The 144179-nt window shown below is 38.5% G+C and overlaps 5 protein-coding genes, 5 long non-coding RNA genes and 4 other non-coding genes across 17 annotated transcripts; 3 read left to right on the plus strand and 11 right to left on the minus strand.

Annotated features, from left to right (window-relative positions):
- The first annotated feature begins 49627 nt into the window (after positions 1–49627).
- LOC121745086 lies at positions 49628–51324 on the plus strand. Its single transcript, XR_006038766.1, has 2 exons — positions 49628–51014; positions 51102–51324. It is a non-coding gene; the product is annotated as an uncharacterized LOC121745086 (long non-coding RNA).
- Positions 51325–54205: 2881 nt separating this feature from the next.
- Positions 54206–54720, plus strand: LOC121804722. Its single transcript, XR_006051203.1, has 2 exons — positions 54206–54375; positions 54466–54720. It is a non-coding gene; the product is annotated as an uncharacterized LOC121804722 (long non-coding RNA).
- Positions 54721–60439: 5719 nt separating this feature from the next.
- Positions 60440–61266, minus strand: LOC121803381. The gene is made up of 2 exons (XR_006050977.1): positions 61002–61266; positions 60440–60781 (listed from the first exon to the last, which is right to left on the minus strand). It is a non-coding gene; the product is annotated as an uncharacterized LOC121803381 (long non-coding RNA).
- Positions 61267–73074: 11808 nt separating this feature from the next.
- LOC121745097 lies at positions 73075–74623 on the minus strand. Its single transcript, XR_006038768.1, has 2 exons — positions 73504–74623; positions 73075–73338 (listed from the first exon to the last, which is right to left on the minus strand). It is a non-coding gene; the product is annotated as an uncharacterized LOC121745097 (long non-coding RNA).
- A 6585-nt stretch (positions 74624–81208) lies between these two features.
- Positions 81209–81778, minus strand: LOC121745091. Its single transcript, XR_006038767.1, has 2 exons — positions 81637–81778; positions 81209–81472 (listed from the first exon to the last, which is right to left on the minus strand). It is a non-coding gene; the product is annotated as an uncharacterized LOC121745091 (long non-coding RNA).
- Positions 81779–85334: 3556 nt separating this feature from the next.
- LOC121805439 lies at positions 85335–86534 on the plus strand. Its single transcript, XM_042205288.1, has 2 exons — positions 85335–85694; positions 86213–86534. Exons 1-2 carry the CDS (start codon positions 85347–85349, stop codon positions 86306–86308), a joined length of 444 nt encoding a protein of 147 aa, XP_042061222.1. The 5' UTR covers positions 85335–85346; the 3' UTR covers positions 86309–86534.
- Positions 86535–91109: 4575 nt separating this feature from the next.
- Positions 91110–91421, minus strand: LOC121747259 (transcription repressor OFP17-like). Its single transcript, XM_042141295.1, has one exon. It carries the CDS (start codon positions 91419–91421, stop codon positions 91110–91112), a length of 312 nt encoding a protein of 103 aa, XP_041997229.1.
- A 3805-nt stretch (positions 91422–95226) lies between these two features.
- On the minus strand, positions 95227–99531 carry LOC121797141 (UDP-xylose transporter 3-like). The gene is made up of 8 exons (XM_042195879.1): positions 99282–99531; positions 98909–99101; positions 97932–98116; positions 97332–97399; positions 96454–96586; positions 96065–96226; positions 95711–95983; positions 95227–95623 (listed from the first exon to the last, which is right to left on the minus strand). Exons 2-8 carry the CDS (start codon positions 99027–99029, stop codon positions 95504–95506), a joined length of 1062 nt encoding a protein of 353 aa, XP_042051813.1. The 5' UTR covers positions 99030–99101; positions 99282–99531; the 3' UTR covers positions 95227–95503.
- A 4327-nt stretch (positions 99532–103858) lies between these two features.
- LOC121745104 (B3 domain-containing transcription repressor VAL1-like) lies at positions 103859–113181 on the minus strand. 4 transcript variants are annotated; one of them, XM_042138911.1, is made up of 14 exons: positions 113031–113181; positions 112619–112748; positions 111889–111970; positions 111696–111812; positions 110634–111241; positions 110436–110532; positions 110166–110340; positions 109263–109339; positions 109071–109154; positions 108763–108975; positions 108560–108609; positions 107319–107432; positions 105899–105966; positions 103859–104588 (listed from the first exon to the last, which is right to left on the minus strand). In XM_042138911.1, the coding sequence occupies exons 2-14, from the start codon at positions 112729–112731 to the stop codon at positions 103981–103983; spliced, it is 2406 nt and encodes an 801-aa protein (XP_041994845.1). In that variant the 5' UTR covers positions 112732–112748; positions 113031–113181; the 3' UTR covers positions 103859–103980. The 4 variants fall into 4 exon arrangements, with proteins under 4 accessions (XP_041994845.1, XP_041994830.1, XP_041994822.1 ...); XM_042138896.1 differs by having other exon boundaries at positions 112619–112934; positions 113031–113049; XM_042138888.1 differs by having other exon boundaries at positions 112619–113129.
- A 20153-nt stretch (positions 113182–133334) lies between these two features.
- Positions 133335–138086, minus strand: LOC121745131 (eukaryotic translation initiation factor 2 subunit beta-like). Its single transcript, XM_042138922.1, has 10 exons — positions 138044–138086; positions 137737–137810; positions 137104–137215; positions 136964–137019; positions 136819–136870; positions 136646–136734; positions 136092–136237; positions 135838–135980; positions 135512–135597; positions 133335–133592 (listed from the first exon to the last, which is right to left on the minus strand). Exons 2-10 carry the CDS (start codon positions 137794–137796, stop codon positions 133515–133517), a joined length of 822 nt encoding a protein of 273 aa, XP_041994856.1. The 5' UTR covers positions 137797–137810; positions 138044–138086; the 3' UTR covers positions 133335–133514.
- On the minus strand, positions 134054–134137 carry LOC121758095. The gene has a single exon (XR_006041328.1). It is a non-coding gene; the product is annotated as a small nucleolar RNA SNORD34 (small nucleolar RNA).
- LOC121758101 lies at positions 134382–134466 on the minus strand. The gene has a single exon (XR_006041334.1). It is a non-coding gene; the product is annotated as a small nucleolar RNA SNORD34 (small nucleolar RNA).
- On the minus strand, positions 134740–134824 carry LOC121758109. Its single transcript, XR_006041336.1, has one exon. It is a non-coding gene; the product is annotated as a small nucleolar RNA SNORD34 (small nucleolar RNA).
- Positions 135045–135129, minus strand: LOC121758087. Its single transcript, XR_006041326.1, has one exon. It is a non-coding gene; the product is annotated as a small nucleolar RNA SNORD34 (small nucleolar RNA).
- Positions 138087–144179: the final 6093 nt, after the last annotated feature.

Raw genomic sequence — 144179 nt, forward strand, 5'->3', positions numbered from 1 at the left:
AGTGTGAGTTAATATGCACACGAAGAGAAAATAACATAAACACAAACACATGCATCAAGTAGTAAACCTCGTACTTCTCACATGCTATACAAAATTACTCTACCTAAAAACAACAAAAATAACAAATAAAAAAACTGAAATTAAAAAGAAAAGAAAACATACTGGTCAGTGGGGTGGTCATATATTTCTCCTGCTCCTCCGTGGGGCAGGGGTTGGTGCAGGTGGTTCTTTGGACTCCTCTCTCTCGGATTCGGATTCACTTTCCTCAGATTCTGCCGTTTGCTCGGTACCTTTTTCCTCTGTCGCTTCCACTTCTGTCTCGGCTACTCTTGGTTCATCAGTCTGGTCCGTGGCCACTCGGTCCAGCTCCTCGAACTATTTTTCCTGTCGCTAACTCCTTCAGAATACTTTCCATCACATTTGTCAGGCGAGTCAACTCCGCTCTGGCCTGCCTATTCTCCTCCGCTAGCTCTGCCACTACTCTCTCCAATCTCTCTTGCCTCTGTGCTTAAGCTTGTGTTCCCTGGCTTGCTGCAACTCTTCCAGCCGGGATAGCCTCCTCACCCATCGCGTGAAAACGCGGGGCACCTTCCCTGATATAGACAGTGTTCGTACGGATGAAAAAGGGCGTATCAAACTGGCAAGGAGGGTCCACCATGATTAGGGGAGATAAGCCTTCGGCCTCCGAGATAGTGATGTTGTTCCTTACGAATGCTCCCAAGATATGGCAGAGGGAGAGGTTTCTCACTGGATGGGTGGCAATGAGATGACACTGATAAGCTGTCCAGAAACCCAGATGTATTTTCCTCCCGCGCTTGGCGCACCAAAGGAGGTATAGTTCTCTCATCGATGTTTGGATGGCTGAATTCGACTGCCCCAGCAAGTTGAAGTCCAAGTAGAGTTGTACTAGGCATAAAATCAGGTTGTTGAAGTGGATGGAGCGAGAGATAGTGGAAGAAAACTGCCCAGCGTCCGGGTGAGTTAATTCTTCCCATGCCTCCTGGGGCTTAAAGTCTACGTGCCTACGGGGAATCCCCCATTCCCTGCTTCTCCACTCCGGCCCTATGGCCTCCTCTAAACTACACATCCCCAATCTTACCCTCCATTCGATCAAACTCATGCTCACCTCCCTACCGAATACCCTAAAGGTGATAGACTCTTCATCCAAGTCTGTGGTGACCCTAAATCTGAATGTAGTGAAAAACTCCTTCGTCAACCTTATACGTACACTCGGATCCTTGTTTTCTAACAGTCAATCAAAACCCAAAGCACGCAAATGCAACAAGAAAGGCTCACGGGCATTTAATTTATCAAGGGAAGGGAAATAAAGTACCTTCTCGCCCTTGAATTTCTTGCTGCTGTCGTCCTTCATGCTAAAGTGCTTCATGTCCGCAATCAGCTCGTCAGTGAGCTTCACCTTCCAACGCCGGTACTTCAATCTCTCTACCGGAGGACGTATTAGCTCCCGATGGTTGTGCGGAAGCTGTTGTGCTCCGTACTCTTCATCCTCTAGAGAGATGTGACTGTCGGATTCCGACTCTTCACTAGCAGTATAGTCGTTGCCGTTTGTCTCCTGACGATGCGGTGGGGTTCTCTGATCTGGGTCCGTGATTACGATGCCTATGTTGTCTGTGCGTTGCTTTTTGCTGCTTGGCTTCCTCTTAACAGGGGCTTTCTCTTTTCTTTTTCTCTCTTCTTGGTATTTGTCCTCCTCTCTGTCTTCATCCTCTTCCGGTTTTTTCTCTGCTTGTGTTGAAGGCTTATCCTGGGCAGTAGGGCGGGTCTCCACGCGGATATCTGTACTATCATCTCTTGGCTCGACGTGACCTACTGACTCAGATGCGAGGTCCAGACCCTCAGCCATCTGCTCAGTCTCATCTCTCTGGTCACTCGGCGTTGTGGAGACCACTTCAGCTGCCGTCGATGCATCTTCCAAGTTAGTAGCTGGAAAAGATTCCTCCCCAGGTTTTGTGGGAGTCACCCTTTCTTCGTCACTTAAAACTTCAACTGGATCTGCTGCTGTGTTCGCCTTCGTCTTGCTGGATGTCCATTTTCCTAGGCATCTCTGCGATACTCTCTTCGGCTTTGGTCGTACTGCCTTGGGATAGTCCCTCAACACCAATTTCCTTTTGACTGCTTTCGGTTTCAACACTGGAAGTGCCACTGGTTCAGGCTCCTCTGTTCGTACCACGGTATCCTCCTGATCAATGTTCACATCACTCTCCTCTGCGTCTGGCTGGGGAGTCACTGACTGTGGTACTCGTTCTCCGGTTTGCCTCTCTTCCTCCTCTTCTTCTGGCTGATGGACTAGGCCTGCTGGGTCGTTCCTTGTACTAGCTTCTCCACCCTCTCTTACTGCCTACGATGCATCTTCTTCTTCCTCACGGGTTACCTCCTTCAACAGCGCCTCAAACTCCTCATCCATCATAAGGCCTTGCTTTTTGGCTGTTTCATTCAGATCTATCTCTTCCCTCGCCCTTTCTTGAGGGATGGGCTCCGCTGCTGGCGTTCTCTCTAGTTCATCTCCTTCCTCCTGGATCGTCGGCTCCTCGCTCCTTTTTTCCTCACCTTCCCCTGGGTCAGAGCCGTAATAGGCGGAGATGGGGTCAATATCCATTGATTCGGTTTCTTGGGGAGTCGGGGAGGGTTTCGAAGGTTCCGATGGTACGGTCGTCGAGGGAGATTCCCATTCTGGTGGAGTTGTTGAGGAATTCGGAACGGAAATGGGTGGTTGTGTTGTGGGTTGCACAATCGGTTCTGATGGAGGTACTGCCGGGGCTTCTCCGGTCATGCTCCATTTGCCCCCGATTCGGCTAAAACCGGCTAACTCGGCCGCCCAATCTCGATTCGGGTCCTGCTGTCTGAGGAACTCCGTCATTACGTCCAAAGAAACCATCGCCGAAACTTGAGGAATCGGCTCCTGTTGCGGGTTCGGCGGCCGTTCTTCCGTTGGTGGTTGCAATTTTGGGTTTTCTTCCCGACGGATTGAAGGGGGTTTCTCACTAGTTTGTTTCTTTGCCCATTTCTTCTTCCCCATGGCTTGAATTGGTGGTTTCTAGTGGTAATGTGGGTGTTGGTTTCTGGTGAATGGTGGGAATTTTTGGAAAATAGAAATTGCAGGTAAGGGTTTGTGAGATGAAAGGGGAGAGACGGTTTGGATATGAGAGCAGAATGGGTAGTTGAGGGTTTGTAACCGGCTATGAGCGGTTTCCAGGTTGGAGTCGATTCGTGTGGGAGAAGGTTGAGAGCGCTGCCTCCTGATTGAACGTCGTCTGTCCTTCTCTGCACATGCGCCCTACCAGTCGCTGTCCGCCTGCAAAGCTGCAACATTCAAATTTCGTCCCTCAATGATTTCCCCCTATAATTTCCCAGATTAGTAACAAAGTAAAAAAGACACTTAAATAAAATTGACAGTTTTACCAAAATGGCATTCTGGTGGTCAGTACGTACTCCAAATTAAATTTAAGGACCGAAAAATATTTTTGGATTTTAATTTTTAATTGCATGCAGAGATTTAATTAACTACAACGTATTTACAATATTTACATTTCTCTTAGGAAATTTGGAATTTTACTTGGCCAGTATGTGCAAACTTCGATAAAAGGAAATGAGCCCAGTGAAACTCCAAATTCTTATCCTACCGGTCAGTATGCAACCTTAGTATGTGGTTGCAGTGGGATCTTATCCACTACACCCACATCACTATTCTCCCTAAACACCTTCAGTCTATGTCCATTTACGACAAAAGGTTCAGAGTTAGGAATACTCCCTGAAATCTCCACTGCTCCATTAGAACGGAGTGCGGTTATGACATAGGGTCTTGTCCACTTCGACTTGAGCTTCCCAGGCATTAGCTTCAATCTCAACTGGAAGAGTAATACTTTCTGGCCAACATGGAGGTCTTTGGTCCTTAGATTTCTGTCGTGCCATAATTTAGTTCTCTCCTTATACCACATGGCGGAATCAAACGATTCCAATCTAAGTTCTTCTAACTCCTGTAGCTGCAGCTTCCTTTCCTCTTCACAGGCCCTAGCATCCATATTAACTTTCTGTACTATCCAGTATGCTCGGTGCTCGACCCCCACTTGTAAGTGGCACATCTTTCCAAAAATGATTCGGCATGGGGACATTCCTATGGGAGTTTTGTAGGCTGTCTGATAAGCCCACAGAGCATCCTCTAACCTCACACTCTAGTCCTTCCTAGAAGGATTGACGATTTTTTCTAGAATCTTCTGTATCTCTCGGTTAGAGATCTCTGCTTGACCGTTCGCTTGCGGGTGGTAGGGGCTAGATAAACTGTGGTGCACGCCGTACTTCTTCATCAAGGCTTCGATTGTGCGGTTACAGAAGTGAGTTCCCTAATCGGATATGATGGCCCTTGATACTCCGAATCGACTGAATATATTGCTCTTGAGAAACTTGGCCACCTCCTTCGCCTCACACGTGCTTGTGGCCTTGGCTTCTACCCACTTAGAGAAGTAGTCAACTGCGACTAAGATATACAAGTTCTCATAAGACGAGGGAAAAGGACCCATGAAGTCCATCCCCCATATGTCGAACAGCTCACAAACAATGACCGGGACTTGTGGCATTTCATCTCGTGCATAGATCCCACCGGTCAGTTGACAACGCTCATAACTTCTATAGAATTCATAGGCATCTTTGTTGAGGGTTGGCCAATAAAATCCGCTATCGAAGATCTTCCTCGTCATTTTCTTGGGACCGAAGTGTCCTCCACAGGCCAAGGAGTGGCAATGTATTAGTACGTCCCTTTGTTCCCAGTCAGGAACGTATCTTCTTATCACTTGATTTGCCCCTACCCTCCAAATATATGGGTCGTCCCAAAAGTAGTATTTTGCTTCACTCTTGATCTTCATTCTTTGAGCTTTGGTGATGTTTGGCACTTCAGGAAGCTCTCCCGAAACTAGGTAGTTGGCTAAGCCCGCATACCATGGCTCCTGCCCTACTTTTTCTTTCCCTTTTTCTATCACATCCTGGCTAGTAAGCTTCATCACTTCCTCCCAATCAATTTTTCTAACGGCAAAAATCACTTCACATAAGTGTTCCTCCGGAAATCGGTCGTGTATCTCCTCGCTGCTCCCATCTTGCATTATCCTGCTCAAATGATCCGCGACTTTATCCTTTTAGCTTGATTCAATGTTTTAGATGCATAGAAGATCAAATACATTTTTCCCTCGATCTTCTGACCTAGAACAGCTCCCACTGCATAATCGTTGGCATCACACATCACTTCAAAATGATGGTCCCAGTCAGGAGCCCGGATGATTAGTGCGGATATTAGTTTTTCCTTGAGAAGATTGAAAGCAGCCTTGCACTGTTCATCAAAAATGAACTCCACCTCGTTTTGAAGAAGTCTGGTAAGGGGTTGGGCGATTTTGGTGAAGTCCTTTATAAATCGTCGATAAAATCCTACATGCCCCAGAAAACCCCTTATTCCCTTCTGGTCAGTAGGGAATGGCAGTTTGGAAATGACGTCCACTTTGGCTTGATCCACCTATATACCTCTCTCTGATACCACGTGTCCTAAGACGATCCCTTCTGTGACCATGTGGCACTTCTCAAAATTCAAAACCAGGCTCTTTGCTTGACACCTCCCCAAAACTATGACCAAGTGATGAAGGCATGAGTCGAAAGAGTCCCCGTAGACTGTAAAGTCATCCATGAATATCTCTATGCACTCCTCGATCAGATCAGAAAATATGCTCATCATGCATCGTTGGAATGTTCCTGGAGCGTTGCAAAGACCGAATGGCATGCGTCTGTACGCGTAAGTTCCAACTGGGCAGGTAAAGGTGGTTTTGTCCTGGTCTTCAGGGTCCACGTAGATTTGAAAATACCCGTTGTACCCATCTAAAAAACAAAAGTACTTCTTCCCAGCCAGTCACTCCAACATCTGGTCGATGAATGGTAGGGGGAACTGGTCTTTCCTGGTTGCGGCGTTCAGTTTGCGGTAGTCAATGCACATCCGCCAACCAGTGACTAGCCTTGTTGGTATCAGCTCATTTCTCTCATTCTGAAACACTTGAATCCCTAACTTCTTTGGGACCAAGTAGACGGGGCTGACCCACTCGCTATCGGGTACCGAATAGATAATTCCTAATGACAGCAACTACAAGATTTCTTTCAATATTTCCTCCCGCATGTTGGGGTTCACCTTCCTCTGCGAATCTCGATGTGCTTTTGCTCCTTCTTCTAGCCTGATATGATGCATACAGACATCGGGACTTATCCCTACCAGATCTGTAAGGCTCCATCCAATTGCTTTTTTTGTTCTTGCCTAGAACGGTCAATAGCCTTGCCTCTTGTTCTTTCGTAAGGCTGCTGCTAATGATCACCGGGTACGAGTTTTCCTCCCCTAAGAAAGAAAACTTCAGTGTTGCTGGAAGTTTCTTCAATTCAACTTTTGGAGGAAGTGTGTCAGCTGGTAGAATGCTCCTTGCAGCATCCCCCTCCTTCTCTAACTCTTCATCTGAAAGTGCATATGTACTGGCTGGTAGCTGAGCCCCTATGGGTCCAATAAATTCCGATTTCTGACATAAATCCTTAATTGCTCCCTCTATCTCTTCGTCAGTTAACCCTTGGCTACTGATCAGATCGCACCATGCAGCCGCTTCTACATCAGCCTGCCCATACACATCCAACGCTTGGAGTTTTTCCTGCAATAATTCGGTCTCAAGAAAATCTTAGACTAGGGGGTCTATTACATCAACATAGCATATATTTTCAGAATCAATAGGCTTTTTCATGGCCTCATTGATATCAAATGTGAATTTCTCCCCATGAAAATCAATGCAAATTGTCCCTTCAGCCATGTCAACGATTGTCTTAGTTGTTCTAAAAAACGGTCTCCCTAGCAAAATATCACTAGACTCCCTAGCTTCAGACTCACTCATCTTGATCACATAAAAGTCAGCAGGATAAGTAAAATCATGCACTCTCACCAACACATTTTCCAACACACCATCGGGATTTATGCATGACCTATCAGCCAGTTGGATTAATACCCTAGTGGTCGATAATGTTACTCCCTTCAGCAGATTATAAACTGACAATGGCATAACATTTATTGAAGCTCCCATATCACACATTGCATGCTCGATTTTTACATCTCCTATAGTTATAGGCAAAGTGAACATACCTGGATCGGCTCTCTTGGGCGGTAGCTTTTCCTGCATAATTGCTGACGCTATTCCTTCCACCATGATCTTTCCATCCTTCTGGGCCTTCCCGGCTATAAATTACTTGATAAATTTTCCAAGTGGGGGTAGCTTCACGGCTTGGAGGAATAGTATGGTGGCATGCAGCTTCCCAAAAATTGACATGTAATCCACTGGGTTTTCCTTCTTCCTCTTGGTCACGAAACGGTAAGGGAATGGTTTTTTTTTCCTTTCTCCTCTTCAACCGGTTCCCCGACAGCCTTTCCGGAATCTTTCTTGGGCACATTCTGGGATGGAGTTTCTTGCATGGATTCTGTTGAGCTCTTCTTCTGAGACGACGTATTTTAGTATATTCGTCCCACTAGGCTCTCCGTTGGACTTCTTCGGTTGGGCCCCTCATAGGCAGTACCGGACCGCAATGTGACCTTGCTCACGTTTGCCTTTTCGGGTACATGGACTGTAGACGGGAGTTTCCCTGAGTTCCCTACTCTATTCGCGCCCATTCTCGAGGCCCTTCCACAAACTCCGACCTATCTACGTGTTGTCGGACGGGCAATACGAAGCTACTTTCAAACCCTTAAACCACAAATACTATTAATTAATATAATGAAGTAAGAATGTCATAAAGTTCCATAAGAAAAGACAGAGAAATAAAATGAACATGCATGCATTCTAATTAAGTTGAATGTTTTATTGAGTCTACTCAGCATGTTATTCTTATTTTACGGTACACATAATTCAAAAGAAAAAGTACGAGACAATTATTTATGGACGGAGTGAGAAAGTATTAATTATATGTAGTGTGAGAGCATTTACTTAAACAAATAAATTGAACTATGAATTGCAATTCGCATACCATTACTCTTTCTCTTTCTATATTTATATCTCAATAAACTTTTTCTCCTTCTTCATCCTTACTTGAATCCTACTAATTTGTTCTTATTAAAAGTAACATATTTTGAAAATATAAAATATGATATGAAGGGACGTAATACGATCAAAAACATTTTGCATTGTAGTTATATAAAGTTTAAAGTTTTTTGTTGTATACTTCAATTATTGTTATACATATTTATCAATAGTATGAAACTATTATAATAAAATTATTCCCAATCAAAAATAAATAATGCAAAATTAAAACCAATTAAAAGCTTATGCATCACATCATATAGGTATAATATTTTAAATTGGATTTCAGATATATTATCAGAAGCATGTATTTTTGTAGTTAATATATTAGCAAAATTATTAAATACTATAGTTGAATTATTGTAATTCACATCCAACAATATTACACATAAATTTATATGAATATTAGATATTGTATTATTAGAGGTTCCCATTATAATAATAACTAATTTCTACTTTAGAACTCATAACTTTTCAATTTTGTATTATATTAAAATTATCAACACTAAGACATAACTTTAGCAATTGTCTGGTTTTAATATAATTATTTCTTTGTGTTAATATTTAAATTTACATGTTAGGTTGATAAAGTTATATCTTTGTGTTGATAATTTTAATATACAAAATTAAAAATTATGCGTTCTACACTGAAAATTAATTATTATTTGATCACAACCTATTATTAGAAACATTCATATATGCATTGGATTTATTTCAAAATTTATCAAATAGTGTAACACAAGTACATGATTATAACAATATATATGAAAATTGTTGTTATACACATTAATTCAAATATTTTAAATAATTTTATTTGTATTTATTATTAGAATATAGATATATGCATCAAAGTTATTTTGATGCATACACAATGAAATTGTCCCAGTTGAAGTAATTCACTCAAAATTGAGTCCAAGAATAAGAAGTAAATTTAAAGTATATACAACGTCTAGGTGTACATATAATTGTTAATTAAATAAATTTGAAGATGTTTTAATTAAGTGGAAAATGAGATAGGATGATCTATAAAATTGTTGTGAAAGAACATCGAATTCAGATTCAATCTTTGTTAAACACTTATATTTTTCCAATCACAACTCACAGCATAGCTTTACACCAACATCACCACCACGCATGCCTCTTTCGCTCAGCGCAGCGCAGGTAACGAATTATTAATTCTGCCCTAATGAGATCGAATGGCGTTTTTACCATCATTTCTTGTATTTAATTTGGCTGAGTACCACCACCTATTCTCTGATATTCCGTTTAACCTTTTATAATAATTATCTACTTTCCACATATCCCTGAAACACCGTGTCCCCCACTCTCACTACACAGCTACATGTCAATCACTTTCACACCACTCAGTCAGTAGAGTACCACCTTTAATTCCTGTCTAGGTAGAATCTCAACTCAAGCGTGGCAGAAAAAAGGTAGAGAAAAGTAAAGGACAAAAGCAAAAAGTAACTAAAAAGCAAAAGTGGTCCCACACTTAGATGTAGGTGTTATCTTCTTCCACATGAATAAACTCAGATCAAGAAACTCAGAATTCATCAACGAGAGTTTCAAATTAACAACTCACGAAAACAGATCTAACAATTAAAACTCCAAATCAAAATATTAAACTAGCGAAACTGAAATTACGCTCACTGGGTAGCATGCAAGGTGGCAGAAATCACGTGAACTAAGCCTTCGCACTTAACACTTAAATCTAAATCTAACATCAAACTCAATTCACAAACTCAGAACGATCAACTTAGAAATGAAAATATGCATTCAACACTTGGAAATTACAGTAGCAACTAGATCTACACTATCTAGGCAGAAAGAAACTGAATCAAACAGAAACCGATGCACAAAAACAACTTCATAGTAATAAAACGTCTGGATCTCAACCAAAGCACTTCAAAGTCAGCAAGTATTGAAAATGCAACAGATCTAACGTAAAAAAATAGGTAAGATTAACTACGAAAGCAATTAAAGATTGTTTTGCCACTCCGGGCGATGAAACGACAGTCACTACGCGACGAACTGGTTGGAACGAGATTATGTGGAACTACGGCGAACTGGTGAACTTCAGGTGACCATGGCGGTGGCGAGGAACGAGAAGATGTAGGACAATGCAGAAAGGAATGATCTACCGAGAGAGAATTCTAACTAAGTGTAGAGGTCCTAAAATTGATGATGCCTTCTCTCTTCAAGTGGCTTCTATTTATATGGAGGCCTGCCCTTGATTTTTAGGGTATACTTTCTTCGTGTAATGATTCTTTTGCCCTTGTTTGTGGTTGATCTTCCCAGCAATCCTTCTTCTCCATCTCGAGACTTTTTGGCATGCATACTGGTCAGTATAGCAACATTCGGATGCCCTTTTCACCTGAGTTGTCCGACTCTTTCCATACTGACTAGAACCCTTTCCCTGCACACTTTAGCAACTATTTTGCAGATATAATCCAATTATGCATGTTATACTGACCAGTAACCAAGGCGTAGAATACGACTTATCAAATTGCTCACACTTACCGCATGCTTGTCCTCAAGCGTAAAGAACAAATAAAAAAGAAATAAGTCGAATTCTAGCCTGGTTACACCCCTGACCGACTCTATCCTTAACTAGACTCTAAACTTGACGCAAATAAAAACACATGAAAGACACAAAAAAAAAGAAAAACACATAAACACACAAAAACACTTAAACACATTAATCGGGCTATATTTTCAACCATCCCTCCCCTTGGGATCAGGTGCAATCCGGCCTTAGACAGCCTTGAATTTCTGCCGCCCCCCTTTTCCTTCCTAGTCAGTACATCTGCTCGTCAAGATCACCCATACTCGTGGCCAAACACTAGATTTGCTCAGTCACCCATTCCTCGCCAGGGATGTTAGGATTGTATTATCTCATAATGCTGAAACACAAATGCTTCGGATTTAGATTTCACGTGCGGCTTCTGAAGGTCTTTAAGGCTTGTAACGGGGCTATTGGTTTGTAGTGTTTGGGGTGGTTGTTCCTAAGGCTCTAAGGTTCAAAAACTGCTACTTATTTTGATGTGGGAGAACTGTGTGCATTTGAGCTTTCGGCTGTTACTTCTCTCGGTTGGACAATTTCTGATATTGGTCTCCAACTGGTCAGTAGCATCTTGTGGCTTCGCCACCCTTGTTCTTTTTTTTTTTTTTTGGGTCATGTGTTTACGACCATTTTCTTCAACATTCTTTATGTGGCTTCGTCACCCTTATTCCTTCTTATCTTTTTTGGGCTTGGAATCTCTTTCTGGTCATATTTTCCATGCTTCTCAATTTCCTTCTCCAGTTGGTTTTCTTCTTGTATGTCGTTCTGGCCAGTTGCCTTCTTGCCTTATGCCTCGCACACACACAGTCCCAGCGACTAGGGGGTTATATATGGGTGTAGATATGGCTAGAAAAAAAAAGGTTCTAAAGGTGGTTTTTTTTAGGGGGGGGATTTCCTACTGCCTTCAGGTCTTGCCACACGCGGTCACCTCACCCTAGGCATCATGTGGCAGCCACTCTTTTCTTTTCTAGTTTGGTGGAAAGTGGTTCCACTTTAGACTTTTAACTCACATTTTAAGAGGGCTTTTGCGTTTGGCTCTAAGGATGGGCTTTTCTCTCATACTTGCATCATCTGTACTGACTAGGAGATACTAAGGGGGGTGGTTTCCATTGTCCAGCATGTCCTATCTCCCTCAATTCCCCTCACCGTCAGCTTGAGACAGTTGAGTTTTAAGCCCAATCAACACGTATATAAAAAAAACTAGACCTAGAAAAACACTACACAAACACTAAACACAGACTACACATATACACATATGTCATACTGGCCATTGCATCCCCCCTCCCACTTCACAAGTGTCTGCCCTCAGATAAGGCTATGAAGTGGAAAAGGTAATGGCTAGTATGGCTTACACACAGACATACCAAAACAAGAACGACACATGCTGAGACTAAAACTTCTCACACTTAGACTATGCAATAGGCTAAGTGGGAGAGTTTTAAACCTAATCAGATCTTAACAAAACAAACACATATATACATAAACTCCTCACACTTAGGCTGCGCAGTAGGCTAAGTGTGAGTTAACATGCACACGAAGAGAAATCAACATAAACACAAACACATGCATCAAAGTAGTAAACCTCGTACTTCTCACATGCTATACAAAATTACTCTACCTAAAAACAACAAAATTAACAAATAAAAAAACTGAAATTAAAAAGAAAAGAAAACATACTGGTCAGTGGGGTGGTCATATATTTCTCTTGCTCCTCCGTGGGGCAAGGGTTGGTGCAGGTGGTTCTTTGGACTCCTTTCTCTCGGATTCGGATTCACTTTCCTCAGATTTTGCCGTTTCCTCGGTACCTTTTTCCTCTGTCGCTTCCACTTCTGTCTCGGCTACTCTTGGTTCATCAGTCTGGCCTTCGTGGCCACTCGGTCCAGCTCCTCGAACTATTTTTCCTGTCGCTAACTCCTTCAGAATACTTTCCATCACATTTGTCAGGTGAGTCAACTCCGCTCTGGCCTGCCTATTCTCCTCCGCTAGCTCTGCCACTGCTCTCTCCAATCTCTCTTGCCTCTGCGCTTGAGCTTGTGTTCCCTTGCTTGCTGCAACTCTTCCAGCCGGGATAGCCTCCTCACCTATCGCGTGAAAACGCGGGGCACCTTCCCTGATATAGACAGTGTTCGTGCGGATGAAAAAGGCCGTATCAAATGGGCTAGGAGGGTCCACCATGATTAGGGGAGATAAGCCTTCGGCCTCCGAGATAGTGATGTTGTTCCTTACGAATGCTCCCAAGATATGGCAGAGGGAGAGGTTTCTCGCGGGATGGGTAGCAATGAGATGACACTGATAAGTTGTCCAGAAACCCAGATGTATTTTCCTCCCGCGCTTGGCGCACCAAAGGAGGTATAGTTCTCTCATCGATGTTTGGACGGCTGAATTCGACTGCCCCAGCAAGTTGAAGTCCAAGTAGAGTTGTACCAGGCGTAAAATCAGGTTGTTGAAGTGGATGGAGCGAGAGATAGTGGAAGAAAACTGCCCAGCATCCGGGTGAGTTAATTCTTCCCATGCCTCCTGGGGCTCAAAGTCAACGTGCCTACGGGGAATCCCACGTTCCCTGCTTCTCCACTCCGGCCCTATGGCCTCCTCTAAACTACGCATCTCCAATCTTACTGTCCATTCGATCAAACTCATGCTCACCTCCCTACCGAATACCCTAAAGGTGATAGACTCTTCATCCAAGTCTGTGGTGACCCTATATCTGAATGTAGTGAAAAACTCCTTCGTCAACCTTATAGGTACACTCGAATCCTTGTTTTCTAACAGTCAATCAAAACCCAAAGCACACAAATGCAACAAGAAAGGCTCACGGGCATTTAATTCATCAAGGGAAGGGAAATAAAGTACCTTCCCGCCCTTGAATTTCTTGCTGCTGTCGTCCTTCGTGCTAAAGTGCTTCATGTCCGCAATCAGCTCGTCAGTGAGCTTCACCTTCCAACGCCGGTACTTCAATCTCTCTACCGGAGGATGTATTAGCTCCCGATGGTTGTGCGGAAGCTGTTGTGCTCCGTACTCTTCATCCTCTAGAGAGATGTGACTGTCGGATTCCGACTCTTCACTAGCAGTATAGTCGTTGCCGTTTGTCTCCTGACGATGCGGTGAGGTTCTCTGATCTGGGTCCGTGATGACGCTGCCTATGTTGTCTGTGCGTTGCTTTTTGCTGCTTGGCTTCCTCTTAACAGGGGCTTTCCCTTTCCTTTTTCTCTCTTCTTGGTATATGTCCTCTTCTCTGTCTTCATCCTCTTCCGGTTTCTTCTCTGCTTGTGTTGAAGGCTTGTCCTGGGCAGTAGGGCGGGTCTCCACGCGGATATGTGTACTATCATCTCTTGGCTCGACGTGACCTACTGACTCAGATGCAAGGTCCAGACCCTCAGCCATCTGCTCAGTCTCATCTCTCTTGTCACTCGGCGTTGTGGAGACCACTTCAGCTGCCGTCGATGCATCTTCCAAGTTAGTAGCTGGAAAAGATTACTCCCCAGGTTTTGTGGGAGTCACCCTTTCTTCGTCACTTAAAACTTCAACTGGATCTGCTGCTGTGTTCGCCTTCGTCTTGCTGGATGTCCATTTTCCTAGGCATCTATGCGATACTCTCTTCGGCTTTGGTCGTACTGCCTTGGGATCGTCCCTCAACACCAATTTCCTTTTGACGGCTTTCGGTTTCAACACTAGAAGTGCCACTGGTTCAGGCTCCTCTGTTCGTACCACGGTCTCCTCCTGATCAATGTTCACATCACTCTCCCCTGCGTCTGGCTGGGGAGTCACTGACTGTGGTACTCATTCTCCGGTTTGCCTCTCTTCCACCTCTTCTTCTGGCTGATGGGCTAGGCCTTCTGGGTCGTTCCTTGTACTAGCTTCTCCACCCTCTCTTACTGCCTCTGATGCATTTTCTTCTTCCTCACGGGTTACCTCCTTCAACAGCGCCTCAAACTCCTCATCCAACATAAGGCCTTGCTTTCTAGCCGTTTCATTCAGATCTATCTCTTCCCTCGCCCTTTCTTGAGGGATGGGCTCCGCTGCTGGCGTTCTCTCTGGTTCATCTCCTCCCTCCTGGATCTTCGGCTCCTTGCTCCTTTTTCCCTCACCTTCCCCTGGGTCAGAGCCGTAATAGGCGGAGATGGGGTCAATATCCATTGATTCGGTTTCTTGGCGAGTCGGGGAGGGTTTCGAAGGTTCCGATGGTGCGGTCGTCGAGGGAGATTCCCATTCTGGTGGAGTTGTTGAGGAATTCGGAACGGAAGTGGGTGGTTGTGTTGTGGGTTGCACAATCGGTTCTGATGGAGGTACTGTCGGGGCTTCTCCGGTCATGCTCCATTTGCCCCCGATTCGGCTAAAACCGGCTAACTTGGCCGCCCAATCTCGATTCGGGTCCTGCTGTCTGAGGAACTCCGTCATTACGTCCAAAGAAACCATAGCCGAAACTTGAGGAATCGGCCCCTGTGGTTGCGGTTTCGGCGGCCGTTCTTCCGTTGGTGTTTGCAATTTTGGGTTTTCTTCCCGACGGATTGAAGGGGGTTTCTCACTGGTTTGTTTCTTTGCCCATTTCTTCTTCCCCATGGCTTGAATTGGTGGTTTCTAGTGGTAATGTGGGTGTTGGTTTCTGGTGAATGGTGGGAATTTTTGGAAAAGAGAAATTTCAGGTGAGGGTTTGCGAGATGAAAGGGGAGAGACGGTTTGTATATGAGAGCAGAATGGGTAGTTGAGGGTTTGTAACCGGCTATGAGCGGTTTCCAGGTTGGAGTCGATTCGTGTGGGAGACGGTTGAGAGCGCTGCCTCCTGATTGGACGTCGCCTTTCCTTCTCTGAACATGCGCCCTCCCAGTCGCTGTCCGCCTGCAAAGCTGCAACATTCAAATTTCGTCCCTCAATGATTTCCCCCTATAATTTCCCAGATTAGTAACAAAGTAAAAAAGACACTTAAATAAAATTGAGAGTTTCACCAAAATGGCATTTTGGTGGTCAGTGCGTACTCCAAATTAAATTTAAAGACGGAAAAATATTTTTGGATTTTAATTTTTAATTGCATGCAGAGATTTAATTAACTACCACGTATTTACAATATTTACATTTCCCTTAGGAAATTTGGAATTTTACTTGGCCAGTATGTGCAAACTTCGATAAAAGGAAACTAGCCCAATGGCACTCCAAATTCCTATCCTACCGGTCAGTATGCAACCTTAGTATGTGGTTGCAGTGGGATCTCATCCACTACACCCACATCACTATTCTCCCTAAACACTTTCAGTCTATGTCCATTTACGACAAAAGGTTCAGAGTTAGGAATACTACCTGAAATCTCCACTGCTCCATTAGAACGGAGTGCGGTTTTGACATAGGGTCTTGTCCACTTTGACTTGAGCTTCCCAGGCATTAGCTTCAATCTCAACTGGAAGAGTAATACTTTCTGGCCAACATGGAGGTCTTTGGTCCTTAGATTTCTGTCGTGCCATAATTTAGTTCTCTCCTTATACCACATGGCAGAATTAAACGATTCTAATCTAAGTTCTTCTAACTCCTGTAGCTGCAGCTTCCTTTCCTCTTCACAGGCCCTAGCATCCATATTAACTTTCTGTACTATCTAGTATGCTCGGTGCTCGACCCCCACTGGTAAGTGGCACATCTTTCCAAAAATGATTCGGTATGGGGACATTCCTATGGGAGTTTTGTAGGCTGTCTGATACGCCCACAGAGCATCCTCTAACCTCACACTCCAGTCCTTCTTAGAAGGATTGATGATTTTTTCTCGAATCTTCTGTATCTCTCGGTTAGAGATCTCTGCTTGATCGTTCGCTTGCGGGTGGTAGGGGCTAGATAATCTGTGGTGCACGCCGTACTTCTTCATCAAGGCTTCGATTGTGCGGTTACAGAAGTGAGTTCCCTGATCGGATATGATGGCCCTTGATACTCCGAATCTACTGAATATATTGCTCTTGAGAAACTTGGCCACCTCCTTCGCCTCACACGTGCTTGTGGCCTTGGCTTCTACCCACTTAGAGACGTAGTCAACTGCGACTAAGATATACAAGTTCCCATAAGACGAGGGAAAAGGACCCATGAAGTCCATCCCCCATATGTCAAACAGCTCACAAACAATGACCGGGACTTGTGGCATTTCATCTCTTGCATAGATCCCACCGGTCAGTTGACAACGCTCATAACTTCTACAGAATTCATAGGCATCTTTGTTGAGGGTTGGCCAATAAAATCCGCTATGCAAGATTCTCCTCGTCATTTTCTTGGGACCGAAGTGTCCTCCACAGGCCAAGGAGTGGCAATGTATTAGTACGTCCCTTTGTTCCCAGTCAGGAACGCATCTTCTTATCATTTGATCTGCTCCTACCCTCCAAATATATGGGTCGTCCCAAAAGTAGTATTTTGCTTCACTCTTGATCTTCATTCTTTGAGCTTTGGTGATGTTAGGCACTTCAGGAAGCTTTCCCGAAACTAGGTAGTTGGCTAAGTCCGCATACCATGGCTCCTGCCCTACTTTTTCTTTCCCTTTTTCTGTCACATCCTGGCCAGTAAGCTTCATCACTTCCTCCCAATCACTTTTTCTAACGGAAAAAATCACTTCACATAAGTGTTCCTCCGGAAATCGGTCGTGTACCTCCTCGCTGCTCCCATCTTGCACTATCCTGCTCAAATGATCTGCGAATTTATTCTCGACCCCTTTCTTGTCTTCCACCTCCCAATCGAACTCTTGTAACATGAGTACCCATTGGATTAAGCGGGGTTTTGACTCTTTCTTGGTAATCAGGTACTGCCGAAACTTTTCGAATGAGTACACCACGGCTAGCATCTCCTTCTCAGTGGTGTCCTAATTCCTTTTAGCTTGATTCAATGTTTTAGATGCATAGAAGATCACATACCTTTTTCCCTCGATCTTCTGACCTAGAACAGCTCCTACTGCATAATCGCAGGCATCACACATCACTTCGAAAGGATGGTCCCAGTCAGGAGCCCGGATGATTGGTGCGGATATTAGTTTTTCCTTGAGAAGATTGAAAGCAGCCTTGCACTGTTCATCAAAAATGAACTCCACCTCGTTTTGAAGAAGTCTGGTAAGGTGTTGGGCGATTTTGGTGAAGTCCTTTATAAATCGTCGATAAAATCCTGCATGCCCCAGAAAACCCCTTATTCCCTTCTGGTCAGTAGGGAATGGCAGTTTGGAAATGACGTCTACTTTGTCTTGATCCACCTGTATACCTCTCTCTGACACCACGTGTCCTAAGACGATCCCTTCTGTGACCATGTGGCACTTCTCAAAATTCAAAACCAGGCTCTTTGCTTGACACCTCCCCAAAACTATGCCCAAGTGATGAAGGCATGAGTCGAAAGAGTCCCCGTAGACTGTAAAGTCATCCATGAATATCTCTATGCACTCCTCGATGAGATCAGAAAATATGCTCATCATGCATCGTTGGAATGTTCCTGGAGCGTTGCAAAGACCGAATGGCATGCGTCTGTACGCGTAAGTTCCAACTGGGCAGGTAAAGGTGGTTTTGTCCTGGTCTTCAGGGTCCACGTAGATTTGAAAATACCCGTTGTACCCATCTAAAAAACAAAAGTACTTCTTCCCAGCCAGTCGCTCCAACATCTGGTCGATGAATGGTAGGGGGAACTGGTCTTTCCTAGTTGCGGCGTTCAGTTTGCGGTAGTCAATGCACATCCGCCAACCAGTGACTAGCCTTGTTGGTATCAGCTCATTTCTCTCATTCTGAAACACTTGAATCCCTGACTTCTTTGGGACCATGTGGACGGGGCTGACCCACTCGCTATCGGGTACCGAATAGATAATTCCCAATGACAGCAACTACAAGATTTTGGGGTTCACCTTCCTCTGCGAATCTCGATGTGCTTTTGCTCCTTCTTCTAGCCTGATATGATGCATACAGACATCGGGACTTATCCCTACCAGATCTGTAAGGCTCCATCCAATTGCTTTTTTTGTTCTTGCCTAGAACGGTCAATAGCCTTGCCTCTTGTTCTTTCGTAAGGCTGCTGCTAATGATCACCGGGTACGAGTTTTCCTCCCCTAAGAAAGCATACTTCAGTGTTGCTGGAAGTTTCTTCAATTCAACTTTTGGAGGAAGTGTGTCAGCTGGTAGAATGCTCCTTGCAGCATCCCCCTCCTTCTCTAACTCTTCATCTGAAAGTGCATATGTACTGGCTGGTAGCTGAGCCCCTATGGCTCCAATAAATTCTGATTTCTGACATAAATCCTTAATTGCTCCCTCTATCTCTTCGTCAGTTAACCCTTGGCTACTGATCAGATAGCACCATGCAGCCGCTTCTACATCAGCCTGCCCATACACATCCAACGCTTGGAGTTTTTCCTGCAATAATTCGGTCTCAAGAAAATCTTAGACTAGGGGGTCTATTACATCAACATAGCATATATTTTCAGAATCAATAGGCTTTTTCATGGCCTCATTGATATCAAATGTGAATTTCTCCCCATGAAAATCAATGCAAATTGTCCCTTCAGCCATGTCCACGATTGTCTTAGTTGTTCTCAAAAACGGTCTCCCTAGCAAAATATCACTAGACTCCCTAGCTTCAGACTCACTCATCTTGATCACATAAAAGTCAGCAGGATAAGTAAAATCATGCACTCTCACCAACACATTTTCTAACACACCATCAGGATTTATGCATGACCTATCAGCCAGTTGGATTAATACCCTAGTGGTCGATAATGTTACTCCCTTCAGCAGATTATAAACTGACAATGGCATAACATTTATTGAAGCTCCCATATCACACATTGCATGCTCGATTTTTACATCTCCTATAGTTATAGGCAAAGTGAACATACCTGGATCGGCTCTCTTGGGCGGTAGCTTTTCCTGCATAATTGCTGACGCTATTCCTTCCACCATGATCTTTCCATCCTTCTGGGCCTTCCCGGCTATAAATTACTTGATAAATTTTCCAAGTGGGGGTAGCTTCACGGCTTGGAGGAATGGTATGGTGGCATGCAGCTTCCCAAAAATTGACATGTAATCCACTGGGTTTTCCTTCTTCCTCTTGGTCACGAAACGGTAAGGGAATGGTTTTTTTTTCCTTTCTCCTCTTCAACCGGTTCCCCGACAGCCTTTCCGGAATCTTTCTTGGGCACATTCTGGGCTGGAGTTTCTTGCATTGATTCTGCTTCTTTAGGTTGGACTTCCCTGGGTTGTATGCCTTTGGTTTCATCCTTTTCCACTGGTGTTTCGTCCAAGAAAAACGGATCCTGCATCTGGGGCAGAGGTCTGTTGAGCTCTTCTTCCGAGACGACGTCTTTCAGTATATTCGTCCCACTAGGCTCTCCGTTGGACTTCTTCGGTTGGGGCCCCTCATAGGCAGTACCGGACCGCAATGTGACCTTGCTCACGTTTGCCTTTTCGGGTACATGGACTGTAGACGGGAGTTTCCCTGAGTTCCCTACTCTATTCGCGCCCATTCTCGAGGCCCTTCCACAAACTCCGACCTATCTAGTGTTGTCGGACGGGCAATACGAAGCTACTTTCAAACCCTTAAACCACAAATACTATTAATTAGTATAAGGAAGTAAGAATGTCATAAAGTTCCATAAGAAAAGACAGAGAAATAAAATGAACACGCATGCATTCTAATTAAGTTGAATGTTTTATTGAGTCTACTCAGCATGTTATTCTTATTTTACGGTACGCATAATTCAAAAGAAAAAGTACGAGACAAATATTTATGGACGGAGTGAGAAAGTATTAATTATATAAAAACACCCAAAAGAACCGTACAAAACACTACTACCAAATTCCTAACATAATTTATCAGTCGGTGTATTTATCACAATATAAAAACACCCAAAAGAACCGTACAAAACACTACTACCGAACCCGCAAATAATATTGAATACAATATCCCAACAGAAAATAAACCCAGAAATAAATACGGAATAAAATAAATAATAAAGAAAGAACACACCTGAAACTTTGATAACGGAGTTCGGCCAAATTGCCTACGTCTCCGAGCACCCTCTGCAGAGCCCACTTATATATAGACGGAGAAGAGAATACTATATTTGGGGATATGTTACAAAATGGGGGGTGAGCTCCTTTTATAGGCAGCCAACCCCCCCATATTTCCTACTCCCCACCGATGTGGGATAGCAAAATTTTGCCAATAACCAAAAGTCCACAATTGTGGGCTACAAATTAACAAATCTCCACCTTGGAAAAAATTCAAATCTCACTGAACACAAATCTTCCCCATCCAAACAAACGACTCGCGGTGCTTTCATATTGGCGCAGTCAAGCGCCAACTCCAAATCGCAGAATATTAACCAAGCCCAAACAATGTTCAAACTTGGCCCTCGTCACCACCTTGGTCAACATATCTGCAGGATTCTCCAAAGTCGGAACCTTTCGAATGACAATTTCCTCTTCTTCGAGAATTTCCCGCACAAAATGATAGCGAACATCAATGTGTTTCGTCCTTGCATGAAAGACCTGATTCTTTGCTAAATGAATAGCACTCTGGCTGTCAGAATATACTTCAAGTTGTTTCTGACCAACACCCAATTCTTTCAGCAACCCATGAAGTCAAATTGCCTCCTTCACAGCTTCAGTAATGGCCATGTACTATGCCTCTGTCGTAGACAAAGCTACCGTTGACTGCAAGGTAGACTTCCAACTAACTGGCGCACTCTCTAAAGTGAACAAATAGACAGTAGTAGATCTTCGCTTATCCAAATCACCAGCATAGTCGGAATCACAATATCCAACTGCAAAATGACCAAGTGATTTATCCTGCTCAAACAACAAACCTATATCTACAGTATCTTTGATATACCGTAGAATCCATTTCACAGCTTGCCAATAACCTTTTCCTGGATCATGCATGTATCTGCTCACAATACCAACGACCTGTGAAATGTCTGGTCTTGTACACACCATTGCATACATCAAGCTTCCAACTTCGTTAACATAGGGAACTTTCGCCATATATTCTCGTTCATCTTCCGTTTTTAGAGATAACTGAGAACTATGTTTCAAATGAGGAGCAAGTGGGGTACTTACAGATTTGGAATCATCATTTACACCAAAACGCTGTAGTACTTTGGTCAAATACTGCTTCTGTGTCAGCCAAAGCTTGTCTCCCTCTCTATCCCTTGTAATCTCCATACCGAGAATCTTCTTGGCTTCCCCCAAATCCTTCATCTCGAACTCTTTACTCAACTGAGCCTTCAATCTGTCAATTTCAACTTGGCTCTTTGATGCTATCAGCATATCATCAACGTATAAGAGTAGGTAGATGTAGGAACCATCTTGAAGTCTGCGCAAATACACACAGTGGTCGTATTTGCTTCTTGTGTACATCTGATCCTTCATAAATTTGTCAAACCGTTTGTACCACTGTCTTGAAGACTGCTTCAATCCGTACAACGAGTTGTTCAACTTGCAAACCCAATTTTCTTTACCAGCAACCTTGAATCCCTCCGGTTGGGTCATATAGATTTCCTCCTTCAGATCACCGTGTAAAAACGCAGTCTTCACATCAAGTTGAGCTAGCTCCAAATTCAACTGCGCTACCAAAGCCAACAAAATTCTAATTGAGGAATGTTTAACAACAGGAGAAAATACCTCATTGTAATCAATTCCCTCCTTCTGGGCGTAGCCTTTAGCTACCAATCTTGCTTTGCAGCGAACATCATCTTTGTCAGGAAATCCTTCTTTCTTTGCAAAAACCCATTTACATCCAATTGCCTTCTTGCCTTTCGGCAATGGCATCAGCTTCCACGTCTTGTTCTTCTGAAGAGATTGCATCTCTTCTTCCAAAGCACCTTTCCAACCATCTCTTTCTGAACTTTCAATAGCTTTCGAAAAGATACATGGAACATCATCAACAACTGGAAGCGCATATGCTACCATATCCGCAAATCGAGCAGGTTTCTTATTTTCCCGCCTCGTTCGCTTGATTGCAATTGGCTCTGATTGCTGCGAAGGTTCTTGGGGTGGAACCTCTTCATCATCTGACTCTTCTTCTTCTTCCGTAGGAGAGTCATTTGTGGTGTTCGTAGTTGGGATCACAACTGCTTCTTCGAACTCCACCTGCTGCGAAGTATCACTACTATTTGGATTTACCTTATTCAACATGGATGATTCATCAAAGGTAACATCCCTACTTACAATCGTCATCTTAGACTCCAAACACCATAACCGATATCCTTTAACACCAGCACTGAAACCCATAAACAAAGCCTTATTTGCACGTGGATCCAATTTTGACTCAGTCACATGATAATATGCAATAGAACCAAAAACACACAAAGAATCATAATCAGTTGCAGGTTTACCGGACCATACCTCTAAAGGAGTCTTGCCATCAATGACAGAACATGGCAAACGATTGACAATGTGTTGAGCGTATGTGATGGCCTCAGCCCAAAATTTTCTGCCTAGCCCAGCATTAGACAGCATACAACGAACTTTCTCCACTAGTATTCGATTCATACGCTCTGACACTCCATTCTGCTGTGGTGTATTTCTCACTGTGAAGTGCCGAACTATGCCACACTCCTGGCATATATCTTGGAAAAGATCACTCATGTATTCTCCACCGTTGTCAGATCGGAGAACCTTGATCTTCCTCCCCATCTGATTTTCAACTTGAGCTTTTCATTTCAGAAAAATCCTAAGGACTTCATTTTTGCTCTTCATAGTGTACACCCAAACTCTCCTGGAAAAATTATCAACAAAAGTGACAAAATAGTGTCTACCTCCAAGTGACAGAGTCTTAGCAGGTCCCCACACATCTGAGTGCACGTAATCCAGAATTCCCTTCGTATTATGGATTGCAGTGCTAAATTTCACTCTTCGCTGTTTTCCCATAACACAATGCTCGCAAAACTCTAATTTGCAAGACTTCGTACCTTTCAATAATCCTTGCTTGGCGAGAATTTGCAATGATCTCTCACCAGCATGTCCCAATCGCAAATGCCAAAGCTTCGTCGCCTCTGCATCCTTCTTGTTACTCGAAGTTGCAGTTGCTACTGTCCCAACAATTGTACTACCTTAATAGTAATACAAATTATTCTTCCTCACACCTTTCAGCATCACCAATGCTCCTGAAGTTGCTTTAAGAATTCCATCTCGCATCATCACAACTAGGCCTTTAGATTCTAAGGCCCCCAATGAGATGAGATTCTTCTTCAACTGAGGCACGTACCGCACATCCTTCAAAATTCTGGTGGATCTATCCTGATTCCATAGCTTGATTGAGCCTATCCCGGCTGTCTTACATGGACTGTCGTTTCCCATGTAAACAAGTCCGCCATTGAGTTCTTCAAAATCAAAGAACCACTCCCTGATGGGACACATATGATAGGTGCAACCTGAATCCAATATCCACTCGTCTGGATGCGATGTTGAAGGTGAAACCGTCAAAGAACAATCTGACTCCGCATCATTTTTGCAGTTAGCAACATTTGCATCTTGCGAAGCCTTTTCTTTCTTCTTCAACTTTGGGCAGTCTTTCTTCCAATGTACTTTCTCATAACAAAAAGCACACTCATCTTTGGCAACTCTCCTTTTCGATTTGGACCTTCCTCTTCTCTCCTTTGATCGGCCATGTTGATGACCTCTTGCCACTAATGCTTCATCTGTAACTGCTTTGCCTTTCATTTTATCTGTCTTTCGCAATTCATGACTATACAAAGCAGAACATACAGTATCTAAAGACACATTCTCTTTACCGTGGAGTAATGTGGTCTCCAGATGTTCAAATTCATCATGTATAGACGACAACAACATCAATGCCAGATCCTCATCCTCAAATTTCACATCTAAATTTAGCAGGTCTGCTACTAATTGGTTAAACAAAGTAATGTGTTCATTCATAGTGGTACCTGGTCGGTATTCAAATCGGAACAACCTTTTCTTCATAAGGAGCTTATTCTGACCACTCTTCTTCAGAAATTTGTCCTCCAGTGTCTTCTACAATCTATGTGCAGAAGTCTCATTCTTGACAGCATACTTCTGCTCCCTGGACAAACACGACCGAATTGTTCCACAAGCTAACCGATTTATGGTACTCCAATCTTTATCATCTATATCTTCTGGTTTCTTTTCTTCAATGGCAATGTCAAGACCCTGCTGGAAAAGAGAGTCTAGAACCTCCCCCTGCCACATACCAAAATAGCCAGTACCGTCAAATATCTCCACCGTCAATTTCATATTTGACAGTGGAAACCTCGACCACGATGACGAAGAACTAGCCTTGTTTTCTTGATCATTACCCGCCATTACAGACTCAAAATAAAGTATTCAATATTACAAACAAATAGAACCAAGGACGAACCTTGGCTCTGATACCACTTGTTGAGAAAACCGAGTAATTTTCTCTCAAATAGTGAAATGAACCGATTCAGTAATTTCAGAGTTAACCCAATGGGGCCTACTCGATAAAACTACTTCTCCAAATAAATTCTTTGGAATGACTGGCGGGGACACTGTCCCTCTTAAATACCAGATTCCTAACAGAATTTATCAGTCGGTGTATTTATCACAATATAAAAACACCCAAAAGAACCGTACAAAACACTACTACCAAACCCGCAAATAATATTGAATACAATATCCCAACAGAAAATAAACCCAGAAATAAATGCGGAACAAAATAAATAATAAAGAAAGAACACAACCAAAACTTTGATAACGGAGTTCGGCCAAATTGCCTACGTCTTCGAGCACCCTCTGCAGAGCCCACTTATATATAGACGGAGAAGAGAATACAATATTTGGGGATATGTTACAAAATGGGGGGTGAGCTCCTTTTATAGGCAGCCAACCCCCCCCCCCCACCCACCCCATATTTCCTACTCCCCACCGATGTGGGATGGCAAAATTTTTCCAATAACCAAAAGTCCACAATTGTGGGCTACAAATTAACAGGATCCCGCGCAAGTACGAAGGCAGGGTCCAATACGAGGAGGCGAAGAAGAAGCTGGAGACGGAGATGAGAATAGCGGCGGAGAAGGAGATCGAGGCCGGATTGTGGTGGGAGGAACCTGATGAGGGTTTGGAACTGCATCAGCTTGAGGAATTGTTCATGTCTTTGGAGGATTTTCGGGGTCAAGTTGCTAAGAAATTGAATGTTTATCCTCCACCATTATCACTTCCACAAAATTATTACACATTCATATCACAAAATTAGGGTTTTTAAGTTTATAACAGTATTATTGTAGTAGTAGTTTATTTCCATTTACGCCATTTAATGTTGATTATAGATTGATTCTCTATAAAGTTGTGGTTTTTTTTATGATTTGTGATTCTTCAATACCAATACAAATTGTTAGATAAGAATTTTGTGGTTTGAACATATTGTTATTAGCCTCTGAAATACCAAAGTTTTTGTAACATCCCAAACTTTTGTGACCCTTTTATTATGTATTTGGAATTTTGGGAATTTCTGAAACGTTTGCTTCTATGTGATTTAAGTGGCCTTACGTGGAATGAATTATCGTGTTATTGTGATTGAGGAGCTTGAGTTTTATACTGTGCCAATGAAGGGAAAAAAATTAATAAGATCATGCATTTATTTCTTTCTCGAGTCAATTCTTTGATATTTCCGGTCACTCCTAATTGTTGAAATAGTACTTCTTTTGTGGATTTAATTAGTTGTTTTGGGACTTTAATCCAAATTAAATCCAAACTAACGACCCCTAAATTGTACTACATGAAATTCGAACTCCATTCTATTTTCCTTGGGAGTTTCGAAAATCTCCAATAGGAGATTGGATTATTTTTCCTTTGATTTAATTGGTGCTTTATTGACTTCCATCCTTTGAATTTAATCCAATTAAATCATGTGATAATTTATTTCTTCACCCAAAATAAATAGAGAGTTGGGATTATTGCCTTGGCTATTTGAGCCTAATTTTTCGGCCCCCTCCAATAAATCTTGGAGAATAATTTAATTGTTTCCTAATTGTGGAATCCTTTTTGTTCAAATTAAATTCCTATGTCAAATTAATTGGGGATGCGAATATTTTTCTTCTATTGTTCTTCCATGTCACACGCCCCATACTATTATTTTTCTTGTGGGAATTTAATTAATTATTGCCTTTTTTTATGGGAGCCTTTTTCCCATAAAGAAATTACCAAATTTAAATCCTATTCTATTTAATTGGGGATTTAAATAATTTCCTTGTGCAATTACCCTATAATTTTCGGCCCCTCCTATTATTTCCTACTTGGAGATTTAATTTATTTGTTCCCTCATATTCATTATTTTATTTCCTAAGTTATGAATATATTCTCCAAGAAAATACCAAACAAATTCCTTGTTGTGAACATGGAATTTTCGAAAATTCCTTATTATTTTCCAGCCATGATTTTCGAAAATTGGCTCTTTATTCTTTGGCCCATATATTTAGTTCCCCCACAATTTATTTATTTAATTCATGGATTTTAACCTAAACTATAAATATTAAAAGCTAAAACCCTAGCCCCCATTCCCTCAAAAAAAAAAAAAATCGCCCACTCTCTCTTCTCTCCTCTCCCTCACGGTTTCTCTCCTCTCCCACTCTCCCATCTCCAAAAATCCTCCATCCACCATTGTTCTTGCAACCATTGAAGTTACCTTCAAGAATCTCCGACGAATCGCCTTGTTCTTCGCTTCTACCGATTGGTTTTTGTCAAGGGAAGGTATATTTGCTCACTCTTTCTTCTCCTTCTCTTTTGAACCATGTTTTGAGTCCTACATGCATGTAGAGAGTGTAGGTTTGATAGATCGCAAGTTTTAACGGGAGGGAATTGTGTGTTCGTATGAACTTGGTTGATTTTTGCTTTGTTGATTGAAATCATGTGGGTTTGGATCGAAATATTTGTGAATAATATGAGTTTGTATGCAAATATGTGTTTTAGGAATGTGTAAGCATGATGATGTGTTTTCGAGCATGAAGAATCGGTGTTTTCGTTGTGGAGATTTAAAAACCCTATTTTCGAATCTGAACCAGAATTCTGTGATGCTCGACCAGTGACTTATGATCTGTAGTCGACCCATCAAACGAACGAATTTTGCTACGAAATTTTTACTGAGGAAACTTCAAGATGTTTTCTGTGTCTCGTGTTAATTTCAGCCTGTTTTATCGAAAAATGAATTTTTAATAAATTTTTGAAGTCGACTGCGCAAATCTGCCAGAAACGTGAGTTCTCGCCATGAATGTTTCGTTTTCTGTTTGACTGACCAAATGAACTCCGATTGATGTAATTCTTGAACTATATGAAAATTTGAAGTGTCTTCTGTCTTTTGTCAAATTTTCAGCCTTTTTGGGCGTCGTATGAATTTATGGTGAATTTTTCAAATGAACTGCGCAATACTGTCAGAAATTGTATGTTCTGACCAGAGAGTTCCATATGTGATATGACTGACTAAATGACGTGATTTCGATATGAAAATTTTCATGGATGAACTTGAATGTGTCCTCTGTATCGTGACCAAAATTTAGCATGTTTTGAGGTCGGGTGAATTTAAAGTGATTTTTACAAAACGGTCGCGCATTTCTGCCAGTTTTCTGCCTTGATTAAATGACACTTAGTTTCAAGTTTAAAAGTGTTATATGATGCATGTATGTGCAAGGGACGTGTTTAAATGTTGAAATCACTTGCGATAAGTTGAAATGTGTTACGTATGTTTTATACCCTTGTGATGTATGTTGGGTTTTGGGATTGAGGAGAACGATGAGAGAGAATCGATAGGACATGCATAGTGATATGTTGTTGTGTGAGACTGACTTGTGTTGTCGTTGGCAAGGGTATTGTGTTTTCGTGAACTCGAGGATCGCTAAGTTGGGTTGTGATTTTTCTAAGAGAACGAGGTGGGCTTTCTTTCAAACCTCTTTACTTTTCTGAAAATATTATGTGGAGATATAAGGGTGGTTTAACTGTTATGTCATGCCATGGACTGTTTTGTTATGAGATTGTGTGCCTGATGCCTAGTTCGTATGAGTTTACTCCGTTAGGCTATATGGTTGTATATGTGAAACGAATTCGGGTCCGAGTAGGGCCGTAAACCCTATCGGGCTGTGTACACTGGTGGGATCGTGAGCCGTCCTTGCAAGTCGGCCGGTCTCGTGGGCGAATAGTGTGGCCACACTTTCGTCGCACTGTGATTGTGATTGTTGGATTGATGTGAAAAGTGGGGAGATTATTTGACTGGCCAGTCTATGAAACTTTTTGTGTTCTCGTGATATTTTTCTTTACTGCGTATAAAACTCGAGATCACTGGTATGGATGACATAACTTGATAAATATTTTCGGCATGAGCCCATTGAGTACAACAAGTACTCAGCCCTGCAATTTCTTTTTAAAATTTTGCAGGTTGAGCGGGATGTTGCGGTGGATGTTGAGCTGGCTAGAGAACTTAGGATACGTTGTGTCGTCATACATAGGCGTGATCCTTGACTCTCCTTGAACCCTTTTATCCGCTGCTATGTTTTAATTTATGTCTTAAGATCTTAAGCTTTTCGTTTTGGTGTTGGAACATGTATGGTGGTGTTAGGTTTTAAACGTGCATCTACGTTGTCTTTTGAAAATGGTTTTCTCTGAGATTTAAGTTTAATGCGTGTTTTACTTAAACTTTTAATTGATGTATTTCTTAAGTCTAACTTTTCCGTTGTCCTTTTTTTTTAAAAGTATTCTTTTATCTTATGTCCTTTCAAAAAAATAATAACGTTAAAATCTTTAAACTAAGTTGTTTTCCTTTCTTCAAAATTAATTAAGTTTTTTTTTTAAATTGAAATCCATGCATGTCGGTCACGATCGCCGCGTTTGTGGTACCCCTTGTATGGGCGGTCGTGACAGAGTGGTATCAGAGCTTTGTTCTTTCGCTCTGGTCCGAGAGTCTTCCTTCACTTTAAGTCTAAATTAGTGAACCCTTATTGACTAGAAGTGTCACGAAGGCTCAACATCCACGCATCACGCTCAACCAAGGAAAATGAGGTATGGTTTAAGTTGTTGATGAAATATGAGAATGATGTATAAGATTGATGATATGATGAGGATGATTGGGCAAAAGAAGACATGAGCAAGATTGGTATGATGACCTAAGTATGTGTTATGTGTGTGTAAGTGATATGACAAAAGCATGTGAGCATAGGATGATGGATTGTTTTACATGAAGGATTAAGGTTGATGAGTTGTTTTGAGCATGTTGAAATTTTTGAAAAAAAAAATATCTTTGATTTAAATGAAAATATGTTACTTCTTTCTTTTAAGAAAATTAATTGAGCAATGGAAAATGTTGTGTTTATGAATTGTTAAAAAAAAATTGAGTTTCGACAAAAAAAAAATTTTACTTCGTTTGGAAAATTGAGCTGTGGAAGTATGATGTTATGTATGTTATGAGGTGCGAGGTATGATGTGTTATTCTATGGAATGATTTATACGTATGATGAAAGTTGATGCGAAATCACGATTTAGTTTGAGTCAAAACTCTTACTTTAAAAGTGAGATATGGAAAAAATTTTTTTAGGAAAGTGTGAAAGTGTAAAGAAATTTTGTTTCAAAAGTTTTGAATATAATGTGAAGTTCGAAAGTGTTTTGCTATGGGATGTGAAAATGTGGTGTGTTTATCTTGAGGTATGAATGACGTAAATTGAAGTAGATGATGATCTATGAAATGATGAATTGTGTTGTGAACTTAGAGTACCTAAAATATAAGCCTAGTTGACCGCGCGAATCGTAGTTCTAAGTTGAAAACTTAACAATTGCTTTTCCGAGCAATGAAACGTACGAGAATACGAGAGTTTAGGCAAACGCTTAAGTCAAGGTGCGAGACAAGAAGAACCGATGCTAAGAGATATTTTCATGCAACGACGAGCGATCATACTCGCGATTTAAATTAGTATAGTGTAATCTTGCATAAGTGGCAACATGATGGAGATGATCTTCATACCCTGCTAAGGAGCACGAGAATGATAACAATGTCCAACGAGGATAGTCTTTATGACATGCAAAGGATTTTATGAAGATATGGATTTTATGAAAGATGAACAAGGAGGTGCGACTCTAATAGCTGGAACAAACTATTCTAATCAACAGTTCTTACTTGGATTATAAGAAGTTATCTTTCAGGACCTTTCAAATAGCCGTGAGCCATTGTCTATTTAACAGCTTGTTTCATTCACCCCTTGCAAGTGATGCATATTGTTTCTTTTCCTCCATTGAGTCATAACTCACTTTCAGTTCTTGGAAAGTGGTGTTGTCTTCATAACTTTGGACACTTGGATTGATTGTAGTCTTCTTTGACCTATTATTTATACGGACCATACTTTGACTCTGTGAGCCTTTGCTATTGAGCTTCATTCCTAATGCTGCTTGCAGTTATGTCCTTCAATATAATCAGGTTTCGCAGACATGTTTTCTATGGGCTATTCTTCTTTGAGCTTTCGTTCAGTTTTTCATTTTGTCACCATGTCGGTGTCAAGTTCTTTCTTACATAGTGAAATTCTTTTTGGTTCAGTTCCACTATGTGTATCCTTTCAATATTAGAACACTTCTTTCTACAACGCGAAGTTAAGGCCTACATTTTATACCTTGCCTTGAAAAACTTAATCCACTTGATTGTTTTCGAAAGCCCCTTTGACTTTGGTTGCCTTTCACAAACTTATGAACCCATTGATGTGATTCTACCATTCCATATTATGATTTTCGTTGAACCATGATCAGTACCATTTTGTGACAATTGCCTACATTTCTCAATACTCATGCAACTGATCATTCTCTTTCTCAACCCTATAAGTCATTATCCATTGATGTGTGGACCTTTCAAATTCGGTCGAACAACAGAATTATCTTGTTTGGTATCCTACCATGAGAATTGAACTCCAATTCGATTCCATCATATATTCATATCTTATGTTCATTCAAGCCCCGTGGGGATGACTATAACCAATTGTTACAGTTCGAAATCGGTTCATATCCAAGCTAAGAATGTTTGAGTATATTTTTTGACTTCGTGATTCATATTCTGATTAAGAAACTTTCAGCAGTGTTGCTACACTTTTGAAATCTTTTGATATCCAAGTTAAGACTGTTTGATAAAATTTTGAGTTCTTGATACACATTCTGAGTTCTTGATGCGACATTTCATGGAGAGCCAAATTTCTTTTCGAGCACCCAGCAAAGAGCCGACTATCTCGTATGGAATTTCCATGAACAGACGAACCTCAGTAATATCTGTCTTGCAAGCAACCACGATGATAAGAAAAGAGCGTCTGGCGTATCTGGTATACTTGAATGGGGAAGAAAAGAAAGAATTGAGGGTGGAAGACGTGGCAGTGGTGCGAGATTTTCCCGAGGTGTTCCCCGAAGCTTTACCAGGACCGCCACCCGACAGACAGGTGGAGTTTACCATTGATCTAGAACCAGGATCAGCGCCAGTATCAAAGGAGCCATACCGAATGGCCCCTAAGGAGTTGGCCGAGTTGAAGGTCCAGTTGCAGGAACTGTTGGACTTGGGTTTCATTCGACCCAGTGTGTCACCATGGGGAGCGCCAGTTCTGTTCGTTAAGAAGAAGGACGGAACAATGAGAATGTGCATCGACTATCGTGAGCTTAACAAGATGACTTTGAAGAACAAGTACCCCCTGCCAAGGATTGATGACTTGTTTGATCAACTTCGAGGAGCGGGCGTGTTCTCGAAAATGGATTTGAGATCAGGGTATCATCAACTAAAGGTCCGACGAGAGGATGTGCCTAAGACTGCTTTTCGCACTCGTTATGGCCATTATGAGTTCGTCGTGATGCCGTTTGGTCTGACCAACGCCCCAGCTGTTTTCATGGACTTGATGAACCGAGTTTTCCACGAGCATCTTGACAAGTTTGTGTTAGTCTTCATCGACGACGTGTTGGTGTACTCGAAGAACGAGGAGGAGCATGGACAGCACCTACGAACAGTGTTGGAAACATTGCAAAGGGAGAAACTTTATGCCAAGTTTAGTAAGTGTGAGTTTTGGTTAACTCGAGTGAACTTTCTTGGTCATATTGTGACGGCAAATGGGATTCAAGTAGACCCAGCAAAGGTCGAGGCCGTACAGAATTGGAAATCGCCGAAGACGCCAAGTGAAATCCGCAGTTTCTTGGGATTGGCGGGATATTATCGACGATTCATCGAGGGATTCTCTAAGATTGCGAGACCGATGACGCAACTACTTAAGAAGGGAATCAAAGTGGTTTGGACGCCAGAGTGTGAGGCGAGTTTCCAACTGTTGAAAGAGAAATTGACTACAGCACCAGTCCTAGCGGTACCAGAACCCGACAAAGACTTCGCCGTCTATACGGACGCGTCGAAAGTAGGACTAGGATGTGTGTTAATGCAAGATGGGAAGGTGATAGCATATGCTTCCCGACAGTTGAGACCGAATGAGTTGAATTTTTCCGACGCATGTTTTGGAGTTAGCAGCAGTGGTGCATGCACTGAAAATGTGGAGACATCATCTCTACGGAGTGAGATGCGAAATCTACACCGATCACAAGAGTCTCAAGTACTTCTTCGAGCAGAAGGAGCTAAACATGCGACAACGACGTTGGTTAGAGGTCGTGAAGGACTATGATTGTGGTATTAATTACCATCCGGGCAAGGCGAACGTGGTCGCCGATGCTTTAAGTAGGAAGAACCAACCTCAACTGGCTTATTTCCTAACGCAAGAGGAAGCGTTGATTCACGAGTTCGACAAGATGAGTTTGGAGATGGTAAAAGCGCCCGAGACAGTAGGTGCAAGGTTGGCGTCGCTAGTGATCGAGCCAGATTTGAGAACCAAGCTCATGGAAGCCCAGCGACGTGATGGAAAGTTGGAGGAATTACGCGCGAAGGTGAGAGCCGAGAAGCTTGATCATTACCGTGAGGAGGCGGATAATGCCCTGACGTATGATGGACGATTGTGTGTGCCAAGCGATGAGGTGCTAAAAGAGGAGATTTTGAGTGAAGCGCACGACACGCCTTACACCGCACACCCCGGAAGCACGAAGATGTATCTGGATTTGAAGCAACGGTTTTGGTGGAATGGAATGAAAGGGGACGTAGCATCATATGTGGAACGATGTCTAGCATGCCAACAAGTGAAGGCCTTACACCAACGGCCATATGGGAAGTTACAACCGCTCGAAATTCCCGAATGGAAGTGGGAGCATCTAGCTATGGTTTTCGTGACGGGTTTGCCAAAGTTACAGAAGGGCAACACTGCGATCTGGGTGATCATTGATCGACTTACAAAAAGCGCGCACTTTTTACCGATTAAGATTACTTATGGCGCGGACAAACTAGCAAAGCTCTACGTGGACGAGATTGTGCGATTGCACGGAGTGCCAAAGACTATTGTATCCGACCGCGATACGAAGTTCACATCAAAGTTTTGGATGAGTATGCAACGCGAATTGGGCACACAACTGAACTTCAGCACTGCATATCACCCGCAATCGGATGGGCAGTCCGAGAGAACGATTCAAACACTTGAAGATATGTTGCGAGCAGTTGTCTTAGATCGAGGGGAAAGTTGGGAAACGGTTCTACCATTGGTTGAATTCGCCTACAACAACAGTTATCAAGCGACGATCGATATGGCTCCGTATGAAGCCTTGTACGGCAGGAAGTGTCAATCCCCACTTTACTGGGATGAAGTTGGAGAGAGAAAGATGTTAGGACCCGACGCTATAAAGGAGATGACCGAAATTGTGCATCAAATCCGTGCAAGGATCAAGGAAGCTCAAGATAGGCAGAAATCGTATGCGGACGTGCGTCGAACAGAGATCAAGTTCGACGTTGGTGACAAAGTGTTCTTGAAAGTGTCCCCGACGAGAGGAGTTGTGAGATTTGGGGTGAAAGGCAAGCTGAAACCGCGTTTTGTGGGACCGTACGAGATCATCGACGAAGTAGGTCCTGTAGCGTATCGTTTGGCGTTACCTCCCAGCTTTGGGAACGTGCACAACGTGTTCCACGTGTCGCAGTTGCGCAAGTATGTGTTCGACCCCAAACATGTGATTCACCAAGAGGAAGTGATCCTAACCCCCGACATGAGCTACGAAGAGAGACCCGAAGCAATCCTAGATCGGAAGGTACAAGAGCTACGAAACAAGACGATAGCGTCCGTGAAGGTGTTGTGGAAGCACCATGGTCCCGAGGAAGCTACGTGGGAGTTAGAAGATAAGATGAAAGAAAAGTTTCCCGAGCTGTTTATGAGAGACGTTTAAATTTCGGGACGAAATTTCTGTTTAGAGGGGAAGGATGTAACATCCCAAACTTTTGTGACCCTTTTATTATGTATTTGGAATTTTGGGAATTTCTGAAACGTTTGCTTCTATGTGATTTAAGTGGCCTTACGTGGAATGAATTATCGTGTTATTGTGATTAAGGAGCTTGAGTTTTATACTGTGCCAATGAAGGGAAAAAAATTAATAAGATCATGCATTTATTTCTTTCTCGAGTCAATTCTTTGATATTTCCGGTCACTCCTAATTGTTGAAATAGTACTTCTTTTGTGGATTTAATTAGTTGTTTTGGGACTTTAATCCAAATTAAATCCAAACTAACGACCCCTAAATTGTACTACATGAAATTCGAACTCCATTCTATTTTCCTTGGGAGTTTCGAAAATCTCCAATAGGAGATTGGATTATTTTTCCTTTGATTTAATTGGTGCTTTATTGACTTCCATCCTTTGAATTTAATCCAATTAAATCATGTGATAATTTATTTCTTCACCCAAAATAAATAGAGAGTTGGGATTATTGCCTTGGCTATTTGAGCCTAATTTTTCGGCCCCCTCCAATAAATCTTGGAGAATAATTTAATTGTTTCCTAATTGTGGAATCCTTTTTGTTCAAATTAAATTCCTATGTCAAATTAATTGGGGATGCGAATATTTTTCTTCTATTGTTCTTCCATGTCACACGCCCCATACTATTATTTTTCTTGTGGGAATTTAATTAATTATTGCCTTTTTTTATGGGAGCCTTTTTCCCATAAAGAAATTACCAAATTTAAATCCTATTCTATTTAATTGGGGATTTAAATAATTTCCTTGTGCAATTACCCTATAATTTTCGGCCCCTCCTATTATTTCCTACTTGGAGATTTAATTTATTTGTTCCCTCATATTCATTATTTTATTTCCTAAGTTATGAATATATTCTCCAAGAAAATACCAAACAAATTCCTTGTTGTGAACATGGAATTTTCGAAAATTCCTTATTATTTTCCAGCCATGATTTTCAAAAATTGGCTCTTCATAATTGTGGGATTTTATTCTTTGGCCCATATATTTAGTTCCCCCACAATTTATTTATTTAATTCATGGATTTTAACCTAAACTATAAATATTAAAAGCTAAAACCCTAGCCCCCATTCCCTCAAAAAAAAAAAATCGCCCACTCTCTCTTCTCTCCTCTCCCTCACGGTTTCTCTCCTCTCCCACTCTCCCATCTCCAAAAATCCTCCATCCACCATTGTTCTTGCAACCATTGAAGTTACCTTCAAGAATCTCCGACGAATCGCCTTGTTCTTCGCTTCTACCGATTGGTTTTTGTCAAGGGAAGGTATATTTGCTCACTCTTTCTTCTCCTTCTCTTTTGAACCATGTTTTGAGTCCTACATGCATGTAGAGAGTGTAGGTTTGATAGATCGCAAGTTTTAACGGGAGGGAATTGTGTGTTCGTATGAACTTGGTTGATTTTTGCTTTGTTGATTGAAATCATGTGGGTTTGGATCGAAATATTTGTGAATAATATGAGTTTGTATGCAAATATGTGTTTTAGGAATGTGTAAGCATGATGATGTGTTTTCGAGCATGAAGAATCGGTGTTTTCGTTGTGGAGATTTAAAAACCCTATTTTCGAATCTGAACCAGAATTCTGTGATGCTCGACCAGTGACTTATGATCTGTAGTCGACCCATCAAACGAACGAATTTTGCTACGAAATTTTTACTGAGGAAACTTCAAGATGTTTTCTGTGTCTCGTGTTAATTTCAGCCTGTTTTATTGAAAAATGAATTTTTAATAAATTTTTGAAGTCGACTGCGCAAATCTGCCAGAAACGTGAGTTCTCGCCATGAATGTTTCGTTTTCTGTTTGACTGACCAAATGAACTCCGATTGATGTAATTCTTGAACTATATGAAAATTTGAAGTGTCTTCTATCTTTTGTCAAATTTTCAGCCTTTTTGGGCGTCGTATGAATTTATGGTGAATTTTTCAAATGAACTGCGCAATACTGTCAGAAATTGTATGTTCTGACCAGAGAGTTCCATATGTGATATGACTGACTAAATGACGTGATTTCGATATGAAAATTTTCATGGATGAACTTGAATGTGTCCTCTGTATCTTGACCAAAATTTAGCATGTTTTGAGGTCGGGTGAATTTAAAGTGATTTTTACAAAACGGTCGCGCATTTCTGCCAGTTTTCTGCCTTGATTAAATGACACTTAGTTTCAAGTTTAAAAGTGTTATATGATGCATGTATGTGCAAGGGACGTGTTTAAATGTTGAAATCACTTGCGATAAGTTGAAATGTGTTACGTATGTTTTATACCCTTGTGATGTATGTTGGGTTTTGGGATTGAGGAGAACGATGAGAGAGAATCGATAGGACATGCATAGTGATATGTTGTTGTGTGAGACTGACTTGTGTTGTCGTTGGCAAGGGTATTGTGTTTTCGTGAACTCGAGGATCGCTAAGTTGGGTTGTGATTTTTCTAAGAGAACGAGGTGGGCTTTCTTTCAAACCTCTTTACTTTTCTGAAAATATTATGTGGAGATATAAGGGTGGTTTAACTGTTATGTCATGCCATGGACTGTTTTGTTATGAGATTGTGTGCCTGATGCCTAGTTCGTATGAGTTTACTCCGTTAGGCTATATGGCTGTATATGTGAAACGAATTCGGGTCCGAGTAGGGCCGTAAACCCTATCGGGCTGTGTACACTGGTGGGATCGTGAGCCGTCCTTGCAAGTCGGCCGGTCTCGTGGGCGAATAGTGTGGCCACACTTTCGTCGCACTGTGATTGTGATTGTTGGATTGATGTGAAAAGTGGGGAGATTATTTGACTGGCCAGTCTATGAAACTTTTTGTGTTCTCGTGATATTTTTCTTTACTGCGTATAAAACTCGAGATCACTGGTATGGATGACATAACTTGATAAATATTTTCGGCATGAGCCCATTGAGTACAACAAGTACTCAGCCCTGCAATTTCTTTTTAAAATTTTGCAGGTTGAGCGTGATGTTGCGGTGGATGTTGAGCTGGCTAGAGAACTTAGGATACGTTGTGTCGTCATACATAGGCGTGATCCTTGACTCTCCTTGAACCCTTTTATCCGCTGCTATGTTTTAATTTATGTCTTAAGATCTTAAGCTTTTCGTTTTGGTGTTGGAACATGTATGGTGGTGTTAGGTTTTAAACGTGCATCTACGTTGTCTTTTGAAAATGGTTTTCTCTGAGATTTAAGTTTAATGCGTGTTTTACTTAAACTTTTAATTGATGTATTTCTTAAGTCTAACTTTTTCGTTGTCCTTTTTTTTTAAAAGTATTCTTTTATCTTATGTCCTTTCAAAAAAATAATAACGTTAAAATCTTTAAACTAAGTTGTTTTCCTTTCTTCAAAATTAATTAAGTTTTTTTTTTAAATTGAAATCCATGCATGTCGGTCACGATCGCCGCGTTTGTGGTACCCCTTGTATGGGCGGTCGTGACAGTTTTACTACGAATTAAGTGGTTTGGAATATTCATTTTTAAGTGTATGAATAAAGTCAAATAAAAAAAATTGAGTTAACAGATTTGGAATATGTTCACGTAATAAAGGAAAGTTTCAAGATGTTTGGTATTAAGGCAAGTATGTTTGTATCTAGGAAAGTTCAGGAAAAATCTTTAGTACATTATTACATAATCTATAATTTCCAAACTGATAGGCGTATTATGTATGAACAAGCGTCGAGATAGTGTTTCATTTTATATTTTTGATTATGTCATTAATTAGTATAAAAATTAGAAAGTATTTAATGATTTTTTTTCCACTTTTATAGACTGTATACGTAGAGAGAAAATTTCACTATTTATGCATGCAAATAAAACTTCACATTGGTACAATTGAATGGTAAGGAGAGAATGAAATGCAAATTGAAATGGAGTGACAATTAGGCCTGCTAATTCGGCCGGTTCCGGTTAGAATGAAATGCAAATTGAAATGGAGTGACAATTAGGCCTGCTTATTCGGCCAGTTCCGGTTCTAACCGGACCGGTTAACTGGTTTCAATTTTTCATAAATCTTAAAACCGGGATCGGAACCGGAACCGATGTTTAATTTTAATCCGAATTTATTTATAATTTTAAATAATTCAATACTAATAAAATAATAATCCAACATCTGGATATATAACAAATAATACCTAAAAATTTAAATAAATACACAAAAAATGCAAACCAACAATACAATAATATTCATATATGGGTAAGAGTTATGCCAAGTGTAGTAGATCAGACTAGTTTATGTTTCCAATTCTTTTATAAAAAAAAGGTCTTTTAAAATTTAGCATTTTTAAAAGGAATTTTAAAATTGAATTCCATTTTCCTTTCTTTTGGCTAAACAAATATTCAATGGAATTTCAAATACTAATTGATCTTGTTGTGACTTTTTTGTTTAATACGGAAAAGTTAATAAATCATGCACAAACAAGTTAAAATCGTATATTAAATGAATTGTTACATAAATTTGTTATAAAGTTAAATTTCTATCATATGAAATTATATTGTATTTGTATAGTTCTTTTTAAAAATTAAAACAAACTTATGATGTTCTACTCATAGTAGCTAGTTCATAAAAAATGGATTGAAGAAATAATTATAGATTCAAAGTATCATTGTTTAAATATTTTAAATACTTAAGAAAACAGAGCTCGCAAATTTAACACTGTTTGAATCTTAAAATCAAACAATGTTTCAAATTATTTTATTTTAATTCAATATTAATTCAATTAAGTTAGATTTATTAGTATATTAAATTATAAAAAAATTAAATTAAATTGTAATTCGTTTCCCGGTTAGGAACCGATCGGTTCCGGTTAGAACCGAAACCGGTTTTATTTAATAAGTTGGAACTGGTACCGGAACCGGAACCGGTTTTATGGTTCCCGTTCCTCAATTAACCGTTCGGTTTCGGTTAACCGAGAAACGGAGAACCGTTTAAGCACCCCTAGTGACAATTCCATTTGTGGTTGGTAAACACAAGGAATACAAAGAAACTGAAATTGTTATTCTTTAATTGATTCCATTCATATGCTTGGAAACTATAAATAATATGTGAACGGAATGAAATATGAACAATCCTACACACACTATACACACACTGCACGCACTGCACCCTAGGGATGAGCAAAATAATCGAAAACCGAATATTTGATGCAAACCAAATCAAAATTTAAAATTTGATTTGTTTTTCGGTTCGATTCAATTCAAAATTTTGGAATTTTTTTTATTTTTTATTTGGTTTGGTTCGAATGTATAAAAACAAAAAAAAATCAATTCTTTTTTAAGTATTATATACTCCCATCGTCCCTTAAAAATAGAAATTTTTTAAATCGGCACGAGTTTTAATGCAAAGTTGGAAAAGTAGATGAGAGATAGAAAGAATAGTATGTTAGTAGAAAATGAGTCTCACCTTATTATAGAGAAAGAAATTCTCTTAAATAGAAAATTTCTATTTTTAGGGAACAAACCAAAAAAGAAAGAGGTTATATTTTTAAAAGGTGTTTGGTTTGTATGAAAAGACCATTTAGTGGCTGCTAACCGGTAACTATTGATGTTTGATTCGATATTTAGGCCATCCACAATAGGAATAGCCTAGCAATAGCCCAGCCATAGCCTAGCCACAAACTCCTCCTGCCACATCATCAACACTAAAAATCCTCCTGTCACATCATCAAAACAAGCAAATAGCTCAGCCATAGCCTATCCACATCACTAATAACAATTATATAAAAATGAAATAATTAACAATCACACAATATACGGAATTTAATTTACGAGACATATACGGGAAACATTAATAATAATATTAAAATTTTAAAAAGTACAATAATTTTAAAAAAGTACAATAATTAAAAAAATTATAATAATTAAAAAAAAGTACAATAATTCACTCCTCGTCTCCGTCGTCGTCTCCTCCGTCGCCACCATCGCCTCCACCTCCGTCGCCACCGTCGCCTCCGGTCTCCCTCCGTGTCGCCTCCAAATCCTCCTGCATGCTCAGGAGCAATGTTTGAAGCAAACTCTTCTCCACGGGGTCCACCGTCGCCCGCCATTCGGCCATCGTCTTGACCATCTGATTGCGCGTTTGTTGACGCGCGAAGAATTTGAGATCCGTCGTGGATTGGCCAAGGGAGGATGCCGACTGGACCTCCTGTGAACCCCGGCTGCCCCCCTCGCCTCCCATTGAGCCCGCTTGTGCCCAACCGGGCGAGTTCGGCGAGCGAACGAACGAGGGGTCGGGACCTTCTGGGCCGTCTCGGGGAGGTCGTGGGAACCACCGCTCCTGCCGCTGAAATCACCGGTATAGTTTAGTCGTTGTTTCTTCGGCCAACCAGCGTTGACACCTACTCGGAACTTCTCAGAGTCGTTCAGAACAAGATAGCAGTTCCAGTAGGTGAAGTCCTTATAAAACCCGGGCTGGGGGAAGGCTTTCTCCAATATTCTCCTCCAGTCTTCCTCCGTTTGGCCACTGCTCTGCATGCGGAGGGCGTTGGCGTACAAACCAGAAAATCGGGAGACGGCAGCCCTGATTCGGTCCCACCCCTTCCGGCAATCCTCCCCGTTGCGTCGCCTCCCCTCCGGGCAAAATCTCTGGTAGGCTGCTGCTATCTTGCCCCACAAGTTGACGATCCTCTGGTTGTTAGAAACGAAAGGATCGTCGCAAACACTCACCCACGCCTTGGACAGTGCGACGTTCTCCGCATCCGTCCACCTTCTCCGTACCGAGCTGTCGTCCTCACCCGGCTGCGACGACTCCCCGACCTTCTTCCCCTTGCCCTTCTTCTTTGGGGCGCCACGACCCTGCACTGCTCCCCCCGTTTGAACGGGAGTATACAGAACTCCGAGAATATCAAACCCCAACTCTTCTAAGGAAAAAGCATCAAATTGCGTGAACTGCGCATCATTTGGGATCGATGTGTGCGAAGAAGCAGTCGAAAAATCAAAACTGGGGTGATAGACGTCCCCCTCCCCCGGCGTCCCCTGCGTCGCCGGTACCCCCCTGTCGGGGGCTGCATCGCCGTCCCCCCTCCCCCCCCCCCCGCGGCATCATCTGCATCTCGGGCACCCCCCCCCCCCCGGCATCATCTGCATCCCGGGCGCCCACCCGGGCATCATCTGCATACCGGGTTGCATCCCCGGTACCCCCTGCCACGCCGGCATACTCCCCCAGCTGCCATCCTGGGCATATTCCCCCCGGCTGCCATCCCGGGCATCATCCCCTGCCATGGGTACATGTTGTAGTACCCTGGCATCGGACCCCATCCACCTCCCACGGGTACCGGGGGAGTTTGAGACTCGCTCGTCACTGGAGTACCTTCGTTGGTGTTCTCCGTTTCTCGGTGTTGATCTTGTACAGAAATTAAGATAGAGAGAGTACTCGTTAAAACAAGTGGTGCGAATGAAAATGACGTGCAAACCGCGTATATATAGTGTTTCGAAAATAAAAAAAATAAAAAATAAAAAATTCCGCTCGGCGGTTCGCTAGGTGATCCGGGCCCTGCAATGGCGCCGAGCGGATCGCCCAGCGCACCGCCTAGTGCCGAGAAACTGCCGAGCGCTCGGCGGTTTTTAATTCCGAAATCCGCTGGGCGGTTGCAATGGACCACCTAGCGCCGGCGCTCGGCTAGGCGGTGCGCTAGGCGCCATTGCGGATGGCCTTGGTGTATCTTAAAGGCTCGATGGAACGTCCAAGGCCCAAGCTATGGAGGCTGAAATGAGTGGTTTCCCTATTGGCCAAATTGGGTGTGATATGTATCAGGATAATCCAGATACATAACTGAATTACTTAGTTACCCATTTCTTTGTGCAAATCTGCTTTTTTGTTATTTAGATTTTATTCAATTCTTTAGAAGAGCAAGCTGATTTGAAACTGTGAGATAATCTCCACCGCGATCAAGAACTCCAGCAGACCGGCTTCGACCACAATTTGAGGATGCAGTACCAGCTCCGACCAGGAACATCGAGCGATGGTAGTCGAGCATTTACTTTGTCCAATATTGCCTCCGACAGGGAACACCAACAGATTGGATTCAAACTTCAAATTCCAAATTATTGTATACATCAACATAAGAAAGAGGAAGGAAGAGGCATAAAATACTACAAGAGAAAACATGAAAAAAAAACACAGGTGTAGAGAGAAAGGAGGCACAGAGAATGAGATGGAGTGATTTTAACCTAATTTAATTATTTGGTTCTCTTACAAATTAGCCCAATTTACCGAATCTATTTTATCTAAATATAAATGAATCAATATTACAATCTATTTTATGTATAATAACGAAAACAATGGAACATAATTACATAATTACTGATGAAATTAAACCATTTAGTAGATGGTTTTATTGAATTTTAACAATATGGAATTCCAAAAATAAAAAAAAATATGAGTTAAAATTTTATTTATTTAAATTTGCAAATTATGAGGGTAAAAGGGAAAAATCCACATACTCAATGGGCTGTTACCTACTGACCAAACAACATACTCCCTCCGTCCCACAAAAATATGGCAATGGGTATGCCACGGAAATTAAGACAAAATTGGAAAAGCAAGACCTACATTATTAAATTGTTATAACTTTCAAAAACGGAATGCATATATTTTTGTGGGAGAAAATAGAAAGTGCACATATTTTTATGGGACGGGGAGAGTATAATAAAAAGCAAGAAATGCTAAATGAGAAAACAAACAACTTCACCCAACCAACAAACACCATTCCATTTTAGCCTCACAACATTTTCTCATGGAATGGTAAATGACAAACCAAACATGCCCTTAGGGTACAAAGGGAGTATAATTATTTTCCCTAAAAACATACTCTATTTGTATTAATTTGTATTCCCCCTGTCGCGTAGAAATATGCTGAATTTCCTTTTTGCCCTGTCCCATAGAAATAGTTCATATTCATTTAGAGTAAAGGTCAAATGTGGTCCTAAACATATGGTGGTTTTACGATTTTGGTCCTAAACATTATGTTTTGAATTATTGCATCTCACACATTTGAACTCGGGCCACAATCAGTCCATTTTGGACGGCTCCGTTAAAAATAGACGGTCAATGTTTTTAAACCAGTTTTGACCCAATTAAGTTATTAAGTGGGATTATTATCGCCCTAATTATCTCATTAATTTTTATTAGCAAAATAGTGAAATTAAAATACATAAAAATAAATTAATACATAAAATGCAAAACGAAAAAACTTCATCGTCATCTTCTTCATAGAAATTCATCATCATCTTCTTCACAAAAATAGAAAACTTCACAAAAGAGGAGCACAATATTTACAAACGCAAATTCTTCTTCATCATCATCTTCAGTGTTCTAAAAAAACCTTGCTGATGATCATCTGATTGGATCTCACTAGAAGCTCGGAACGACGTCATACGTCGCAGACTCCACCTCCAGCTCCGACCGCTTCGCGAATCTCCCCTTGATTCTCGGCCTCGTCTCTGCTTACCGGATCGTCTTCTCGAACCTCTTGTTCTTCCACTTCTCATGTACCTCATCACCCTCGCTTCTCTGTCCGTTCCACTGTTGCTGCCACCGTCGCGGTCTCGCTCCCATCCGCCTCCGGCACCACCCCCACCTCCACCGACAACTGCAACACCTGTCAATTACAACTCCAATTTGTATTAATTAATTTCCAGCATTTCAACTAAATTTGGGTTTAAATTAGGGTTTATGTTAAATCCTCAATTACTCCATTGAATTAGAGTTTGAAAGGAGCATACACTTTGGCTTAACAGTACTGGAATGAAGGGGAGCATAAGGGAAATGAAAAAACCATTTGAAAAAGCTTACTTTTCTTTTTTGGTGCGTTCATGTGCTTGATTCTGAGCTTAGGACTTAGATCTGTGGTGGATTGATCCGTGTGGTGATTGTAAGTGACAAAGATGAGTGGAGAATTTTATTTCTGTTCTGTAAGGATAAGCGGTGCCAGCCGGCAGTGGACTGGCGGCGGCTGAGTAGCCTTTGGGCTGTGAATTTGGGGCGGGATGGCCTGTGAAGGCCTATTGCGATCTTCCATTGCGGGGAGAAAGGTTTTGGATTCTTAATTTTAAATATTTGGAATAATACTAATTTTTATTTTTTGAAATAATAAAAAAATCTATAAAAATGCTTAATCCGGTCAAAAATCGGCTAAACAACCATTTACTGTTACTTTTAACGGAGCCATCCAAAAATGGACTGATTGTGGCATGAGTTCAAATGTGTGGGATGCAATAATTTAAAACATAATGTTTATGACCAAAATCGTAAAACTGCCATATGTTTAGGACCGCATTTGACCTTTACTCATTCATTTATGGAAACTTTTTCAACTTCTCTTTTTTTCATTTTTGGGCCATACCATCCAATACATTATTCTAAGTACTTTTTCTCCTTCATGCTTACTTTATTAATTACGCATTAATCGTGTCATCCCTAATTAAACTATTTCTATGGGACGGAGGGAGTATTAATAAATACTCACTCAGGTCATTAATAGAAGTCTCATTTTTTTACCGACATGAGTTTTAAGAAATTGTTTACTTTAGTAAATGAAAGTGGTAAAAAAAGTTAGTGGAATGTTAGACCTGCTTTTATATATTGATTTTATGATACAGTGTGAGTGGAGTGGGTTAGTGAAATATGAGGTCCACTTGTCAAACATAGTAGTAAAAGTGAAATGAGACTTCTATTGTGAATCATACGAAAATGGCAAAATGGGACTTATGTTGGGGACACAATATATTTAGATTGTAATTATTTGGATATATTAATTGGTTGACACAATATATTTTTTGTGTTAATTATAAAAAATTAATTTAGAATTTTCATTGTTTTTGGATATATTTTGCAATTTTTGCTTTTTGATTCGGATTGGTGTTTGGTAGATGTCACACTTTCTTTTTAATTTATCCACAAAAATATCACATTTCCTTATTTTTTTTATTCTCTCTCACATTAATATAAATATATTATTTTTCTATCTAAAAATAACATCTCCTAATATTTTGTGTCATCAGCCAAGTGTGTCATCTATTATGGGACGTGGAGAATAACATAATTAAACTAAGTATTAATATTACCATATAACAAAAGAAAAAAATTGTAAAATATCTAATATCTATCAAAAAAGACGATGACTAATTAAATTTCTGAATTCATACCAAGTATTACAATTTTAATTAAAAATAAAATTAAAAGCAACTATCTAATATCAAAATAAAAATAGAAAAAAAAACAAATTAATACACATGCATTAAAAATATAAAAAATATATAATAAACATAATAAAATATAGTACTTCTTCCGTAGTGTTTGTCGTAGTTGAGTCTTTTCATTTTTGTTGGCAAAAACTCTATCTTCTCTCATACTTTACAATTTACATCATCTACCTCTCTCTTACTTTATTCCTTCTTATTTTACTCTCTCATCTTTAACCTTAAACACCGCAATTTCTTAATTCTCATCTCCCAAAAAATTTCATCAACTACCTTGGGATGGAGAGATTACTACCCAATACTTACAAAATGAAAAAGAAAAACATTCAAAACCAACCTAAAATCTACAAACATAAAAACTACTCCCTTCGTCCCACAAAAATATTCTTTCGTTATCATTTTGAGTCGTCCCACAAAAATAGCCATCTTTCACTTTTAACAAGTTTTTCTCTCTTATGAGGTAGATCTCATTCTCCACTAACAATACGTCAATTACATTTTCTTTCTACCTCTCTTACTTTACCAATTTTGCATTAAAACTAGTGTCATTCTCAAAATTCTTATTTTTATGGGACAAATGGTGTAATGCCTAATTTATATAAAAACATGTAAAGAAAACATATTCAAAACCAACATAAAATTTGCAAACATAAAAACTAGCACCTATATTATATAAAAACATGTAAAAACTACTCGCTCTTTCCCATCTTAAGTGACACATTTTCCTTTTTGAGATGTCCTACACGAAACGACACATTTCTTAAAATAGAAACGTCACTCTCTCTACTTTTCTCCGCTCTTACTTTATCCTCTATACACTTAACTTACATAACAGCATTACATAGAATTTTGTGCCAATAAGAAAATACTCCACTTAGGGTAGGACAGAGACATATGCCATGAAAGGGAACCAAACACGGGTCAATCCTATGGGGTAGTGCTTCTGTAACCGCTAGAACACTTGATGTTTACAGTTATTTCAATATCAATATTATATTAAGAACACATTATTTTGGAGGTACAGATTCTTAGTTGTATCCGCCAGTAGTTTGTATATTGTGTGCAGTGTGTATAGTGTGTGTAAAGTGTGTAGTGCATGCAGCGTGTGTGCAGTGTGTGTATAGAGTCTGCAGTTCGTGTATAGAGTGTGCAGTGTGTGTATAATGTGTATAGTGTGTGTTTTCAGTGTGTAGTGTTGTATGTGTGTAGTGTGTGCAGTGTGTGTAGTGCGTGCAATGCGTGTATAGAGTGTGTATAGTGTGTAGTGCTTGCAGTGCGTGTACAGTGTGTGTTTTCAGTGTGTAGTGTATGTGTGTGTGAAGTGTGTGTAGTGTGTGCAATGCGTGTATAGAGTGTGTATAATATAATAAAATATAATATAATATGTTGTACTCCCTCCGTCCATGAAATATAGTCTAATTTTGCCATTTTGGATGTCAAAAAAATGGAAAGTTTCTCTCTACTTTATCCAATTTTTCTCCTCTCTTATACTTTACCCGCTTTTCTCTCTATCTCTTTTACATTACTCATTTTTTCTCATTCTATCTCTTACTTTACTAATTTCTCGTTAAAACTCGTGTCATCCATAAATGAAACTATTTTTTGTAGACGAAGGGAGTATAATTTTTTTTTAATCTAAAATAGGAAGAAAGAAGACTAAAATAAAATGGCTATTCTTTGGCTAAATGGAAGGAATGGAATAGTCATTCCAAAAGGAATGGTGATTCCAAAGGAAAAAATATGCCAAGCAAATGAATGGAATGAAAATAAGAATACCATTTCATTCCCCCATTCCATTTCATCATACCAAGCATAACCTAATAGTAATCTCTTCAACCTCTCACTTCAATTAGGCATGCATACGGTTCAAAAACCGCCGGTTCCTGTTCGGAACCGGCGGTTCGCGGTTCAACATTTTAATGAACTGGAACCGGCCCGCCAAGGGTTCCGGCGGTTCCGGTTCCAGTTCAAAAACCGCTGGTTCATGGGGCAGTTCAAAACAGCCGGTTCCAGGCCGGTTCGGCGGTTCGTAATTTTTTTTTGCATTTTCTTATTTATTTATCTATGAAATGTGCGTAAATAAAATTCAAAAAATCACGATGAAAATTGCAATTTTATTGAGATTACAAGTTACAACAATTACAAATCACAAAAAACTTGAAGTCTTAAACAAAAAATTTAAATACAACGACACTACTAGTGTCACGACCACAACTCCCTAGTGATAGTGAGCACAACTATAACGTGACCAAAATAATCTCTGATGAAAAGGATCAACATAAGGGATAAGTCAAACTCAAAACATTAATTCTGAAGGCGAAGATGGTACATAGTCAGAATAAAATTAGAGTATAATAACTGGGTTCATAATTCCTAGTACATAGTTCTATTGCAGCGGAAGAATCCAAGACAAAATAGCATGTATGAAGACATACTACTTTGGGCTACCTATTGCTACTTATTAATAATCATTACCCAACACCTCCGCCCCTCGTTGACGTTCAACCTGCACGTTAGAAAAGAAACATGTAAGGCTGAGTACTCGGTATACTCAGTGAGCATCGTGCCAAAATAAGTTCCTTTTTAATTTGTCAGCCACAGTTGAGAGAACACGGGGTTTTCATTTTAAAAGACTCGAGTCACTAAATTCCTCTCATTTCATAAAATTGATTGCGCAATCACATAATCATAGATACCATATATGAACGTATGAGAACCGAGAATGTGGCCACATTCCACGACGGTCACTGGACCGGCCAACTCGAAAGCTAGCACACGGTACCCATATGTGTACACTAGTCCGAGTAGGGTTTGCGGCCCTACTGGGACCCGAATTCGATTTAACATAATTGGCATAGCCAAGCTGATAGGTAATCGTAAAAGCAAAACATGGCATGACAAACATGTTTAGAAAAGATTCACATTTTGATACTGAAATCACGTTTCGAAAAGAATGCCCACCTCAAAGCTATTTCCTTAGCTGAAAAGTTTCTTGATTTGGTCTTAATTGACGTGTGAAGAAGTCCCTTTAGAAATAAAATAATACTAAATTAGGCTTAAGAAGTCAAATAATTGACGTGAATGCATCCTAAATGCATGATCATTTTATTCCTTCTTCCTTAATTCATAAGAAGTCTTTGAGCGTTAATTAAATCATGCGATTAAATTTTATGTGGAGGCCTACCAATTATTCGTTTAACGAAAGAGCGTTACCTCCTATGTAAAATTATTCAAGCATAAAAAAATCCGAGGTCTGTCCATCAATATTTAATCGGGCACAAATTAGAGCTCATGATTTAATTAGGCACCGCAGGCCCAACCTTGAATAAAAATAAATTAGTCCATTTCTTCCTTTAAAGGTCTTTAAAGGTTGTAGGCCCAAGTCCCTATTGAAAATTGAAATAAATCATCAGCCTAATATAAAAAAATTTAAACTTAGTCCACACCTTAAATTTTAAGATGCCCAAAAGCAAAAGGGAGGGATTAGGCCCCAACCCAATTACTTTGACCCAAAGCCCATCCCCTTCCATCGTCACTTCACTCTCTTCCCCTTTCATTTCTAAAAAATCAGAATTCCCAAATTGGGGAGGGGAAAAGCCCTAGATTCATCTCTCCCATTCTCTCGGCGGAATCGCCGCTCCACCCGGGTCACCGGAGCGCCAACGGCGTTTCTCCTCGGCGTCTCGCGTCGCTGCCCGTTGCCGGGTGAACAGCCACTGCTGCCCGCCGAAGTCGCTGCTGTCGCGCAGCCGTTGCTCAGTGAACGGTCAGCACCTGCGCCGCTGCATCACTGGCCGCCCGGCTGAGACCGCACGGTCTACGGCCGTCTCTGATCATCCACCGACGGCTGAACTCGAACCGTCGCTCCCCTCCGTATTGGTGTGAAGATAAGTTCTTTTCCTAAATTCACATTCTTACTTGGTGTATTTTGACAAGGTCTCTAATTTTTGAACATTTTCAGCCGCTGAGTTCTTCTATGTGGAGTATAGGATTCTACTCTTAGACATGGCTTCATAGTTGTATCTTGCTTATTGGTGAAGTTTAGGACTCTAGTATGCTCCGTTGTACTTTGGTGTTGTGTAACAGAAGTGTACTAAAGCTGTAAATTTCCTTATCCTAAGCATGATGTTCAAAACGAGGCAGAGGGTGTGCAAGAGTTTTTACTGTTTCTTCCATTCATTTTATCAAGATTTTGAAGTGGGGCTCTAACATGCTTGAGGTTTTAGTTACCACATGATGGCATGAACTAAATGAGAGGGAGGTGGAGGTGTATTACCTCTTGAAGATGGCAGTTGCTTGATTTTCAGTTTCCAAAATCCTCAAAGTTCACACACCTTTTCTGAAAATTTCTAGTTGCAGTGGAAGGGGAAAAAAAAGGAGTGAGCTTGAGTTGAGCATGAAATCCTTGTGGGGAGGAGGAAAGAAATGTTACCTATGGGGAGTAAGGCTGCCTGCAATAATCCTGCAGAAATCTTTACCTAGTTTCCTCACTCTCAAGTTTGCTAATTTTGACTGAAAGTTTCAAAGTATGGAAGGGGAATGTGAAAGTGGTGTGGAGGGATTTTTATAGGAAGACTTTGGTGTACTTTGATGAATTAAATGGCTGATATTGTAGTTTTGTCTCCACTTGAAGCATATCTCTTTAGTTGATTCACTTGTAGGACTAAGTTTTGGTGTTACTTGTAGTACTATGCACTTTGCCATTTATTTCCTCTTGTTCCTACATGACTACCTAGTACATCACCTTACAAGTCATTTAATTGCTCTTGTTTGATTTTCCCAGCTCTCGGTTGGCTAGGAGAGAGTGTAGGAGTTTACTTGCCATCTTAGGCAATACTTGTGCTTACTTTATGAAAGGCAAAGTGGTCAACTTCCTTAAGTTTCTCTCCTACTTGGTGGTTTGTTGACCTCTAGTACATTAGGTTTTATTAGTTTTGGTTGCTAGCTCATAGTACTTTAGAGTGTGATTTGTTTTTGTCTTGCAGGTGTGGACACTGACCCAGCTGCCCCGCTGCTGACCGCGACGTGGGCTCGCTCTCCTAGGTCAACGGGCTGATCTGGTAGGGCCGTGGTGGTTGCGATTTGGGCTCGGGAGGAGAAGGCCCAAAGTTTAGCAAGACTTTTAGTTTCTTAGTCCTTTTGGTCCATCCATGAATAATTGTAAAGATATTCGAACTCCTTTGGTCTATCCATGAATAATTGCCTCTAGCTTCTCTTCATAGCTTAAGTCTGGCTCCAAAACCATTTCCTCTTGGTGGACTATGTGTTTGGGGTCGAACACATATTTCCTCAATTGTGACATGTGAAAAACATTGTGCACATTTCCGAAACTCGGTGGTAGTGCTAATCTATACGCTACAAGACCGACTTCTTTTAGAATTTCGTAGGGTCCGATGAAATGCAGTCTTAGCTTGCCCTTGACGTCGAATTTTGTTATCCCTTTTGACGGGGATACTTTCAGAACTCTTTGTCTCCAGCCTTGAACTGTAGATCGGTTCTGTGAATATTTGCGTAAGATTTTTGCCTAATTTGAGCTTCCTTGATTCTTTCACGGATCTGACGGACAATTTCTATCATCTCCTCCACGGAATCCGGTCCAAGAATCTTCCTCTCACCGACTTCATCCCAGTAAAGTGGTGATCTACATTTCTTTCCATACAGATCTTCATACGGGGCCATGTTTTATAGTTGCCTGATAACTGTTGTAAGCAAACTCTATAAGTGGTAGTACTGGCTCCCAGTTTCCTCCACGGTCGAGCACTACAGCTCTCAACATATCTTCAAATGTCTGGATCGTTCTTTCAGATTGCCCATCCGTCTGCGGATGGAATGCTGTACTTAAGTTCAACCGATTGCCTAGCTCTCGCTGCAGGCTTATCCAAAATCTAGAAGTAAACTTTGACTCACGGTCTGAAGTGATCGTTACCGGTACTCCATGTAAGCGTATGATCTCCTGCACATATATCTGGGCTAACTTGTCCGACCCATACGTGATACGGATTAGTATAAAGTGAGCACTTTTGGTGAGGCGATCTATAATCACCCAAATGGCAGTATTCCCTTGTTGGGACTTTGGCAGTCCCGTCACGAAATCCATCGCGATGTGTTCCTATTTCCATTCTGGAATTTCCAGGGGCAGCAACTTCCCATAGGGTCGTTGGTGTAGAGCCTTCACTTGTTGACACGCCAGGCATCTTTCTACAAACGACGCTATGCTCCTCTTCATGCCATCCCACCAGAATTGTTTCTTCATATCCTGATACATTTTTATACTTCCAGGGTGAGCAGTGTATGGTGTTTCATGTGCTTCACTCATGATCTCATTTCTGAGTGCCTCGTCCTGGGCACACACAATCTTCCTTCAAAAGTGAGGGCGTTATCCGCCTCTTCGCAGTAACTCTCCTCCTTTTCCCGTCCTCACTTTAAGACAGATTTTCTCCAATGCTTCATCACTCCTTAGAGCCTCAACGATTCTGGCCCTTAGGTCTGGTTCAATCACCAAGGTGGCGATCCTACTTTCCACCGTCCCCGGTGCTCTTACTACTTCCAATCACATCTTGCCAAACTCACGTATCAGATCTTCATTTTGTGTGAGAAAAGTGGCCAATTGGGGTGTAGCCTTCCTGCTTAAGGCGTCTGCCACTACGTTTGCTTTGCCTGTATGATAATTTATACCACAATCATAATCATTTACTAATTCGAGCCATCTGCGTTGTTGCGTGTTCAAATCCTTTTGTTCAAAGAAATACTTGGGACTTTTGTGATCCGTGAAAATTTTGCATCGAACTCTGTAGAGATGATGTCTCCAAATCTTCAAGGCATGTACCACTGCCGCCAATTCCAAGTCCTGTGTTGGGTAGTTCAACTCGTGCGGCCTTAACTAGCGTGATGCATATGCAATCACCTTGCCATTCTGCATCAACACGCATCTGAGTCTGATCTTTGATGCATCTGTGTACACTACATAACCTGTTCCTGGTTCTGGCACGGCTAGGACTTGTGCGGTGGTCAACTTTTCTTTTAACAGTTGGAAATTTGCTTCACATTCCGGTGTCCAATTGACTTTAACTCCTTTCTTGAGTTGTTGAGTCATTGGTCTTGCTATTTTAGAAAATCACTCAATAAACCTCCGGTAGTATCCAGCCAAACCTAAGACACTCCGAATTTCATTAGGTGTCTTTGCCGACTGCCAACGTTGTACTGCTTCCACCTTTGCAGGGTCCACTCGGATCCCTTCTGCCGTCACTAGGTGTCCAAGGAAGTTCACCTCGTTAAGCCAGAACTCACATTCGCTAAACTTTGCATAGAGCTTCTTGGCTCTTAACGTCTCCAAGGTGGTTCTCAGATGTTCCTCGTGTTCCTTCTTGTTCTTCGAGTAGATGAGCACACCATCTATAAAGACTAGGACGAACTTGTCCAAGTATGGGTAGAACACGTGGTTCATTGTGTAGTGACCAAAATTTAGCTTCATATGAGGTCGGATGGATTTTTGGTGATTTTTACAAAATGACTGCGCAGTTCTGCCAGATTTCTGTCACGTTAAAATAATACTTGTTGTCAAGTTTAAATGAATTACATGATGCATATGTGTTAAGGAACTTATTCTATGATGAAGTGATGTGTTGTTCGTTGGTGTAAGCTATGGTGTGTTTCCTTGTGTTGATGAACATTTGGGATGGGTAAATTAAAGAGACGATGGAAGGAACGTTAGCGCATGCATGATAATTGTTGTGATGAAAGGCTGATTGTATTGTGGTGTTGACAAGGGTTGTCGTGGGTACGTGAGCACAAGGAACGAGGGTTGCTTTGAGTTGTGTATTGTGTTATCTAAATGAGCGAGGTGGACTTTCTTTAACTAAACTTTTTTAATTTTCCAAAATATGATTGTGGAGCTATAAGGGTGGTTTAAAGTGTTATGTCATGCCATGGATTGTTTTGATTGAGATTGTGTGCCTGATGCCTAGTTCGTCTGAGTTTACTCCGTTAGGCTATATGGCTATGTATGAAACGAATTCGGGTCTGAGTAGGGCCGCAAACCCTATCAGGCTGTGTACACTGGTGGGATCGGGAGCCGTCCTTGCTAGTCGGCCGGTCTCGTGGGCGAATAGTGTGGCCACACTTTCGTCGCACATGGAATGATGTTTGTGATTGATGGATTGTTGAGAAAGTGGGGAGATTATTTGACTGACCAGTCTATGAAAATGTTTTGGTGATACTCTTGATATTCTTAAATAAACGTAAAAAAACTCGAGTTCACTGGTATGGATGACATAACTGTTAAATGTTTTCGGCATGAGCCCATTGAATACAACAAGTACTCAGCCCTGCATTTCTTTTAAAATTTTGCAGGTTGCGATGGATGTTGCGATGGATGTTGAGTCGGCCTAGGAAATTTTTGGATGCGTTGTGTCTTCATACATAGGCGTCATCATTGACTCTCTTTGAAACCTTATTTCCGCTGCTATACTTTTTCTATCTATGCCCCAAGAGTTCTTTACTTCGTACTATTTTTTGGCATGTCAAATCCTTTTAGATGTTAATCCTTTTCGTAAAGTAAAACAATTGCTCTTTTGGAGGTTAATGGATTTTGATAATTTTTTTCCCCGCCGCTTCCTTTGAAAAATCGTTTATTATAAGTCTTTGCACTAATTGATAATGAATTTATGACATTAAGTTTCTTTAAGCTAAAAACTCGTTTAACTTTTAATGAACTAATTTTTTTTTAAAGCTATTTGAGCCTTTCTTATGAACTGTCGTCCTTAAATGTTGTGTTTATTGCTATCTTGTGGTCACGATCTCCTCGTTTATAGTACCCCTAGTATGGGCGGTCGTGACAGAAATACTTAATCCATTTGTCAATCATATAATATAAAACACACATCAATTTAGGAGAAGAGCAAATATTTTTCATCGCATTTGTAAAACCAAGTGATATATACATGCAATGCTCTTAAACACGAACAACAGTGCAATAATAAACACCTGATAATTCAACAGTCGCATCTTTGAAATATTTGAACAATTTAAATAAACTCACGCTATGATTCCAACAACTATGCGACATATATAAATCAGAAACGTGATAGGTTCTAAAAAAATCACACAAAGAATCTTTATGCGTCAAAGTAGAATTCAGATAATCATATGTCGAATTCCATCTATGAGACACATCCATGGTAAAATTCGTATATCTTACCTTCTTTTGATGACAATACTTCTTCCAAGCTTTGCCAATAGGTGGCTTTTGATGGATTAATCTAACTGCAGTTCTAATAGGACTAACATGCTTTTGCCATAATTTAAGCGCATCTTGTACCATAAATTCAAAATATGACATATGTATCTTTGATGAAAATACTTACAACCAATAACCGGAGCACAAGCCGCAATCAAGTCATTAATACTTGTAGTATTAGCAGTTGCATTATCAAAACCAACAGAAGATAGCTTATTGCATAATTGAAATTCATTCAAAACTTGAATAACTAAAGAAGTAATTTCGCATAATTGAAATTCATTCAAAACTTGAATAATTAAAGAAGCAATTTCGGGTGCAGTGTGTGGTGTCTCAAATTCTCTAAAACCAATCAAACGCTTGTTCAAAGTCCAACTATTGTCCACAAAGTGAACCGTAATGCCCATGTATGAATGTCTATTAAAAGAATCAGTCCATACATCTGAGCAAATGTTCACTTTGTGTCCCAAGTTGAGTAAATAACGTGATAATTCAACTTTTTTCCTCCAAACATTGTCGAACGGTAGGTTGTTGAACGATCATTCGACCTACTCTTTTGACAGCTACGTTCAAACCACTTTGCATAGTAACCTCAAATTTTTTGTCATCATAAACATTAAAAGGAAAATGCTTCATTGCAGCCCATCTAGTCATAACGTCAGCAAAATTTTTAGGATCATATTTAAAAAGAGGCGTACTTGACGAACCTGAACCACCAGGTTGGAAATTTAGTTGGGTTTGGGTAGAGGCAGTGCCACATTCTATCAGATGCTTTTTCACCAAATGACGGTGGAGGGTGCCATATCCCCCACCACTTGCAAATTTGTAGACTTTATCACAATAGTTACAATATATATGAAACGTCGATTTCTCTTCTTGAGAGAGCGGATCATTAGGACTTGGAATTACCACTGGGACCTTCTTGTAGTGTTTAACAAAAATATCAAATTTCAATGCTTTTTTAGTGGGTGGAGGGGGATGCATGTCCTCATTTCCGCCGGTGCTAGACGGAATACGAGAATGAGATATATCATCATTGTTGTCCGAGTCCGACGATATAGACACATCGTACTCGTCATCTTGCTGTTAGGAACTACCACCGCCCCTGCCCCCACCTTGATGCATTTCAGCGAGTAGCATGGCGGTCCTATGATCTTCTTCTATCTATAAATATTATATAAGTTGAAGTTTTAATTAGGAACACAAAAAAAATTTAAAAACTCAATCTTATGAAATTATGAATTGTAAAAATAATTTTATTTTTTAGAACTTAGTTGCATGTGTTCAGCCGCCACTCGGGAAACCACTTCCATAACTTCTTGACGACTAGGTCGCTTTAATCTTTGGGGACGACTACTTTGATCTTGGGCAATTCCTTTGCCCCGATCACCACGTCCCGGTCCACCACGAGAAGAAGACATAATGCAAAATGAAAGTACTATGGAATATGGAGTATTGAATAAAGGGTAAATTACGAACACAACAACAAATATAGTAGTAAACAACTTGAGCAATTAAAGAGAATGGGGATAGAGAATAGAGAAATTGAGATTGAGAAGGAAATCCTTGTTAATACAAGAATGGGGTGAGTAAAAATGATGGGGAATGTGGGGTATTTATAGGAGTAAAATTGTAAGAAATTATAAAAAAAATTAAATTTCAAATTCGACCGATTTACCGCCTGAACCAGCGGTTTCGGACTGAATCGGCGGTTCAGTCCACGGTTTCTGACCGGTTTTCAGGCCTATACACTGCCACCTATACGCTGCCACCTGAAAAAGGTCCGGAACCGTCGGAAACCGGCGGTTTTTCTGCACACCTAGCCTGAAAACCTACGCCCTAGCCGGAATCCTATCGTTGGAACCGCCGATTACGGTTCACGCGTTTTTAAACCTGAACCGGCCCGCTTGAACAACCGAACTACTGGTGCCGGTTCCGGTTCCAGTTTGTGAACCGGCGGTCCGGTTCGGTTTGTGCATGCCAAACATTAATCCTCCATCTTCCATTCATTTCTTTTTTTTCCTAATAGTGAAGAGATCCACACAGCTCTAAATACTTTTTCCGTTCCATAGCAGTAGAGTCATTTTGTCATTTTGCCATTTTGGTACGTTCCATATTAGTGGAGTCATTTCTCTTTTTAGTAAAAGTCAACATATTTCTTCTCACTTACTTTACTCTGTTTTACTCTATTATCTCTTCCTCTTTCTACCTTTTTCATTTCCTACTTTATTTCTTAAATCACATGGCGAAAAGAAACGAATCCACTACCACAGAACAGAGGGAGTATAAAACTGAGTATAGATTGAGTTGTTTGGAGATTTGTCTGCTTGAGCATTGTCCTCATGAAGTTGGGGCAAAGACAAGTCGGGTAATGGTTGGGTGTCGGGATGGCCATCCACTTGAATAGCGCATCTGTGTACTACATATCTACCAGGAAAGGTAGACAAGAGGCCGCTATCTGTACATGTTGGGCATTGCTGATCCTTGGGTACCCGATGTCGGGTAATCAATCGTCGGCGTGCTCCGCTGGTTATAGCTCTAGATCGGGTTGGATGTTGGTTGTTGGTCAAACATATTTGCATAATTGTTAATGAATATGTGGAAAGAAAAATTAGAGATAGAATGAAAATGTTGAGAGTTAGGTGTGAATAATTTTTAGATGAATAAGATATTTATAGATGATTTGGGGATGAATTGAAGGATAAAAAAAAATTTAAATATGAAAAATGGAAGAAAAACGGTAATAAATGATTATATTTGGAGAAGTGAGAATTTTTTATTTAGGTTTAGCCAATTTAAAAAAATAAAAATCCAACGGTCGGAAAACGATACCAACTCACGCGGGAGAGAGTGGGCGCCAACGCGCCATGTGACGGGCATGTGGTCCTGCCAAATAGGGCGGTGATCTCGGCGATGGGCTGCTCGCAACCCATCCCGCCAAGATAGCCCAGCTCGCCACAGCATTCACCATTGTGGATGCTCTAATAAATAGAGCTTACAAGATACTAAATCATTGCAGAGACAAAAGGCACATCATCGCAAGATGTATCAATAACTTTATAGCAAAATTTACCCAGTAATCATGACAATGCAAAAACATAAAAGAAACATTAAGCCTAATAAATTATTTCTCCCTCCGTCCCGTGTCACATTTTGCCATTTCGGTCTGTCCCACAGTAAGAGTCACATTTTGCCATTTCGGTCTGTCCCACAGTAAGAGTCACATTTTACTTGTACCATAAATATAAAATCAATATAAAAAAGTGGATTCCATCTTCCACTAACTTACTCCACTGACATTCTATTATAAAATCAATATAAAAAAGTGAATCTCATTTTCCACTAACTTTTCCAATGCACATTCTTTTACCTTTCATAAAACACGTGCCCACACCAAATGTGACTCCTATTGTAGGACGGAGGGAGCATTTCTTTTAGAATTCCAATTGTATACTTCCTTTGTTCAAAAAATAAAGATTATTTTCATTTTGGTATGTCTCATAAAAATAGTATATTTCTATTTTTGGTGAATTCTTTCTCCTAATGGAGTAGACTCCATTATTCACTGCCATACTCTAATAACTACTGTTTCTATGTTTTGCTTCCTTTTAAATTATACACTAAAACTTGTATAGTCCCAAATATCTTTATTTGTATGGGACGAAAGGGTTATTAGTTTGTACTCTCTCCATGAGTATCGTTGATATAAATCTTTTGAACATCAAGATTAATAAATATTTAGTGAGTTAAGTAGACTAGAATAAAGTGAGATAATAAAGTACTGTGAGTAAGGAGTGAACAAAGTGGGAGAAAGAATAAAGTAAGAGATATTAAATGTGTTGGATGTGTTGCTAAAATGGAAAATGAGTCATTTGTAATGGGCAGCTCAAAATAAATAAATACGACTCAACATTAATAGAACAAATGTCAAAGGGAACAATATATAGATAGTGCTAGGTAGCACACATCTTAGGTTGTACTAAGTAGCACACAAATCATTCTCATCTACATTGATATTCAATAATCTCCATTGTGAAAGAAAAATAAGCAGAAATATGAGGCAACACTTAGTACTAGCTAAAACAACAAAAAAAAGGTCTCAAACAAAGTTTAAAGACAGCAACAGTAGTAGTAAGGCTGTTATAAATTAACTAGGCTAATAAATATTTCATCACGATTGAGTACACACTAACAAACCAGCAAGGTTCTAACCTATCATGTAGCCTCTAAACAAAACTAGCCTCTGAACAAAACAGAGAAAATCGCCTTTCGACACAACATTTCTAAGGAGATAGAGGATTCAGAGCAACCCAAATTCAGCAACTAGATCACTTCTTAAGGTTTCAGAATTTAGATAATCTCCACCATGACACAGTTACTTCATAAGCGTGTTTTTTATAAATCATTTCAAAAGTTATATGGTATCGCCTAACAATTAGGCTACATTTTAAAAACCTATTAATATCAAGCATCCTTGTAAATAAGTTGCACCTGAATTGCAAATTTGCAATGCATCCTTAGATAAGCCCTGCTCCCACAGTTTAATGTGGTGGAGGACCGAAAAATTGTTGCTCACATGGCAATCTACTAATTATAAGCACTTTGCTCAACCTTCTTTCTCCGTAACTGAAGAAGAACATACTACTGCAAGATTATAACTCGATTGTCCTCAGGAGACTTCTTATGGTGCATGCAAACAAGGCAAACATTGGATTCCTTTACAATTTATTGACAGACTAGAAGCGAGCGCACATTCACAACGTTATTCACACCTTCAAACTCATAATGGATGAAAGATACTTCAAAATGCACATACCCTTTAAACATATAAGAATTAGAGCTCAGAAATACTTGTAGATATGATTCAGTGGATTCACCGTTAATTTTGAATCCATGGAGAGGGATAACAAGTTCGCATGTATGTGTTTGAGACAGAGCTAGCCACTAAACAAACAAAAGTTTTGCTCAAGAAGATAGTAAGTTTAAACAAGGAGCAAAACCGCTGCAAACATAAAAAGAACTTCACTTGCAAATACCACAAACTGTATTCTACATTTCAAATGTTGTTTCGAGTATCATGAATAAATGTGAAATCAATAAGAAAGGGATATACATTATATACTCTGAAACTATACAAAGAATCATCGTTTCATACCAGCAGCACAGTAGTACATACAATTCATGGTGCTCTACAAATAATAAGTATATAGTAGTATAAATTTTGAAGGGTTCATCATCGAGATTTGAGAATTGATCACACAATTACAAGAAATTAACATAAGAAGATCGACTCTATGACCAATTACAACATTACCAATTGAATTAATCAGCAGAAATCTTAGGCGTTGACGAAACCAGATTCCTCCACAGATATCTACCGCTTGCCATGTCCACGCAAGTCCAAAATCCCTTCCCAAACGCCGTGCAAACCTAATTACACCGTATGAAATCAGGTCTTGCACTACGGAGCTCAATTCAATGGCATTTTTCAATTTTCTATCCCTAAAGTTAATCTAAACACAAATTCAGCTAAAAACTTTTAAATTGCGACTGTGCATTACTTAAACCATCATTCCGAATACAATATTACTCATCCTAGCAATTTGTTGAGAAAAAAATGTAAAATTTGGACATTAAAATGTGAAATTACCTTAGAAGAAAGGGGAATGGAATCAGATGAGTCGGATTCTTCTTTGACGGCGTCGTTTGGGAGGTCAGGCGAGGAATTGAGGTTTCTGAGAAGGAAGAATCCGGCGAGGGTTGCAGAGAGGAAAATCAAAATTATTCTGAGCGGACACATTTCTGAATCCTCTTTCTCACTCCCTCTCTTCTTGATTTAGAAAAATATTGATGAATGTGAATGAGTGTAAGAAAAAATATGAAATTTATATTATAGGTGGTAGTAGTACCTCATCTAATTTGCACTAATCATTTATGCCATTATTGTTTTTAATTAATGTGTTGATTTTAAGTCTAAATTTAATTTCATCATTTTGTTAAGTTAAGTTTCTCTCTAATCTTTGTAAGAGGTGGATCTAAAACCCTTATGCATAATCGGATACCTTTATTTGTACCAAGGCAAATCGTAAAGAAAATCCTTGACTCAAGTTTGGTCAAATTATAATTCATTTTTTAATTTTCAAAAATATCAAATTACTCCATTCATCCGTCATTTATAGTCTCATTTTGATTTGACACGGGTGTTAAGAAATTTTTGAACTTTGTAAAGAAAAACAGAAAAAAATGAGTTAGTCGAAAGCATATCCCGCTTTTATATATTGATTTTATAATAGAATGTGAGTATGCGTTCTATGAATGGTGAGTTCCTTTATCTAAAATGGAAAAAAGCATATGACTAGGAAAATGAGATATTATTTCATACGGTATGTGAGCCTCACTCTCGTTTGATGCACGTTTAACATTGCTCATTTTAATTTATATATTTAGTTTGATTCTAATACATTAAAAAATGTTATTGAAAATTTTAAGTCACAAAATTCATAAAAATCAAAGTTTGATTTGTTATTTTATTAATTTATTTTAAATTATAGAGAAAACGAGTAAATCGAGTCATAATTTTTATGAATTTTGTGAAATTAAAATTTTCAATAACATTTTTTAACATATTAGAATCAAACTAAATATATAAATCAAAACGAACAACGATAAACATGCATCAGACGATAATGATGCTCACATAAGGTATATAGCATACCATTCTTCGATACAAACATATCATAAATAGAAAAAGACTAATTTTTAAATATGATCTAAAATAGAAAATCAGGTTTTCATGTACATATAGCATTATTTGAATTTACAACAGAATGCCAGAAAATTAATTTTTAAGAACAAAATGCAGAGAAATAATTAAGTAGCAATATTCGATAATCGATCAACGCACGAAAGAATCTGATTTCCTATTTAAGAATAAATAAAAGCAAATCACAATGTCTTTCCTTATATTTTAATGGGAAAATAATTGCATATACTAATGTAATAAGAACAGACAGTAACAAATTATTTTGACACGTTTTAAATTCGTCTCACCTATACTTTATCTCTTACTAAAATGGGAAATTTGTGAAAATATATTATACATGTGATGAGTAAAGTATAGCATATCAATAGCTTGTGACTATGATTTTGAGATATTAGTATAAAAGATTTTCTTAAATAGTAAGTATCCTACCTAAATGGTTAAATTGAACGAAATATATACCATTGATTTTATTTTTATTTAAAAAGACATACTGTCGATTTGTAGATATTATTTAAAAAGACATACCTAAATGGTTAAATTGAACGAAATATATACGATATTGTTTGTGTATGTAAAATAACCAAAAAATCACTGTAATGCGGGTGAAGAAAATATAACTGCTACTCATAGGGGACTAGGGAGCATTAGGGCGCATCTTTAATTAGAGTGCTAACGCACACCTAATTTCGTGCTGCCGCGTGGCATAAAAAATGCAATGTTGTAAACACTAAAATGAAATATACATTTGTGAAGCTGTATATGCATTTCCGCATATTGCATTTTGGTTATAGGGAAATTGCATTTTATATTATTGAGTTTTGCATTTTAATATTAATTGTCTACAATGCAAAATAAACTATATGTAAATGCAATTCGTCTATATGTAAAATGCAAATTAAACAGTCTATATCTAAAATGCAAAACTCAACAATAAAAATGCAGTCTGCCTATAACTAAAATACAATCTGTCGGAATCCATTCATCACTTTTACAAATGTATATTGCATTTTAGTGTCTAAAATATTACATGTTTCATGCCATGTGAAAAAAGCACGAGATTGGATGTACGTTAACACTTTAAAATTAGTTAGCATATTAATATTAGGGGTGGCAAAATGGATAGCGGGTAACGGGTAATTTCCACCCAGACAAAAAACCCACAGGGTATCGGGTACCTACTACCCGACGGCGACAAAGGGAAATGGGGCGGGATCGGGTAGTGTGTCTTAGAGTTTTGCAGGTGGCGGGTATACCCGTTAATCCCGATAATACCCGATATTATTAGTATTAGCCATATACCCATTTTTCAATACTTTTTGTTAAATTATTGTTGGGGAACATTGTGGGCTATTATTATTGGAAAATGAAACTTTTAATATTTTTTACACATAATGGTATATTGTTTTCTTTTTCTCTTATAGTAATCAAATCTTAATAATAGTAAAGAGTTCGAAAAGGACATGTGCAAAGCTTCAACAATCTTAATGATTTTACAAACCCAACTTTTAGTTTAAAGCATTTTCAATTGAATGATCAAATTCAGCATACTCAAACTTGGAAATCTCACATTATTAATTATAGAAGCACCAGTTTCGGGTCGGAAATGGGTACCCGCATTGTCGGGTACGGGATACCCGACACCGGTACCGGGTAATCCCGATATGTTGCGGGGCGAGTGCCGAGACAACAAATTTGACTGAAACCAGGTACGGGTACCCGACTTATCGCTGCGGGTACCCGCGCGTACCCGTTTCGCCGCCCTAAATTAATATATCCCACTACTCATAAAGAAAAGTATCTCCAATCCTATTTTAAGTGTACATTTTACTTTTTTTGGATATTCCATTTTAATTGACATGTTTACTAAAATAAAAATATCATTATCTCTAATTTATTAGTTTTTTACTTTACTTTCTATCCACCCAACTTATAAAATAAAATTACATAATATCTCTTGACAAAATATTATACGTATTTTTTCTTTTATATTTTATTATTTTCTCATTTCTCTTGAAATATTATCGTTTATAACACTATAAAAAAGACATCGATTTATGCATTGACGATACAATTAAAAAAAAATTAAAACTTCGTGATGTATTAGTATTATTTCAGGCACGTCTGCCAAAGAGAGTATAAAATTTACATTACTCAAGTGCCAAAAATAACTTGAAACTCTGGAATTAATTAATTCTCTTCTAATTTTGATAATCTATACTAATTTAAAGTGCAAGTTTGATGAAAAGTCCTAAATACCCTTTTTGGAGGGAAAATGAAAAGATGAGGTGTCTGTCTTCTATTCAAAAATAATTTTTTAAGGCAAAAACAATTGGACAAATAATAGCCCAATAAAATGCTAACTTCTTGAAGAAGTTTTAAAACACATTTAAATAGTGCACTAAAATTAAATTTTTTTTATAATTAAGTTATTAAATTTATATATTAATTAGCCTTATATTTGAGTTAAATTGGAATTGTGCTAGAGAGTTTAGTTTGCCTTCCATTTATTTAGGTTAAAATTGAGATTTAATCATTTATTGCAATACTTTTTCTCCGAATTAATTCACAAGCTAAACGACAGCACATATATGTAATGCTTACAATTTCCATCCTATATTTACTCAATTAAAGTTTTTGGTTCTTATATTTTAATTCACCTCTAATTAAACAATACTACTAAATTTATAGATTAAACTAAGGAATAAGGTGACATTATATATATTTAAAATTAAATCTAACTTATAAAGTTTGTATAACTTCTTAATATAAAGAGTAGTGTAAATTCTCACATTATTCAAAACAAACAAGATGCATAAAATCTTATCGTTATTTTAAGTGATAGTAGTAATTTACTTTTTATACGTATATGTGGCGGGAAGTAAGAAATTTATTCTTTCCAATATAAAAAATTCATTTAGTCTTTGGCAATGTATATCAAGTTATGCTATGGTCTGAAATTAAAAGAAAGAAATAAACAATCAACTAAAATGTGATTATTGGATAATACAAATTTTCTAACTTGACTTCTCAAAGAAGTTTTAAATTTATATGATTTAAATTATTCATATATTTAATGTGGATATGTTTAATATTCCATATATTTTTTTCAAATTAATTTTTTATAAATTAAGCTATTAAATTTATATATTAATTTACCTTTTATTTGGATTAATGGCTTGCATAACACTTTCAGTAAACATCTTTACTCACACATATTTTCTTTATTTGTATATCTTATTCTAATTAATTCATACTCTTTGATCATTAGTCACACATCTTATTTTTGTCATTAATTTTATTATTTTTACTTCACTTAGATTATAAATTAAAATTGCATAAATGTTTCATTCACTAGGGAGTAGTAAATTCTTCATTTTGAGTGAGACAAGATAAGTACATTTCTGTTTTTTTAAATCTCCATATTGCTTTCAATTCTTGTTTTCTATATATTTATTATATTTTATATTCATTATTTGAAACTCTTATATCCCGTGCATAGCTAGGGTGTTAATACTAGTATTCAATAAAATGAAGTGTGTTCCATGTCATTTGTCAGTGTCTAATTACTTTTATACGGAACATAATATTTTTATTAATACTAGTGATGAGGCTAACCACATAAAAATAAATAAAAGTCAAAGGTAACGTTGGTCAATACGATTGTCAACATTGCACGCGGAAGACCGAAAATTAATGCACACCACACCTAGCCTAGGGATGTCAAAGCTAGGAACGTTTTAAAAATCGGATCTGTGAATGAATCGGTAAAACTATTAATTTATACAATTGGCCCACCACATGTAAATAATAAAAATCGGTAAACGTACTATTCATTTATAATTTAATTGAACCACTGTTGAACCAGAATACTATTGCAAATATACATATAATTAGATATATAATATTACAAAATATATTAAATTACGTGAATGGCAACATAGTCTCTCCGTCCCATAATATATTAAATTAAGTGAATGGTTATATAGTCTCTCCGTTCCATATAACTTGTAATTTTCATTAATTTAAGATTGATTTTTTTATGTAATTAAAATAGTATTTTAAGTGTAATGAATCACTTAATAATGAAAAACTTAATTAACTCATATATGGAGTATTATTTAAATACCCTAACTATTATTTAAAATATAAATAGTGTAAGTAGTTTAGAACGAGTCAAAATAGAAAAGTACGAGTAATATAGAACAATAATTAATAATATTCCCTTCCTTCCACAAAAATATATAAATATATAAATGCACACTCTTAGCTGACTCCGCTTTTACCCCCAACTTTAATGATATACTAAAATATAAAGAACCATGAGGAATAATATTATATAGCTTTAGGCCAAGTTTTAATGTCTTAATGAGATTGACGTAAGAAAAATTATCAGAGAAAATAGTTGTTTGGGATTATTTTTCCGATCAACCGCGATGACGAGATGAATACTTTCGACACCGTTTCCACATGCACTGAGAATTACTACACTCCAAAAATACATTGACTGATGTGATGAATAGTGACGTATATACATACGAACAAGGGGTACTGATGTGATGAATAGTGACGTATCTACATAGGAACAATGGCGTATCTACGTGTAGTTAATAGTATTATACTTAGACATGAAAGCAAAATTCAATCATAACCTAGTGGTCAGAAATGCAGAATTTCGACCTGGAGGACCAGGTTTGAATCCTCTTTCTGCTCTTTCTTTTCCTTTAGAGCATCCTCATCCGTGCTTTTGCCAACGAGCACGGATGTGGGCCCGGACCCACTTTTACTCCCTGCTCTTAGGCAAGAACACAACACCCACATCCGTGCTCTTCCGCAATGACATGGTCAAAGGTCCCACCATTCTATTATTCAATTTAAATAAAAATATTTCCACAATATTAAAATGCATTAAAAATACCCAAAATACTATTACTAATTACTAAAAAATTAAAAATTACATAATTAAAATCCTAAAAATTAAAAATTTCATAATTAAAGTCTTAAAAATTAAAAATTACATAATTTAAATCCTAGAAATTAAAAATTACATAATTAAATTCATAAGTGGCTGAATTTCATCCAAATGGATGATGAATGTATGTATTTATAGATGATTTGGGGATTAAATTTTTTTTTAAATTTCAAAGAATTTTCAAAAAAGCGGTAATAAAACGACTATATTTTTGGGAATCCGAAAATATTTTTTTATTTTTGGTATTATTTTCAATTTTTTTTAAAAAAAGAAAAAAAGAAAATGCCAACGGCCAATAGAAACACGTCACGTCGCCCTGCTCAGCGGCACGGACGTGCTCGATGCATCGAGCAGCGCCGTGACAACGGCAAGAGCGCAGCGGCGGACAGGGGTGTCCTTGCCAGCGGCACGGACGAACGGACGTCACCGCTGCGGATGCTCTTAACATCTTCCAAGACTTTGTATTTATTCAATGCAATATTTTTCAACTCAATTTGTTAATTTCCTATTTAAGTTTTGTTTATTATTTCAATTTTAATAGATATTCTCTCCATTCATTGCTAACAACTTCTCCTAAAATTTTGTAGTATTAATTCAATACACATTGACATACTCTTGTCAAATTTTATTTTATTTCATATATTTAATATTTGATATTTACTTTGTTCTTAATAATTTATACAATTAACTTTTATATAATATAGTCTTAATAACAAAGTATCTATGTGTATAATTCTATTTGTAAAAAAAATTTATGAAAAAAATAGAGAGAATATTTTAAAAAATAGAAAAATTGTGAAAAGAAAACAAATAGAACTAAAAGGATTAGCTAAAATTTGAAACTTTAAATCGTTGTAATTATTTTTCGCACCCCCATATAAAAAATCTTGGATACGCCACGGGAATGATGAATACTTCCACAAGCAACAAGCCGCTTTAGGTCAGCAAAGTGTTACTACACTCCAAAAGTGTACATACATCTTGCTTGGGCAAATGTCGGATATCTTTGATGAGTACTTGCACGTTGCCAAATCCACTTCCACAGAGGCGTTCGCGACACCTTCGGTGAGGAATATCTTCAAATACACATCACCAACGATTGGCAACAGTTGATTCTTCTTCACGAAGCACGCCACGGCTTCCCCAAGATACATGGTAGCAATGATTGCATGCATTGTCAATAGAAGAATTTCCCCACAACATGGAGGAGGGCGTACACGAGCAGCTAATAGATACGGATTTACATAATTTTAAGGCCTATATTTGGCTTGTTTTGAATGTCAATCATGCAAAATACTCCCTCCATCTACGAAAAACAGTCTCATTTTGCCATTTGGGATGTCCACAAAAAATAATCTCACTTCTTAAAATGGAAATATTTTTCTCACTTTTTCTCCTCTTTCTCATACTTTACCTACTTTTTTCCTCAATCTCTCTTACTTTACCCACTTTTTCTCATCTTCTCTCTTACTTTACCAATTTCTAATTAAAATACATGTCGTCTACAAATGGGAATATTTTTTATGGATTCTTTAATTGCATATTTAAACTCTCTTTGTTCCATTAGTGTTGGAACATATTCCTTTTGGGGATGTTCCAGTATATTTGACACATTTTGTCACGACCGCCCTTCTAGGGTATAATAAATGCGGCGATCGTGACTTAAACGGACTTGAATGTAATAAGGAAAATAGGCTAGGGTTTCATCAAAGAGGTTTGACCAAAGTATTTAATGAACAATTAAGTATAAGAAAAGAAGGTCACGCTTTAGCAATGAAATCCAATGAAGAATGACTATCATAATTTAGGTCAAAATGGCAAGGCTCAAAATAATCCAAAACGTAACATGTCTCAATATCCCAAACAAGAATCCAATGGTTTCAGTATCAACCCAAAGATAGGAGTAACCATGTTTTGGTGGAAGCATCCAAGAGAAAAGTGAAGTCATGTGTGAAGACACGACGACACTCGGAGTTTCAAGACAGTCTCATAAATTTAATTAATTTGCTCAACACCACCAACCGCTCATCGCCGCTCAACCTGCACATAAGGAAAACACATGCAGGGCTGAGTACTATAATAATACTCAGTGGGCTCATGCCGAAAACATTTTCAATAAAAGTATTATTTATCATGCCATACATAAGTAACCATCGGGGTTTAGCTTTAGAAAGGACCGAGGCACTCAAAATCATTTCCCATTGTAAAGTCGACTTATCAGTCATTTTCCCATAGACGTTAACCATATCTACCAATACATGACATGGAATGTGGCCACAAACCAAGTCATTAGACCGGCCAGCCCGTACGCTAGCACACGGTCTACCATAGGTGTATACTAGTCCAAGTAGGGTTTGCGGCCCTACGAGGACCCGAATTCGATTTAGATAATAATGGCATAAAGACATATCAGAGAGGCACGTTAAAATCAAATAAGGCATGATAAACACAATTTCATTCCCATCGATAAAATATTTAGGACATCGTCCTTATTTAAAAGAAAGTCCACCTCGTCTGTTTAGATCTCATGTACTTTCTTCCCTTTGCTATCACGCTGAGAGCGCGAGTTATCACCTTTAAATTATGTGTAACACAAATCAGTCTCAATCATTTATTCAAAATCATGCATGTCCCCAACGTTTCCCTTTTGCCCATCGATTCGTTATATATTTATCATTCACAATCAAGACATGCTCTTCATATCCATTTATTCACACACAACTCTAGATCTATCATCAAATCAAGGTCACGCATGAGTGTTCCTCAACACACATCACACGCACACACACGCACGCCGACACACACACACACACACACATCCCATTCATCAATTGGTTTCCCCTTTTTCACTCGATCTATATGCATGAGGGTTCAAGAACATCGATTAATCAATTGGATGAGGAAAGATAGATCAAACAAAAATACCTCTTCTTGGTAGAAACGATCGGTAGAAACAAAGTATAATCTTGATTCTTCAAAAATTCTTGAGGCTTCAACTTAAATTCTTCTCAAAAGATGAAGAATTCATGGAGAAAAATAGAAGAAAAATTGAGAGGGAGTGGGAGAAGTGAGAGGCGTGAATTTGGGAGAGAGAGGCGTGTAGTTTTTTATTTAGGTTTATGGTTTCTCAATTATTTATAGAGTGCAAGATATAATATTTAATTAAATAAAGTAAAGATTTGAAAAAATATGGAAGAGTGGAAGTTGGCGTGAATTAGGAGAGAAAATTAGGAGGAATTTGAAATCTAGGCTATTTAATTAGCCTATGATTTAATTTGGTATTTCATGGAGTAGAATAAAATAATACGGAGCGAAATAAAAATAATAATACTCCCAATAATATATGGAATAGGCGATTTTATTCCTTCTCCCACAAGGAATTAAACTCAAATCCAATTAAAAATAGGATGTGGCAAGATCTCCTTAGGTATGGTAAGATTTGCTAGAATATTTATATTTATTCATAGAAGGGAATAAATAAGGGATCAAAATATATAATAAACCATTCCTTCTTCCCTTAAATAAGGGGAATTTCGAAATCTCCCTAGGAATAAGGTAGGGGTCGAATTTCTCATGGAGAAATAAAGAATAATTAGGTTTTGGATTTAATTAGGATAATTATCTCAACAAATAATTAAATCCAGGAAAAAATAGAATTTCTCTCCAATAAATAATAGTGGTCGAAAATTTCAAATAAAAAGTGCAAGGTAATTATTGATGATCCTATTTAATCTCACTCAGCCTTAGAAAATAATTCACCACAATATATTTCACCCCGCATCGATTATTCAGACAGTCACGTCATAATTCAATAAGATTGACTATTCCACATTCTCGTCACGTCTTCAACGATATTGACCATTCAATGGCCATGTCATTTCTCCAACAATGTTGACTATTCAAACCAAGTCTCAACTCCAAAGCACAATTAGGTCACATAGAAATCAAGCAATTAATTTACTCGTCAATTAATCCACATACTTCACGGCATTAAAATATTTAATGCAAAATTTTAGGGTTCGAAAATTAGGGTTCAAAAAGTGGGGCGTTACACATTTCCTCTTTTGGAAAAAGTCAACGAAGACTGGAGGAAATGGACCCAGTCTAAGATAGAGTCAGCGGCCACTGAGCAGACCAATGGTCGACGAGAAGCTAGCGGTCCGTCTCAGAATTTGTGCCTGCGTCGAAGTTACGATCGGTTACCACTGAGCTTGAGTCAGCGGTCCACTGAGAAGAGTCAACCCTTTTTACGAAAATCATATATTTTCGGCATGTTCCCGCTGAGTATACCAAGTACTCTGCCTTGCATGTTCTTTTCAAAAATCATATATTTTCGGCATGTTCTTTTCTCAGTTCGATTCTTTCCTATTCTCCGCGATTTGGTTTCAGATTTCCATAATCTCTAGATTTCCATAATCTCCAGATTTCCTTCCGATTATTTCCATAGACTCCAGATTTCCTTCCGATTATTTCTATAGACTCCAGATTTCCTTCCGATTATTTCCATAGAGATTTTCTTCCGATTATTTAAATAGACTCCAGATTTCCTTCCGATTATTTTAATAGACTCCAGATTTCCTTCCGATTTGGTTCATTATTTCATAATCTCTAGATTTTCATTGATTATCTGTTCAATAGCTGTCAGAATTTGCTTCGATGGAGAACGTAGCAAATAACGAAGGTAACAATCATTATCTATTATTTAGCTTATTGATTGTGTTCATATTTTAATTTATTGATTGTTTTGATTCATGTATTGAATTTGATTTTTGATGAATATTAGCTGTCGATTGGTTTATGTTTCCGATGTACTGAAATTCTTATTTAATTAAATTATGTATTGCCGTTTTTGTGTTAAGATGATAGTTTTGGCTTATAAATTTTAGGTTTGCAGCATAAAATGATAGTTTTGCCGGATACAATGATATTCTGAGTTGATAAAATGATACTTTTTTTATGATAGTTTTGCCGGATACAATGATATTCTGAGTTGATAGTTTTGAAACCTGTGTTGTTAACAAAATGTTACTTTCAGCACATAAAATGATACTTTTGTTTATAAAATGATACATTTATCATAAAATGACACTTTTACCTGATAAAATGATAATCTAAGCGGATAAAATGACAGTAACCTTATAAAAATGATAGTTTAGCTGAAGAAATGACATATAAGCTGTTAAAATGATACTTTAACGTGACAAAATGTCATAAAACTGATAAAATGATAGTTTTGCCGGATAGAATGATACTCTGAGTTAATAAAATGATACTTTTTGCTTATAAATGTTAGGTATACTGCATAAAATGATAGTTTTGCCGGATAGAATGATACTTTCAGCAGATAGAATGATAGGTATTTTTGGTGTATAAAATGACATTTTTGTTTAATAAAATGATACTTTTACCTGAGAAAATGATAATTTAAGCGGATAAAATGACAGTAACCTTATAAAAATAATAGTTTTTTCCGGATAAAATGATACTCTGAGTTAATAAAATGATACTTTCTGCTTATAAATGTTATAAAATGATAGTTTCAGGTTATAAAATGATAGTTTCAGTGTGTAAAATGATAGTTTCAGGGGATAAAATGATAGGTTCAGTGATAAAATGATACTTTTACATCATAAAATGATAGTTTTCAAATGATAGAATGATAGTTTCGGAGAATAAAATGATAGTTTCAGTGGGTAAAATGATAAACTTACTAGTTGCATGTAACGCCCCACTTTTTGAACCCTAATTTTCAACCCTAAAGTACTTGCATTTAATACTTTTAATGTCGCGAAGACCGTGGATTAATTGTCGAGTGGAATTTTTGGTGGATACTTTTCGTGACCTAATTTTGAGTTGGGATTTTGATTGGGTCAACTTTGTTGAATATGTGACGTAGCTGCTTTGAATAATTGATGTGGGGTGAATTTAATTGTTTTTGAATAATTGATAATTTGTTATGAGAGCTAGAAATTTGTGAAGTAAATCACAATGTGAAACTAAATAATTTCTTTCAGTGAGGAATATTTATTGGACTCAATTTCGTGTTGGATCCGATAAATTGAATATATATAATACAAAAATCTAGTCTTGTGGGAAATAAATTGTAGGCTGCACAATTTAAATAAAATACAAAGGACCGTGAATCAAACTAATTTAATTAAATCTTTTCCTCCTTGACTTGGTCACCAAGACTTTCCTTAGTTCAAATTTTAAATAAATATTCTGGAGAGATTTTTTTCTCTCCTCCTCCGTGATCTGCAAATAAAATTCCATAAAAATAAAATTAGTTAATCCTACACAAAAAAAACGCATCCCACTCTTTTCCCACGTTCAAAAAAATTGTATCCCACTCTGTGAATCTCTTCCAAATCTAAACTATCAATCAGCCTATAATTCCAATTAATTTTTAGAATCAGTTACCACATTTTCTTCTGCAAGACACGGTATTTCTAACCCATTCTGCTCCTCCAGCCGCCTTCTCTCAATTCTCAATCGAAGGCAAAGTGTTGAAGCAAGAGTTTTGATTCCTCATCTGCAGAGAAATCAGTAATCCAAATACAGAGAGGAAGAAACAGAAGTCACTAAAAGCAAATCCATAGACCATCTATTGTTGAAGGTATACCTCATCCACCCAATTCCTATTTCCATTCTTGTGCATCTCATGAAACCAGTAACCGAAGCAAATTGATAATTCGAACAAATCTAAACCAAAGAATCGAACTTTAATTCATGAAATCAAATTTACAACTTAACTTGCGGGGTTGGTCGAGGCGAAACGGGGCTGCCAAACAGAGGCCACGATGAAGTACCTTGGGACGGCGGCGAACAACAGTGGTGATTGAAGGCTGCCGGCGGCGGAGCTCATCGGCGGTGTCACCGCACCACCATCTGATCTGACGGATTTTTTTTAGAAAATTGGGTGTGTTCAATTTTGGGAATCTCGTTTTCGATGTTGTGTGAGAAAAAGGGATCGACAAGAGCTTGAAGGAGGGAGCTCTAATTCCTGTTCAATGTTGTGTTTTGATTTTGAGATAGCCGACGGAAATTCTTTCTGGAGAGAAGGAGAGGTTTTCTTTGATACTATATATATTTGATGATTTTATAAAAAAGGGGCATATGAGGGAGTAGAGTACGTGTGTTTCGGAATGGTATTGGAATGAGATGATTTTGCATCTTTGTTTTATTTCTCTAAAAGAGTTTACATATTTTAAAGTAAGGTGGAAGAGGGTACGTGTAAAAGTATGATGAAGGGGAGTACTCCTTATTTTCTTGTTTAATTATTCCTTAATATTTTGGTTGGGGCGTGAGCAGCCGAAATTAATCGAAAACATCTAAGCCTCTGATTGGGAAAAATTTATAATCTTGAATGGGGAAAATAATTGGAGACATAGGATGCATGCATTTTATTTACTTATTTGAAAAGGGTGTTGATTTATGTATTATCTAAATGCTAAAGGTGAATTCTCGCAAGCGAAACTTGATACCAAGGAGAAGAAAATACTTGTGAATTAAGCAGTCGAGGTGGACTTTCTTTTAAATAAGGACGATGTCCTAAATGTTTTATCGATGGGAATGAAATTGTGTTTATCATGCCTTGTTTGATTTTAACGTGCCTATCTGATATGGCATTATGTCATTATTATCTAAATCGAATTCGGGTCCTCGTAGGGCCGCAAACCCTACTTGGACTAGTGTACACCTATGGTAGATCGTGTGCTAGCGTACGGGCTGGCCGGTCTAGTGACTTGGTTTGTGGCCACATTCCTTGTCACGTATGAGCAGATATGGTTAACGTCTATGGGAAAATGACTGATCAGTCGACTTTAACTATGGGAAATGATTTTGAGTGCCTCGGGCCTTTCTAAAGCTAAAACCCGATGGTTACTTACGTATGGCATGATAAATAATATTTTTATTGAAAATGTTTTCGGCATAAGCCCACTGAGTATTTTTGTAGTACTCAGCCCTGCATATATTTTCCTTATGTGCAGGTTGAGCGGCGACGAGCATTTGGTGGTGTTGAGCAATTAAAATTGGAGTATTATTTGGTTATCTTTGAACTACGAGTGTTGTTGTGTCTCCACACATGACGCCACTCTTTCTCTTGAACGCTTCCGCTGAGACATTGTTTTTACTCAATTGTTTATTTAGCTTTGAACCTAATTATTTGGATATTTGAAAACCTGATATCTTTTGGATAATGTCAAACCCTTGGTTTTTTTTTTATATTAATTATTGGTCAAACTCTTTATTGAAACCCTAGTTTTCTTCGTCTGTTTATTAAGTTCTTTTAATCACGATCGCTAGTATTTATTAACCCTAAAGGGCGGTCGTGACAGTTTGGTATCAAAGCCTCAGTTTCTTTCCGCTCTGGACTCAAGAGTCTTTTTGAGTTGTAGTCTACCCTTGTATCGATAGACTAAAGTGTTAAACGTCGAAGGCTCAACACCACAACTCGTCACGCCCAACCACGAAAGAAGAGGTGAGAATATTTTGGCGACTTTTGAAATGAATTACTGAAATTTTTGAAATTCGATGAAAAATGGTTCCTTGTGAAAAATAGTTGTAAATTGATAACTGCAATATCACTTTCCTGAGTGATGGGACAAACAGAAACATATACTTCGAACTAGACGCATTGTTATAATTGTCTATTGTTTTCCATGGATGAGAAGAACAAAACGAAAGGAAGTTTCTAACGAGATCAAGACGAGAAGAAATGTTAGGTGATGTATCTTTACAACGACGAGAAATTGTGCCTGCAATCAAATAAAGTGAATGCAATCGTGCATAACATGTTAATGCGACGACGCGTTACAATTATGACAACACTTATGTCACGTTAAGGCCATGAGGGTTATTTCCATGTTTTAATGAGAATGACCGCTATGACGTGCCAAAAACAATATGTAGATGTGACCTTCAAGGACAGTTAATTGCTGCAACGACACCAAGAATCTTGACTTAGAATCTAGAGTTTTTGAGAACGCTTCTATTATCTTCGGGAAACGACGGAGTGTCACCTTTGTAGCTAGAATGGATGAATTTAATTGACAATACTTACTTGGATTCTCAGAAATTTCTTTCTATGAAGCTCCTTGACAATGGTATTCTTTTCGTGCATTTAAAACTTTTGATTGACCCGCAATTTGCAAGTGATGCATCACTGTTTCCTTTTAATGAAAGTAGAGACTCATTCTTGTTCCTCTTGAGTCATTTTCGGAGCCATTCTTAAGGGCATTTTCAATAATGCTCCTCATGTTGAAACCCGTTCTGATCCAAGTAAGGCTGTTAAATAGATTTCTAAATTCTTGATACAAGACTCTCAAGAAAGACAATGGATTGATCTCTGCAAACACATATGAGGAATAAGTTTAAAGAGACACATAAAAAAAATGATACACCAACAACACGGGGAGTCAAATATTTTTGCATCGATGCTTAGTTGTAGCAAGCGACCGAAGAATCGAACGTTATGCCATACCTAGATATTAGGTCTTGAGAAATAGAAAGCTGAGAGAAGCCGTGTACACCAAATGATCACGTTTTGCGGCTCAGAATTTATGAAAGTGGTTTGATCAAGGGATATACGGATAACAAAAGAAAGTTGTGAGTCGGAGTATTTAAGATCGTCGCATAAGATCATCACTGTACGATAGTATTGGAATGAAAATACGGGCACCCTGATAGATTAAGATATACAAACAAAGGTCGTCGACGAGAGAAAATCGTCCAGCAAGTGGCGAAATTGAATCAATTAAAATGGGAAACAATCGAAAGGAGAAACGCGTGCAAGCACCACCACCATCACCTCCTCCACCCAAGCCAGGATGGCATATTGAATAGTTTTTGCTAAAGCAAAATCCTCCTATCTTCGATGGGATAGGAGAGCCGGCAAAGGCCGAGACTTAGATACGCGCATTGGAGAGCATCTTTGAATTCTTCAAGTGCACTGAGGAAGCGTTTGGTTTGTGTAACCTACCAACTCACGGATTCGGCCGACTGTTGGTGGGACAAGCAAAGGACCATGACCACTGAGCAAGTGGATACAATTTAAGGCGGAGATATACAACAGGTATATCCCAAAGAGTTAACGAAAGGCGAAGACGGATGAGTTTTACAATCTCAAACAAGGCCGCACACTTGCGCCATGGCTCGGCATGCACCCGAACAAGGGATACCAATAAGAAGATGGCTGAGAAGTTCCGTTCGGGCTTAAGGCATGTGATAAGGATAGCATTGGCAAACCTTGGGAGACTTACATACACAGGATCGTTGACCCGCGTACTAGACGTGGAGGAAGTTATGCCCAAGGAGAGGGCGATGTGAAACACTACACTGGCACTGCCTCCACCACATTATTCTCAAGAGAAGAGAAAGTGGGACGAGACTAAGGCTCCCTATGAAAAGAAGGGATACCAGCCCACCCAAAACCAACCAAAGTATAGGGGAGTACATGTTGCACCGCAGAGGGATGATTTCCGACCCAAACCCCCTCAATGCATCGTTTGCTCGTACTATCATTTTGGGAAGTGTAGGATTCATAATACTATCACGTTTTTTTTAACCGTGGTTGATATAATCACTTTTCTAGAGAGTGTCCAAGCAAGAATGTGGGGACGGAGTTAAGGTAGAACAATCATGGACCCCGTTAGCAGTTAAGGGGGGATATTGATATAATTTTGGGAATGGATTGGTTAGCCTTGTATTATGCTATTGTTTGTTGTAAAGAGAAACACATTTTTTTACAAGCCTCTGGAAAGGAACCAAATGTGTATCATGGAATCACGATAAATCGGAAAACGTCTATCATCTCCGTACTCCAAGCCACTACGATGTTGAGGAAAGGGGCGTCATGCCTATCTGGTCTATCTACAAGGAGATGAGAAGGAAGACGGGAAAGTGGATGATGTTGCTGTGATACGAGAATTTCCAGACGTTTTTCCAGAAGCTTTGTCTGGCCCACCGCCAGGTCGACAATTGGAGTTCACAATCGACCTAGAGCCAGGGTCGACACCTGTATCTAGAGCCCCATATCGAAGAGCGCCTAAAGAGTTGGAAGAACTCAAGATACAACTTTAAGAGCTTATGAACTTGGGTTTCATTAGACCCAGCGTTTCATCGTGGGGCGCGCCTATGCTTTTTGTGAAGAAGAAGGATGGGTCGATGAGGATGTGTATCAACCATAGAGAGTTGAACAAAATGACCCTCAAGAACAAGTATCCATTGCTGAGGATAGATGACCTATTCGATCAACTCCGAGGAATCGGTGTATTCTCAAAGATGGACTTAAGGTCCGGATACCATCAATTGCGGGTCCGAAGAGAAGACATACCGAAGACCGCTTTTCGCACAAGATATGGTCACTATGAGTTTGTGGTAATGCCGTTTGGGTTGACGAATGCACCTGCAGTATTTATGGATTTGATTAATCGAGTATTTCACTCATACTTGGATGAATTCGTTTTGGTCTTCATAGATGATGTACTCGTCTACTCGAAGAATGAGAAGGAACACCTGCGAATCACTTTGGAGACGTTGAGGAGTGAGAAATTGTATGTCAAATTCAGCAAGTGTGTGTTTTGGCTTAAGGAAGTAAACTTCTTTGGTCACATTATGTCGGCAGAAGGCATCCGAGTGGATCCCGCCAAGGTTGAAGCGATACAACAGTGGAAAGCACCTTCAACACCAAACGAGATTCGAAGTTTCCTAGGCTTAGAAGGATACTACCGAAGGTTTATAGAGGGATTCTCCAAGATAGCGAGACCCATGACCCAACAACTCAAGAAGGGGGTAAAAGTCAATTGGACCCCGGAGTATGAGGCAAGTTTTCAACTCTTGAAGGAGAAGCTAACTAGTGCACCGATTCTAGCCATGTCAGAGCCTGGAGTGAACTATGTGGTATACACGGACGCTTCAAAGGTGGGACTTGGTTGCGTATTAATGCAAAACAACAAAGTGATTGCCTACGCATCCCGACAATTGAGGCCACATGAGTTGAACTATCCAACCAACGACTTGGAGTTAGCAGTGGTAGTACACGTCTTAAAGATTTGGAGACATCATCTCTACGGAGTTCGATGTGAGATCTTTACGGACCACAAAAGCCTGAAGTATCTTTTTCGAGCAGAAAGATTTGAACATGCAGCAACGAAGATGGCTCGAACTGGTGAAGGACTATGATTGTGGCATCAATTACCACCTCGGCAAAGCAAATGTAGTGGCAGATGCTTTGAGCCGAAAGGGCCATCCCAACTAGCTACTTTGCTCACCAAAGAAGAAAGCCTGATACGCGAGTTTGGCAAGATGCGTTTGGAAGTGGTGAGAGCACCTGAGACAATGGAAGGACGAATCGCCACTCTAGTTGTTGAACCTGATCTAAGGTCGGGAATTATTGATGCACAACGGATGGATGCAAAATTGGAGGAAATTCGTGTAGAAGTGCGGACCGGCAAATCTGGGAATTTTTGTGAAGAATGTGACAATGCCCTTACTTTCGAAGGAAGACTATGCATACCGGATAACAAGGAACTCAAAAATGAAGTTATGAGTGAAGCACATGAGACTCCTTACACCGCCCACCCAGGAAGTACGAAAATGTATCAAGATCTGAAGAAGTCCTTTTGGGGGAATGGTATGAAGAGGGACATAGCATCATTCGTCGAGAGATGTTTAGTCTGCCAGCAAGTGAAGACTCTACATCAACGACCGTATGGAAAGTTACAACCACTAGAGATTCCTGAGTGGAAAAGGGGAGCACATCGCCATGGATTTCGTGACGGGATTGCTGAGGACTCTGAGAGGGAACACCGCCATTTGGGGTAATTATAGACCGACTTACCAAGAGTGCGCACTTCATACCGATTCTCATAGGCTATGGGTCCAACAAGCTAGCTCAGATTTACATAAAGGAGATAGTCCGATTGCATGGAGTCCCAGTGACTATCACGTGCGATCGTGACCCAAAATTCACCTCAAGATTTTGGATGAGTCTACAGAAAGAGCTTGGAACCAAATTGAACTTCAGCACAACGTTTCACCCGCAAACTGATGGACAGTCCGAAAGAACGATCCAAACTCTCGAGGATATGTTGAGAGCCGTGGTACTCGACCGAGTAGGAAGCTGGGAGGCAGCACTACCACTGATGGAGTTCGCCTACAGCAACAGTTTCCAGGCAATGATAAACATGGTGCCGTATGAGGCATTATACGGGAGAAAGTGTAGATCGCCGCTCTGCTGGGACGAAGTTGGCGAGAGAAGAATATTTGGACCCGATGCAGTTGAAGAAATGGTGGGAATCGTTTGGCAAATTCGTGAAAGAATAAAAGAAGCTCAAGACAGACAGAAATCATACGCGGATGTTCGACGAACTGACTTACAATTCCAAGCTGGCAACAAAGTTTTCTTGAAAGTATCCCCGTCAAAAGGGATAACTCGATTTGGCGTTAAGGGAAAATTGAAGCCGCAATTTATTGGGCCTTATGAAATTCTTGAAGGAGTGGGCCGCGTCGCATATCGATTGGCGCTACCACCAAGTCTTGGAAATGTGCACAACGCTTTTCATGTGTCGCAGTTACGAAAATACGTGTCCAACCCGAAGCACGTGATCCCTTACGAAGAAGTCGCCTTAAATCTAGACTTGAGCTACGAGGAGAGACCCCAATCTATTTTTGGACCGAAAGATACAGAATGTGAGAAATAAACTTGTTGCTTGTGTGAAAGTACTTTGGGAAAATCATGGGCATGAAGAAGCCACGTGTGAGAATGAGGACAAGATGATGGAATTGTACCCAGAACTCTTTACTTGAGGGTAACAAATTTCGGGACGAAATTTCTATTAAGGTTGGTAGGATGTAACGCCCCACTTTTTGAACCCTAATTTTCAACCCTAAAGTACTTGCATTTAATACTTTTAATGTCGCGAAGACCGTGGATTAATTGTCGAGTGGAATTTTTGGTGGATACTTTTCGTGACCTAATTTTGAGTTGGGATTTTGATTGGGTCAACTTTGTTGAATATGTGACGTAGCTGCTTTGAATAATTGATGTGGGGTGAATTTAATTGTTTTTGAATAATTGATAATTTGTTATGAGAGCTAGAAATTTGTGAAGTAAATCACAATGTGAAACTAAATAATTTCTTTCAGTGAGGAATATTTATTGGACTCAATTTCGTGTTGGATCCGATAAATTGAATATATATAATACAAAAATCTAGTCTTGTGGGAAATAAATTGTAGGCTGCACAATTTAAATAAAATACAAAGGACCGTGAATCAAACTAATTTAATTAAATCTTTTCCTCCTTGACTTGGTCACCAAGACTTTCCTTAGTTCAAATTTTAAATAAATATTCTGGAGAGATTTTTTTCTCTCCTCCTCCGTGATCTGCAAATAAAATTCCATAGAAATAAAATTAGTTAATCCTACATAAAAAAACGCATACCACTCTTTTCCCACGTTCAAAAAAATTGTATCCCACTCCGTGAATCTCTTCCAAATCTAAACTATCAATCAGCCTATAATTCCAATTAATTTTTAGAATCAGTTACCACATTTTCTTCTGCAAGACACGGTATTTCTAACCCATTCTGCTCCTCCAGCCGCCTTCTCTCAATTCTCAATCGAAGGCAAAGTGTTGAAGCAAGAGTTTTGATTCCTCATCTGCAGAGAAACCAGTAATCCAAATACAGAGAGGAAGAAACAGAAGTCACTAAAAGCAAATCCATAGACCATCTATTGTTGAAGGTATACCTCATCCACCCAATTCCTATTTCCATTCTTGTGCATCTCATGAAACCAGTAACCGAAGCAAATTGATAATTCGAACAAATCTAAACCAAAGAATCGAACTTTAATTCATGAAATCAAATTTACAACTTAACTTGCGGGGTTGGTCGAGGCGAAACGGGGCTGCCAAACAGAGGCCACGATGAAGTACCTTGGGACAGCGGCCTACGACGGCGGCGAACAACAGTGGTGATTGAAGGCTGCCGGCGGCGGAGCTCATCGGCGGTGTCACCGCACCACCATCTGATCTGACGGATTTTTTTTAGAAAATTAGGTGTGTTCAATTTTGGGAATCTCGTTTTCGATGTTGTGTGAGAAAAAGGGATCGACAAGAGCTTGAAGGAGGGAGCTCTAATTCCTGTTCAATGTTGTGTTTTGATTTTGAGATAGCCGACGGAAATTCTTTCTGGAGAGAAGGAGAGGTTTTCTTTGATACTATATATATTTGATGATTTTATAAAAAAGGGGCATATGAGGGAGTAGAGTACGTGTGTTTCGGAATGGTATTGGAATGAGATGATTTTGCATCTTTGTTTTATTTCTCTAAAAGAGTTTACATATTTTAAAGTAAGGTGGAAGAGGGTACGTGTAAAAGTATGATGAAGGGGAGTACTCCTTATTTCTTGTTTAATTATTCCTTAATATTTTGGTTGGGGCGTGAGCAGCCGAAATTAATCGAAAACATCTAAGCCTCTGATTGGGAAAAATTTATAATCTTGAATGGGGAAAATAATTGGAGACATAGGATGCATGCATTTTATTTACTTATTTGAAAAGGGTGTTGATTTATGTATTATCTAAATGCTAAAGGTGAATTCTCGCAAGCGAAACTTGATACCAAGGAGAAGAAAATACTTGTGAATTAAGCAGTCGAGGTGGACTTTCTTTTAAATAAGGACGATGTCCTAAATGTTTTATCGATGGGAATGAAATTGTGTTTATCATGCCTTGTTTGATTTTAACGTGCCTATCTGATATGGCATTATGTCATTATTATCTAAATCGAATTCGGGTCCTCGTAGGGCCGCAAACCCTACTTGGACTAGTGTACACCTATGGTAGATCGTGTGCTAGCGTACGGGCTGGCCGGTCTAGTGACTTGGTTTGTGGCCACATTCCTTGTCACGTATGAGCAGATATGGTTAACGTCTATGGGAAAATGACTGATCAGTCGACTTTAACTATGGGAAATGATTTTGAGTGCCTCGGGCCTTTCTAAAGCTAAAACCCGATGGTTACTTACGTATGGCATGATAAATAATATTTTTATTGAAAATGTTTTCGGCATAAGCCCACTGAGTATTTTTGTAGTACTCAGCCCTGCATATATTTTCCTTATGTGCAGGTTGAGCGGCGACGAGCATTTGGTGGTGTTGAGCAATTAAAATTGGAGTATTATTTGGTTATCTTTGAACTACGAGTGTCGTTGTGTCTCCACACATGACGCCACTCTTTCTCTTGAACGCTTCCGCTGAGACATTGTTTTTACTCATTGTTTATTTAGCTTTGAACCTAATTATTTGGATATTTGAAAACCTGATATCTTTTGGATAATGTCAAACCCTTGGTTTTTTTTTTAATATTAATTATTGGTCAAACTCTTTATTGAAACCCTAGTTTTCTTCGTCAGTTTATTAAGTTCTTTTAATCACGATCGCTAGTATTTATTAACCCTAAAGGGCGGTCGTGACATTGCACTTGATAAAATTATAGTTGCACTTGATAAAATGATGGTTTCAGGGGATAAAATGATAGTTTCAGTGGATAAAATGATACTTTTACTTTATATAATGACATAAATTGTTTAACACACTGAAATCTTTTGTGTATTAGAAACAAACATTTCTGCTGCTGGTACTGATCATAAAATGATAGTTGCACTTGATAAAATGATAGTTTCAGGGGATAAAATGATAGTTTCAGGGGATAAAATGATAGTTTTAGTGTGTAAAATGATAGGTTCAGTGATAAAATGATACTTTTGCATAAAATGATAAAATGATAGTTTCTTGGAATAAAATGATAGTTTCAGTAGGTAAAATGATAAACTTACTAGTTACACTTGATAAAATGAAAGTTTCAGGGGATAAAATGATAGTTTCAGGGGGTAAAATGATAGTTTCTGAGGATAAAATGATACTTTGACTTAAAATAATGACATAAACCGTTTAACACACTGAAATCTTTTGTGTATTAGGTGATGCTGATGCTGCTGATGATGATAGACTATTAGCAGATGAAATAGAAAGTATAAAAAATAACAAGAAAAGAAAGAATGATGATGCAAGTAAGAAGAAGGCAGCTGCAAAGAAGTGCAAGAAAATAGTTATTCAAGATGATACAGCCATTCACTCACCGACTTTGGCAGGAAGAAGGAATACTGACTTCTTCGTAAACATGCTCGAAACTCTAAACAAGAATAAAAAAGAGCTGTAAGAGAGATTGGGTTTGGAGCACTCCTAAACTTCAAAATAAGAAGTTTCCCAAGATCATTGGTTTATTATCTGATTTACAACTTTAACCATAAAAGTTGTTCAATTAAATTGAACAGCGGGGAATCATTATTTTTAGATGATAAAGATGTTCATATTACTCTTGGGTTCCCGATGGGATCTTTACCTATGAGTAGGATCAAATTTCAGAAAAATATCAACATCAAAAGTGAAATTGCTAGATTCTGTAAAGGTGTAGAAAAAAATATGGTTCCAGCGTATGTTGTAGAGCAGATGATGAAAGACGAAGAAGGTGGTGAGTGGTTCAAAAGGAATTTTATGATTCTGGTGGAGTATGCCTTGATCAAGACCCCTGCTGATGGAAATCTGAGCCCACAAGTTTTAGATTACATAACTGATGTGGAGAAGATCAAAGAATACAATTGGTGTAGCTATGTCATATCCAAATTGCTTGAAACACAAAAGAGATGGAAAAGAAACACAACAAAGATATTTACAGGACCAGTTATCTTTGTAGTGGTAAGAATATATTTTTTTCCCATTGTCTATGAATCTATTTACAGAAAAACTAATATTTAGTTTTTGTTAATGTAGGCCTGTTACGTCGACAGAATTGTGTTTGAAAAAAAATGGTGCCAAGATGCTATCTAACAGTTAAGGGTTGGACTGCCGAACTGCTGAAAGAAAGGCAAAGAGCAGAAATGAGTGGTTCAGATTTTGGTCTCGGTCATAAGTATGACCGATATAAAAAGCAACCACATGAAGAGAACGATGAAGATGATGAATCTGAATCCGAAGATGATGATCCTAAAGATGTAAAAGCTTTGAAGATGAAAGATCATGAGGAAGAGGCGACAACAAGTGGAAGTCAAGAAAAGACTTTCATAGATGAATGGAAGGAAGCTGCCAGGGATTGTAAAGTGACAATGTCGAAGATGCTTGACGTCCTTAAAGGAGCGCCGGGTGAACTGAGGAAGCTTGATAGCTTTAAGATAATATGTGATACAACAAGAAAAGCAATGGGAGTGAGAGAGGAAGGTGTGCAGAATGTTACAGAAAGTCAGAAATCAATGTCACATGCTATGAGCAATGACGAAATTGATGATCCTGAATGGATCGATATCATGATTGAACTGACTAAAGCTGCTGAGAGGGCATTTATTCTGAAAAATAGGAATGAGTTCTCTACCTTCACTCTCATACCCGAATATGACCAAACTCCTGAAGAGAATGAAAATTTTAATCGGAAAAAGGATATGGAGAAGGAAAAACTTCCAGAGAAGAAAATGGCTAATAAAGCAGCTCGAGAAGAGAAGGAAAAAGTTCTAGAGAAAGAAGTTGAATTGTCTCTCAATGATGAATTTGAGGTAACTTTTAAAAATGATAGTTTAAGTACATAAAATGATTGTTTATATGGTTAAGATGATATATGTTTGATGATGTTTTTTGGTTGCTCTGTTTTATTTGAAAAATGATACTTTTGGATCATAAAATGATAGTGTAAGGGTATAAAATGATAGTTTCAAATGATAAAATGATAGTTTAGTTGAATAAAATGATAGTTTCAGTGGGTAAAATGATAGGGTTCAGTGATAAAATGATACTTTTGCATCATAAAATGATAATTTCAAATGATAAAATGATAATTTTGCATAAAATGTTAAAATGATAGTTTCGTGGAATAAAATGATAGTTTCTGTGGATAAAATTATAGGTTCAGTGATAAAATGAAATCCCCTACCTTCAATATTTATTAGTTAAACGCATTCAATATTTATTAGTTAAAATGCATTGAATATCATTTAGTACGAACATAATATCATTTTTACTAGTAATAATATCATATTTTAATCAACCTAATGTATGTTTTGTGTTATTTGAATAGAAAATTTTCTTCCGGAATTATCTTGGAGATGGAGTTAATCCATCAATGGAGAGAATTGTCAAAATGTCAAAAACCAGACACATGACTTTGCCATAGCAGAACGATACAAATAAAGTTGACTGTGGAATTTATGTGATGCGCCATATGGAGACTTACATGGGTGGTCATGTTCGTAATTGGAATTCTGGTTTAACGAAGAAGGGGACAGAGGCTTTCATAAAACTCCGTGCCAAATATACTGAAGCATTGCTTGTTGGAGATACAAACAAGAAGGCTTTTGAGACATTTTCAAATATACAGCAGAAGTTTCAGAATGATAGCAAAAAAGGGGAAATCGATGTTGAAAAGATGATTAGAGAATTTAAACCCCCTAAAGAGAACTAGTAGTTGTAATAGTAAATTGTATGACTTGATACTATTGTTTTGTAATAGTGGTGTCGAATATAATCTGAGTTGATAATCTGAGTTGATAAATCTGAGTTGATAAATCTGAGTTGATAAAATGATACTTTTGGCTTATATATGTTAGGTTTACTGCATACAATAATAGTTTTGCCTGATAGAATGATACTCTGAGTTGATAAAATGATACTTTTTATTGATAAAATGATACTTTTGACTAATAAAATGATAAAATGATATATGTTAGGTTTATTGCATAGAATGATAGTTTTGCCGGATAGAATGATACTCTAAGTTGATAAAATGATAATTTTGACTTATAAAATGATAAAATGATATAAGTTAGGTTTATTGCATAGAATGATAGTTTTGCCGGAATCTATCATTTTATAGCGTAGAATGATATATGTTAGGTTTATTGCATAGAATGATACTCTGAGTTGATAAAATGATACTTTTGACTGACTGATAAAATGATACTTTTGACTGATAAAATGATAAAATGATATATGTTAGGTTTATTGCATAGAATGATAGTTTTGCCGGATAGAATGATACTCTGAGTTGATAAAATGATACTTTTGACTGATAAAATGATAATTTTGACTTATAAAATGATAAAATGATATATGTTAGGTTTATTGCATAGAATGATAGTTTTACCGGATAGAATGACACTCTGAGTTGATAAAATGATACTTTTGACTGACTGATAAAATGATAAAATGATATATGTTAGGTTTATTGCATAGAATGATAGTTTTGCCGGATAGAATGATACTCTTAGTTGATAAAATGATACTTTTGACTGACTGATAAAATGATAAAATGATATATGTTAGGTTTATTGCATAGATTGATAGTTTTGCCGGATAGAATGATACTCTGAGTTGATAAAATGATATTTTTGACTGATAAAATGATATATGTTAGGTTTATTGCATAGAATGATAGTTTTGCCGGATAGAATGATACTCTGAGTTGATAAAATGATACTTTTGACTGATAAAATGATAAAATGATACTTAAATAAGATTTTACGTATTTAAATGAGCGAAATTTGTATATCATGGGAAATAAGATTTTACGCATAACTGAACCTCATACATACGTGTAACTGAACCTCATACATCTGTATATCATGGGAAATAAGATTTTACGTATTTAAATGAGCGAAATCTGGATACGTAAATTTTATTATGAGCGAAATTCAGAAATTAAATAAGTGAAATGACATATTAACCCTCTGCGCCTTTTTTATAAAGGAAAGCTAAGTTTGAATCTAGACCACACGATTTTAAAAATGTGTGGTCAAGATTTAGTTATAGAGTTATTACGGAAATTGGGGTTATCATTATAATGCACCCCTATATATATATATATTTATATATATATATATATAGGGATGTATTCATTTCCTTTTTGTATCTTTTGTTCTTTGTTCTTTTTAATCTCAACCCCACGATTTTGTCATCCGAAGGTTAGATTGATGCCACGTGTTATTTAATAATGCAGATTTTCAGTTGAATAATGCACGCCGACTAATAATGCACCATTATAGTGTAATAATGCAAATTTTCAATTGAATAATGCACACCGACTAATAATGCATCATTATAGTGTAATAATGCAGATCATCTGGACCGTTGATGAATGAGATCTAACGGCCCATATTAAGAAGAATAAAGGATCTAAGGGATGAATAGGAGAATAACGCTCCCATATATATATATATATATATATATATATGGGTGCATTATAATGATAACCCCAATTTCCGTAATAACCCTATAACTAAATCTGGACCACACATTTTTAAAATCACGTGGTCTAGATTCAAACTTAGCTTTCCTTCATAAAAAAGGTGCAGAGGGTAAATATGTCATTTCGCTTATTTAATTTCTGAATTTCGCTCATGATAAAATTTACGTATCCAAATTTCGCTCATTTAAATACGTAAAATCTTATTTCCCATGATATACAGATGTATGAGGTTCAGTTACACGTATGTATGAGGTTCAGTTAAACGTAAAATCTTATTTCCCATGATATATACAAATTTCGCTCATTTAAATACGTAAAATCTTATTTAAGTATCATTTTATCAGTCAAAAGTATCATTTTATCAACTCAGAGTATCATTCTATCCGACAAAACTATCTTTCTATGCAATAAACCTAACATATATCATTTTATCAGTCAGTCAAAAGTATCATTTTATCAACTCAGAGTATCATTCTATCCGGCAAAACTATCATTCTATGCAATAAACCTAACATATATCATTTAATCATTTTATCAGTCAGTCAAAAAGTATCATTTTATCAACTCAAAGTATCATTCTATCCGGCAAAATTATCATTCTATGCAATAAACCTAACATATATCATTTTATCATTTTACGTGATATTTGACGAAATTCAGAAATTAAATGAGGGAAATGACATATTATCATTTTATCAACTCAGAGTATCATTCTATCCGGCAAAACTATCATTCTATGCAATAAACCTAACATATATCATTTTACGTGATATTTGGCGAAATACAGAAATTAAATGAGGGAAATGACATATTTACCCCCGCGCTTTTTTTTATGAAGTAAATCTAAGTTTGAATCTCAACCACAAGATTAGAAAATATGTGTGGTTCAGATTTGGTTATAGGGTTATTACGTGATTTAGGGGTCATATGATCACAACTATATATATATATATATATATATATATAGGGGAGCGTTATTCTCCTTTTCACATCTTAGATCCTTTTTCCTTCTTAATATTACGCGTTAGATCTAAGGCATCAACGGATCAGATTGATTCTATAAAACTGGTTCCGTGTTGCATTATAGAAGGTGGTTGTATGCATTACAGGGTTATTATTGACATTTGACGGAAAATTAACTGCCACATTTTGGTATCTGCGAATAATGCACCACATGGTCACGAGTAATGCATATAATTGACTATATAATGCACAATATGTGAACCGCAATGCATACGAATAAGATGTACCATGTTATGATGTTTGGACACACGTTTCTTGTTTCCCCTAAGGGTTTAATAAGCTTAGGGGCTAGGGTATAGTACGTAGACACGTATGTAATCTTCACATGGTAACGAGTAATGGATATAATTGACTATATAATGCACAATTTGTGAACTACAATGCATACGAACAAGATGTGCTGTGTTATGATGTTTGACACACGTTTCTTGTTTCCCCTAAGGGTTTAATAAGCTTAGGGGCTAGGGTATAGTACGTACGCATTAATAACAAATTATAAAACGATACGAATAATTCACCAAATTGTCACGAGTAATGGATGTTATTAACTATATAATGCACAATATGTGAACTGCAATGCATACGAATAAGATGTATCATGTTATGATGTTTGACACACGTTTCTTGTTTCCCCTAAGGGTTTAATAAGCTTAGGGGCTAGGGTATAGTACGTAGACATTACTAACAAATTGTTGTTATTGGAATATACGTATGTGCATTATTTGGTTTAGGTAGTGCATTATGTAGCTGTTAATTGTCATTATCTCAGTATATTATGCATTATTAGAGGTATTGTGTATATGGGTTAATCAACGGATTGAAGATTACATACGTGCATTTAGTAATGTCTACGTACTATACCCTAGCCCCTAAGCTTATTAAACCCTTAGGGGAAACAAGAAACGTGTGTCAAACATCATAACATGGTACATCTTATTCGTATGCATTGCAGTTCACATATTGTGCATTATATAGTTAATAACATCCATTACTCGTGACAATTTGGTGAATTATTCGTATCGTTTTATAATTTGTTATTAATGCGTACGTACTATACCCTAGCCCCTAAGCTTATTAAACCCTTAGGGGAAACAAGAAACGTGTGTCAAACATCATAACACAACACATCTTATTCGTATGCATTGCAGTTCATAAATTGTGCATTATATGGTCAATTATATCCATTACTCGTTACCATGTGAAGATTACATGCATGTCTACGTACTATACCATAGCCCCTAAGCTTATTAAACCCTTAGGGGAAACAAGAAACGTGTGTCAAACATCATAACACAGCACATCTTGTTCGTATGCATTGCAGTTCACATATTGTGCATTATATAGGCAATTATATGCATTACTCGTGACCATGTGGTGCATTATTCGTAGCGGTTTCCAGCCATTATTAGATTACTATTGTACCCTCATAATGCACAAAATAGGACAAATAATGCAACACGGGATTAATTACCCAATGTTGATCTTGACCGTCCATTTCTCTAATCTAATGGCTGATATTAAGAAGGAAAAAGGAGGAAATATAGGAAAAGGAAATGAATACATCCATATATATATATATATATATAATCTTCTATTACATGCATTTCAATTGCAATAGAACCTAAACCTAACTAATACTGTATATATCACCAAAAATGATATGAATGTGGTTACAACTTAGAGAATGAAAATAAAAGGAATTCTATTTCTAGGTTTCCAAATGATTATTGGAAAATAAATCCGTGCAAAGTTCCCTATAAAAGCGGCACACCAAATCAAGGAAAACCGGCGACCTAAGCTCCTTCCACCAATGGAGCAACTCCTCCACGTCACCCAAATCTCTCACTTTCCTCTCATCAACGATCATCTCCACCACATACTTCTCGAAGCTTCTACACGCTTCTTCCACGCGATCATCCACTTCCACTTTCGCGGCAGCCGTACTCAGAGGTGATGGATGCGGCGCTTTGTGCTGCGGAGCAGCATCCGAGAAGCTCGTGAGCTCCGTAAACCGGTCCATCTCCCTCTCCTCGCGGCGGCGTAGGTGAAGGGATTTTATTTTGAGAGGCTTTCTAGGGCGAAGTTTCACAAGGAATTTTACTATTCTTTTGCATGGTTTGAGAAGCTTGTGTTTGAGTGAGGCTAGGCTGAGATATTTTGATTTCATTGTGACTAGTGAATTTGTTAGATAAATTGTAGTTGATAGAATATTTGTAATTTGATGGAGTTAGTAGTGGTGTGTGGGTGTATATATATTTAAAGAGAAAGGGGGTTAAGTAGTGATATTGTGTGGATTTCACGTCTTCTACTCTAAGAGAAGTGGTATACCATCATCAACTGGACTTTTTCAACAAATGTTTATTTGGTTGTTGTCTTGTTACTCTCTCTCACGCCCCCACATAATTTTCTTTTGGCAAATGAAATAATATTCGTATTTTTTCATTTCATGGATTAATTATCATTATATGTAGGCCTGCTAGGGTACCCAAACCCGAAAATTCGGGTACCCGAACACGAAATCTCAAAAATATCACATCGAGTACCTGACCCGTATGTGAATTCGGACACCCTAATACCCGATGCGGGTACCCAAACCCAGCTAATCGGGTACCCATACACCAGAAATTATTATATTTCAAATTTATTCTATTTATATAAATTATATTGTGATGAGAATAGAAATTATTAAAAATAACACAATACTACTATTTATTGACTATTATTAAAAGTTTAGTTACCTTAAAGTGGACGACTCCCACAACCGGTATACTAAACAAAGACTTTGACTAGTTACCTTTATTATAACATTTAAATATGTAAAACAACCATTAAATGTAAAACATAACATCATTATGTTAAAAATAATTTGTTCTATTCCTTGGGAAATAAAATAACAGTTTTTACAATACTAAATCACTCAAAGTTGATTTCTAGTATACAAAACTCAAACATGATACTCCCTCCATCCCAACTTAGTTGAGTCAGAACTTTTGGGCACGGAGATTAAGAAATTGTGTTGAAAAATAGGAGAGATGAATAAAGTACTCCTTCTGTTCTATAGTAGTTGAGTCACTTCTTTTTGGCGGGGAGATTAAGAAAGAAATATTAAATATATTAAGTGAATAGATAATAAAGTAGGAAAGAGAGAAAAGTAGATATAATAAAGTAAGGGGAATAAAGTAAGTGAGGGAAAAGTGTTACTTTTTGCTAATAGGGAAATGACTCTGTTATGATGGAACGTCCAGAAATGGAAAAATGACTTCACTACTATGGAACAAAGAGAGTAGTAAAGATAAAGAGATAGAAAAGTAGGTGATGGAATAAAGTACTACTGATTGAATGTTTTGTTTTTTGTAAAAAAAGAAATCATGTCACTAATTCTTCAACTGTCCATAAAAATATGTGCATTTCAAATGGCACGGAATTAAAGCACAATTAAGAGAAAGAAAGAGAATGATAGTTAAATAAGTGTTAGTGGATAGATGAACCCACTATTATTAGTATTTAATGAGTTTGTAATGGTGGATCAGCGGTATAAGTTGTAAATATATTATTGTATATGAGTAATGAGTTGAAGACAACTTTCCATAAATGGAAATGCTCATATTTTTATTAGACAGATGAATGTGAAAAGTGCACATAATTTTATTGGACGGGGGAGTAAATAATATAAAAAAATCAATTTTCTCTATAATTTTAAAAATATCTCTATAAAGTAACATATTGAGCTTTAATTTTTTGTATTATTTGTAAATCAAATCGATAAAACAAATAGTTTGTATTTGGGAAACAAATACACTTTGAAAATCAAGTGTAATCAGATTGAAAAAAACCCTGAGAGGAGTTGGTGGAATTTGAAAAAAACTTATGAGATTGAGCCAAATTCGTCCTAACTCAATCCGGTCAAGTTTTTATTAAAAAAAATTTGTATCGTTATCCAATAGTTTTTATTAAATATAACGATTTTTTGCAACATTCATTTTTTATTTGGATCACATATCACTTTTATATAGAGAGAGCGCCTTATTGTGATAGACAACTAAGTCGCCATAATAGTGGCGTATCTATAGGAAAAAGGGGTACAATTCTACCCCAAAATGTGTAGTTAATAGTATTATACTTAGACATGAGAGCAAAATTCAATCATAACGTAATGGTTAGAAATGCAGAATTTCAACTTGAAGGACCATGTTGGAATCCTCTTTTTGCCCATTTTTTTCCTTTAACATCTTCCAAGACTTTGTATTTATTCAAAGCAATATTTTTCAACTCAATTGGTTAGTTTCCTATTTAAGTTTCGTACACATTGACATACTCTTGTCAAATTTTATTTTATTTCATCTATATTTAATATTTACTTTGTTCTTAATAATTTATACAATTAACTTTTATATAATATAGTCTTAATAACAAAGTATCTATGTCTATAATTCTATTTGTAAAAAAAATTATGAAAAAAAGAGAGAATATTTAAAAAAAATAGAAAAATTGTGAAAACAAAACAAATAGAACTAAAAGGATTAGCTAAAATTTGAAACTTTAAATCTTTGTAATTATTTTTCGCACCCCATATCAAAAATTCTAGATACGCCACCATATATTTCTCTCTTCTCACTTTCTTTTTTTTTTATGAATCAATGAATGGAATATAAAGGCAAAAAGTAAGGTACAAGCAAAACACGGGCATACCCGATGGATACATGCCTAAAAGCCGAAGCTATGTAGGCCGGTGGGGGGGGAGTAAAATCTAGGGAAAAGGTACCCTTAGAGTTGGTATCACAATCCAGAAATCATACATTAACAATACATGAACAAATTCAGAAAAAGAAAACTTCACATCGGTAAGTCTTCCCGATGGGATCCACTTGATATGCTCCGGTACTTCCTTCCGTCAAGGTGTGCTTGGTACTCATTGCTACCGTCCACGTTGCCCCAATGAAGGTAGGGGTAGGGCCTCGTTAAAACCTCCTGGAGATAAAACCCGATGGGAAAAAGTCCCTAGGAGGAAAAAGAGTACCCCCGTGGCCGAGAGCAACGCTAAAATCCCAGGTGCTCGGTCACTTGTTCATGCGGATAAAGGGAGTATAAAACTGCATATGTTACCTTCTTTACCTCGAACACCAAGTGCTTGGGTTCGAATGCTGATCCGTCAAAAATCAAGGCATTCATGTCTCGCCACATTAGGCTGACCATTGCGATGAGGGCTAGCCTTCTAGCCTTGCGGATGATTGCCGCGCCACTTCTTTCCTTGATCATCCACTTGGTGGCGCTCGGTATCGTGGTGATGTTCCTCCGCATTCCCAGCCAAGATTTGATCTCCTTCCAAACCGCCCATGTCTTGTGGCATTTGAAGAAGAGATGGTCCACTGACTCCGTGTGCGCCATGCACAAAGGGCAGCGTTGATCGATATTCTTGTAGCCCAGTCTGGCATTGCCTCTCTTTGGCATACGGGCATTTCAGTTGTCGCTCAGCAGATCAATTCTCATTAGTCCGGAACATAATAGTAGGCAAGAGCTTTTACTTGAAGTTGATCAATTCTCATTAGTACTTTTATTTACAATAACAATAACGTTTACTTGAAGTTGGAGTGGAGAGCAGGCAAGAGCTTTTGTCAAGAGACAATTCTATCGGCAACAATAGCTATTTTGCAATTCAGCCATCCATGTAAAGAATATCCTAAGCTAAGTATCGAATGGTAAAACTTGAAGGATTGCAGATATATATGCCAAAAACTATCTATCAGAACCAATAATGAAGCATATCCGATAATACTAATGATGGAATTGGGAGTCTAATTAAAGGCCAAATCCAAATAAACCGAATCTAGCATAAAATATTTAAATTTTACGAGCAAACTCGAGGAACTTCCTTTTTTACCAATTAAATCTACTTATTAAGCGTGCAACATTTGGTGATTGAAAGAGAATCTATTCTGTATTAGCACACCTTGGGTATACAAAACTGTTTGACTGGAAAGACAACTCATTCAGCTCTCAATCTATTCAAATACACAATCCATAGTGTCCCTTGCAGCATCGTCTTCATCGCTGCTACAGTTGCTTCCACGCAAACCAGTTAAGCAAGTTGATGCCACCCAAGTTTTACGCATGCAGGTCCTTGTTTGAGTTCCATTCCGGTGCCCTTGCACCACCCCCACCCTCAGCAAGAACTCCACCGCCATTTTCAGCGCTTAAAAGAGGATCAGATTCGGCTTCCTTGGCCTTCACACAGAAATAGATAGTCATTGCATCATCATCTTCTGGCACAAACACAAACACAAACACAAACATGAGAGAAAAAGTGAGCACCTGGGATATTTGTGCTGCTTCAGCACTGGCCTTTTGCTGACTCTCGATAGAGCAACAGTACGAGTACAGTATCATCCCCACGATAGCAATCAAGATTCCTAAAATGTTCCGCCAACTAAAGGGGTCTCGTAGAAGAACATAACCAAATGCCAAAACAAGGCATGTTTTCAAATGCCCTAGGACCTGATAAGTTACTGGTGACGTCTTTCCGATTACAAGAAAAGTGCTGAAGTTCACGGAAACTGATATTAAGCAGGATAGGACAATAAATGCCTGTCATCAAAGAAAGAGAAAACAGAGTTATGTGCTTAATATTATCAACCAACTGCAGTAAAGAGTAGTTCCAGTTCTCACCAGCACTTGAGGAGTATAGTTGAAAGCAAATACATTCTGCTTTGTCAGAAGCCCATCCACAAACGGTCCAGTTATGAAAAGAGTGATTGCCTGATAGGGACAAGATTGATACAGAAGTTGGGTTGAAGAAACCTTGAACTTCTTCTGTATGGTATTTGTCATCTAATGGTGTTTCAAGTTAAGATCCCAAAATTGAAATCAAGACTCAAAAATAAAACATAAAGCTGACAAATCAGTAAGCCAAACAGAATAAAAATGATTAAGATTGCTAATAGAACCGAAGAAATCAAACCACTGAAAATTGAGTAACCAAATTATAGTAGCCTTTCCATCTCAAAATTGCCAAGAGAACTCGTGAGAATAAATTGCAATAAAATAGCAGAGGATACGATTTGTGCAACACAAGTTGTTACAATTGCAAGCAGAGACAAGACCGAGCCCAGGACATTAAGCTGCAAATCAGTCACAGTTGCAATCTCAACACCCATGAGAAGAACAACTAGTGAAATTTGTACATTCCTACTGCAAACAGAGGTTAAGAATATGTTAGCAGCCAAAATCCAAGGCATGTAATCACCAAAACATAGTTAATGAAAAAACAAGTATCTTGTACATAGTCAATGGGAGGATGTCTCACCAAAAAAATGCATGCAAAGAACATAGTAATAATAAAGAAAAAGGCCAGAAGAGTTCTATATGATTTCTTAGACCACTGGGCAATGGTAGAGTGTATTTCTCATGGCTAATGAGTATTTTGTTTGTTAAGGAGTATGCAAACACAGTATAGTCACTCTTTCCTCCATCTAGTTTAACCACATTTTTTGCTTAGCTACAGCCATTTTACAGCTTGTACATCAGACAAGACTATTTTTGGCAAAAAAGAAAATTCCAAGATTGTATTCCAATAAGGTGATAGACAGCAAGAAATTCCAAAATAGGTTTGCCCAGAAACTAGTATAGTGACATAGATAGTAGTACAGAAAATTGCCAAGTTGAGAAACAGGTTCAAACTAGACAAATGCCAGCCAATAATTATGCTTTTCTGATAAGTGTTCCGATTCGTTGTTCTTTTCCATAAATTGTTCCAATTCAGTTTCTTTCTTTCATTCTATCATATTGTCGATTACTTTTGGTGAGTTGTGTATGCTACCCTTTGCTCCACTTTAACTTAGTAGCACAAGAAAGGGTTTTAAATGCTAGTATAGTTCATATCACACACACAGAATACAAACTAAGAAACTGGAAGAGATAGATTTAAAGATCTAACCTGAACAATTTTCTGAAGAAAAGAGTCTCTAAAAGAACAGTGCATGGGATAATTGCCAATTTTGTCATCTGAAAATCATTTACCATAAATAATGAGACCTTTAAGCTAAAACTAGACTGAAATAGGCTAGAGAATATAGAGAGAGTTGAATATTGCAGCCAATATCAAAATTTTATGTTCTTTAGATATAGTAGACAGACTGTTCCAAAAGTAATCATCAACCACTAGTGAAGGCACTACATTCTTCAATTGCAAAAATATCAAACTACATTGATATCTACTTTTAGTTATAAGCACCTAAAACTTTGCCTCACGTTATACTATATTCATGCAACTGCACCAGACCATGGTACAATGTCGCGAGTGGACAACCTAATATGATTCACGTAAAATGAAGGTTGTTCCTATGGGCATAGCTATTACATGCACTGAAGGAGTTCTTTTCTTCTTTTTTTTGCCTGACATGGGGTAGGGATTACTTCTTCAACACACCAAAAACTATTCTTATAAAACGGTGCTCTTCTATCTTGAGGAAATAAAACTCATTAGTATCCTCAATCGCATGCCAGAAATTGAAAGAATTTTAAACATATAACTAACCTGATAGAAACCCACAGAGTTAAAACCCAGGCTAAGATTTAAAAGCCCAATGGATGTTCCATTGAGAATTCCAAATCCCATGACAGCTCTTGGATCAAATGGCTTGTGTTCAAACCATTTCATCCATAGAGCAATGTGAAGGGAGCAAAAAGTAACAAGAAGATGCCAGCTAGTAAGAGTTGTAGCTGCAAAAGTAAAATAACAGGAGTTAACAAAAGTTAAATATTAAGTACCTAGAAGTGAAACTATAGTTCGATGGCTAGAGCAAACAGGTTTCAGGACAACCACTACATGGACATTAAATTTCAAATACCAGTGTGGTTCTTTATTACTAATGAAATAAATTATCAAAAATATGCCAATCAAGGAAACAACATAAGAAGTGACTTCAAAACGAAATGCTCACGTGCAATAGCAGACAGCTAAGATCACTGACTGATAGATATTTCATGAATAGAGAAAATTCTAATACATGCAAATCTAAGTGTCATCAAATTTCACACAATCAGCAATAAATTAGAATGAGCTCCATTTCTAAGTGTGGCAAGATGCCATTACCCACCTATAAATGCAAATGCTATAACCTGAAGAATCAACAAGTGTAAAATTTGATCTCTCTATTAGTAACAGATTTTCCACACTCAGAATTAGGAAACTTCCAAAACTAGGTGTCATATGCCTAATAAGATGGATAATAAACTTAGGTGCATTCTTTTATATTTACAAAAAAATTTAGGTGGTAGTTATTTGCTATCGTGACTTAAATATGTTAAAACAGAAAGTATCATCACCAAAATTTATGATCTGATTTAACCTGTCCACATGATTTACTGCAATTAAATCAAACTAAATGGTAGTGGTGAATTTCAAATCATGTTTCAAATCTATGGGAGTTAGGATAGGCATAAGTAACAGCACAGCTAAAGGTCAGTTAAACAAGAAGTATATGAATGAGGTCCATTGAAATCTCATCTCACCAAAAGTGAAGCCAGGAGTGCTAATGAGCGCCTTGTTGCATATGACGATGGAAACAGATGAAACCACTGAAAAACTCAATGCTCCAATAGTCCCCAGCTGAAACTTGTTGCCTTCACTCATCTTCACACTCCACTATCTCAATACCTCATTAGGATCTTCCACTCAACTCAGCAGCAGCCAAATCCAGCTCCGCTGCAAACACAACAACAGTATCTCAAATAGTTTCACCTAAAAAACATACTAGAAACAAAAGCAGCGATTCCGAACCCTAGATCTGCTCCACTTCACCAACAATCGGTGATATGAAGCGCGCAATGTTTATGCAACATACAGATACAAAAATTAATTCATCTACAAACAAAAAGAGTGTACCTGGCTGAGAAGCCGACTGAAGTTGATGAAGTAAAGAAGGTTTAAAAAAAGTGGTATCTGAAAGCTGATCAATCTGTTCCCCAAGAAGAAGGCGTGAGGAGCAGAATTGGAAAATTAAGTACTCCTAATTGAATTTCCCAGATATTTAAGTGTAATGTTGCACTAGCTTATTTATTATACTCCATAATTAAGTGTGTGAATTATGATTAAGAAATGAGATTAGTGAGGGAGGTGATTGGAAGCGGCGTTATTCATATTTTATTTTCCAATCTTTAACTGCAATCCAGATGTTAGTCTAAAGCAAAAATCAAATATTTAATTATTCTAGGTTGCACACGAACATTGTTGAGCATGATACTTTTAGTATTATCATTCCTTGGATCTCCTCTGTAGAAGTACTAATTGTTACTCCTGACGTATTTATTGTTGAGTTTTATAGTTTATATTTTATTTTTGTGTTAATTATATACAAGTTTGTTAAGTATATATCGAGAAAATGTTAAAATAGATAAAATTGTGAAAGAACAGTCGCCAAGAGAAACTCTAGAGTGTTGACCTGGGCCACCACCCGAACCGGTCATGTTGTGGTGCAACCTAGAGACTTCACCCAGACCCAGGTGGAGTAATGCCATAAACTCACTTGGCCAAGTCATTTGACGCTCAGTCGTTCCAAAGATCTCGCCTCAGCCAGGAGGAAAGTGACGTACCAATGCAAAGAGTCTACGTGGCCCGGGTAGATATAACCAATAATCTCACTCGACTACATGCAAAATTTATTGTGTTAGCCCTATTTTTATGTGATTTAAATTCCTTTTAAAAGGAGAAGACCTAGCTAGGGCACAATAATATCATCAATTATCACAATACTCTCACATTCCATAGAAAAGAATATAGATCCAGAGAGCTACAAATTCAAGAGAAGAATATTACGTTGATCCCAAAGAAGAAACAAAGTCTCAATCAAGATTTCATCATCAAAGGTTGAAGTGAATATTTGAAGTTGAAGATTTGGAGGATGAGAGTTTGGTTGGAAGATGGAAGTTGTCGTCTATATAAAGTGAGTGTATTTATTGATGGTAGTTGGGAAGATGAGATGATGAGAGTTCGGTTGGAACATGGAAGTTGTCGCCGTTAATATCCCACACGTCATTATTGTTGTACAAAATAAAGCTTTAATCTCGTATAAAATACTAGAACTTATTACGAAATCACATATAATGTACTCATTTAAACTTGAAATAACATACGAAGTACCCATGTAAATTTGAAAGTGCAAAAGGTGGCAGAAAGAAGATGTCAGCAAATTCAGGGATTACCGGAAATGCCCTTCAAGGGCTAGTGGTAATTTAGACTAAAAAAAACACATTCGCGATTATGTTAAATGCTGGTGTATGGCGATATTTTTTTGTCAGGGATACAACCCCAAAAATCCAAAAGAAAAAAAAACTCTCACTTCCCAAAATATGGCCGTTTTATGACTGTTTTTTTTTTTTTTTTTTTATCATCAATTCATCCAAATCATCTATAAATACCCTCATTCATTACCTAATATTTTACATCACACAAACTACATCACTCACACTTTTTCATACTATTATTTTGTATCAATTCACAAAATAGATCTGAATAGAAATAAGAATGATTGATGTGCGATACCAACACCCACCTCCAACTATAAGAAGATATAATCGAACATATTTCGGCAAAATTTGGTAACGAGTATTCGGTTCCACAAAAATTTGAATTTATTGGTTTGTATTTTTAACTTTTAGGGTGTAACACTTGAGATTCTTTCCACTGCACCCACTCAACACTTGATTTCCTTCAAGTTCAAACCATGGCCAAAGTAGAAACATGTTGGATCACTAAGCAAACACCAACAAGCTATCATCGGCGATGCTCTCTACGACAAAAAATTGGAGATCTTTGATTTTAGAGACGAGATATTTGGTCACCCCCTCAATGGACGTCTTAAACTCCTCTTGCTTTTTTTTGGATGAATAAATAAATTTAAATTTAAAAACCATGAGTGTCATATACTTGTTGATATATTTGCTTCTTGTCGAAAGGAGGTTGGTCCTGCAGCCTAAAGGAATTTGCTGCTTTATGTCGATGAGAATCAGAAGATTGGGGCGATAGGGATTGATATCAGTTTCAGAAACCAACATGTTTATAAGGGTGTGATCAATTGCTAACTCACTCCTTAGTTGCTAACTACAACTAATTTAAGACCATAGAAATTAAGAGATCTAATGGTCTATAATTTGCCATGTGTAATTTCGTTAATATTAAAAAAATAAGATTAACTACCACATTTAGGGTTTTGAATCGCAATATCAATATAGTGTATTAAAGATATAAACACAATGCATTGAATATGTCATTGAATATGTCAACACAATTTAATATTGAAATTATACACATATTATATTGACTTATTATGCTATCTATATTGATATTAAGCTGGTTGTCGAAAACATGAAAATTTATGATTTTTTAAAAAATTTTGACATCGAAACATATGCATGTAAGATTTCGTTGGAATCCTTATAAAATTATCTTTAATTTGATATATGTTGTGTGAAAAAATTATTTAAATTGAGATAGTTATAATTATTTAAAGGTTTGAGATATTATTTAAAAGATAGTTATAACTAACTTTTTGTTAATTGACATTAATACCCCTAATTGACATTGTGTGTACACTGTATTGATATTCGTGGTTGTATGATATTGTGCCTTGATTTAATGATCCAAAGACTATCATTTAGTTGTAGTTAGTAATTTAAGAATGAGTTAGCAATATAACTAGGGATGTCAATGCAGCCCGCAACCCGTGGGCTGACCCGAATAACCCGCCAAATTTATAGGGTTAGGGTTGAAAATTTCTAGCCCGATAAAATTACAACCCGATTAGCCCGCACCCGATTAACCCGCAACCCGTTAGGGTCAGACCCGAAAACCCGATGGGCTGGCCCGAAAACCCGATAAAATTTCTATTGTTCTATTTGTTTGACTCCGAATTGGACAATTTCATTGATTATTTTTATAATATAGATAACTAAAAAAATAACATCCAATTTTATATTAAACATATAAATTATATATTAAATTTTTATTAATATAATAATAAATAAATAAATAAATTAGAAACTTCTAATTCATTAATAAATATTTAAATTTATAAACATGTTTTAAAACATGCTTTAAAATATTTAAATTTATGTTTTATTTTACACAAATCTCAAATATTAGTATTTGATCATGTTTGTGTTTGAGTTTAAGTATAAATCTCAAATTTATCATAACTAAATATTTATATTTTATAAATATAACTAATTTTCGTCATTATTTATTGGATTAATCGCATGTTAATTTTATCGGTAGCAACCCGATTAACCCGCCGGGCCAGCCCGAAACCCGAGCGTTTAGGGTTAGGGTTGAACTTTTATAACCCGAAAAAATCCCAACCCGATTAGCCCGCACCCGATTGACCCGCAACCCGAGTAGAGTTGGCCCGAAACCCGGTGGGCCGGCCCGATTGACATCCCTAAATATAACACACCCTATGTTTATACATGTATTACTATGACCTAATATAACTCCAACAAATCTCTCAACTTTGGATAGTGCATTATGACCTAAAAAACATAAGTGTGTGATGAGGCTCGTTTCATGCATGTGTTCTATAGTAAAATTGCATAAAATTCTGTAAACTAACAGCCATTTTTGAGCCAAGTGTGTGTGAAATCCGTCATTTTCAGAAGATAGAGCAAATCAGTTGGGCGGAAGCACGAATCAAGAAAAGAAGGAAAAAACTGCGGCATTGAGCGGATCAAGTCAAGAATCAAACGGAGCCAGCAGGAGTTCTGCATTGGAAGATAGAGCGAGAGACCTACCACAAAATGTGAAGGGCAGGTCAGAGATGATGGTACCCTAGGGATCAGAGCCCTACGCCTCTCTATATAAAGGAAGCCCAACACATGAAGAAAAGCGAGTCCCAGCCAATAGTGTAGGGAAAGATCTGTTATCTACTCTGTTTTCCATGTTGATTTGTTGAAGAAGATGAAGTTGTTAGAAAGTTTTTACTTTACAGTGTTTTTTGCAGGGGATTGACAGTCCCCATTTATTCTGTTTGTCCATTTATGGAAAGTTCAGTTAAATTGATCAAGTAGTCTTAGTTTCATCTTACAAGTTGATCAGTTTAGTTAATTTCTTATCTTCCAAAGTCTAGTAGTTTAACTTAACCCACCCCTAGAAGCATGGCAGCAACCATCTACAATCCGTGTCTCGCAAACAAATCTCAACACGCCTCATCTATTTAGGATCGATCCTTACTTCCCTATATTAGTTTAAATAATATTTGTGGGTTAAGATTTTGAAAACAAGCATCTTCTTAGTTCTTCCTTTCTTCTCACTCGAGTCGGAGTAAGTTGAGTTGATCAGTCTGAGCTTTTACTGGATCCACTTATTTGCAATTTGCAGGTAGCAGGCATATATAGACTGGCCGGATCAGTTTGACCCTTCAACTTGAGCAAGCAACAACGATATACCAAAAGAATGAGAAGAACAAAGACTAAGAAGTCGCTCAAGCTTTTCACTGTGGTTTTCAAATATATACTTCGGTGATCTCCAAAAACACAAAATTTGTGGATTTCAAATTTTTAAATAACAATAAATAAATAAATAACGTAACTCTTTACTGATGTCCTCTCCCATCTGTATCTGCAGGGATGAAGGAGAGATTTTCTTGGTTCTGAGAGATGGTAGGCGGGAGATACATATCCAACGGTAGGGCAACCGAGTTCATCAAGGTTGTCAAGCTCATTCCAGCTGTCTGTGCAAGCATCTCGTCCTCACGGTGAGGATCACAGTTGAGGTCCAACTGCCCTTTGCTTGATTCTTCCATGTCAGCTTCCTTCCCCATTGCGTCTGTCTTCACATCATCTCCGGTTATGTCCTCCCTCCCCAGTTCGATTTTAAGGGAAGCCCTATCCTTGGCTTGGGCAACTTCAGACTGCCTCTTTTTCTTGCGCATCATCAGTGTCTTGAAACGGCGTCGTACTGTCTGACAGACGTTGCACTTGCAAGTGGGCTCGTGCTTCCCCTTTCCGCTGGGAGGTTGTATGCAGACAATGCAAGTGCAGCCGGGACGATGGCGAGGATGCCTTGTGGTGCCCCCCACCGAACTCTCAGCTATGGCACTTATGTTGTCTCCTAGAACTGCAGCAGTTGCCAAGGCATCTAAGCCAGAAGGCTCCCCTCCTTTTGGCATCTTGTTCTCCGAAACTTTTCTCCTCTTGGATTCTGAAGAAGAAAATAACATACGTAACTGTTTTAACATCAAAAGATGAAAAAGATAATCGAAGACGAGACGAGAGTCACAATACGATTGCATCACAAGGGATAGAAACATTCTAATACCAAGGGGAGCAGCATGTTGGGATTTTCTCTTTGGATGAGGACTAGAGTCCAACTAAGACACGGACACTATAAATTATTGTTGTTTAAGGAAGTTTTTTTTAACGAAATTGCTGAACAGCTAAATCACTTCAAATTCAATAACCTACATTATCAATACACCAATCTGGTAATAACAACTGGTAAAATGGAAACAGTTCCCAACAATTACTACTCCCTCCATCCCCAAAAAAACAATCCCTTTAAGCCATTTTTGTACCGCCACCAAAATTAGTCCACTTCTATATTTGGAATTTTTTTACTATACATTACACTACTAATGACGTGTTCTACTATTCACTAACACAACTTAAACTACTCTCTCTCCAACTTTACTGATTTGTATCAAAACCGTGCCGTCCCCAAAGTCTCTATTTTTAGGGGGCGGAGGGAGTATTATTTTTTAAATCCACTAAAGTGGTAAGTGGTCAAATCAGAGAAAGTTTATATTTTTTTATTTATACATAAATGAACAGAAATTTAAAGACCGCGTCCCGCTGGACTCGAACCCGAGACCTTTGGCATCGGGCATTAACCACACTGCCACTAGGCAGGCTGGCAGCATATAATCATCAGGTTTTGATAATGTGAACAGTCTATGACAGAACTAAATGCTCAGCCTTTTCAGTTAAAAAAATCAGAAACAAAATGCATTGCTTTTATATACTAGACCTACTGGAGAAGAATCCGGAAGAGATATAGTGCAAGTATTCAATAGCATGAAACTGTGAGACGAGAGTAAAGAATATATACAGTTAACATGGCAATTAATGTGAATGAGAAATTGAGAATGTTAAACAGCACTGAGAGGGCTTTTGCATTCCTGTTCTCGACAGGCAGTATTCTTATCAATCCCATACGTAATCTTGCTGACTAACTGATTTGAGAGGTTAGAATTATGTCTAACGAAGTTAGGTATATTCTAGTAATGAAATGAGCATCATAAGTGAAAAGCTACATGAATCATATGTTCTCCTCGACAGTCCATAGAGCAGTGACCGTGCAACACATGCAGAAACAAAAGAAAGTACACACACACCGACAGAGGAACCAAGTATGCACATGTGAACTTGATAGCATCACTTAGCAATTAGGTAAGTATGTAAAAGCACACGGGTAAGAGAGACTTTTGTAAGGATATTAAGCGGAGTTCATACCTTTGTAACTAGGAACAAAAGGTTCCAGATCTTTGGGCCGTATGTCCTCAGGAGCAGGACATGAGCACCTGAAAGAAAGCCCATAAAAGAAAACCATAAACACACAATTCTATTTCTTCAAAAACTCTTAGAGAAGGGGAGAACACAAAACTGATCTCGCCATAAAGGCATAAACATAAATTTTACTCTCCAAGTAAACCACACCACCATGGTCTCCATGACTTTACAAGTATCCACACAGAAGTTCACAATTCCATTACTCAAAAAGAAAACAAATCATCTATATGCAATAGCTACTATAGCTATCCTAATCTGCATTGCATAGATGGTTAATATTTGAAGTTATTTAGTTTGCATTGGTGAAAAACTTATCTAAGTTGTAAGTATCCAATGTTTTTTAAAATAAAAAACCATTTTAGGCTTTATAGGGATATTGGAACTATGTTCATGTCTTTCTTTTTTTAATGTGAAGATCAGATTTATAGTATTCTGTACTACATGTTCATTATGAATCCAATTCAATGCAACACAGCACATATATGTATAATGTATTATGTGCATAGTGCACATAGGAAACAAGCAATACATAGGTGGGAAAGACACTAAAGTAAACACACATGTATTGGCATTGTGTGTATTTATATGCACACAGATGAGTTATTTGCTTACAGGAAGGAACAAGAAAGGATTAATAGGAGAATAAATTATATAGGCAATATTATATTTACTTCATAATATTATTGTTTGATCAATTCAGTATAGTTGTGTGCACAACTATTATGTTCGGGTTACTTGATAATGGCATGACCTACACAAGGAGAATGTAGTTAACTTTTGCGTTTAGTAACATATGTTAGACTCTGAAGCACCCCAATTAGTAAGAGTATTCCCCTCCAACCAATAGGTTGGGGTTTTGAGTCGCCCAGTGTAACATGTGACTCAAAAGAAAAAGAGTAACATTGTTCAGTGTCGCTCTATATTTATTGTTATAATGTGATCTAGAATTATCATTTTGCAGAGTTTATACTACGACTAAAGATATCTGCAATTCCATAATTAAGAAAGTTGTGTAGTTATTTGTTACTTTTACCCATCATTATGCATTCTTTCCATCAAACTGCTAAGAGCACTAACCTGTTACTTTTACAGAAAAGAGAGCAGATGATAGCTAAATTATGTCACTAATTCTTCACTTAGTGTAAACTTCCAGCCGGGGGGGGGGGATATGGTTCATGTTGGGAGACATAAATAAATTTCATTTAAAACTGGGAATTAACTTTTGCCTTGATGTCAAATGAAATATAAAATTGAGAAAACTGTGGATTAAGTTTTAAAAACAAATCTGATCCAAAAAATGGGATTCTAAGATGTGTTCTAAAGTTTCCAAAATTAACAAGCTCTGATTATTGACGTAGCTAACCTTTTTAAATCCCATATATTCTCCGAACATGACCACTTTGCAGAAAGAAGAGCATGCACAGGCAATCTTCGCCATTTCAAGCAACTGTCACACTGAGCCAGCTGGTCCTGCTCCCTAAGAAGATTAGTTAAAATTAAGATCGATGTGGTCCACATTCAAAACTAACATGCAAACCCCCATACAACATCCGAACCACTTTTAGTAGTCATGCATAATTCTATGGCTGATTGCTAAGTCGTTGGTGATCTTCCCGAAACGTGTGTGGGGAAATGTCTGTGTTTTGATTTGATTGGGGGATGTCATTCCAACTGATATTTGTAACATTTTGTGGGACGAGAAAATTGTTTAAAAGAAAAAGATTGAAGGATGTGTAAGCAATGTTTATTTTGAGGATGACAGAGAAACACTATATAAATGAGCATCTTACAACCTATAACCATCAAATTTAAATCTATTGTAAATTCTACCAGTCAACCATATAATTAACTTATTTGTAATATGCCACATGCTATGTAACAAGTTATCCACCAACTTTAATTTCGCTAATAAAACAACAATAAAGAATAGGACTCATTATATATTACCTTAGCTTAAATATCCGTAATATTTCTACACTATAGTAAACATACTATTATCGTCTTCCCTGAAAAAAACCTTGAAAAATACTCCCCCTGTCCTATTAAAAATGAAACGTTTTCCTTTTTGGCTTGTCCTATTAAAAATGAAACGTTTCCTAAAATGGAAATAACTCTATCTCTACTTTTTCATCTCTCTTACTTTACTCTCTCTTCATTAACTAACAAAACAACACTACATAAAATCTTATGCCACAAACCAAATGTTTCATATTTATTGGGATGGAGGGAGTATTAAATAAACTTGAAAACACATGAAGTGGGGAAAAATCAACAAAAATCAAAACGGAGTTAATATGCCCCAGAGGGGACACTAAGTCGATAAAGCTACACTTATCTGTTAGAAGATTCGTCAACATTTCAGGATTCGGTTTCTAACCTGGTCCTACTAATTTATGACGATTTAATCTTCAAACACTAAGAGTCTAGACCAGATGATCAAGCCACTAGCATTAGTACATCACAATTCTTTGCCACATTCCAGAGGCAGATAATGAAAACACAAGGTGATGGATCCTTAAGAAACACAAGTAGTAAAATCTGGATAAGTTCAGTTATGCCAGGTTCATTGAGAACTTTTTTGAGAGAAAATCCAGGGATACTTACCCTGATGGTCCAGAAGTGAAAACTGTCCTCTTTCCAAATATTGGAGGTTCCTAACCAAAAAATTAATAATTGCACTAGAGTATCAGAATAATGATGTAATAATTAGAAAATGATCCTAACAGTGCCATTTACCAAAGACTTATAATAATATACATATATGAGATTACAAGAATAATATTTCCAAGATGGTGAGTGAAACTTACTTCAAATTCTTCAAATTCATGGTCCTCAACTACAACAACAGTTGGTTCAGCAGTGGGAGATGGACGAAGCAACTCTTGTGCTTCTTCCCAAGTTATTCTCAGCTCCATGGCTTCATCAGTATGCATGTGAAGCCTCTTATTTTTAATGTTCTTCACCTTCTTCCTCTCCGACATGGACTGCTGGAGTGAATCATCAGAAGTTTTACCTCCATTCTTGGCATTATTTGGCATGGCAAGGTATCTCAATTAGAATATACATCCAAATATATTGAGTGATGCATTTTGGTAAAATAGCAAATAACACATACTAAAAGCAGATTGCCAGCAGTAGCGCCAGAAAATGACGCTTCCCCAGGAGAATCACCACTTGTTGAGGCAAGACATTGGGAATCCTACTTATTTACCAAAAATAACATCTATGAGCTACGTATTATGATTGAGAAATACAGTGGAAAAGAATCCATGAAAGAGGTGTCAAGGCAAGACATAAAAATTATGACCTGGGCATCACCATTGTTTATTGCTTTTCGGCAGCCTATGACAAGTTGACCACCAGGTTCTATGCGACTAAATGTCACTAGTCAAAGAAAAAAAACAAGAGAAAGGAAGTTAGCTTGTATAGAAAACATAATATTGACCGAGTCAGTATCCACACTCAGCCCAGATGCATATTTCAAATAGATATAATAAGGTTTATTCGAATATATAAAACAGTATCTAACTATTTATTTATTTATTGCACAAGAAAATCCCTTTATATTCTAAAGGAATTTCCTACACATAACACAAATGGTAATAATGGTAATTCCACTGAAAAAAGAAAAGGCCGAAGTATTGCAAAGAGTGAACGAAGAAAGAATCAAAGAATGCAAAGAAATTTTAAACAGTTACATGTGAAGTAGGAAAATGTATTTTTGTACGACTAATCTTATGCAGGATAGCCAATAAATGAATAAGGGTATACATGATTAATAAATAGGTCTCATGGCAAGTTGCACATCTAAATAGAAAGAAGGATTTGAAAATTGAAGAGTTATTCTAGCATTTTATAGTTCATATGCTATTAGTATTACATTCAAATTCAATTCACTATTTGTTTCAAGCAACAAGAGAAATAAGGAATATCCTAACGTAAAGTTTATTTGTGAATAAACTTGTAAAAGCTGCTTTCTGTCTACCTGGTAACTACTAAGGCACTCACTCATACATGGGCTATAACAGAATTCCTATGTGTTTGATGACCTTATATACATTATTCTCCCAAGTTGAAACTTTTAGGGGATTCCTCTACTTCAACTTTCCAGTTCTAGCAAATGTAAGGATTCAAGATAGGGAGCACAAAACAAATAGTAAAAGATTAACTGTCACAAACATATGAGATTTTACATTAACTGAGTATATACCCGTGTCACCCGCATGTACTTGCATATTTTGGATGCAAGGGGTTACGCCTTCCAATACGTACATCCTGCTGTTATTATTAGGCCAGAACCTGAATTGGAAAGTCCACTCTTTCCCTGTTATGTCTTGAATCCTTATTGGTATACCTTCTGATTGATTAATCAGGGGAAAAAATGCCTGAAAAAAAATAGAACTTTGATATAAGTGAGGTCCCCAGCTTTAGTTAACCGGTTTCTACGAGGCATTTTTGCAAAAACAAATGAAGGGCATACTTCAGCACAAGCTTTAGGAAGGACCAGGCGACCAATTCGCCCAGCATCACTGGCACTCAGAACTTTCTCAAACAGAGGTACTATAATGGATTTTAAACTAGAGACTGGTCAAGGAAAAACTGAAGATATATATCAAGAAGACACATCTAAATTGGGTGGACAATCATAAAAATTGAAAAGAAGAACACGTGTGGATACTCTCCAGATAATTGCTGCAGTTCTTGGTCAGTGATCCTTGGCCAATACCGAGGAAGCAACTGATTACGACCTCGCCCTTCAGCAGGAGGCCTAGCAACACGTGCTTGTGAAACAGTTCCTTTATTTATCTCAGACCCAACAGTAGGGCTAGGTCTGGGAGGTTTTGGTAGAACATTGAGCGCTTGTTCTAAAGAACCTTTGCTCTGTTCGCTTCCTTCAGCAATCCCACCAGGAAAAGGCAAAATAGTGATCGGACTACTTGAAGGTGTCATCAATGAGAAATTTACGGAAGGTTGAGCAAAAGATTCATAGATATTCTTAACCCCATCTCTTGGTCTGCTATAATCTGTTTTGAAGAAAGTAGATGACAAACTTTGTTGAGTGAGATTTGGAATGCGTGTGCTGTTTTGCCTACTTTTAAGCAAGGGATCTTCATGTGTAAGTTGCTCAAGACCCGAACAACCATTAATTGCACCTATAGCCTTGGTCAATTGCAGTAACCTCTGAGTGATAAACTTGTCATCATCAATGCGATTCTCTACAACTCCAGGATGAACATCCTTAATCCCATTTGTTGAAACTGTGTCCTCAGAAATATTACTAGGAATCTGCAAAATATTCAGGTATGAGCATCTGAAGTGAAAACTAAATAAACTAGATGTAAGATCAGTTAGATATTGCTTTTAATATAAAAAATATTACATAATTGGGAGAGGATACAAATCTTTGTATTTACAGAAATCTCTAACAAAAAAACAGGAAACTTAAAGGAAATGTCTAATATTATACAGGCAGAAATGCATCATGCACAGCAGAACAAGCTTCGAGTGGTCTATCTCACCAGCCAAGGAAAGTGAGATATAAAATGGATAGAAGGTAATCAAGAACAAACATTCACATACAGAATTCCATCCATGATCTTATTTTAGGACAGAAAAAATTTATGGAAACTCATGACTATAGAAGATTAAATTTCATTACAAGACTGGAAACAACAATTATCAACAATCATCACGAATATGATGCAGTTCTTGTAAATAGAAAGTTTTAGAGTCCGATAACCTGAAGTGATTGTTTAGAATGAACTTCCAATCGCTTTAGACAGGTTATGCACCCAACACCTCCAAAATCCATGTATTCATGTACATATCTTGAAGCAATGCACCCACAATGAATTCGCTGCCAATAACATATAATAATGGTCGGACAAACTAGAAAAATATGACAAATAAAACGACAACACAAAGTATTTTACCTTTGCACATATCCGACATTCCCTCCAACCAGATTCCTCCAAGTGGAACGTTTCACAGAAAACCGAATTCTCATAGGCAGATCTGAAATTCACATTCACACCACGTCAAACCACAAAATGACAAAAAGCAGATAGAAAGAAACATGCATGTGCATTTCAAAAATATTAGTTGAAGAAACTTCCAATTAATTTTTAATAACATGAAGAAGACAGATATACCAATATTCTCTCATGCAACCAAGAAAGTAATTTATGGGGCAGTTGGAAAAAATTCAACTAAATGAAACATTTCAATGCATCGTCCAAACAGAGCAGATATTGTTCAAGATGGACAGTATGGTCCTTAATGTCAAAATTTGTCTGAGAAAAACATTAAACTTTTCAGTGCTTGAATAGAGTCGTATGCATCATAAGAATCATATCACAACTACTACGCTTTTTAACAGAAGAAACCACAACCAGATGCTGATCATGTCAAGGATTGAAAACTAATCTAGCAAAAATACAGTAGTTGACTTGAACATAGTGCATTGTAACACCTTTTGACTAGAGTCATCATCGTTCCAAGGTTTTCAACACGGTTGAATTTTCCTACATTCGAACTAAGTAATCATTACAGAATTTAGAACCAAAAATCCTAAATATAGTAAAAGTCATTATGCTTTAAATCAATCGAAGAAATCCACAAACAGGAAGCAATCTCAATTCAACAAAAAAAGAGGAAAATTACCCGCATCTGTAACACAGGTTAGCAAATCCACCTGATTTCAAGCTCCAACCTTTCTTCCACTCAGACGACGTCGTTCCACGGCAAACATGATTCATGCAATTCTTTGATCCCATTCCTCGGAAATTCAAATCTAAAACCCCAAACAAAGGGGAAACGCAAAATCAAAACCCTAAATCCGCAATTCAGTCAATCCGGAATCTCAAGAGAAAGGCAAAATTTGATACATCAATAATTTTAAATCCAAATCTCGGATTTAAACTCAGAGTAGGGGATAAAAAAAGGAGTAAAAGCAGGAGGCGGCGATCGGAGAAGTAATCTGGCAGAGGCGAGAAATAAGAAAGTAAAATCTAGTAATTAAATAGACGGAGAGAGACAGAGGCGAGCTTGTATAGATACATGTAGATGTACTTACTTATATATTGAGAGAGAGAGAGAAGGGGAAAAACGCGTGTGCATGCGAAGGGGGGAAAGGTGCACAAAATGCATGCACGACACAGGGCTTCGATCTCTCTCTTTCGCTTCGAACAGAGATACGGTAAACTCACCACCAAATCCACAGAGATGGTTAAAACTGTTTACTCAATATTAACTCTAATGCAAGTCAATGCGTAGTAAACCAACCTTGGTAAAAGTTTGAGGACTGTTAAGAGTGTCCACAATGGTGGCCTTCAAAGGCCACCATTTGTGGCCCGGCCATCAATTGTGGCTCCCATGTGGCCTTTGTAATGGCAAATGTAAAAAAGTCAATCCAAATTCAAAGGGCCACAAAATGTGGTCCTCTAAAATGTTAATTTTTTTTTTGCTTTTTTTTAATGTTATTTTTTAATTTAATTTAATGTTATTAAATTTTAGTAGATTAATAATTTGGATAATAAAAATAATTTAATAAAGAGAGAAATAGAGACAAATTTTCGTCGTACTATTAATAGGGGAAAATTCTACAACGAAAATATTTTAAAAACACAACATAATAATAAAAAGAAAAAAACGCCACCGCTTCCTACTCGGTGGCGTCATCGGAATCCGGCACATCTTCTTCACCTCCTCCACCGCCGCCGACACCGGCCCCACTGCCGCTTGCTTCGCCCGTCGCCGACCCATCGGAGAAGCCCAACTTCGACCTCAACCTAAGAATGAGGTCGTAGTACATCATCTTGGTGATAGGGTCCGTCGACTTCTCGTACAAGGACAAGTTATCCTGGAGTTGCTTCATCATCTGCACCTCTAGTGTTTGAGTCAACGCCGCGGTCGGTGTTGAAGGGTGCGGTGTCGCCGCGCTCGCCCGAACCCCGATGGTTGGCGAACCAAGTTCCTCTGCTGGGATGGCTGGACCCGAAATTGGGGCGAGTGCGGACTCCACGTCTGATTGGGGAAGTTGTCGTATCCCGAGTCTCCATACCCCGGGGAATTACCATCTCCACCTTGCATTTTTTGTAGTGTTTGAGAGTGTAAAATGAAGGGATTTGAAGTGTAGAATGAAGTGAAAAAATGAAAATGAGAGTGTATATTTATAAAAAAAATTCGAAATAAAAAAAAATAAATTATATTCCGCGATTCGCGGCGCTTGCAATGGGAGGGCCGCGGCTCACACGGCTCAGCCGCGTGAAGGCCGCGGCCGTGGTTCAGCCACGCTTCTCGCCTCTCCGCCCCGGCTCTCGGCCTTTGCAATGGGGGGCCACGCGCCGAGCCGCGGGCCGCGGCTCCCCCATTGTGGACACCCTAAGAAAACTCTAGGATTCCACAAGTTGTCCAATCTTCTTGATATTAATCCAAAAACTCTCTTTTCGTTTAGATAATTGTTTTATTTTTGGAATAAAATATCCTGCAATAAAATTATTGACCAGAATAATAATTTGTAATCTTGATTGTCATGTTGATATTACGATCCTCCACTATTTTTATAAAGATAATTTATTAAAAAATGCTTCAAACGATGAGACAAAATAAACCATTTCCTATATTGATTGTATGGCTGTTAAATTGGTGGACTATTATTTGTTGGGCCTGGAATTAAATTGGTCAGGTAATATTTGGGTTGTATGCTTGCCTTAGTCCACTACTGCGGATGATATACCCCTTCACTCTCTCAGTCGTTTCCCATTCATTCTCACTCTGATATTTTCTCACTCTTCTCTCTCGAGTTCTTTGAGTTTCCTTTGAGTTCTTCCTCTATTACCTGTTTTTATAAAGATAATTTATTAAAAAAAACGCTTCAAACGATGAGATAAGATAAACTATTACCTGTTTTATAGTAGTATTTATTTACCCAAATATGGATTAAAAGTAAATCCCATTCATATAGTTAGTAGTAGTAGTATTTATTTACCCAAATATGGATTAAAAGTAAATCCCATTCATATAGTTTGTAGATTATAACAATAACTTAACTTTAGTAAATTATTTTCAAACGTACGTTTTACAATCTCCTGTCAAATTAATTTTGGGTAGTGAAACAATCTAACTGTGTGATTTAAAAAAAATAATCACCTCAAGCAAATCCTATGTATGTCTGTTTAGAATATGAAAAATGTTAGAGCACCCACAACCGTGCTCTTGCCAACGAGCACGGTTGTGGGCCCAACGCCACTATTCCTGCCTGCTCTTAGACAAGAGCACAACACCCACAGCTGTGCTCTTACGCAAGGACGAGCACAATTCATTTTAAATAAAAACATTTCCATAACATTAAAATTCATTAAAAAACCGAAATAATATTACAAATTCCAAATAAAATAAAAAAGACATAATTAAAATCCTAAAAAATAAAAATTACATAATTAAAATCCTAAAAATTAAAAATTACATAATTAAAATACAAACATTAAAAATTACATAATTAAAGCTAAAAATATCCCCGTAGAAGACTACTCATCTGGCGGCACTACCCCCAATTATTTTTGGAGGCCCAATATCATGGCCTCGTGCGATCGAAGTTGCGAGGGGGTCATAGTTGACCTATCGGCCATATTGAATTGGGTCAAAAGGGTCCACAATGAGTTGGTGGGGGGTGGAGGTGGCGCATAGGGAACGGGAAAGGGAGCGGGGTCGGGAGCATCGCTGGATGGAGTCGCGGCGTGATGACGGTTGGCCGCCGCCTTCTTCCTTCCTTGCGGTCGGCGTTGGGAACCGCTCGGGCCGGCGTCGGGGCTACCCAAGTTAGCTCCGGCGAGTTGGCTAACCACGTCTTCGGAGCCGGAGTCGGATAGGGATACCGACCTTGACCGTTTGGAGGAACCGCTAGAGGAGGATGTTACGCCTCCCCTATACTTCGGATGCGACCGCGTCTCCTGCCAAATGTTGAGGTACTTGAACGCCTTATAGTTCATGGATTGGTAGGTCGACATGGCGGAACTGATGATGTTGACCTCGCCTCGGCCGCTCCCCGCCGACCGCTCTTCCTGGAGGTAATACCTATGGAACTTGTTAATTTCGCCGTTGGCTCGGTAGATGGCGTTGCGCTCGATTGTTCCCTCTGGTCGATTTTCATTGTACCGGCGACAGATGCGCCACCAAAAGTGATCGCCGGATTGGTTCGTGCCAACCTCCGGATCTTCGGAGATTGACAAATACGCCTTGAACAATTGCTCCATCTCCGCCGGCGAGTACGGTGTGCGGACACCGCGAGTAGGAGAAGTCGGAGTTTGGGAGGGGGCGGTCGACCTCGCTCTAGGCTCGGGTGTCCACCCGTATCGCCCTTCAGGGGCATCTTGGTCGTCGATTGGGTATGGCCGGTAGCCACCCGAAACGCTCGAACTTTGGGTTTGAGAAGGGGCCGAATATTCCGTTTCCGGACTAGGAAACGGTTGTGAACCGAACCTCTCGGGGTTCCAACCGTGGGAGTCCGGGGGGTTATTGCCGTGGCCGGACATTGTTATGTTGTATGTGTGGAAGAAAGATTGAGAATGGAGATGAGAGAATGTAGATGAGAATGGAAATGAGAGAATGGAGAAGAGAATGGAAATGAGAGAATGTTGTGTGAATTTTTGGGTGTGAAAGTGGGGGTATTTATAGATGAAAATGTGTATTTTTGGGGGAAAAAATAAAAAAGTGGTAGAAAACGGTAAAAAATGGATAAAATTTTTTTGGGAAGTGGAAAAATATTTTTTTTTATTTTTAATCGGTTTTTTTGATTAAAAATCGATTTTTTTTTTAAAATAAATAAATTCAAAGGCAACAGCTATGTCGTTGCCCAATCGCAGCACGTCACGTCACCTGCTCGCTGGCACGGACATGCTCGATGCATCGAGCAGCGCCGTGCCAGCGGCGGACGACGTCTTCCGTGCCGCTGGCACGGACGGACGGACGCTTTCCGTCCACCGCTGCTCTTACTATTACGACCTATGAAGCAGCATTTATAATGTTATTTTGTATATATATAAATGTAAATGTTAATTAGTACATTGATAAAATATAATATTGTCTATTTGCCTTACACCAACATGGGCATGCGACGGCCAATAGAGTCGAATTTGAATTTGTCCTAAGGGTTGGCCGGAAAAAGCCATGGTAGCCCCCTCCTTCCGTCGAAAAAAATTAAGATCGAAGAAAACTCGTAAACTGAGCGAGCAGTGGAGAACGGTCCAAGATCAGAAGATGACTTATTAGAAATGAGTCACTCACCCTTTAAAAAGTCTCATAAGGGGAAGGGTTATCCACACTTATATAAATTAGATGGGATCTTCACCAAGTCGATGTGAGACAGAATTTAGAGAATTTAACACGCTCCCTCACATGTGGGCCGGAAAGGACATCGGTACTTGGGCCCGCTCTGATACCATATTAGAAATGGACCACTCACCCTTTAAAATGCCTCATAAGGGGAGGGTTATCCACACTTATATAGATTAGATGAGATCTTCACCAAGTCGATGTGGGACAGAATTTAGAGAATTTAACATGACTTGAGATGAGAAGGTCAACGGAATATGACGACAATGGAGTTCTCACCGGAAATGGAGATTTGAGGGTCTGCGCACAATGAGCTAAGGGAAGAAGATGACATATAATGGGGCTGCATACTTTGGGCCTAATAAATTAATGGACAAATATAAAAAACTAGAGGGCTGCATCATTATTAAGTCGGCCTATTATAAATTTTGATTTAATAGAATATATTTGATAGATTTATTACTCCATTTTTAAATACAGTTATTTCACAACAATAATTACTAGACTTATTGCTAGAGATTTGCTACTTCAAGTCTTAAACAATGAATGAAATTTACAAAATAGATAAATATTACTATGAGCATGTATTAAGTGTATATGAGTTTATTGTTTTTTATTGATTTTCATTTTTAATCAATTTATATTTTAAACTATATTTTGTAACCATTTTATAAACTAGTTTCGTAATCAAAGTCGAGTTTTCAATAAGAAAACTTTAGCAACCATATTCTTCACCATGAATTTTGACAGAGTTGTAAATATTTGGACAAAAAATTAAGACACTTGATTTATCTGACCAAAAAGTTGCTTTGAGCAAAATGTAGGGGATTACTTTTAGATTTTAGTATATCGAAGTAAGAAAAATACTACGATGATAATTATAAGTAAAGTTGTCGTTTGCATGTACGAGAAGATTTCAAGCAATGTACATAAGAAAACACAATTCCGCCCCCTCTGAAAAACATTTCTAGATCCGCCACTGATCGTATACAGTATAATCTTTCGACTTAATTGGGTATAGAGTATTGTGCCCACGCAATTTAAAGTAAAATAGTAAAGTAGGAGTATATTTTTTTTCTTCAATATGTACTGTCAGTTACTTTATATGTACGATAATATATGTCATTTTATTAAATCAACCATGATGGGGTACGAACTAAACAAGCCCAACAGCAGTGACGGCCCATCAGCCCAAGGAGGAGTATGAGTTCGGCATTACCAAAGAGTTCGGAGGAGTTCGGCATTACCAAAGAGTTCGGCCTCAGCCTACAGCTCGGTAAAAGCCAACCAATCAAGCTCTGCTCTCAGGTCGGCATCAAGCTCTACTCTCAGATCGGCAACCAAAGCAGTTCGGTCTCAGTATTCGACCGAACAAGGAGTTAGTGGACCCACGCAGGATTTCCACAACTTCCAACACACCCACTACCACGTGGCGTCAACTCAGGCCACGATCTTAGGCCATGACCTACACGACCTCCACGACCTAGAGTGATGATGTAAGCCACGATCTTAGTTCAATGTATAAATAGAACTTAGATCTGGTAGAAAAGGGTTAGAATCTCTCTAGAGAAATAATCACATAGCAAGTCTGTGTTGTAAGCTGTAATTCGCAGATCAAGCAATACAAACCTGCCCCCATTTCTCCCCGTGGACGTAGATTTACCTCAGTAAATCGAACCACGTAAAATTCTCTGTGTCGTAATTTATTTTTACGAGCATTTATCATCATCAAAAATTCGCGGAATCATCACTGGCGCCGTCTGTGGGAAACAGAGAACAAAATTTGTGATAAAGCGAATTTTTGATCCATTTTTTCCACCCAAAAAATGCATACCAGATCGCAGAGTACCCGTATTCCTGCCCGTGAGAACCAGGAGGAAGCCAATCCATCCCATAGGTCGGGAAAACAGCCTAGGGATAAATCCACCACCAGTTCTCATGGTGGAGGAACAAGCCGCTCCAAAAGCCGTCACACCGAGTCTTCCCAGCAGCCCGATTTGAACGAGGCTGTCAAGCTGTTTTTGGCGGAAAAGCAGGAGGAATTCTTAACCTTCCTGCAAAAAAGCCAAAAGCAGCCGGGGACAAAAACGGCGGATTCTCCCTCTCCCTCCATACGAGACAGTCACTACCGCAGTAGTGTCATGTCTTCCAGAAGAAAGAATCCTCGGTACGTGAATCACAGGAGAACTCCATCTCCTCCGTACCGAAGAAATGTCGGGTTCGCCATGTACGGAGTATTGAGGACTCCGTTCTCGGACGATATTACCCGAACTTCCTTACCACAGAACTACCGAACTCCGTCGATAACCTATGACGGACTCGTGGATCCTCATGATTTCTTGGGACGCTATCAATATAACATGGCGAACCAGGGTCTCAACGAGGTCCACATGTGCAAGCTGTTTCCCGAACTGCTTATCGGGAACGCAAGAAGGTGGTTCGATAGCCTCCCCAAAGGCAGCATTAGATCCTACCGAGATCTAATGGATGCTTTCCACAGGAGGTTCTTTCAGAAAGCGGAAGCCAGAAGTACTTCGGCTCAGCTGCTTTCTATACGTCAAGGTCGCGACGAAAAGATCAGCGACTTCCTGACGAGATTCCATAAGGAATGCCTACAGGTAGATAATCTCAATGATCTACTTGTCGTTTCGGCATTCCAAAATGGAATCCTGCCCGGAGCTCTCTACAGAAAGCTCGTGGAGTGCGGTCCGCAAACAGCTCAAGAGATGTGGGACCTTGCGGACAAGTTTTCTCGTGCCGATGAGGCAGACCGTCGAAAACGGTCTTTAGACAGCTCATCTAGAGAAGACAAAAAGAAGCCCGGTCATAGCGATCAGAGGCATCCTCGCCGAACACCTTCTCCACTAAAGGAGAGATAGCGGTCATCCGAGGTGATCGAAAAAGAGCAAGTGTGTTCGCAGATTGCGCTTAAAAGTGCCGAGCAATCAGTTCGGCACCATCAAGCATAGCAATCACAGCAGCCGGAATCAGAGGCCGGCGAAATGACCGAAGTCACACCGGAGCCGAACTACATCTGGCCGAAGAAAGAAGAGAATTGGCCTGCATAAAAGCAGCCAAGTACAAGGAGCAAGTAGCCCGGTATTACAACCAAAGGGTGAAGAAGCTGCAATTTCAAGTGGGAGATCTCGTCTTGAGAAACAACGAAGTAAGCCGAGCAGAAAAGCTGGGCGAACTCGAGCCCACATAGGAAGGTCCATATCGGGTGTCAGAAGTCCTCGGCAAAGGGTCTTAAAAATTGACTCACGCGTCAGGAGCACAAGTACCCCGAACATGGTACGTTTCCAACCTCAAGAAGTTCCATTTGTAAGAGACAGTCCGGTCAGTCAGTCTTATGTGTTTTCTTTGTTTTTTACTTGTTCTTGTCTCTACGTGCGTTGTGTCTGTCTATGTGAGTGTCGTCTCTTACAAATAAAACTGAGGTATCTCGTTCTTCAAAGGCTGATCCCCTTTTTAGAACAAACAAGCCCACGATTGTGCGTCAAAGCTTCTAAAGAGGATACAAGACCACAATTCAGCTTAAACAAGCAGTTCGTCTGAAACGAGCTGCAACAAGCCCACGATTGTGTGTCAAAGCTTCTAAAGAGGATACAAGACCACAATTCTGCTTAAGAATCAAGCACTTCGTCTGAAACGAACTGCAACAAAAGTCCGATTCTCGCGATAAAACTTGCCTGAATTAGGACAAGGGAAAGTCCAATCCACGCGATAAAACTCGCCGAATTAGGACGACCAAGTTCGGTCAAAGCAGTTTACCTCATAAGACCGAGGACGACCATGTCTAGTCAAAGAGGTTTACTGCATAAGACCACTTCGGTTAACTGGGAAAGTCCGATCCACGCGATAAAACTCGCCGAATTAGGACAAGGGAAAGTTCGATCCCGGCGACGAAAATCGCCAAATTAGAACACAAAGACGAGTCCGGTCAAAGATGTTTATTTCATCAGACCAAAGACGAGTCCGGTCAAAGATGTTTATTTCATCAGACCAAAGACGAGTCCGGTCAAAGATGTTTATTTCATCAGACCAAAGACGAGTCCGGTCAAAGATGTTTATTTCATCAGACCAAAGACGAGTCCGGTCAAAGATGTTTATTTCATCAGACCAAAGACGAGTCCGGTCAAAGATGTTTATTTCATCAGACCAAAGACGAGTCCGGTCAAAGATGTTTATTTCATCAGACCAAAGACGAGTCCGGTCAAAGATGTTTATTTCATCAGACCAAAGACGAGTCCGGTCAAAGATGTTTATTTCATCAGACCAAAGACGAGTCCGGTCAAAGATGTTTATTTCATCAGACCAAAGACGAGTCCGGTCAAAGATGTTTATTTCATCAGACCAAAGACAAGTCCGGTCAAAGAAGTTTACTTCATAAGACCGAGGACAAGTACGATGAAATTTTTTCGCTAAGCTGTAAATACACAGTGTTAGAAGCGAAAACAAAAACAAAATTTCATTTTCAAATCTTGTTCGGCACACAACTCCGCTACCCTACAAAATGGCGTTACGCTATTACAAAGGACTATTCTACTGTCCAGGGTTGCTGAAGTTAAGCCACCTATCTGCAAAATCCTCTGGAAGCCGATTTCGGTTGTTCCGAGCAGATGAAGAATAAGCAGGTCGACGAGATGCTATCCTCGACCCAACGCCTCTTCCCCGAGCTCGAGAAGTCCTAACACCTCGGCGATGAAGAGTCTCTGCAATAAGCATCTGCTGATCTTGCTCGCTCATAGTCACAACTCCTCGGCGAATTTCAGTCCGTCCCTGTCTTGACGATTCCGGTTGCTCCTGAGCCCGTTCTCGTCTTGACGTTTCCGGCTGTTCCGGAGTTCGTTGTTGGCTGGGAGTAGGATTTTGAACAAGGGAACCAGAGGTTTGATCTGGAGTGCGAGCATCTGTTGGCGCGATATGCCGAAGGAATCTTTCTATGGAGGGGCGCCGAGAAAGAACAATGTTGTACCGAGAAGCCCAGCGCCGCAATGATGTCACGACTTGTTGGCAAGCCGAGCTCTCCAGCGCATTGTTCCTCCGGAGTACATTATATTCCTCCCACAGTTCGTCAACTCGACTCTGAGCATCTGATATGGTCATTCCCCCGCGCACACGGATGTAATCCTCGTACGCAGTCCTCTCAGCAATGGTCGTATTCAGCTCGGCCTCCAGATCATTCTTATCGGACTCTAAGTCCTTATTATCGGCCTCCAGCTTCACTAAACGAGCCAGAAGCTCGTCATTCTTCGTCTGATCGGCTATAGCTCTTTTCTCAGCTTCGTCTAAAGCCGAAGAGTACAGCCGTTTCCAGTGAAGTATCTCCAGCTCCTTGAGAGTTAAGAATACAAAGCAGCTACGTCAGTTCGGCATTTCAGCTTACCGAGCAGGTAGTAAACCACAACAGGAGTAAGAGAGTACGAAAGGCTATACGAAGACACAAGAGCAGAAAGAAGAATTTTTTCATTCATAAGAAAAAAATTTTTCTATACAAGGAGGGCTTCAAGGCCATTTTACATAAAGGAAGAAACTAAACTAAGAGAAGGGAGACGAAATCATACTTCGCTAGCTTCGTCTCCACCTTCTCGGTGAGGTTCAGCTTCCTTCTCATCTGCTTCAGCTTCAGCCTCTGCCTCCTTGCTCTCCTCAGCCTGCTCGGCGCCACCGTAGCCGATCTGCTGCGTCTCCTGATCGGCTTCCTTCTCCGGATGCCCGGCTCGCTCGACTTCGGCCTCCCGCTCCAGCGGCTCGGCCTCACCCTCTCCGTTGTAAGTCGAAGCGGGTGAAACGGGTCCCACGGAGGCAAAGATAGCCTCCAGGTTCTCGTCCCGATCAGCTCGACAACTCCGGACTCGGTCTGCAGAAAGCAGGACCGAGGATGAAGCGAGCTCCTCAAGGAGCGGCAGATTCTGAAGCCGAGCTGCTATCTCTCGGCTGTACAGAGGCAGCACGACATCGGCCCCCTGCTCGCCCTTATCGGCAATTAGCCTTACCAGGCTACCGACAAAGGCCGAGAACTGGCTGCTCAAAAAGAGTTTCTCCGTGTAAACACGGAGAGCCTCCCCTTGGGCAACCACGGCAGCAGCATCGCTCCGCTTCGCCTGCTCTCGCTGGATGACGAGCTGGTTTTTGGCAAACTGAGCTTCATCCTGGGCCGAAATCCTAGCAGCTCTGGCCTTCTCAAATTTAGCCTCAGCCTGTTCGGCCCGATGACAAGCAGCCGCCAACTTCCTCTGCATCTCGGCATAGTCATTGGACGCTTTGGAGAGTTCGACGGCGACGAGCTTGGAGAGCATATCGTTCCTCTGAAAATGGATAAGGAAAAAAGTCAACAGAGGGCACCAAAAATACAGGACAGAAGCCAGGCCAAAGAATCAAGAAGACAATTCACCTCGGCGAAGTCCGTGGGCCATAAAAATGGCTCACAGATATGCTCCGAAGGAGGCGCCAAGACCACGTCTTTCTCTGGCGCTCTCGGGGGCTTCTGGGTCCTCCCCTTCCTACTTGCCGAAGTCGATTCCGGCTTCTTTGGACCCGAAGAGGTCTTTTGCCTCTTCGGATTCTTCTCGGCATCAGGCGCCGAGCTGGTAGCCTTCTCTTTCTCCGGCTCCTCAAGCTCGGAGGACTTTCGGATAGCCTTATTCAGCATGAACACTGCCAAAAAGCAAGAAAACAAGGTTAGTTTTCTTCGTTAAAGCAGTAGAGCATAAAGATAAAGAGAAATCCTCACCCTCGGCCTCTTCGTCCGAAGACGAGATATTGAACACGAGGTCGCCCTTGACGAGCTCAGTTTCCGAATACTGTTTCCTAATCATAGGAATCTTATTGAGCTCGCCCTCGAGCTCGGCCAACGGTTCTAACCGAGGATGGGGAATCACGGACTTCGGCCTTCTCCAAGGAAAGCCCGGAGCCGAAGTCCTATTATAAAAAAAGAAACGGTTTTGCCATTTCGGCCACTTGGTTTTGCAGAAGGCCCTAAAAGGCTGTAAGGGGATCAAGTAAAACCAAGATCCCTTCCTTTTAAACTGGAAAAAATTAAGGATTGCCCTCAGAGACAGATCCTTATCTAGCCTACGCAGTTCGGCAGCAAAAGCCGATAAGTGCCTCCAAGAGTTCGGAGTCACCTGACCTAAAGGGAGTTGAAAAAAATCAAGAAGCTCTACAAAAGGTGGGGGAAGAGGAAAACGAAGCCCGCATTCTAAGCAGGCTTCGTAAACGGTGGCATAACCCTCCGGCGGGTCGTTAGCCCTATGATCATCGTCGGGAACCACCGCCTTCCCCCCAGGTAAAAAATATTTCTCGTGAAGGGATATCACAGTATCCTTACTCAAGATACTGTGAAAATACTCTACGGTCTTCTCCCCGGATTCTTTCCGGCTAGAAGACCCCTTATCCCCTTTCCTACCGCTACCCGACACCGAAGAAGAAGAAGAAGACATTTTTCTTACTTTTTGAAAGTGAAGAAAGTCTGAAGAAGCTCTTGAAAGCGGAAGAAAATTTCTCGAGAAAGAGAGAGTATAGAAGACGCAACAGCAAAGATGTTCAAATGAGGAAGAAAGAGCATATTTATCAGATTCGGCGAAGATTTCAAAATCGTCGCACCGTTTCGAATCCCACCTTTTCAGGATTCAACGGCCGGATTTTACTGTCGCATTTAATGCAGTCACATGCAAGGCACGTCCCCTGACGTCAGCCTCCCCCGTACCTTTATCCAGAATGCCGAAGTGACTCGCTTCGCCGAAGTGATTCACTTCGTCTTTCGGGGGGGGTAGTGATGGGGTACGAACTAAACAAGCCCAACAGCAGTGACGGCCCATCAGCCCAAGGAGGAGTATGAGTTCGGCATTACCAAAGAGTTCGGAGGAGTTCGGCATTACCAAAGAGTTCGGCCTCAGCCTACAGCTCGGTAAAAGCCAACCAATCAAGCTCTGCTCTCAGGTCGGCATCAAGCTCTACTCTCAGATCGGCAACCAAAGCAGTTCGGTCTCAGTATTCGACCGAACAAGGAGTTAGTGGACCCACGCAGGATTTCCACAACTTCCAACACACCCACTACCACGTGGCGTCAACTCAGGCCACGATCTTAGGCCATGACCTACACGACCTCCACGACCTAGAGTGATGATGTAAGCCACGATCTTAGTTCAATGTATAAATAGAACTTAGATCTGGTAGAAAAGGGTTAGAATCTCTCTAGAGAAATAATCACATAGCAAGTCTGTGTTGTAAGCTGTAATTCGCAGATCAAGCAATACAAACCTGCCCCCATTTCTCCCCGTGGACGTAGATTTACCTCAGTAAATCGAACCACGTAAAATTCTCTGTGTCGTAATTTATTTTTACGAGCATTTATCATCATCAAAAATTCGCGGAATCATCAAACCACAACCACTTTTCAACTTTATAACATAGTGCGTAGTTTGTGGCGATATTACTAACTTTTGCATCATGCATGCATGTATTGATTATTTGATTAATAATTGAGATTTGGTGTTTTTGTTTATTATAGTACTACTACATGATCGTTTGAAATATATGCTTGCATATGCATGCATTATTTGAAAATCAGTATTAACATATACTATAAACTCCAAATTCCATATTTTGAGTTGGTTTGTGTGGAAGCAACAACTACTATCTAACCACCTATAACAGAAGCCAGGGAAGGACCTAGCGTAGGCCAAGTCGCTGCTCCAGCGGGGGCTTGGTTGGCGCCAGACCAGTATCCGCCATGGATGCCCGTGAAGTGTGCGTTTGTCTATTACAAGATGACGAAGAAGAGATATGGAGAGGTTTTTTATGGGAAATGTGAAAACTTACATAAAGTAAAGCTAGAAGAGGTCAAATCGTATATAGGCAGCTAGCTCCTACAACCTAATCAATCCAACAAATTTTCCTACTTTACTCTAAATAAATTGGTCACCATTTTATTCTATTTACCCCATTTTATTTACCAATCCAATTTATTAAATATAGATATATAAATGCTTCTTTCCCCTTTAATTAAATATCAATTATTTAGGTATAATAAATTAAGGCTGAATATTTTATTTATTTCTTTCTTTCTTTTAGGATTGCATTTTTATAATTACGATAGTGATTTGTGATTTTTTTTATTAATTCTATTTTTGGGAATAGAAAGTTAGAAATGTAGGTAGTAACTTGTGAATTATAATTGGTAAATAATTTAAAAATGGAGATTTGAATTTTTGATCATTATCTAGCCTCTAATAAAATTTATAAAGACATTATTTATAAAAATAAATTATTATTATTATTATTATTATTATTATTATTATTATTATTATTATTATTATAAATTTCAGCACAGTCTTCTTAATATTTCTGGTTCCATCCATGCCAGAAGCAATTGCCACCCAATCCCAGTTAAATACTACTGATAAATAATAAGAAGGCTATAGAGCTAAATAATTTGGACAAATTGATGAGCTTAATTCATTTTTAATCCCACATTCCCATTATAACTAAGACTTCTTTTCCCTAATTATATACTCTCTCCGTCCCATAAAAGATGTCACACTTTCCTTTCTAGTTTGTTTCTACTAAAGATGTCACATTTCTTTTAGAAAAGATTCTTCTCTCACATTATTGTACTCATAAAACTATATATTTTCGCTTCACTTAACATACAAAATAAAAACCTCTCCCGTGTCATCCCACAAGTATGACAATTTTTGTGGGACAAATGGAGTGATAGTAAAATCTCATAATTATTGTAGGTTTATCTCTTTAAAATCTATTGGAGTAATATTTATTATAAATGCTTTCATTTAATTATTATCGGTCATCAGATTTACTATCATAAGTTCATAACTAGTTACTTCACGTTACACATCATAGTATCACATTGAATCAAATAATATGACAATGTTAGTATTCAAAATACAGGTAAGATGCCAAAAAAAAAGTTGATAAGAGCTCAACTATTTTTGTATTTTTATGTGCATCAGTCTAATAAATGCAAATTTAAATAATCTTCACATTTTAAAATAGAATAAAAAGGGGGAAAAAAGTTTCAGCGTTTAAGACCGTCTCCAACCGTACTGCAAAACCAATCTCATTATAGGTTTTTGAAGAAAAAATACCTACCTTTAGGTTTGCACTAAAAAATATACCAAAAACACTTTTCAAAGTATGAGTTATTGCATTCAAGTCCAAATCAATTCATATTTATCAAAATAGAAGAAGAGAAAGGAAGAGAAATTAAAATACAAAAATAAAAAACTTACCGGAAGAAGAATGGCGTAGAGAAGATGTGAAAATTAACCTAATTTAATTCTATTATATTTGATTAGTTATTATTAAATAATGGGCTGGCCCATTTCAATACAATTGGAAAAAAATTAATATTTTACTAAATAAAGAGCCGCTATTTTAATTTCAAAATACAGAATTCAATTTTATTAGATAGATTAATAATTCACGGTGCATATAAATCTATGGGAAACAATTATTTTATTAGATAGATTAATAACTATACGTACATTAATACATAATCCAATTTACAGATTAATAACTATACGTACATTAATGTTATTCAAATCAAATATGCTATCAAATATAACAAAAATTAGTTAAGCATTAATATTTAGTTATATAAATTAATAAATCTTATATTATTTAATTTAATTTATGATATTGACAAAGTGTCATGGGTTAGTGTGTAATTTAGATAAAGTATAAAGGTATGATTGCAAAGTAAAAAAAGTTAGTGGGTTTGGAGCAAATTTAATTTTAGTATGACATTTACACTAAAATGGATTCTAAAATGAGTTCAAGTTTATTGTAATAGTTGGAGATGCTCTAAGCCCCACCATGCCCATTACTTGCAAGCAGTGTTTGTACGTTTATTGCATCACTAACATCGTAATGAGTAATCAATCAGATTTATAGACATCGATCTTAATATAAAAAATACTACTACTATAACACTACTGATATATCTAAACAATAGATATTTTATGGGACATTCTAATGGTAAAGTGATATCTATTGGTCCAAATATCTTAAGCTTGATTTTCATTAATGTCTCTCTTGGCCTGGTCGTCCTCGTACCTAATTTGTATAAGTGTAACTCATACAATTGTAAAATTAAAATTTAATTTTCCTTTAAAACTGCTAAGTATTTATTGGCTAATTAGATTTTCTTATGCAAATATTTATTTTGATGATGAATTAGCACTAGAGAGGTAATATAAAAAATTAAATAAGAGTATATTAAATAAGGTAAAAAAAATATTACTGTCCTTTATAGAAACAACAAGTATATATAATTGAAAATTCCAAAGAATGAAAATAAGCCTATATAATTGGAATTTGGAACGGATTATAAATGAAATTTCCATCAATATATTATGAAAAAATTACAGAATATCAAAAAGAGCGGGGCGTCTCATGTTGTGTGGAATGGTCGCATGGTCCCAACAAGAATGTTAACAACGTATACCTATTTGACATTTGGAACAATAGTATGTGGTAGATAAATACTTGATTAAAGAATGTGTAAATATTACTATCAAGATTCCATTGCTTAATTTAAAATTATGTATAAAGTCAGCGGCTAAAGAATTAATATAGAAAATTTTAGTATTTGCATGTATGACATTGTATTCAGTTGGACACAACTAAAACTTTGGTGTACCTACAATTTCAATTTAAAAAGTAGTAATAAAGAAAACTTGTCTAACCAAGTGAATAAAAACTCTTCTTAACATGTTAAGAGAGGCCAACCCATTAATCCTATGAATACATATAGATGGGCTAATTCCTTTTAAATCAAAATCCCGTTTAAATTAAAAACAGACCAATTTATACAAGATTTATGTCTCTTCAAAATAATAAGAAAATTTTCAATTTCGGTGAAAAACTGGTCCTTTCACGCTCTCCTTCGTTCTCATCTTCTTGTTTATCGTTGTGAATTGCTTAGGTTGGATAGTCAAACTGATCCGGCTAGTCAATTGTATGCCTTCCACCTGTGAACACAGGTGAGTGGATCCAATGGAGATTCAGATTGATAAGCTCAACTTAATCCTACTTGAGTGAGATGAATGGAGGAACTCAAAAGTGTTTTCAAAACCTTAACCTACAATACTATTAAGTAGTATAGGGAAGTAAGGATCGATCCCACAGAGATGATGTGTTTTGCATTTGTTGTTGGACACGAAATGGGAATGGCTGCGGCCACGCTTTCTAGGGATGAGTTAAGTTAACTACTTGACTTGAGAAATTAAACAAGCTAAGATTCTAAACTGATCAACTTACTTAAACGAAACTAAACTAACTTGATCAACTCAACTAAACTTTCCCGAAATGGGCAAACAGAATAAAACGGGGACTGTTTAGTCCCCTGCAAAGTGTACGATAAGTAAAAAAATTTTAACAACTTCATCTTCTTCACTAAATCAACATGAAAAACAGAGTAAAAACAGATTTGAACGATTATGAATAACGAAACATTATAACAAATTATAAATGTAAATCTACTCCTAAGATCTAAACTACGTCTACGTAGATAAGAAACTAACCCATAATCATGCAGAAATAAAACATTAGCTACTAGATCTAAACATTCTAAACAGCTTACTCATAATTTCCTTCGCAACTAGATAGAAACTTAACTCGAAAAGTCAGATCTGACCAAATCAACGCGAAACAAAACATTTTGAGCTAAGACATGCAACATAAAACAGAAACCGGAAGCAGATCAGAAATACCATGCATGAAAACAGAACATATCAGTTGGAAACGAAACTATAACTCCAAATTTACTATATCAAAAACATCAAAGAGTCGACAACATCAAAAGTAAAATGAAAATAAACAACGAAAGCAGGAAATTGTTTCATCGCTCCTTCTCGAAGTGGAATCACAGGACCAAAAGCTAAAAATGCAGAAAACTAAAACCAAACCACGACTAAACTAAACTAAAGCAGGAACCAAATGTGTGTGCAACGGAAATAAGGAAGATGAAGTAAAATGAGCTCCCATTTCAGCCCTAGAAGAGAGCTGAATTCCTAAAGATGTTCTAAGAATGCATATGAGAGACCTCCTCTTCGTCTTGTGTTGGGCTTCCTTTATATAGAGAGGCGTAGGGCTCTGATCCTTAGGGTACCATCCTCTCCGAAATGTCATTTATGCCCTTCACTTTTGTGGTAGGGTCTTCAGCTCTATCTCCCGTGCGGAAACTCCTGCTAGCTCCATTTGATTCTGACTTGATCAACTCAATGGCGCAGTTTTTAACTTCTTTCCTTGATCCGTTCATCCGCCCAACTAATCTGTTCCTTTTCTGAATATGGCGGTTTTCACACACACCTGGCTCAAATTTGAATGTTGGATCACAGATTTGAGTATAGTTTTACCACAGAACACATGCATGAAACGAGCCTCATCATTCGGTTTCAGAAGGGAAGCAAACACTATGAGAAAATATGTTCCTTTTTCTCCCAAGAATGCGTACAACAAGTGACTTGGAAGTTGTTTGAGCTCGACTTGTGGTGCTCCTATTTTATTATTTTTGTTCTTTCTTTTTACCTCATCTTCTTCGAGTGCCCTTAAAGAAAGAGACTGATGTACCTCAACAAAATCGAGCAACGTCAGCATTAAACTCATATTGAATGAACTTAAGGAACGAAAACGTGAGAGTTTACTAATATTTGTAGAGGATCTCTAGAAGTGAGATAATTGACGCAACCTCATCGTACCCATATGCTCCTTCTTTCCTATGGAATTTCAGTATATCGTAGATGGGTGATATGATGCTTTCATCATTGACCGCAGTGTTAGCACTCCTTATCTAACATCTATCGGTGCTCCTCCAGTTGCCAAAAATGGTCTGAGAGGAATGTTCTTATCTTCCTCCATATCTAAAACAATGAAGTCTACAAGAAATATGAACAAACCAACTATTACCAACACATCTTCACTATTCTCCTTGGACGGGTCACACTTCTGTCTGAAATTTGGAGGGTGATGGAAGTTGGCTTCAAGCTTCCAATGTCCAGCTTCCTGAAAAATGATAAAATATGAGATTTATGCTTCCACCAAGATCACAAAGAGCATTTCGTTCCTTATCTCCAAGGATGATGAAGATGTTTGGATCCTTGCACTTGAGAAGAAGCCTTTGTTGGATTACTGAACTACAATTTTCTATTAAGGCCACTGTCTCATACTTGTCCAACTTCAGTTTCTTGGCCACTAAAGTCTTTCAGAAATTTTACATGATTGAGAATTTTTGTAGTGTCCTAACCAAAGGAATTTTTATATGGACCTTTCGGAGTACTTCTAAAAATTTGGAAAATTGTTCATCCACTAAGAAAAAAAATGGCGCATCGTTCTCAGCGGATCGCTGAACCTCTTCTAGTCCTCTGGAATCACTCAGCGGACCACTAACTTGGTCTGTCAGTTCCGTTCTTGTTCCGACCATCTTTTGACTCTTCGACTATCTTTCAGGGATGTAACTTCCAAAAAGCTGCTATGAATTTGGTAACATGCTTAACCATACATTGGAGCAAGTCGACGATAGGCCGCCACTCGGAGTCATGTGGAATTTGGCTGATTGCATTCCCTGTATTAGAGGTGTCGAAACGGGTTACCCGCACCTGATTTAGACCCTAACCCAGTCCTGATGCCTGTCCCGCTACTTATTGGGTAATCCCGATACCCAAGTCGGGTATCCCGCATCCGACTTTGCGGGTACCCACACCAGACCTGCTTTAATATCCTATGAGAGCCTACAAGGATTCTCAAGAAAAGCCATGAGCAAATATCAATGATATGTTTTCAAAGGCATTCGAAGAAATCATTCCCTAGTTAACAATACAAATTTTCAATAGTGTTAGTATTGCGTTAGCAGTTGATTCAATAGAACTAAGCATCAGTAAAGGTCATACATATAAAGATGACCATTCATAGTCATCAAACCAACGAGCAATGCAAACACATTTATAAAATTATATTCAGAAACTTCCCTGCAATCAATTACAACAAAAATAGAAGAAATTTCAACTATCATCTTGGTCTTTGAATTAAAGAGATTCCAACAGCCAACTTACACCAGCTGCATATCCCATCTAGTAGTGGGACTGAAAATACTGATGGCTTGTGGGAAGGAAATTAGAGAAGAGAAGAGAGAAGATTAGAGAATAAACCCTACATTCCTAAAATACTAAACACTTAATTAAATAAAAATACGAAAAAATCCTTAACCCAAAAAATATTGGGTTTAACGGGTCTATCGGGTATTCCCGATACATGCAACACCTATTTTTACAAAACCCGACCCGTTTCCCACCTTTGTCGGGTAATTGGTACCCGATACCTGCCAGGTATCGGGTTGGGATGGGATTACTCATTACCCGCTACCTGTTTCGACATCCCTACCCTGTATCAAGGCTGCTTTTATGGCCTAGAGAGTGGAGTCATATGCTAAAGTGCGTTGTACCTCAGACCAATCGAGGTAGAGAGGGCGCCGCATGATTCAAAACCCCCTTCTTATAGACTATTGTAAAGTCATAGTCGAGAAGCTTGGCAGCTCAATTTTCGTTGGTCTGTTCGCACGACGACAAAATGACGACCCGGGAGATACGGCCTCCAAAGTTGGATGGCAAGCACGAGGGCCAACAGTCTTTTCATAGGCAGATTTGGAGACGAGGTGTGGAGAGATTGTGTTGCAAATTAAAGTAACGGGTTGGTTCTCCTTCATCAGTATTGCACCAAAACCTTTAGGTTGCAAAGATCTAAGGACGATTGCTATGAATCCCCATACACGTACGTTGACATTTAGGTCGCAAAGATCTAAATGAGTAACTGTAGCACTTGTTTGTACTAGAGAATATTAGAAGTTCAGCGGTCTCATCACAAACGATTGTGATTAGTTATTATTCAGTCTAATTGAATGTGAGGTTAGGTTGTTATGACTAATGTTTTTCATTTCTTGTTTGCTAGTTGCTAACAGTTGCAAAAAAGATGCACAGGGACAGGGCAGGATGCTTCTGATAAGCCAGCATTAAGAGCTCGTCGGTAATTGCCAAGTAAAACACGCCTACATTACTAGATTTTCATCCAAAACTTACTACCAACCAATTTCATACAACAAATACTGTTCTTATTAGCAAGGATGCAGAATTAACAAAATTACCAACACAAAAACAATCCAAATAAAAGCACTTCACAACTATAGAACAAACTGTCTGAGTCAAATGCTTCATGTTCCAGCTTTCCGACGACCAACACGAGCCACAAATCCAGCCTTGATCTGAGCCACGGACCTCCCAGAACCACACTACAAGGAATAAACAATCATATAACACTAACAATTATCCAACTACTAAAAACATTGCACTATATAAGAGCACATATGGTAAATTATTCAAGTTAAAAAATCAGCAAAAGGACAACAAAAATTTAAAAGAAGTCGGCAATGTTTTTATTAATTAGAAACTTCCCCAAAGGCCTCAGGCTTGTGAGAAAAAAGACTCTTCAACTAGAAAAATATGTGATCAGACAATCAGACAATGTAGGCAAATATGTGATCATCACAGGACTTTGGAGGATACTAGAAAAAGAATCAATTTACTACCAATAAATTCCTAAGTAGGTAATAAAATGAATCAGTTTGGTCAAAATTATCTCCATATGGCTCCTACTGATATTAAGCAATGAAAGATGTGCAAGGGTAAATCTTGAAATCACTCTCTGGTGTATCAAAAGGTTCACAATGTTTTGAAAATGATCTAAATTTCCCAAGGCCTCAGTCTTAGTACAAAAGATTCTTCAACTAGAGCAATCAGACAATGTAGGCAAATATTTAAATCATCATAGGCCTTGGGAAAAAATCTATATACGATAATCAACCAAACAACTCCATGGTGCCCCTACTACCAAACCAATAACAAGCCAAGGCATAATAGCACTGCAGATAAATTTGTCCAAAAAGTATCTGAGAGAAGACTAGGGCAAATACGATAATATGTGAAGAATAAAGAGTTTCCCTGATATTATTTGAGAGCAATTGAAATGGTGTTTGAACTTCCAAGTAGTTGACTGTTTTTGAAAATTATCTAACTTCCACCGAGGCCTCAGACTTATTACAAAAAGAGTCTTCAGTTAAAGGAATCAGACAATGTAGGCAAATAATTAGATCATCACAGGCCTCGGGAAATAGCCTAAAAACAATCAGTTTACTAACAACAAATTACATATGGTTTATACAAATAATCAGATGAGTGCCAATGAATATCCATATGGCTTAGCTCTTACATTATACTAATAAAATGCCACCTGGGCACTGAGTCAGAATATATTGTCACATCAAAGTCCTTTGGAATGGCAAGGGTAAAAAAAATATAATGGGTCAAAGTTCACCTATTAGAAAGCACTTAAAAAGGTGCTTCAAGAATTGACATTGTTCTGATAACTATCCAACTAGCCAAAGCCTCAGACTTGGTTTAAAAAGACTCTTCAACTAGAGCAATCAGACAATGTAGGCAAATATTTAGATCATCACAGGCCTTGGACAGTATCATAAAAAATCAGCTTACTGCTATTTGCTAATAAATTTCCACAAAACATAAAGAACACGAATACATAACATGTTTACCCAACAAGCCATGGGACAAGGTCTAGGGTACATAAAGTATTTGAGTTTCAAGTTTCCCTGTTGTAAGAAAGCAAGCACTTAAAAGGTTCTCCCAAAAAAGTTGACAATGTTTTCTGAAAATTAGCTAACTTCCCTGGTGGCCTCAGACTTTGTATAAAAGGTCTCTTCAACTAGATCAATCAGACAATGTAGGCAAATATTTCAATCATCACAGGCCTCCACAGAATACCATACGATAACCAGTCTACTATCAATATTTTTCTACAGAGTTTGAAATTTTATTTAGTTATAAATTTAAACATGTATCCTACTATCATACCAAAACAAAAGGGCATCTAGGCATAGAGTTACAGAAATAATTGTCTCAATACCTGATGGATATCAGACCATGCGAAATCTCATACAGGAAAAGCACAAAGGATAAATACAAAATATATTTTACTCAACGCCCCTAGACCAGTGGGAAATCTCCTTCAAAAAATATCACAGAGAAAATCACAGCCCCAGATACAAGAAACCAGAACTATTTTTCACAAGAAAAGACTCGGTTGCAATCTAAAACCTTAGATACATTAAAAAATAATGAGAAGATAGGAAACTACCTTCTCACATCTGAGGAAGAAGAGTCGGTTCTCCTTTGAAAGAATAGTATCAGGACTTTTGCAACCATTGCATATGACATACTCATCTGCAGATATGATTACAAGGACAAGTCATTTAGAGCAGAACTATTAGTCAGTTTATTATTCATATTTCATACAAGGTCATAAAATACTTAGATACCTACTACTTTGGTGAACAAATGGGAACAGAGATGAAAATTTTAGATTAAAAAAAATGTGTCACAGAGATGGATTCCATTTCAGGAAGGGATATGACCACACCAAACCGTCAGAAAATCTAGAAAAAAAGCAATGAAAAAACTTACTAATATAGCGTCGCAAGATTCCCTCAAAATTCTTGGGAGCAAACCTCCCTTTAACAACCAATCTTTGTTGCCCATCAAGAGATCCACTTGTTCCCATTTCAGCCAGAAGGAAAGTCATCACATGCTCTGGTTGCCTATGCATCCTGTAGGGAATTAAACCACCAAATAAAAAAATCATCTTAATCACTTGTTCTCAAACAAAAAGATGTGTAAATCCATGTTATGCAATGGGAAATAGAAAAAAAATAGCATACGTTTTGCAGAGATCCATAAAATTCACAAAAACAGTTTTCTTTGTTCCTTCACGGAGTACTTGGGGAGGTCTCATAACTGTCCTACGCCGATCCCCAGCGAGCTCAGGGTTATTCTCACGAAGAATGTTAAAAACCCTCCCAAGTAGCTGCACATGTTAAAGATAGAATCAATACTTCAAGTGGTGAAAGGTAGGAGGTAAACGCAAGAAGAGTAAGAATCTCCATGAATGTAGAACCAATAGTACAAACAATATAAATATGATTTCTTGATAGCAATTCCCATAGGAACATGCAGCAGTAGGAAAGAAATTTCAGGTTTATACATCTTTAGATGCAGTAACCCAAGCCAAGGCATTAAGACGTTAGTGTTATCTAATGATAGGCATGAAATTGAAGTATGAAGTATTTGCGTCTGAGAGGACCCAATACGTATGCATAGTCTTCATCAATTAATAAGGTTACAGAATATTCCCAACACTTGACAGAAAACAGAAAAACTGAAAACACAGAAAAAAAGGATGTTAATTTCAAGGTAGTCAGAGAGCCTCAATCACCTCATCATATACATAATCCAGATCACTTCCTTCCCATGGGTATTGTTGCAAAACAATTCCTTCTCCTTCCTCATCCTCTCCAATTGTATCTATAATTTCACAAACAGCTCAGTCTAGCATAAACCCAGAGATGAAGGAGCAAATCAATGTAGTCTAAAACAAGCAGAACTTACCATCCGCATCTTCACCTACAGCTTCGTTCTCTTCATTCAGATCAGCATGTGCCTGCAACAGTTACACATCACAGTACATACCATAAGCAATTAGAGCAACCAATAATTCCCCAAATACAACAAAATTATCTACATTACCACCCACCGGTTTCTTCTTCTTCTTTTTTAGACCAGCAAATGAAGTTTCAAGACCATCTGAAACTGCAGAGAAAAGTGAAACATTTATAAGTGACAAAGCCTAATATCAAGTTGCAAAATAATAAGATTGGAATCGCCAAAACATACCAGACAAGCTCTCAGTCTTCTCGGCTAGAGTATCAACAGGATCATCTTCAGCTAGTTCTTGAGCCACTGGCTTCTTCTTTTTCTTCTTCTTTGAAGGGTCAAATGGAGCTATCTGCATTGCAGTGATGGAAAGCTTGAGGAATCATTTGCATTTCACAAAGCATAATCGGTAACAGATCTCTTCAGAAGGATATATTCAAATATTTAAAGTAGAGTTTATATATGGTTCTAACTAATAAGATGGACAAACACTCAAGCCATGCATAAACAGGCTGAATGTGATATTTATTACAGTTTACATTTCTAAATTTACAGCACATTGAACCAGCAATCTATACAAATAAAAAGTACAATAGGATGAATGTGATATTTTTTAATTGAAAAAAAATCAACGAGTACTTCTTTGCATCAAGATCAACACATACACATACTACCTTTGGTTCTATGCGAGGGTGCTAATTTATTCAACTAGCTTCAGGTCAAATTGAATTTATCACCAATTAAACGGCGCCTAATAAATGCTTAGGATGAATCCACAATAGAAAATGATATTCACGCTCTAGCAAGTCCACAATGTTAATAAATCTTAAATAACGCGCAAAAATAGTTACTAAGTTACAGACGAAGACTTACATCACCACCATCGTCCTTGACCTCTTCTTTCACCACGTTCTGATTTTCATCCTCTGCCATGATTATAATTAGATCTGCAACAATAATACAAATAATGTTAAACAATTTCCAGTGAAATAGTTGCATCTAAACGCAGATAGTCATTCTTAAACTTTATCGAAGTTTATAAGAGTTGAAATCAAGAGTGTAGAAAAATGCGACTCCAGCCACGCCGATGAAGGCCTTTCATACGAAAATTATGAGATCTTTCAGCCTCTAAAACATAGGAATCAGAGCTCCTTCAGCTTGCAAACCCTAGAAAATTTACCTTTAGGTATTTTCGCCGGAGAAGAGAGAATTTTCTGAGCTGTGATACGATATTCTGCAGCCCTAGGCTGGGTTTTATTAGAAATAATATTTGGGCTGGACTTTAGGTCAAAACCTATTTGGGCCCAGCTCTAAAACATAATCTATGAGATTGCTTTTCTCTTTCCTCAAAACCAATTAAAATTCATCATATTTATATAGAATTAGTTTACAAAATAATTATATATTATATAGTAAATTCATAAATAATATAGTAACACATTAACACTGTTTGTGACAATAAACTTGAAATTGGATTAAATTATCAAATTGGTAGTTTCATACTATATTTTTTAAATCTTTAAAATTTAATTATTACCACTGTGACATTATACATACAAATTAATAATAAAATAAAAATAATAAATTAATAATGTATACGTTAAAAACATGCAACTTAACTATTTACCTTGATGCGAATTTTTTCAATTTAAAAATATTTGCTTAATACTATTTATTAAAAATTCGTGCAATAAAGAATGTTGCATGCTATTAGAAGATGAATGGAGTAAGATTTAGTAGACAACGTTATTAGCTAGATAAGGATAAAGGAGCATGAAATCCATTTGGCGATCTACAACCATGGCTGAAGAGCCTTACATGGCTGGATTAGTGCATATTTATTTCTTGCTATTTTTTATATTTTTGTTACCATCTATTCACAATAATATCAAATTTCAATTTTGTTACTATTGGAAAGTATTTATCTAGAAAATTAGGTTTACCACCTATTCACAATAATATCAAATTTCAACTTTGTTACTATTAGAAAGTATTTATCTAGAAAATTAGGAGATGAAAATCATGATATATGCCATAAAAAATGTATAAATAATATATACTCCCTCCGATCCACCGAAGATGACTCACTTTCAATTTTATTTTGTCTCATTCAAGATGACTCATTACTAAAAATAGAAACTCATTTATCTCTACTTTATTATCTCTCTTACTTTATTCTTTCCACCTAATACACAAAATAGAACAGTATAAAATCTCGTGTCGTTCAAGGAATGAGTCATCTTCCTTGAGACGGAGAGAGTATCAGAAGATACAAAAATATCAAAACGATCATCAACAACAAATACAATAGCCTAATAATACAAATACTAATAAATAGTAGTGCATAAAGTATGGACAATTAGAGCATCCGCAGCGGTGCGTCCGTCCGTGCCAACGGAGTGACACCGCTTGTTCGCCGTTGCGCTCTTGCCGCTGGCGCGCCGCTGCTCAATGCATCGAGCACGTCCGTGCCAGCGAGCAGCTGACGTGGCGCGTTCTGATTGGCCAACGGCATTTCCGTTGGAAATTCTTTTTTTAAAAATCGAAAATAATACCAAAAATTTAAAAAATATATTTTCAGATTCCCAAAAATATGGCCGCTTTTTTACCATTTTTCTGGAATTGTTTTGATTTTTTTAAAATTTTTTTATTCCCAAAATCATCTATAAATACACACATTTATCATCAATTTTTCACATCAAATCATCTCTCATTCATCTCTCATTCATATTTTTTCATACAACTTATCTACATCTTCCTCTCTCACTCAAACCCTCTCAAATGGATTTCACCAATCTCATTGCGGAAACGGAGCGCGAAGAACAAGAATACTATGAACAATATCGTGCCGCCTATGAAGCCTATGTCACCGCAAATACCCCCGCCCCTTCTCCTCGACCAACTAGATCAACTCGCCGCTACATCCATCGTGACCGGGAGGGAGCCAATGAAAGGCTCGTTGCCGACTATTTTCCGACCAGGCGCGGTTTCTGGAAGATTACTTTCGGCGCCGTTTTCGCATGTCAAAACGCTTGTTTATGCGTATTGTCAACACATTATCCGCCTGTGTTGAATACTTTTAAACAAGTACAGACGCAAACGGCGTTGCAGAAGTGTACGTGTGCCATCCGACAACTTGCTACTAGGGACTGACCTCTTCGACGAGTATTTGCATGTCGGTGAGTCAACTGGAATCCTTTGCCTTAAAAAGTTTGGCAACGACATTCGTTCAGCTTTCGGTGAGGAATTCCTTCGGGCACCCACCACCGATGATTGCCAACGGTTGCATCGTCTTCACAAAACAGTCCATGGTTTTCCTGGTAAGCTTGGCAGCATTGACTGCATGCATTGGAGGTGGAAGAATTGCCCGACTGCTTGGAGGGGGCAACACTTAAGCGGCCACAAAGGCGGCGGCCCAACACTTATCCTTGAAGCGGTCGTCGACTACCGCCTATGGATTTGGCATGCATATTTTGGTATTGCCGGATCCAACAATGACTTGAACGTGCTCTATTCTTCACCACTCTTCAATGATGTTCTGAATGGTGTAGCACCGGCGATCGACTTCACCGTCAACGGAAATGCATACCACATGGGTTACTATCTCGCCGATGGTATCTACCCAAGGTGGTCAACTTTTGTGAAGACGCTCAGCAACCCACAAGACCCGAGACAAGTTTTTTTTGCGCAGCGTCAAGAGTCCGCTCGGAAAGACGTCGAAAGAGCTTTTGGGGTCCTTCAAGCCCGATTCAACATTGTGAAGGCCCCGTCTCGGTTGTGGTACGTGAAAATATCGCCGACATCATGTACACGTGTAATATCTTGCACAACATGATTATAGCTGACGAATGACTGATGGCGGCTAGCTTTTACGACGAGGATGAAGTCGGAAGCTCAACCGCGAGGTCTCCCCCATGCCGAGGTGTGCATACGACGGTGGGCGAGAGGATCGAAACAAGGAACACATTTGGGCGAAATTCGGCCACGAGTAGTGGGTTTTTTTAATTTTATGAATTTAATTATGCAATTTTTAATTTTTAGGATTTTAATTCTGTACTTTTTAATTTTTAGGATTTTAATTATGTAATTTTTATTTTTTTGTAATTTGTAATAGTATTCCGGATATTTTTAATGCATTTTAATTTTGTGGAAATGCTTTTATTTAAATTGAATAATAGAATGGTGGGACCCTTGAGTTTATTCTTGCGGAAGAGCACGGATGTGGGTGTTGTGCTCTTGCCTAAGAGCATGGAGTAAAAGTGGGTTCGGGCCCACATCCGTGCTCGTTGGCAAGAGCACGGATGGAGATGCTGTTAGAGGTGATGGGCGAGTTTAGGGTAGCAAAAAATACATACTAGTATTAATTTATTAAGAACATAACAATCCGCAATCACAAAACAGTTGTGAGAGGGAATTAGAGGTGCAAAACAAATATTTTTAATACACAAACGACGAAAACAATCGTAAAACATAAAACTGATTTCATGTTACAACAAAATCGATGATAAGTCAGAAGAATACCTAAAGGTGAATAAAATTTTTATTGAAAGTTCGTTCAGCAAAGAATGTATTGGAAAAAATGTAAGAATATGTGGACTATAGCTACCAAGTGTCATATATTTATAGTCAAAAATGAATTATGAGACTCTTCCAAAATCTCACTTTAAATCCTAAAAGAAAAACTTTTAAAAATATCCAAGACATAAATGGAATTTAATCCAGTTAATTGTATATTATTTGATACTTATAATTTACAATATTTATTAGAAAATGGTACGAATCAAGATATAATTCACATAATCCAATAATATACCAGCTTTACGAAAATATTTATTATAATGACGATATAATATTGCTATGAAAGATATATATCATCCAATTTGAGAACATCCACAACGGTGGTGGGAGTGAAGGCCACCGTCCGTGCCAGCGGCGAGGACGAGGACCGCCGCCGCTGGGCTCGCGCCGCTGGCACAGCGCTGCTCGATGCATCGAGCAGCGCCGTGCCAGCGAGCAGGCGACGTGGCGGCTTATGATTGGGCAACGGCATAGCCGTTGCCTTTGAATTATTTTTTTTATTTTAAAAATTGTTTTTAAATTATATAAAATGATTAAAAAAAAATTTCCATATCCCAAAAATATGGTCGTTTTTTTCCCGTTTTTTCTGAATTTTTTTTATTTATTTTTTTATTTTTTTCCCCCAAAATCATCTATAAATAAACACATTCATCATCCATTTATCACATCAATTCATCTCCCATTCATCTCTCATTCTTAATTCTATAAATATGGCCGTATTATTGAAATGATATTGTTTAATTGAATTTTAAATTAATTGTGCTCGTCCTTGCGGAAGAGCACAACTGTGGGTGTTGTGCTCTTGCCAGAGAGCAGGCAGAAAAAGTGGGGCCGGGCCCACAACCGTGCCGCTGGCAAGAGCACGGTTGTGGATGCTCTGATACAATATTTTATTGATTAAGACACCAAAGCAAAATTCAATATTTTTTTTATTTGAAACAAAATCATCATTAATTTTCTTTTTAAAATTATATATAATCCCATTATTATTATTATTATTATTATTATTATTATTATTTTAAATCAAAGACGGGTGGGGGGTTTAGGCAGACCCCCAACCCGTAAATAGGATCAAAATATAATGTTCCGACAACATGATCTTAGCCCAAAAGTGACTAAGATCCAAAATAAGAACATGAAAATATACACCAGAGGTCCCACAAGCCAGGATCCTCCATGCTATCAAGATGAAAAGAAGTGCCAAATAAACAAAAGGAAGCGATGAATATAAAGAAAGGTAAACCATCATGAGCTCAAGATCAATCCACATCTCTACGTCGGAAGCGGAAGTTAGGATATCCCAGCTGGTCCATCCTAACTAGTGCCTTCAGGTACCGAGGTGCAGAAATTGGATCAAAGTATGTAAGGGCAGGGGTCTGGACTCCCCTACCTGCCAGAAAGTCGGCAGCTCGGTTCCCTTCCCTGTAGATGTATGAGAAGCGAACGTGCCGTTGAGATGTCATGCTCCGGATCAAAGCCATATGATGTCTAAAATCTGCAGAGCCAAGATGTCCAGCTGACAATAAACTAACCAGAGCCGCTGAGTCCAGCTCTATCCAAATGTGAGTAGAAAGCTCCATAGCTATCCCTAAACCCCGAATCAGAGCCAAAAGCTCCGCTTCAAAGCTCGATGATGCAGCAACCGGAGCACAGAAGGCCCGTAGAAGAACTCCATCAGATCCACGAACCAATCATCCCTCCCCCGCCTCCAGTGTCAATGTAGAGAATGCACCGTCAGTGTTCAGCTTCACCCAAGGTGCATCAGGGGGATGCCATAAGACCATGAGCGACCGCAGAACACGCTGTCTGGGGGTGAAAGGCATGAAATCAACCGACGGCGCGCATCCCCTCCAATGAGTCGGGGCGAGCTTGCCGGCCAGAACAAGCACATGCAGGTGATGAGTGACCTGCCAAATAACATGTGAGTGACGAAAAGGACGCCACCATGTTTGCAGCTGTTCCTCTCCGTCCAAAGAAACCAAGCAATCAAACAAGGAACCAGAAAACTAATATGCATGACGGGAGCCCTCTGGAAAGAAGACCTCCTCCAGTGACCTAGTCTAAGTGCAATATCGGTGCTCGTGTGAATCGGTGTGTGCGAGGAAGAAAACCAGGCATCGAAATACTCCCATGCAGAAACCGCCGACTGACTCGAAAATATGACATGACTAAGAGACTCGACCGAGGAAGACCTACAACACTGACACCTAGACGCTAACTCAATCCCCCTCCTCTGCAACTTCTCATCCACCGGCAGCCTACCAAACAAAAGCCTCCAAATGAACACTGAGATGGTAGGAGTCAACCCATGATTCCAAATGAGGCAAAAAATCTCCCTCTTCGGCAATCTAGTCCGGATGCTCTCCCAAGCTGAGGTCACAGAGAACTCGCCATGGCTAGTCAGACTCCACCGCCTCACATCCTTCGCCCCCAACTCGATCGGCGTGGCTCTGATCTGGTCTATCACATCGGGAGGTACGCCAAACCTGAAAGACAAACTATGCAGCATATCCTCATCCCATGCATGCTCATGCCAATATGATGCAACGGCCTGAGATTGAGGAGGATCATTTCCCTGGAAGCACAGACTCCGGATGAGGCTAGCCCCAAGCCAGATATCATCCCAGAAGCTGATCTTCCCCTCACCCAAGGACCAACGAATATACTCATGCATGTATGACCAAATACGACGCAGACGACGCCAAGTAGGACTATCATGTGACCAATAAGGGGATGTA

The sequence above is a fragment of the Salvia splendens genome, chromosome 1 (assembly GCF_004379255.2).
Source record: "Salvia splendens isolate huo1 chromosome 1, SspV2, whole genome shotgun sequence".
Taxonomy (NCBI): Eukaryota; Viridiplantae; Streptophyta; class Magnoliopsida; order Lamiales; family Lamiaceae; genus Salvia; species Salvia splendens.

Coding starts and splice junctions, on each gene's coding strand:
- LOC121745131 (XM_042138922.1), bottom strand. CDS start 137,796: ATGGCAGAGGATGAAAATCAGAACGTGGTGAAAGAAGAGGTCAAGGAC. Junction 137,216..137,736: donor TCAAGGACGATGGTGGTGAT/GTAAGTCTTCGT, acceptor ACTGCAATGCAG/ATAGCTCCATTTGACCCTTC. Junction 135,598..135,837: donor AATCTTGCGACGCTATATTA/GTAAGTTTTTTC, acceptor TCATATCTGCAG/ATGAGTATGTCATATGCAAT.
- LOC121745104 (XM_042138911.1), bottom strand. CDS start 112,731: ATGGGATCAAAGAATTGCATGAATCATGTTTGCCGTGGAACGACGTCG. Junction 110,341..110,435: donor TTCCTAAAGCTTGTGCTGAA/GTATGCCCTTCA, acceptor ATTTTTTTTCAG/GCATTTTTTCCCCTGATTAA. Junction 104,589..105,898: donor TTTTGTTCCTAGTTACAAAG/GTATGAACTCCG, acceptor TTTCTTCTTCAG/AATCCAAGAGGAGAAAAGTT.
- LOC121747259 (XM_042141295.1), bottom strand. CDS start 91,421: ATGGACCGGTTTACGGAGCTCACGAGCTTCTCGGATGCTGCTCCGCAG.
- LOC121797141 (XM_042195879.1), bottom strand. CDS start 99,029: ATGAGTGAAGGCAACAAGTTTCAGCTGGGGACTATTGGAGCATTGAGT. Junction 98,117..98,908: donor CACTCCTGGCTTCACTTTTG/GTGAGATGAGAT, acceptor TTACTTTTGCAG/CTACAACTCTTACTAGCTGG. Junction 96,587..97,331: donor TTCTTCAGAAAATTGTTCAG/GTTAGATCTTTA, acceptor CTCTGTTTGCAG/TAGGAATGTACAAATTTCAC.
- LOC121805439 (XM_042205288.1), top strand. CDS start 85,347: ATGGGAGTGAGAGAGGAAGGTGTGCAGAATGTTACAGAAAGTCAGAAA. Junction 85,695..86,212: donor CTCTCAATGATGAATTTGAG/GTAACTTTTAAA, acceptor TTATTTGAATAG/AAAATTTTCTTCCGGAATTA.